The 136,853-nt window shown below is 37.1% G+C and overlaps 3 protein-coding genes and 1 non-coding gene across 4 annotated transcripts; 3 read left to right on the forward strand and 1 right to left on the reverse strand.

Moving 5' to 3' along the window:
* Positions 1-8,208: 8,208 nt before the first annotated feature.
* On the forward strand, positions 8,209-56,596 carry ND-13A (NADH dehydrogenase (ubiquinone) 13 kDa A subunit). Its single transcript, XM_090376819.1, has 4 exons — positions 8,209-8,369; positions 21,897-21,950; positions 47,355-47,477; positions 56,439-56,596. The coding sequence occupies exons 1-4, from the start codon at positions 8,235-8,237 to the stop codon at positions 56,502-56,504; spliced, it is 378 nt and encodes a 125-aa protein (XP_090232945.1). The 5' UTR covers positions 8,209-8,234; the 3' UTR covers positions 56,505-56,596.
* Positions 56,597-74,772: 18,176 nt separating this feature from the next.
* LOC150082791 (uncharacterized) lies at positions 74,773-105,155 on the forward strand. Its single transcript, XM_090376820.1, has 3 exons — positions 74,773-74,976; positions 89,857-90,306; positions 104,387-105,155. Exons 2-3 carry the CDS (start codon positions 89,966-89,968, stop codon positions 105,012-105,014), a joined length of 969 nt encoding a protein of 322 aa, XP_090232946.1. The 5' UTR covers positions 74,773-74,976; positions 89,857-89,965; the 3' UTR covers positions 105,015-105,155.
* On the forward strand, positions 103,713-103,796 carry TRNAL-UAA (transfer RNA leucine (anticodon UAA)). The gene has a single exon. It is a non-coding gene; the product is annotated as a tRNA-Leu (tRNA).
* An 8,526-nt stretch (positions 105,156-113,681) lies between the features above and the next one.
* LOC150082793 (cytochrome b5-like) lies at positions 113,682-116,038 on the reverse strand. Its single transcript, XM_090378284.1, has 4 exons — positions 116,026-116,038; positions 115,670-115,902; positions 113,950-114,078; positions 113,682-113,763 (listed from the first exon to the last, which is right to left on the reverse strand). The coding sequence occupies exons 1-4, from the start codon at positions 116,036-116,038 to the stop codon at positions 113,716-113,718; spliced, it is 423 nt and encodes a 140-aa protein (XP_090234410.1). The 3' UTR covers positions 113,682-113,715.
* Between the last annotated feature and the right edge of the window lie 20,815 nt (positions 116,039-136,853).

Raw genomic sequence — 136,853 nt, forward strand, 5'->3', positions numbered from 1 at the left:
AAAAATATAAAAGAATTAGCCGTTACGGTTAACTTAGTGTATGGACAAAAACTGCACCCATCTTCCAATTCGAAAATTATAGTCTGCACAAACAGCTACAACTTCTCCGATATCCACTACCAGTTCCTAAAATGCTGACCTCTAGGTCAATTCTCCAGTGGGGGAAGGGAATAAAACGTATTTAACTTCAATCCTTATAACACCCAGTCGTCTACTTTTCGCAAAAAAAAATGTTTCTCAGAGCAAACTAAACTAGAATTACAATTAATAAGCTTTCGGCTGGGAGGCAGCCTTCTTCAGATGGAATACATGAATGGCAGTTGGAATATAGATGTGCACTGCCAGGATGGTGCGTGAGGCGCGTGGTTAATTGTTTGTTGACGTTTGTGGCTGTGACATATGGTGGTGACGTGGCCAGCGTTTGTCTATGGATAGAATTACTGCCTCTGTGATGGGGTTAACTTGGCAACCACTGTTCCTGTTCAAAGAGGCATCCGAGCATTTTATATTTAACGATTCCAACCAGGTGCGCTTTAGGTAATGGTGGGACCTGTCCACAACCACGACATCGCGGTGTGGGTCGATGTCGTGGCGGGTTGTCCAGACATGCTCGGCGATAGCTGAGTGTTCTACATCTGCCAAACAGATCACCCTTTTATGTTCTGAGAGACGTTTCTCGAGTCGACGTCCAGTCTCTCCAAAGTAGCAGCTGGTGCAGTCACGGAAAGAGATGCGATAGACCAAACCGCTCTGTAGAAGAGTGGGGACGGGTGTTTTTACGTTGGAGATAAGAGAACGCAGTTTCTTGCCTGGCAGTTGGATGCATTTTATCCCATATGATTTTAGGATTCTACCGATCTGTTGTGACAGGTTGGGGTAGTATGGGATAAATGCCCTCGTGGATGACTCGTCACTGTTAGCGTTGCTGTTGGTCGTCACGTTGTGGCGTGCCTGTAGATCACACCTGTCAAGGACGTCGATGGGATAGCCACACTTCGTAAGGTCTACTTTGACTCTGGTGATCTCTTTGCGTCTCTCATCTGCGGAGCTGGAGTGCGTCCAGGCACGAGTTAGCAAGGTTCGGGCAGTGGAGAGGAGGTGGCCCCGCGTGTGTGCTGATCGTAAGTTGGTAAATTGGCCAGCACACATAGGTTTGCGATGAACTGTCGTCTTCAAGCATGTATCTTCGCGCCGGACAAGTGTATCTAGGTATGGTATAGAGTTGTTCGACTCCAGCTCAATCGTAAACTTTATGAAGGGCGATAGTGAGTTGAGGTGGGTTAGGAGTCGTTGACCTGAGTCTCTAGGGATGACAACGAACACATCGTCTACATAGCGACACCAAAAGGCGATGTGATCTGGCGCGTGTGTAAACGCACGTCCCTCTAACTCCTCCATCACGATGTTTGCTGTGACAGAGCTGACAGGGGAACCCATGGCTGTGCCATGTATCTGCTGGTAGATTGAGTCGTTAAACATGATTGCACCCCCTGTTAAGCACAGTCTGAGGGCGGCGGAAATGTCATCATGCGTCAGCTTAGTTCTGTCGCTAAGGGTTTCATCGTTGTCCAAGAGTTGTTTTGCACAAGGGATGGCAAGTTCCACTGTGATGGAGGTAAATAGTGATATTACATCGAACGAAGCCATGACTTGATCCTGTGAGATGGATATAGAGTGGATCCTTTCTATGAACTCAACACTGTTGGAGACGGTGTAGGTGGTCTTGCCAACTAGAGGAGAAAGAAGTCTCGAGACAAACTTGGACAGCTCGTAAGTTGTGGACAGGTCCCACCATTATCTAAAGCGCACCTGGTTGGAATCGTTAAATATAAAATGCTCGAATGCCTCTTTGAACAGGAACAGTGGTTGCCAAGTTAACCCCATCACAGAGGCAGTAATTCTATCCATAGTCAAACGCTGGCCACGTCACCACCATATGTCACAGCCACAAACGTCAACAAACAATTAACCACGCGCCTCACGCACCATCCTGGCATTGCACATCTCTATTCCAACTGCCATTCATGTATTCAATCTGAAGAAGGCTGACTCCCAGCCGAAAGCTTATTAATTGTAATTCTAGTTTAGTTTGCTCTGAGAAACAAAATAAAATTTTCGTAAAGAATCCAGAGCACGTAGGCCTTTTTTACTAAAAAGAATGTGATACTCTCATTCTTCCTCCTTCAGCACTCAGATTTCTTGACAAAATCATCATTATTACGGGTTACTCTGATATCCAACCTCTCTTGTCATATTCTGTTATATACTCTGTATTTAGATTGCTGACAAACTGAATAAATATTTTGCATCTACATTCACACGTGAAGAAGCTTTTAGGGATAAGAACATCACAATATATCAAGTTATAACCAGGGCGAACAGCCTGTAATCAGCCCCCACTTCCTATCCACCTGGGCCAGTTAATCCTTGGCTGTAACTGGGAACCAAATAATTTTGATAAATGAAAAGAAAGTGGAAGAAATTCTTTTTTTTTTTTTTTTTTTATGAAAACCCCAAACACGAAAGGTGTCAAAACCTGTAGTACTTAGTACCGTGAATGGGTGGAAGGAGAAGTATGGGGAGAGGGGGATGCCGGAAACTTTGCTCTAGAGACTAAACATGGGTTTCACCACTTCCGGCCTCCAATAAGCAAAGTGGTGGTATTTCACCGGTTGATGAAAGTCATCTACCACCTACCATCGCTTGCCAATAAGATCGGTCTTTCAGATATTCTCACAATCCTTTGATCGTGGGAATATCTAAAACACACTGTTTTCAAAGATTTTTCTTCACTCTTTCAAATTTGAAAGATGCAGTTGGTTGGGAGGTAATAAACATTCAAACTAAAATTTTGAAGGTTGCAGCGTGAGACATTGGGTATACTGTACTTAATAATATACTTATTCTTTGTGTAGTACTGGTGAACAGATCTAGTACTGTACTAGGAATCAAAATTTGACCGCCGGAAGGCGCTCGGAACGGCATAGTGTAAATAAACGAATTTTTTGTTTGAATTGATTTTTATCATAAAAAGTGGATTTATTAATTTTTTTTTATTTGCATTTTCTACGGCACAATTGAAGCACACAGGTAGAGAAACGGTGGCCACTCTAAACCGGTGTTATTAGTGGAGTTCCCCAGGGTTCGGTTCTGGGCCCATTGTTGTTTTATGTATTCATGAATGATATTAATGAAGGTATATCAGAATTAATGTGCCAGTTTGTAGATGATACAAAGGTTAGCAGGGTTGTTAACGACAGTAAAGACAGCATGCTACTCCAACTGGATCTAGATAAGTTAGACAAATGGGCTGAGAAGTGGCAACTGAAGTTTAACATTGACAAATGCAAAGTACTGCATATGGGTAGCAATAACCAAAGAGAAACGTACTAACTGTGTGGTGCTCTTACCAAGAAAGGCTTAAGGTCTGCAAATTGCAGCGCCTGGAGAGTAGGCACCTGCGAGGTGATCTGATTGAGGTGTATAACGCCTTGAATGGGTTGAGCAAGGTGAATGCTGATAAGATTCTTCTTCTTGCTCCGATTAAGAACCTGAGGGGGCATAGATTCAAATTGAGGAAAGACAGTTATAGAACAGATGTTCGGAAATTTGGCTTTAGATACCGGGTGGTTGATTGGTGGAAGAGACTTCCATTTTTATTGTGAAAGTTGATAGCCTAAATAAATTTAAGGCTGAGCTGGACAGGCATTTGGAACGAATGGAGGGGTGAAATGGGTGGATTTTTTTTTTTTTTTTTTTTTTTTTTGGCTGATGCTGCATAAGCTTGCTTTCCTGCGTCGTATGTCCCTGCTAATGCTAATTTTTCCTAACCTTTTTTTTCGAGTCGCTACCCGTTTTTATTATAGCTAAGTAACCTGCGACCCCTACCATATTTGCATAAAAAGGCATTTTTAATAGGGTAAAAAAAACACATTAAAATAGATTTTTCAGAATATAATTGTAACCTAATATTTAATGCGATGGTTGTACTTGCATCTGGGCTAGCAATTTCAAAATTCGTGGCTGAGTATTTGTTAAAGCCAACCTCATGTCATCCTCAACATTCAGTCTCTTTCCTGCCTTTGTTTTGATATGAAGAAGTGTTGAAAATCCACTCTCGCAGAGATATTTAGAGGCAAATTGAAGTAAAACTCGAAAGACCAGCATGGTGAAATTTGGATATGACTGATACATAGCACATCAGAACAGAGTCAGCAATTTTTCTTAAAACAAATTGCTTGCCGACAGATCGTTCCACAGATCCAAGAATTCATCCTGTACTTCATCTGGAACGCTGGCTACATTCAGTGAAGTAGAGAATGGTTTTCGTACCAGTGCAGATTCTTCTTCTGTAAGCTACGGGAAGTACGCTGAAATTCCTTTTCAAGGTGCCCAGTAATCTCCTCCTTCAGATTCTCATCCAGTTCACCTTCAGATTCCTCTACCACACTGCAGAGTTTTTCAAACATGGCAATGTTTCCAAGAGTTACTTTCCGACGCCAGTTTTGCAGCTTGGATACAAATGCCTGAAGATTGCCTTGAAATTGGATAATGTGTGTTTCCTTTCCCTGAAGTTTCAGGTTCAGCTAATTTAGCTGGTCTAAAATGTCTGCTAAGTAAGCAATTCTTTTCTTCCAAGCTTCATCATTAAAGTAAGCCACAAAGTCATGTTTCCCTTGCACTTCCAGGAACAACTTGATTTCATCTTTCAACTCAAAGAGACGATTGACAACATTTCCTTTCGACAACCAGCGTACAGCAGTGTACAAAAGAAGAACCTCGTGATCAGAATTCATGTCTTTACAGAGTTCTTTAAACAGACGGGTGTTGAGTGCTCCAGATTTGATTTAATTCACAATTTTCATCAAATAATAAAGCACCTCTTGCAGAGGAGCTGGAAGAGTCTTACTGGCAAGACTCTTGCCAGTAAGTGGCTGGTTTCTATCATGGCGCCAATTAAAGGTGGTTGACTATTGGCGAACTAAGTTTGCATTAGATGGCCCATCGCGGACATTATTGAATTACATCATTGCAAACATGGCGGCGACAGCAAAACATACAGGGTGATCTTCAACTGCATTATGAGAGCAACTCACCTTAATTCGACGGTCTGTATTCGACAGTCTGTTATTCACACATCGAGACACCGATTAAAAATGAATTTTGTTATTGAATTTTGCATCGTAGTGAATATTTTTTTCAGTTTACTATTTGTAACATAGAATTTTATTCTAATGATAACACTGCATTTGTATATTTTATTTTTAGGGAGTGAATCAAGGTCCGCCGCGGCGGAAATTTGAAAAAATATTAAAGGCTGGCCAGAGCAAACAATTAAAATAATATAAAATTTTTGATATGTATGAACACGGCGGACTTTTAATATTTTTTAAGTATCCGCTGCGGCGGACCTTAAATCACTTCCTTTCATTTATCAGAAATCAGTGTTACAACCACTAGTCTGCACGTGTAGGTAGCACAGTGGTATCGTCACCGTCCTCCTCACACCGAGTGGAAAAGAAGGACTGGGTTCGAATCCCGTCGATGACGCGAGGAACTTTAACGGGGTTTTTTCACTCCGTGGCTGAGTTAGTCTCTCTGGCGTAGATAGCAAAGTTTTTCTCCCCAGTAACTGGGGTTTTTTCGTCCAGCAAGACAGGCAAATCGACCATAGAACATACGCAATTTACAGACACAAATACGGATTAATGTATTTAATTATGGGCAACCCTAAAATAATACTAATAATAATTTGATTTTTTTTTGTACAGCTGTCTTTCCTCAATTTTAATTTATCCCCCCTTAGGTTCATAATCTGAAGAGGTGGAAGAATCCCGTCACAATTCAGCGTGCTCAACCCATTCAACCTCAATCAGATCACCTTGCAGATGCCTACTCTCCAGGAGCTGCAATTTGCAGAATTTAAGCCTTTCTTGGTAAGAGCATCCCTTTGTTCCCTTCACCAATCTTGTTGCCCTTCTTTGTACTCGTTCTAGCAACTCCACATCCTTCCTAAAATGAGGCCTCCAGACCTGTACACAGTACTCTAGGTGTAGCCTGACCATTGCCCTGTATAACGGGATAACCATCTCCCTGTCCCTGCTAGCAAAATTACTATATATCATTGACAAGACTCCATGACCTTCCCTGGCAGCCTGTCTGCACTGCTCAGCGAACTTCATATTTGACTGCACAATTACCCCCAGGTCTTTTTCACTTTCCATTTCCCTGAATGTAGTACCACAGAGTTGGTACGTTTCTCTTCGGTTATCGCTACCCATATGCAGTACTTTGCATTTGTCAATGTTAAACTGCATTTGTAAATCTCTTTAGTCACAGCAATAATTTACTCATATCTATTAATTATAATTTTTGGATTTTCCTGGCCTATATAAATTATTTCTGAATAAAGATTAAATAATAAAGGGCGTATACGTATTTATCACTGTTATTTTGCTTTTAATATACTATACTCTCCATTCATCAGATCTCAATCCAATTGGGCCTCTGACAGATTAAATGGAACGAATCCTTCAGAGTTCAGATCTGCAAATATCCACTTTTCAGTTGGGTCAAGGTGAGTCAGAATTCTGTGACAACTTTCGACATGTCGTTTAGTCCATGCCAAGGAGAATCCAGGATATTCTGAAGGTTAAATGTGGGGAGAGATCTGCTAGCTATTGTGTACCTAATAAAGTATGCCGCTCAATGTACTGAACGCCACCCTCTTTAGAATTCAAAGTTTTTTCATTCAAAAATTGAGCATTGCCAGCTCACTATACCGATGTTAACATATTCAAAGTGTAGCCAAACCATGCTTTTTATTTGCTGAATAAAATCCATATTCAAACTGTAATGTCAGTTTCTGATAAAATCCGTAAACTCAGTACTATTGAAAAGGAGATGCAATGGATGCAAATTATTTAAGCCCACTTGTCAAGGGCGAAATATGTTTCTTAAATCATTATATCAGAGTCGTAATAAAGAGTAGAGGGAACCCACCATGCAGCACCCAATGTTATTACATGGACCTATCTAGTTCTGCGCGGGTAGCCTAGTGGGTAGTATTGTTGCCGTCCTCCCCACACTGGGTGGAAAATACTTGGCTTCAAACCCGTTGATGGCGTTAGAAACTTTTATGGTTTTTTTTTTTTTTTTTAACTCCGTGGTTGAATTAGTCAGTCTCAGGCGTAGATGGTAAGTTTTTCGTCCGGCAAAGCAGGCTAATCGACCAGAGAATACACGCACAAGAAATTTACAGACACAGTACACATGGGTAGCATAAAGTTATTTTCCAGTTGGCCCTAATATAATAGTTTTTATTCATTAAAACCGTCAATAGACCAAAGATTGATTGAACGGTGCAAATTAGAAACAACCTGAATTCTAAATAAATAACCCGCTCATATAGTACAGTGGTTACAATCGCTGTCCTTCCACACAGTGTTGAATGAGATGTGAATTCGAATCCCGCAAAGACGTTGTCGTTATTGTAGGATTTGAGGCCCATCATATTGTGACTTACATATTGTGCCATTTATATTATGTTTGTAAATTGCGTGTGTTCTGTAGTCGATTGGTCTGTTTAGTGGAAGAAAAATCGGAGTTTCCGAGAGAAAAACCACGAAACCATCGTCTCAGTTTGACTAATAACTGCGTTGTGTCAAAAATCCTCACATCATCGTCAAGAAGAAAGAATGATAGACCTTTTTTCATAACGTGGCCATCGTTTTCGGTGTCGAGGCTTTTAAAATAAGCCATGAGGTTGTTAAAAATAGAATATTATTAGATTGTATGTGACGTTTTGTTAGTGCAGATAAAACTATGACTTTAGTTCTCCACTCCGGAAACATGGTGTTTTCACGGAGCAAAATTGGCAAACCAACCAAAGAACACACTCAGTTCACTGTCAGTACACCAATGCCTTATCCTTAGTTGCTTTGGCCGAAAAAATCTCTAGCAATATAATCTTATTCCAGACTTTCCACAGGAACTCGATGATAGTTGAAATCTATTTAATCATGAATAACTGCAATTAATTTTTTTTTTTTTTTTAGAGGCTTAGAATAATAACTGGAACAGAACAGTTTTACTAGCCTTATGAATTTACCACACCCTTCACGCATGTATCTAAGGAGAGACATTTTTATAGTGTACTGTATTTTGAACGTTATTCTAAATTTGTATTTAATTCGTGTCTTTGTAGATCGGTGGCGCTGCGTTAAATTTTTAGCATGGCGGTTTCTAGGATAAGTTGTGTTGTTACCAGAAATGCAAAATTGTCAGAATGTATATCACGTCGTTTTATTAACACAGATAAAGCTGTAAAATCGCTTGCACCAGAAGAAAAAATAACCCACACTGGTCAGGTCTGTTGTATATGAATGAATTTTCACTTAGTTGAAAACCTGATACTGTCGTTTAGTATTAGTAATGGCAAATGATGCAAGAAAGTAAGCAAAAGCATATCCAGCATCGTCCAAAAAAAAAATCCCCAGTATTTTCCATTTCACCCCCAGGCCCATCTAATTCTTGAATTTATTCAAACTACTCAACTCTATTACACCAGATGGGAGTTTGTTCCAACAATCGATGACCCGTTGGCTGAAGGCAAATTTCCTCACATCTGTGTTTTTGTACGGGCCACGTTGCCCCGTATTAGCCTAACCTGCTATGGTTAGGCTAATACGGGGCTAATTAGCGTTAGTTTGGGTGTTTATTAGGCTAATTAGCGTTAGTTTGGGTGTTTATCCCACCCTTGTCGCTGTTTTAAAATCGGGAACGCTTTTTCCTATTTTAAAACAGCTGGAAGAGGGGGAATAAACATCCCAAGACCATGGCAGGCTGAAGGTGCACCATGTTCTGGAGTATAGCGAGATATTGTATTTATGATTGTTTTAAATATCACTTTTTTTTTTTTTTTTTTTTCACATTTTAGAGCTGCGGTTTACTTTAATTCGCAAAACCCTTGAGTAATAAAATTTTCTGCTTTGCTGAATGTTGAATTTATTAAACATCAAACTGTAACAGTAACATCTTCACAATAAAATCTGAGTTCTGATATTGAAATCAGTTTGTAGTTAGGCACATAGTAATATTAAAATATAATTCCTGAAATATCATTCCATCTTGACAAGAATTCAGTTATAGCTCAGACACAGCATGGTTTTGTTAAGGGAAGGTCTTGCCTGACCAATTTGATTGGATACTATGATGTAGTCACAAAAAAATTGGATGCAGGGAATAACTTTGATATTATATATTTGGATCTTAGAAAGGCTTTTGATACTGTTGCACATGGAAGACTGCTGCACAAATTGGAGCAGTGTGGCATTGGTGGCAAATTGTTGCTATGGATAAAGGGATGGTTGAGTGGCAGAAGACAGAGAGTGGTAATTAATGGACACTGCTCATCGTGAACTAATGTTATTAGTGGAGTCCCTTAGGGGTCAGTGTTGGGTCCATTGTTGTTTTCTGTATTTGTAAATAATATTGATGATGGTATATCAAGCTTAATGTCCAAGTTTGCAGACGATACAAAGGTTGGCAGGGTTGTTAAGGACACTACTGACGCTATGCTGCTGCAACAGGATCTGGAAAGGTTGAGCAGATGCGCTGAGAGGTGGCAAATGAAGTTTAACATTGATAAATGTAAAGTACTACATATGGGAAACAGCAACCCCAGAGCAACGTATCAACTCTGTGGTACTATACTGACAGTGGTAGAGAATGAAAAGGACCTGGGGGTAATTGTGCAGGCAGATATGAAGTTCTCTGAGCAGTGCAGACGGGCTGCAAGAGTAGCTCGTGTCTTATCAATGATATACAGGAATTTTTCTAGCAGGGATAGGGAGGTGGATATTCCCTTGTATAAGGCAATGGTCAGGCCACATCTTGAGTACTGTATACAGGTCTGGAGGCCTCATTTCAAGAAGGATGTAGAGCTGCTGGAACAAGTACAGAGAAGGGCAACAAGGTTAGTGAATGGGACAAAGGGTTGCTGTTACGAAGAAAGGCTTACGTTTTGCAAATTACAGTGTCTGGAGACTAGGCACCGGCGAGCTGATCTGATAGAGGTGTACAAAGCCTTGAATGGTTTGAGCATGCTCAATGCTGATGGGATACTGCCTCTTGCTCAGAATAATCACCTGAGAGGGCATAAATTCAAATTGAGGAAAGACGGATGTGCGGAAATTTGCCTTTAGCCAGCGGGTAGTTGGTTGGTGGAACAGACTTCCATCCCTTGTTGTGGAAGTTGATAGCGTAAATAAATTTAAGCCTCAGCTGGACAGGTATTTCGAACGAACAGAGGGGTGAAGTGGAAGGGGTTTTTTTTTTTTTTTTGGCTGATGCTGCATAAGCTTGCTTTCTTGCATCATATGCCTCTACTAATGCTAATATTCGGATACTTCCTGTTCCTCTGCTAAATATTTGCTAAAAAAAACCACGAGTTAAATACAAATTTAGAATAACGTTCAAAATACACTATAAAAATCTCTCTCCTTAGATAGATGCAAGTGAAGGGTGTGGTAAATTCATAAGGCTAGTAAAACTGTTCTGTTCCAGTTATTATTCTAAGAACTAATTGTAAGAATTGTAGAACCATAAAAGTGAAAAGGCATCCATTATATATATATATTTTTTATTTTATATATATATTTTTTTATTTTATTTTATTTATATATATATTATTTATTTTATTTTATTTATATATATATATATATATTTTTTTTTATTTATATATATATTATTTATTTTATTTTATTTATATATATATATATTTTTTTTTTTTTTTATTTATATATATATTATTTATTTTATTTTATTTATATATATATATTATTTATTTTATTTTATTTTTATTTATTTATTATTTTTTTTTTGCAAACTTCAGCTGCTTACAAACTATGATATTCACTAATTGTGGATCAGATAACAAAAATTTTACTTTGGTATAATTTCCATTATGGCATTACAGTAAAACTTTACTTTAACAGACCATATGGAGGTGAGACCTGTGTACTCAAAAGAAATACATATAGTTTCCAAATTTAGTATTAGTCATACAGGGCAAATAAGTCTTAGGCTTTTGCTGTATCAGCCAAAAATAAAATTTAATAATAAATTAACTGCCTCTGTATTTCTCTCCTCCTACATGTAACTGCCCAGCTGACATTTGAATTTCCCAAGCTGTCAATAAATTACCTCTCATGGAGGTAACTTCCCTTAATTGGCAACTTTCTGGCCGAAAGCAAATTTCCCACACTCCAGTCAAAATATTTTTGTCCATAATTTGAAGGTATAACTCTCTCCCTCTCTGCTTTATTGGGAAAATATTTTTAACTGAAGACTGAGGAAATTATGCCATTGGATTCTTTTCAGAAAAAATTCCTGATTCAACAGATACAGGCCATTATTATTTCTGGAACCATTAATCAGAATTAAAAAAGTTTTTGGCTAAAATATAAAGAAAAGTAGAAAAGAATTGTTTGCTTATGTTAACAGTAGAAGAATGGGGATGAACCACATTGGTCTTCTAGATACATTAGCATTAGTAGAGGCATATGATGCAAGAAAGCAAGCTTATTCAGCATCAGCCAAAAAAAAAAAAAAAAACCCTCTCCCATTTCACCCCTCCGTTCGTTCGAAATACCTGTCCAGTTGAGCTTTAAATTTGTTTAGGCTATCAACTTCAACAACAAGTGATGGAAGTCGGTTCCACCAACCAACCACCCGCTGGCCAAAGGCAAATTTCCGCACATCTATCCGACATCCGTCCTTCCTCAATTTGAATTTATGCCCTCTGAGGTGATTATTCTGAGAAAGATGAAGAATCCCATTGGCATTGAGCATGCTCAAACCATTCAAAGCCTTATACACCTCTATCAGATCACCTCGCCGGTGCCTAGTCTCCAGACTCTGTAATTTGCAAAACTTAAGCCTTTCTTCGTAAGAGCAACCCTTTGTTCCATTTACTAATCTTGTTGCCCTTCTCTGTACCCGTTCCAGCAGCTCTACATCCTTCTTGAAATGAGGCCTCCAGACCTGTATACAGTACTCAAGATGTGGCCTAACCATTGCCTTATACAAGGGAATAATCACCTCCTTATCCCTGCTAGAAAAATTCCTGTATATCATTGACAAGACACCATGAGCTACTCTTGCAGCTCGTCTGCACTGCTCAGAGAACTTCATATCTGCCTGCACAATTACCCCCAGTCCTTTTCATTCTCCACCACTGTCAGTGTAGTACCGCAGAGTTGATACATTGCTCTGGGGTTACTGTTACCCATATGTAGTACTTTACATTTGTCAATGTTAAACTTCATTTGCCACCTCTCAGCCCATCTGTTCAACCTTTCCAGATCCTGTTGCAGCAGCATAGCGTCAGTAGTGTCCTTAACGACCCTGCCAACCTTTGTATCATCTGCAAACTTAGACATTAAACTTGATATCCCATCATCAATATCATTCATAAACACCGAAAACAACAATGGACCCAACACTGAACCTTGAGGAACTCCACTAATAACATTAGTCCACGTTGAGCAGTGTCCATTGATTACCACTCTCTGTCTTCTGCCACTCAACCATCCCCTTATCCATAGCAGCAATTTGCCTCCAATGCCACCCTGCTCCAATTTGTGCAGCAGTCTTCCATGTGCAACAGTATCAAAAGCCTTTCTAAGATCCAAATATATAATATCAAAGTTATTCCCTGCATCCAGTTCTTTTGTGACTACATCATAGTATCCAATCAAATTGGTCAGGCAAGACCTGCCCTTAACAAAACCATGCTGCGTCTGAGCTATAACTGAATTCTTGTCTAGATGATCCTGCAGTGCTTCTTTAACCAGTGCCTCCATTAATTTACCTGGAACAGAAGTTAAACTAACAGGTCTATAATTACTTGTGTCAGCCTTTGATCCTCCTTTGTGAATTGGGGTTACATTTGCACATCTCCAGTCTATGGGTACCTCCCCTGAGTCCAAAGAAGCTCTCATAATTATGGCTAGGGGTTTGCATACTTCCTTTGTTGCCTCCTTTAATATAACTGGATAGATCCCATCCACCCCAGGTGCCTTTTTTATGTTTATCCTCAACAATCTCTCCTCCACTTTCCTCTCAGTTATTACAAAATCATCCAGCTCACTGCCAATGTTTACTTTACCTACATCATTCTCCTTCCTGAATAACTCCTCATGCGTGAATGTAGATGCAAAATACTCGTTTAGATTGTTAGCCACCTGAGCAGGATCCTCAACTGTTGAACCATCAATATCCAGTGGACCAATCTGATTCATCCCTTTCCTTCTCGAGTTCAAGTATGTAAAGAACTCCTTTCTCTTTTTCTTTGCATCCTTTGCCAAGGATTTTTCGTAGTCTGCCTTTGCCTGCCTAATCTCCTTTGTGACTTGGTTACAGACCAACTTATATCTATCATAGGCTTCCATGTCACCCATTAATTTGTATGTATCCCATGCATTTTTCTTCTCTGCCACATGTCTCATTAGTCCATCTAACAACCATTTAGGCCTAAACCTTGAACAATATTTCTTAGTTGGTATGTAAAGCCTGGTAGCCACCAAGATTAGTTCCTTGAATGCTTCCCATTTTGAGTTTGCTGTTGGTAACATCATCAGTTGGTCCCACTGTATAGAATTTAAATACTGTCTCAGACCATCATAGTCGCCTTTACGAAAACAAAAACCCTTCCCTTTACCTCTGATGGTAGTTACCTCCTTGAGTAAATAAATAAAATAAATAAATTTTCTGTTTATACTCCGGCACGACAACCAAGTCAGTAGAGTTTACAATAAATCGTCAATACAAATATTTATCGTATTTTAGTAGTCACGGGCTCGAACCCCGGTCCACTCAAGGAACGCGTGCTATGCACTCTCGCTCCTGACCACTGGGCTACGTCAGGCCTTAATCCCACTTCAACACACTGTGATCACTGCCACCTAGTGGTTCATTTATCTGCAGGTTCTTAATGCATGAAGAATCACTACTGATAATCAGATCAAGAGTATTGCTCCCTCTTGTTGCCTCACGAACATGCTGATGTAGAAAACAATCATCCAATAAATCCACAAAAGCCTTGCTAGTGTGCGAGTGACCAACCCACAAATTCCAGTCAATATCTGGGAAATTAAAATCCCCCATTATAAGACTCTCTGATTTACTGGCCCACTCTATTTCCCTGTACAATATATTATTATACTCATCAGAGTCATTAAGGCCTATAGCACACTCCTACTCTCAATTTTGATTTCCCTATGCTTATGTCACACCAAACTGACTCGACACTGCCCTGTCCATCGATGTCAACTGGCTTCACTTCCTTTGACTTTATGTGTTTCTTAATTAATAGCATAACCCCTCCTCCCCTCCTGTCCTGTCTATCCTTTCTATATACATTGTATTCCCCGAATTCCAGTTCCGCATTACTTATATCTGTGTGACACCACGTCTCTGATATCCCAACAATATCTGCCTTTGATGTTTTGAGCAATACCTCAAATTCATCAAATTTATTTACCAAACTCCTAGCATTGGTGTACATGCAGGTATACATGCACCTGTTTCTATTCTTAGCTACCCTAACACAACCCATGTGTTTACTTGTAACGCAATGACTACCACCAGTCTCTGAAATATCCTGCATCTTGTTTTTCAGACTTCTGCTCATTTGAATAGAAGCAGTGCAAGAATCACTTCCACCTCTGCCAGTGGCTACTGTTAATCTATTAGTCCTTGTATCCCCCCCAACTAGCAGTTTTCCGACCCACCTAACACTGCCTCGACAGCATCAGCAAAAATTCTTGCACCCTTTCTATTTAAGTGTATCCCATCCCTGTAGAAGCAATCTCTCCTGTTAACAAGTACAGTCCGGGCTGAAAAAAATTCTACCCCTTGAGCCTTGCACAATCCCTCCAGGGCCGAATTGATCGACAAGGCTCTCATCATATACTCCCTCCTATCGTGTCTGGGCAGAATTGCAGACACTTTCAAGTTCAACCCTAATTCACGGCTTTTTTTCAAAAGTGACCTGTACTTGTTAAGTAATTCTGCCGGTCTCCTACTCTTAATATCATTAGTGCCAACGTGTACAACTATATCACCTTTTGTGCCCTTAAAAGATGATATCCGCTCTACAACGTCATCAACCTTTGCCCCTGGCAGACATACCCTGGTCCTATTCCACCTATCCTTTTTACAAAGCATGTTCCCCGTTTCCCTGACAATAGAGTCACCAACAACTACTAGTTCCTGTGGGACCAGCGCATTCTGCCTAGGGGGCTGCTCCTGTGTTGCCTGATGACCAAGTGCAAGCTCTGGCGTTGATGTGGGCAGCTGAGAGCTTGATGGGCCCCTCAATTTATTTCCTTCGAGGGCATCCACCCTGTCCTTCAAGGTCTCATAAAGGCCCATAACGCTGAGTTGTCGCCTGATTTCCTTGCACTCCTTACATCGTGCACACACAAAGACATCCCCCTTGGCAGTATCATGTCCCGTACCCGACTGCTCCGCAAACATTAAGCAAACAGTGCATTTTAATAGACTGTGATTCAGAGGGCAACTGCCCCCTCAGTTCTCCCCTGAACCACAGCACTCCCATTAGCTTGAGCCTTTTGCTTTGCTGCTCTGGTCAGAATCATGATTCCAATTTAATTCAATAAAATTTAAAACAAAAATTAAATCCTTAAGTTATATCCCAAAACAGTTATGTTATATATATATATTTTTTTTTTTTCCGGTATCTAGTGTTCCCTTTATACAACTTCCGTATCACGTGTACCACTATAGTTATGTATTAATTATTTGTTACGATTAAGTCGTTATATATATTTATAGAGTTAAAAATACAATTTAATTGACAATAAAGTTTATCAAGATTAATAGATTTACTGATTAATTGACAATATTATATTATGCAGTATACTACACTAAGCTTATGCTATCGTGTAAAAATGGCGGGAATTCACGAACGGTATTTCTACGGACTCGTAAGTATTGATTAGCTTCGAAATCTCGCTATCTCAATTTAGAATAAACTAAGGATCCTGACTAGGTCTATAATCTACTTATAGAAGATAATTCGATATAACAATTGGTTAATAAATCAACTAAATTTGGTTAAAAGACCTCTCGTTCAATTTGTGACACGTGGATTTGATACCGTTACCGATACTAAGTAATATCTACGAAATCTCTGTCTAAGTTAAACTTTAAACTAAGTATCGTAACTAGGAATATAAAGCTACTCTAGAAAATAAGTTAATATGAATGAATTGCATACAGTATGAATTGCATAACTAATGATTATCCTGTACAAAATATTTATTCAATTTGTCAGCAACCTGACAAACTGAATAAATATTTCGCATCTGCATTCATGCATGAAGTTTTTAGAGACAGTAATACTAGAAATATACTTAATTCTTTATTTTATGATAACTTAAAGAAAGCCAGAAGAGAAATTTTTAAAAGTAAAAGTAGATTAAGGCCCCCTGAAGCTAATGGAATCTAACAATTTATTTTAAAAGAAAATACATCTGTTGAGATCTTTTCTGACCAACCTGTTAGCTTCTATGAGGTTGTCAGAAAGTAACCTGGATGCAGAAAAATAATTGTTGACATATACTTATATTTCAGTAAAGTTTTTGATACTGTTTGGCACAAATGACCCTTACAAAAATTGCAGTGCTGTGGAATTTGCAGAAAGTTACTGCTGTGGATAAAAGGGAGATAAAAGAGTGTTAACAGGAGAGACTGCTTCTACAGGGATGGGATACACTTAATAGAAAGGGTGCAAGAATATTTGCTGATGCTATCGAGGCAGGGTTAGGTGGATCGGAAAACTGCTAGCTTGGGGGGATACAAGGACTAATAGATTAACAGTAGCCATTGGCAGAGGTGAAAGTGATTCTTGCACTGCTTCTATTGAAATGAGCAGCAGCCTGGAAAACAATATGCAGGGTATTTCAGAGACTGCTGGGAGTCATTGCGGTACAAGTAAACACATGGGTTGTGTTAGGGTAGCTAAGGATAGGAACAGGTGCATGTACACTTGTGTGTAAACCAATGCTAGGAGTTTGGTAAATAAATTTGATGAATTTGAGGTATTGCTCAAAACATCAAAGGCAGATATTGTTGGGATATCAGAGACGTGGTGTCACACAGATATAAGGAATGCATAACTGGAATTTAGGGAGTACAATGTGTACAGAAAGGATAGGAAGGGAGGAGGGGTTATGCTATTAGTTAAGAAACACATAAAATCCAAGTATGTGAAGCCAGTCAACATCGCTGGACAGTACAGTGTCAAGTCAGTTTGGTGTGACATAAGCATTGGGAGATCAAAATTGAGAGTAGGAGTGTGCTGTAGGCCTAATGACTCTGAGGAGTATAATAAGAAACTGTACAGGGAAATAGAGTCTTATAATGGGAGATTTCAATTTCCCAGATATTGACTGGAATTTGTGGGTTGGTCACTCACACACTAGTAAGGCTTTTGTGGATTTATTGGATGATTGTTTTCTACATCAGCATGTTCGGGAGGCAACTAGAGGGAGTAATACTCTTGATCTGATTATCAGTAGTGATTCTTCATGCATTAAGAATCTGCAGATAAAGGAACCACTAGGTGGCGGTGATCACAGTGTGCTGAAGTGGGATTTACTCAAAGAGGTAACTACCATCAGGGGTAAAGGGAAGGATTTTTGCTTTCGTAGAGGCAACTAAGATGGTCTGAAACAGTATTTAAATTCTATACCGTGGGACCAACTGGATGATATAGTATCCAGTATTATAGTATCCAATTTGATTGGATACTATGATGCAGTCACAAAAGAATTGGATGCAGGGAATAACTTTGATATTATATATTTGGATCTTAGAAAGGCTTTTGATACTGTTGCATATGGAAAACTGTTGCACAAATTGGAGCAGTGCGGCATTGGTGGCAAATTGCTGCTATGGATAAAGGTATGGTTGAGGGGGAGAAGACAGAGAGTGGTAATCAATGGACACTGCTCATCGTGGACTAATGTTATTAGTGGAGTCCCTCAGGGTTCAGTGTTGGGTCCATTGTTGTTTTCTGTATTTATAAATGATATTGATGATGGTATATCAAGTTTAATGTCCAAGTTTGCAGATGATACAAAGGTTGGAAGGGTTGTTAAGGACACTACTGATGCTATGCTGCTGCAACAGGATCTGGAAAGGTTGAGCAGATGGGCTGAGAGGTGGCAAATGAAGTTTAACATTGACAAATGTAAAGTACTACATATGGGAAACAGTAACCCCAGAGCAACATATCAACTCTGTGGTACTACACTGACAGTGGTAGAGAATGAAAAGGACTTGGGGGTAATTGTGCAGGCAGATATGAAGTTTACTGAGCAGTGCAGATGGGCTGCAATAGTAGCTCATGGTGTCTTGTCAATGATATACAGGAATTTTTCTAGCAGGGATAAGGAGGTGATTATTCCCTTGTATAAGGCAATGGTCAGGCCACACTTGAGTACTGTATACAGGTCTGGAGGCCTCATTTCAAGAGGGATGTAGAGCTGATGTAACGAGTACAGTGAAGGGCAACAAGATTAGTGAATTGAACAAAGATGAAGAAAGGCTTAAGTTTTGCAAATTACAGTGTCTGGAGACTAGGCACCGGCAAGGTGATCTGATAGAGGTGTTTAAAGCCTTGAATGGTTTGAGTATGCTCACTGCCGATGGGATTCTTCCTCTTGCTCAGAATAATCACCTGAGAGGGCATAAATTCAAATTGAGGAAAGACAGATGTAGGATAGATGTGCGAAAATTTGCCTTTAGCCAGCGGGTAGTTGGTTGGTGGAACAGACTTCCATCCCTTGTTGTGGAAGTTGATAGCCTAAATAAGTTTAAGTTTCAACTGGACAGGTATTTCGAATGAACGGAGGGGTGAAATGGGAGTGTTTTGTTTTTTGTTTTTTTTGGCTGATGCTGCATAAGCTTGCTTTCTTTCATCATATGTCTCTACTAATGCAAAAAGAATGATTGAATGGTTAGGAGAGAAGGTGGTTATTAGTGGCCACTACCTTTCATGGACTAATATAATGAGTGAGGTTTCTACATGGTTTGGTGTTGGGCCCTTATGTTTAATATATCTTAACAACATTAATGTAGGCCTGTCAAGTATAATGTTTGAGTTTGCTGGTGATACATGATTAGTTGGGGACACCAAAGGGTAGGGGCATTTTTGTCAAGAAGGCTTGGTGTCTGTAAATTACAAGAGTATGTAACTTGGAAAAGAGTATGTAAGTTGGAAAAGGATGGGTTTAGGAAAGCTGTGTGGAAATTTACAGTCAGCTAGAGTAATTTATTAGTGAAATAAATTTCCACCTGGTATTGTAGAAGTGGGTAATTTGAATTAAAGTATTAGAGAAATTATTAGAAGGAATGGACAAACAAGGATGACAATTTTTTTTTTTTTTTATGAATGATGTTATATAAGCTTGCTTCCTCACATCATTTTGTTAATGCAACTGAAATCTGTTTAATATTTATCTCCTGTAGGATATTTTATGTGTCCTTTGGTTACTGATCATAATCTGAGTGGTCTGTTTATGTGGTAAGCCATCATTATCCAAAAAATCAACTGCTCCATTAGTGTGTCACATGTCTGTACTAAGCTATATAAAGCAGATTGTCAGATACCAAGAGATTATCTGTGCATACAATTCTATGAACAAATCTTTGTTCATAGGTTCTTTGTTCAACCTGGGAATACCTAGTGTTCTGAACTGATACCAACCTAGTGACAAAAATCTGCAGTTTTGTGCAAAATCCACCATTTATTTTAGTGTTTGCAGACAGTGAATCTTCTTAGCAGATTGAATTCAGTCAAGTCGCCAAGTGAACCTAGTGAGTTGGGAGTAGTTCAAGAAGTAGTCAACTTTTGAGTGGAGGCATGAACCTAGACAAGTGGAATAGATGATCGCTGAATAGACTGGAATTGTAATCATGTCACTCCTCAAAAGCAAGCAAACACTATACATTCTCAAATTATATTTTGTAATAGAGAGAGAGAGAGAGAGTCACCGTAGCAGTTTGCTCTCCCACCATCACACAACCTGGGAATACCTAGAGATCTGCCAGACTAGCTGCAAAGAAGAAACCAGACAAGCAGATAAAATTGATCTCTCTTACTCTCTCCCTGTATCCCCCATCCATCTACAAGCTCTATCCAATCAACTCAAGAAGAGATTAAGTTTAGCTGCCTGTTGGTGTTCTGAAAGGCAGCCAAATTTAACTTTCCCTCTCCCACACATATTAATCCAAAACAGCTTCTCCCTATATCCCTCAGCAGTCTACAAGCTCCATCCTATCAAACCACACCTTCCAGAACACCAACCCAAACAAAAGATATTATCCAGGTCACCAGTGTCAAGGCCATGCTTGTGAAGTTGTAACAAAAGGAAGTTGTAACAGTGTTTATGGGTATATTTCTATTTTCCCAGTTTGCTTGCCACATTCAAAATTTTTGAGGAAGAGATTATAGCATACAGTTATGTCTAAATTCTCTAATGTTATTGATTAGATCTTTGAATTTAATAAATATATGTGAATTACACTCAACAAAGTGTTTCTTTTATTGTATTTAGTGGACCTGCTTAATTCACTTATCTTCACTATTCACTTAGGACCTTCAGTTTTCACATATGACGTGTTTTTAAATATTTCAAAATAACTGTTTTGGTTTTGTAATTTGCACTAAAGAGCATCAAGCTAGCTTAAGATACTGTAATTTTTTTTTTTTTTTTTTTTTTTCATTTTTTGGTCTAAATTGCAGACTCACTGTACAAGCTAAGATGATGTACTATCTTAAAGGAAGATTGTATCAGTTTCATAGAGCTTGAACCATTTATTGATTAGTGTATAATATATTTGAATTTAAATTTGAATTATATAGGTGTACTTATAAGTGAAATTCAGATTTATGTAAACCTAATAAATCAAAAAGCTCTTCAGGTACATAACATCCTAAGGACATAATGTAAATCTTATAACCAGCTCTACAAAAATTCAACTTTATGCAAGAAACAAGCCAAGCTGGTTTCTTAATATGGCTTCCAAACTGTGAATTTAACCACTGAAAAAAAACATTCAACACCATTAATAGTTTTTGAAACAGCCTTCATCCAGTTATTATTGGGATACAACTGGATTGATCATATTTTGAATTCAGCTGCACTCAGTGATTCTAAACAAAGTTCTCTTATAAAATATGTACAAAAAAAAAAAAACACTAAATGCTTGTGCATCTTAAGATCCCCTCCTCCTGTGTTCCAAAGACTCATACTTTACATGTCGACAAATGATTAAGATAAAGGCTAAGAACACAATTTATGCAATGTATGAACAACATAGTTTCGATTGAAGAGTCTCACACTCCAGTAGAGATTCATAACCTTGCCCAAGTTAGATTGCAATTTCAATTGCACTTTGGAATTCACTTATGTAACAGAACTACTGCTCTGGAAGTTGTATATGTTTTGTAATGTGTTTCCCTTGAAAATTTGAAATTAGTGAATAATAAAATAAATAAATAAATTTTCTGTTTATACTCCGGGACGACCAAACGTTCAGAGGAGTTTACAAGATACACAGAATACAAGAAATAGCACTGTATTCAGCAGTCACAGGCTTGAACCCCAGTCACTCAAGGCACGTGTACTTATGCACGCGCATGCGCCTGACACCACTAGGCTACGGCAGCCTTCTAATATAGATGATGATCACAATCTCATTTTTAATTATATTTTATATTTGAAAGATATTTGAATTTTCTTATGGCCTTTGAAAGTGTTACATTGAAAAATCTAGTATGCTCTATTAATTTTTTATAGGCATGGAGTAAAGATGATTACAGGCTTGTCCGCTTTACAGGTAAAGAAAAACAAGTGAGTATACTCTTTAATACTTATATATAATATGTTATCATCATTAAAAATTTATGCTAATGAAGTGCTTTAACGCTGAGTTGAGTGTATGGGATCGATTCAACTTCAACAACACTTCAAAAGTTTGTGTGCTTCATATACTCCTAATAGCTATTTTTGAAAATTTTATTTGAATTCTCCACTGAAAATTCCAGAAATGTCTGCTAATTATTGCAGTTAGAAAAAATTTATAGTTAAATTTAATTATATGCACATGTTGATTGGCATCTAATCCTACAGTTATTGATAGTAAGTTTGCATTACTGCCTAATGCTTTCCTCCAACAAAAAAAAAAAAAAAAAAAAAAACTTCCCATCCATTCGTTCCAAACGTTTGTCTAGTTCTTACTAGAATTTATTTAAGCTATCAACTTCCAAAGAGGTAGGATCCCATCAGCATCGAGCTTCCTCAAACCATTCAAAGCCTTAAACACCTCAATCAGATCACTTCACAGGTGCCTAATCTCCAGATGCTGCAATTTGCAGAACTTAAGTCTTTCTTGGTAAGAGCAGCCCTTTGTTCCCCTCACCAATCTCGTCTCTTCTCTGTACTTGTTCCAGCAGCTCTACATCCTTCTTAAAATGAGGCCTCCAGACCTGTATGCAGTACTCAAAGTGTAGCCTCATCACTGCCATGTATAAAGGGATAATCACCTCATCTCTGCTAACAAAATTTCTGTATGTCATTGACAAGACCCCATAAGCTGTTCTGGTAACCTGCCTACACTGTTCAGAAAACTTCATATCTGGCTGCACAAAAATCCCCAAGTCTTTTTCATTCTCCACTACCTTGAGTGTAGTACCACATTGGTACATTACTCTAGGGGTTACTGCTACCCATATACAGCACTTTGCATTTGTCAGTGTTAAACTTCAGTTGCCACCTCTCTGCCCAACTGCAGTAGCTTACTGTCATTACTGTCTTTAACAACCCTGCAAACCTTTGTATTGTCAGAAAACTTGGACATCAAACCTGATGCCCTCATCAAAATCATAGATAAATAAAGAAAACAACAATGGACCAACACTGAACCATGGGGGACTCCACAAATAACATTAGTCCATGAAGAGCAGTGTCCATTGATTACCACTCTGTCTTCTCCCAATTAGCCATCCCTTTATCCATAGCAGCACTCATGTCCTTAATGCCATACCTCTCCAATTTGGACAGCAGTCTTTTATGTGCAACAGTATCAAAAGCTTTCCTGAAATTTAAGTACAGGTAACCCTCGTATAACACAGTAGTTAGGTTCCTATAAAATGTTGTGCGAAACTGCATTATACAGGACTAAGAAAAAAGTACAAAAATTGGGGGTTACTTTCCAAAAGCTAACAAAAGTACACTATTTTGTTAGCAAAATCTTAACAAAACTAACAAAAATACACCATTCTAGATTTCGTGTATCTTCTGCCCTCTTTAAAAAAAAAAATAACCTGGTTTTGCTTTTGCTTGATAAATCTTTGAGAATTTCATCATATGGAACTAAGCATTTTTGAAGCTCCCTTTTGAACTTTGGGCTCCTTTCATTCAAGAATCTGCATTCAAAAAATAAGATCCTAATTGCTCTGCTAACTTTAGGCCCTCCTGTATGCTTTTTAGTGTAAAATTTGGAAGTTTAGAATTTTCATGTGCACTATCATCCTCTGAATTGGTGTGGTTTACCTCCAATGCCATTTTCACCAAATCTGCTTCGCCAGATTTGGTGAAAATGTTTAAGAATTACTGATAAAAAAAGAACATCCCTCATATGTTCTTTTTTTTTTTCAGTAATTCTTGAACGTCTTCAGTAATCATATATATTTTTTATTTTTTTAGGAGCATCGGTGACTAAGGCCATGTTGCTTCGTGTATATTGTTTATAAATTGCTTGTGTCCTGAGCTTGATTTTTCTGTTTTGATAGACGAAAAACCCAAGTTTCTGGGAGAAAAACCATGCTATCCTCGCCTGAGCCCAACTAACTCAGCCTTGTTGCATGAAAAAGACCCATAAAAATTCCTCCCGTCATTACGGGATTCGAACACAGGTATTTTCCACCCAGTGTAAGAAGGATAGCGATTCTATCAACTGTGCTACCCACGAGGGCTTCGGTAGTCATGTCATCAAAATCTTCCTCTCCTACCGACGTAGTAAGTTCTACTATTGCACCTATTCCATTTTCTGCCGGTTCGACCATATTTTCTGAATGAACTGACTCTGGCCATACATTTTTCCACATGCATTTAACTTTGATAGTTTTACTTTGAGCGATAAAACTATGATTCTGATACATTCCACAATTGAGAAATGTTTCCATACTTCCGTTACTGAAATAAATTCGGAATCAATTTTTTCCAAAATGCATTGTAACAATTTTCTGATGTAATGGGTTTTAAAGGTAGATATAATGCCTTGATCTACTGGCTGAATGAAAGAAGTTGTATTAACCTGGTACAACTATGGCTAAGGGTTTTCTTACTTCCTTTGTTGCCTTCTTTAATAAGCTGGATAGATCCCATCCATCCCAGGTGCCTTTCTTATCTTCAACAATTTTTCCTCCACTTGCTCTCAGTTATTACAAAATTCTTTAGCTCCATCTTAGAGCTTGATAAACTTCTGGCATTCTCCTCATAAATAATTCCTCATGTGTGAATGTTTGTAGATATGTGTGCAGAATCAAAATACTCATTCAGTTTGTCAGCTACCTGAGCAGGATCATCAACAGTCGAACCATCAATATCACGTGGATAAATCTGATTCATCCCCTTCCTTCTAGAGTTTACATAAGTAAAGAATTTGCTGTTCCTCTTTGCATCCTTTGCTAAAGATTTCTTATAATCTGCCATCACTTGCCTAACCTCCTTTGTGACTTGATTATGGTAGCTTATATACCATAGGCTTCTGTGTCACCTGAAAATTTATATGAATCCCATGCATTTTAATTCTCTGCTACGAGTCTCATTAGTTCATCTGACATCCACGTGGGCCTAAACCTCGAACAGTATTTCTTAGTTGGTATGAAAAGCCTTATAGCTTCCGAGATTAATTTCTGGAATACTTCCCATTTAGAATTTTCAGTTGATCCCACTGTACTGAATTTAAAAACTTTCTGAGACAACTGTAGTCACCTTTATGAAAGCAAAAATTTCTTTTATGCTTGATGATAGTTACATCACACAGAAGTAAATCCCACATCAGTACACTGCGATCACTGCCACCTGGTGGTTCCTTTATCTGCAGATGCTTAATGCCTGAATAATCACTGCTGATTATCAGATCAAGAGTATTACTCCCTCTGGTTGCCTCTCGAACATGCTACTCTAGAAAAAAGTCATCCAATAAATCCACAAAGGTCTTGCTAGTGTGGAATTACCAATCCTCAAGTTCCAATAAATATCTGGGAAGTTAAAATCCCCCATTATAAGACATTCCGATTTAGTCGTCGACTTTATTTTTCTGTACAGTTGTTCATTGTACTCATCATAGTCAATAGGCCTATAACACATTCCTACTGTTGTTTTTCCTTTCCCGATGTTTGTCACCCAAACTTACTCAACATTGCATTGTCCATCCATATCAACTGGATGCACTACCTTAGATTTTATGTGTTCCTTAACTAGCAGCATAACCCCTCCTTCCTTACCGTTCTGTCTATACTTTCTGTACACATTGTACTTCCCAAATTTCAATTCTGCATTCCTTATATCTGTGTGACACCATGTCTTTGATATCCTAGCAATATCTACCTTCAATTTCTTTACCATCACTTCAAATTCATTCTCTGTCAATGTCAATGCTAGGAGCATAGTGAAATTTATTCACTATACTCCTAGCATTGGTTTACATGCAAGTATACATGCACTTGTTCTTACTCTTAGTTACCCTAACACAGCCCATGTATTTACTTGTTTCATGACGACTCCCAGCAGTTCTTGAAATCCCCAGCACCTTGCTTTCCAGGCTACTGTTCGTTCCAGTAGAAGCAGTGCAAGAATCACTTTCATCTCTGCCTGCAACTACTGTTAATCTTTTAGTCTGTGAATCCCCCCCCCAAGCTAGCAGTTTTCCAACCCACCTAAAACTACCTCGATTGCATTAGCAAATATTCTTGCACCCTTTCTATTTAAGTGTATCCCACCTCTGTAGAAGCAGTCTCACCTGTTAACAAGCACAGACCACGCTGCAAAAAATTCTACCCCCACGAGCCTTGCACTACCTCTACAGGGCTGAATTGATTGACAAGGCTCTCATCATATACTTCCTTCTATTGTGTCTTTGCAGAATTGCAGACACTTTGAAATTCAATCGTAATTTGCGACTTTTTTCGACATTGCCCTGTACTTGTTAAGTAAATCTACAGATCTCCTACTCTTAATGTTATTAGTATTAGTCATATGGTGCAAGGAAGCCTAAGGCTTATGCTGTACCAGCCAAAAAAAAAAAAAGAAAGAATAAAATAATATTAATAAAAAATAAAATTAATTAATTAATAACGAACGAAAAGGAAATAGACAACATATGTTTTCCCTCCTCCCATAGGTATCTATCCAGCTGATCTTTAAATTTCCCCAAACTGTCACTCTCTACCACTCATGTAGATAACTTATTCCAGTAATTTATAACTCGCTGGATAAAATACAACTTCCTGCAATTCAGTCTAAACGTCTGCCCCTGTAACTTGAATTTATGGCTCCTAGTTCTAGAATTATTTATAACTGTGAAAATTTTGCCCTTATTCATTAGCATTAGTAGAGGCATATGGTGCAAGAAAGCAAGCTTATGCAGCATCAGCCAAAAAAAACCACTCCCATTTCACCCCTCCATTCGTTCGAAATACCTGTCCAACTGAGCCTTAAATTTATTTAGGCTATCAACTTCCACAACAAGGGATGGAAGTCTGTTCCACCAACCAACTACCCACTGGCTAAAGGCAAATTTCCCCACATCTATCCTACATCTGTCTTTCCTCAATTTGAATTTATATGCCCTCTCAGGTGATTTTTCTGAGCAAGAGGAAGAATCCCATCGGCACTGAGCATGCTCAAACCATTCAAGGCTTTATACACCTCTATCAGATCACCTCGCCGGTGCCTAGTCTCCAGACACTGTAATTTGCAAAACTTAAGTCTTTCTTCATAAGAGCAACCCTTTGTTCCATTCACTAATCTTGTTGCCCTTCTCTGTACTTGTTCCAGCAGCTCTACATCCTTCTTGAAATGAGGCCTCCAGACCTGTACATAGTACTCAAGGTGTGGCCTGACCATTGCCTTATACAAGGGAATAATCACCTCCTTATCCCTGCTAGAAAAATTCCTGTATATCATTGACAAGACACCATGAGCTACTCTTGCAGCCTGTCTGCACAATTATCCCCAGGTCCTTTTCATTCTCTACCACTGTCAGTGTAGTACCACAGAGTTGATACGTTGCTCTGGGGTTACTGTTTCCCATATGTAATACTTTACGTTTGTCAATGTTAAACTTCATTTGCCACTTTATTTTACTTTTGCCTCTCAGAGCCTTAAACACCTCAATCAAGTCTCCTCTAAGTTTCCAAGCGGTGCAACCCACATATTCAGTCTTTCCTCATATAGATGCCCTTTTGCCGATTTCACTAGGCGAGTTACCCGTCTTTGGACCGTTTTAAGAACCTCAATGTCTTTCTTTACGTACAGTCTCCATATTTAAACACAGTATTCCAAGTGTAGTCTAACAATAGCCTTATATGGATCTTCCTTGCAACCTGTCTACAATGCTTGGAGAACTTCATGTCTGACTGTATCATAACTCTTAAGTCCCTTTCCACTACTAACTTTAGTTCAACTCCACCAAGTGTATAAGTTATTTTGGGGTTGCTGTTCCCCAAAATGCAAGTGTAAGACCTTGCACTTTGCTGGATTAAAGCTTAGCTGCCACGTTTCTGACCAACCGGAGGTAACAGGAGAGATTGCTTCTACAGGGATGGGATACACTTAAATAGAAAGGGTGCAAGAATATTTGCTGATGCTATAGAGGCAAGGTTAGGTGGGTAGGAAACTGCTAGCTTGGGGGGGGGATTCACAAACTAATAGACTAACAGTAGCCACAGGTAGAGGTGTAAATGGTTCTTGCACTGCTTCTGTTGGAATGAGCAGCAGCCCAGAAAGCAAGTTGCTGGGGATTTCAGGAACTGCTGGGAGTTATGAAACAAGTAAATACATGAGCTGTGTTAGAGTAACTAAGTAAGAACAGGTGCATGTATACTTGCATGTACACCAATGCTAGGAGTATAGTAAATAAATTTGATGAATTTGAAGTACCATAATGGGGGATTTTAACTTCCCAGATATAGACTGGAACTTGTGGGTTGGTCACTCACACTAGCAAGGCTTTTGCAGATTTATTGGATGATTGTTTTCTACAGTACCATGTTAGAGAGTCAACAAGAGAGAGTAACACTCTTGATCTGATTATCAGGAGTGATTATTCATGCATTAAGAATTTACAGATAAAAGAACCACTAGGTGGCAGTGATCACAGTGTACTGATGAGGGATTTACTTAAATATGTAATTACCATCAGGTGTAACGGGAAGGGTTTTTGCTTTGGTAAAGGTCACTACAGTGGTCTCAGAGATTTTTTCAGTTCTATACAGTGGGACCAACTGATGATGTTACCAACAGCAAATTCTAAATGGGAAGCATTCAAGGAATTAATTTTGGAAGATACTAGGCTTTTTGTTCCAACTAAGAAATACTGTTCTAGGTTTAGGTCCAAATGGATGTCAGATGAACTAATGAGACTCATGGCAGAGAAGAAAAATGCATGAGATGCACATAAATGGTCAGGCAACGCAGAAGCCTATAGTACAAGCTATATTACAAGCTAGTCTGTAATCAAGTCACAAAGGAGGTTAGGCAAGATAAGGCAGATTATGAGAAATCTTTGGCAAAGGACACAAAGAAAAACAGCAAAGACTTCTTTACTTATGTAAATGCTAGAAGGATGGAAATGAATCAGATTAGTCCACTTGATATCAGTGGTTTGACTGTAGATGATCATTCTCAGATAGCTGCCAAACTAAATGAGTATTTTGCATCTACATTCACACATGAGGAATTATTCAAGGAAGAGAGGGCCAGATGTTTATCAAACTCTAACAGGGAGTTAAATGATTTTGTAATAAATAAGAGCAAAGTGGAGGAGAAATTGTTGAAGTTAAACATAAGAAAGGCACCTGGGGTAGATGGGATCTATCCAGTTATATTAAAGGAAGCAAGCAAACTCTTAGCCATAATTAGGAGATTATCCTTGGACTCAGGGGAAGTTCCCACGGACTGGAGGTGTACAAATGTATCTCCAATTCACAAAGGGGGGATTAAAGGGTGACACGAGTAATTACAGACCTGTTATTTTAATTTCTGTTCCAGGGAAAATAATGGAGTCACTGGTCAAAGAAGCACTGCAGGGATCATCTTGACAAGACAGCAGTAATAATTCAAACACAACATGGGTTTGTTAAGGGGAAGTCTTGTCTGACCAATTTGATTGGATACTATGATGTGGTCACAAAGGAACTGGATGTAAAAAATAATTTTGATATCATATACTTGGATTTCAGAAAAGCTTTTGATACTATTGTACGTGGAAGACCACTCTACAAATTGGAGCAGTATGGCATTAAGGGCAAGTTGATACAATGGATAAAAGGATGGTTGAGTGGAAGAAGTGAGAGTGGTAATCAATGGATACTGCTCTATGTGGACTAATGTTATTAATGGTGTCCCTCAGGGTTCAGCACCTCCGTAGCCAGGTGGGCAGGAGCAGCGGTGCATAGCACACACTTCTTAATTAGACCGGGGTTTGAGCCCATGACCACCAAATATGGAGGATGCGGAAAGGTCAGGGAATGACCACCGCATATCCCGGGAGCAATATGGCCTTAGTTGCTAATGCTCCTAAATATCAAAATAACAAATAACCTCAGAGTTCAGTGTCTGGCCCATTGTTGTTTTGTATATTTATCAGTGATATTGATGGTGTATCAAGCTTAATGTCAAAGTGCAGATTATGCAAAGGTTGTCATGGTTGTTAATAGCAGTAATGACAGTATGATGCTGCAACAGGATCTGGAAAAGTTGGGCAGATCGGCTGAGAATGTCAACTGAAGTTTAACATTCACAAATGCAAAGTCCTACATATGGGTAGCAGTAACCCGAGAGAAATGTACCAACTTTGTGATGTTACATTCAGGGTAGTGGAGAATGAAAGAGACTTGGGAGTAATTGTGCAGTCAAATATGAAGTTTTCTGAGCAGTGCAGTCAATGATATACTAGAATTTTGCGAGCAGGGATAAGGTGATTATCCCCTTGTATAAGCTAATGGTCAGGCAACACCTGGAGTACTGCATATAGGTCTGGAAGCCTCATTTTAGAAAGGATGTAGAGTTGCTAGAACAAGTACAGAGAAGGGCAACAAGATTAGTGAATGGAACAAAGAGGTGTTCTTTGGAAGAAAAGCTTAAGTTCTGCAAATTGCAGCTTCTGAAGACTATGCACCTGCGTGGTGATCTGATTGAGGTGTATAAGACCTTGAATGGATTGAGCAGGCTCAATTATAATGGGATTCTTTCTCTTGCATAGATTCAAACTGAGGAAAGACAGTTGTAGAATAGATGTGCAGAAATTTTCCTTTAGCCAGCAGGTAGTTGATTGCTGGAACAAACTTCCATCTGTTGTTATGGAAGTCGATAGCTTAAATGAATTCAATTTCTTGCATCATATGCCTCTACTAATGCTAATCTCTGAAGTTTATCTATGTCACTCTTAATAAGCTCTCCTTTGCTATAATCTTGACTACTCTGCCAATCTTTACATCATCTACAATTTAGATATTGTGCTCTCAATCCCTTCATCGATGTCATTTATGAAAATCAAAAACAACAGTGATCCCAGGACTTGGGGAAACCCCGCTTCTTACATTAATCCAATCTGAGGCATAACCATTTATCACAACCCTCTTCCTTCTGCTCTGAAGCCATCCTGCTATCCATCTAAGGATTTTCCCTGTGATTCCAACCTGTTTCAGATTATAAAGTAATCGCTGATGTGGGATTGAGTCAAATGCTGTGCTGAAATCTAAATAAACAATGTCGAAATTATTCCTTAAATCTAACTCATGAGTGCCCGTCAATAGCTAACCAGATTTGTTAAACAGGATTTTTCCTTTACAAAACCATGCTGTGTATCCTTCAAAATTCCATTTCTATCTAAATGATCCTGAATTCCATCGTTGATCATTGCCTCCATGATTTTCCCTAATATTGAAGTTAGACTGATAGGTCGGTAATTTCCCACTTCACTCTTAGAACTGCCTTTATATATAATAGGCGCCTCAGTAGCCAGGTGGGAAGGAGCAGCAGTGCGTAGCACACGCTTCTTGATTAGACCGGGGTTCGAGCCCATCACCACCAAATACGGAGGATGCAGAAAGGTCGGGGAATGACCACCGCATATCCCGGAGCAATATGGCATTAGCTGCTAATGCTCCTAAAAAAAACAAAACAAACAAACAAACAAACCTTTATATATTGAAGATACATTGGCACTTTTCCAATCCAACGGAATCTCTCTTGAGTCTAGTAATTCTCTCATAATTAGCCTCAATGGTTCAATGCACTCACTTGCTGCCTCCCTTAAAATTATGGGGTATATATGCCATCAACCCCAATTGCCTTACTCACCTGTAGGCTCAAGTATTTTTCATTAAATAATCATGTGAAATTTCCGTATCATTAATTGCATATTTTTCAACTTCACTCCCAGAATTTCTCATTGACATAAAGGGGTTTTCTTTTGTAAATATCGATGCAAAGTAATTGTTGAGATCATCTGCAACATTAACTGGGGTGTCTAATATTGTCCCACATCCATTACAAAAGTTGTTTGATGTGGTTTGTCCTCTTCCTTTCACTAATATATGTGAAGAATTCCTTATCCCCACACTTTGCTCTGTTTACCTGCGATTTCTCCTAATCTGCCTTTGCCAGCCTAACCTTTTCTGTGGCACTATTGCAGATCAATTTATAGATGTTATAGGCTTCAGTACTTTTTATTGCTCTGTAACTTTTCCATGTTGTCTTTTTCTGCTCAAGTAATCTGGCAACTTCATTATTCATCCAACTTGAAACCGTTCTGTGGAGTATTTTTTAATGGTATATATGCATTCAAGGCTTCTGTGATTAATGTTTTAAAGGTATACCATAATTCAATTGTATTCTCTCTCTGTGTGCAATATCTACCCAGGTTAATAGAAGCCATGTAGCACCTTAAGACATCATAATTTCCTTTTCTGAAATTATAACCCATTCCTTTGCCTTTAACTACTGCTACCTCTCTTTTCATCATCCACTGTAGAACTCAGTGATCACTTCCTGCTACTGGATCCTGTACTGTCAGCCATGTTATGTTGTCTGGTTCATGGGTGATGATCAGGTCTAGAAAATTCTTTTCCCTAGTACTTTCTCTAACATGTTGATACAAATAACAATCATCTAGTTGATTTAAAAATTTTGTCCCCCATGTAGAATTTCCTTCCCATTTGCTCCAATCAACTAGAGGCAAATTAAAATCGCCCATAATATGACATTCATGCTTAATTGCCCATTCCATTTGCATGTAAAGGCTCTCATCATAATCTTCACAATCACCTGGCCTGTAGATTACTCCCATTCTCATTATACCTTTGCTTCCGACTATCTCACACAATACAGATTCTATACTAGCATACGAAGCGCTTGAATCCGAGAAAGCTTTCATTGCGCTCAGGCTGCTTTTGATAAGAAGCATGACTCCACCACCCCTTCTATCTGCCCTATCCTTCTTAAATACATTTTACATACCGTACTGAAACTTGTCATGCCCTATCTCCTGGTGGCACCACATTTCCATAGGCCCTATTATGTCAGTGTTGTTTATCCTAACCGGCAGTTCAAATTCACTCATTTTATTTACAACACTTCTGACATTACTATATAAACAGTTAAGACTTAGTGTTCTTGTATAGTTAACCACCCTGACACTACCCCTTGAAGTTATTTAAGCTTGCTTCACTTACGTTAGCTACCCGCTAACGTCAATAAATGCGTATCTATATTACCCTTGTTCCCCCCAAACTAACAGTTTCTCTGAACCCTTAAGGTATCCTCAATAATACTGGCAAAAACCCTTGCACCACCTTTGTTTAAATGTATCCCATCTCTACAAAACAGATTCCTTCTACCTACAAGTAAGTGCGGGCCAAGCTGATAAAATCCCCTCCCCCCCCAAAGCCTTGCAGAGCCCTTTGAGTCTTGAGTTAATGCACAAGGTTTCAGCATATAATCCCTTCTATCATGTCTGGGCAGAATTGCAGACACATAGACATTGTGACCTAACTCTCAGCATTTCTTCAGCATGGTCCTATAATTTGTCTAACAAATTGCCAGATTACGTATGCTTAACACCATTAGGCCCCACATGAATAATAATATTCTCTTTACCCCACTTAAAATCTGACAGTCTGTTGGTGACATCACTAATAGTTGCTCCCAGCAGACATACTATGGTGTCTAGTACACCTATCCTTATTACAAAAAATATTCCCCGTTTCCCTGACAATGGAGTCTTCTAATAGAACAAAGTCCTTCTGAACCAGAACAGTTTGCACTTGGTTATTCTTCTCTGGAGCCTGAATCGGGAGTGCATCACTTAGAAAATTACTAGAGTCTTGGGTCCCTGATGAACTGTTAGTTATATTACTCTATAGTGTAGGTACCTGTTTTTTCAGTGACTCATTCTTCTAGCAATGCACCAAATTTTAACTTTAGATCGGTACCTCCATACAATGATGACAAAGAAAATAATTGCCAGGTGAGCTATGATTATCAACTAGGTTGACCTTGGAATACATGCCACACATTCTGCAAAGGATGAAATCATGATTCACCTGGAGATTGCCATCAGCTATTTCCATATGAGTCATGATACCCTCTAACCTCAAAGTGGATCTTGTCACAGCCATTGTTAAATCTATTAAATAATACAGAATGCAACTTTTAAAAAAATTATATTTATGTTACAAAAATTAAATTTACAAACTATTACAGGAAAAAAACACTTATATCAAAATAAACTTTTTTTTTTTTTATTAATAACAAGATACAACAGGTAACCATTAACTGTGTATCTGAGAGCAGAACAATGAACAGAGTTGATAACAATAATATGAAATCCAACAGGAAGATAAACATTGATATAGATTTAAATATTAAAATCATATGTACAAAAGAGGTATGCATTAAGTTAAGTTACCGTAATGCAAGAAGATTAGATTCTGAACAATAATCATTTGGAAGTTTACACCTTGATGCATCTTACTTTTCTTCCAATAATATAAATTTTAATTCTGGCTGTAATTTATGTACAGTCTATGCTTAGCTTTCTTCCAGTAAATCTGGCTATAGAATATACACACCACTTGAGATACACTATATTCTGCTACCTTATGACCTTAGTTGCCTAGGCCCTTATTCTCAACAGCTTAATGAAACGTCGTCAAACTCCCCTCGTATATGTATGAAATAAAAAATAAAATATTTTATTTTTTATTTTTATTAATAACAAGATACACAACAGGTAACCATTAACAGTGTATCTGAGAGCAGAACAATGAACAGAGTCGATAACAATAATAAGAAATCCAACAGGAAGATAAAAATTAATATAGATTCAAATATTAAAATCATATCTCCAAAAGAGGTATGCATTGAGTTACTGGTAAAACAAATAATAAATAAATTAATTAGAGAATAGAAAAATAATAAACAAATAATAAACTGCAATAATTAGATGAGAGCTAGTCACTTTGCAGTTCAAGAGAAGAGGCAAACTTGTGGATGGAGTTCATCAGTGATTGAGAGTTGTCAAAAAAGTCAATCAGAGTGTCATTTGCTGATTCCGTTCAGTGGACTGAACTTCATAAATTCAGTGGTAGCAGAGTCAAGGCAGAGCAGTGTAGGATTCCTGACTTTTCTACAAGGAACATTGAAGTTGATTTTATTAAGGATATCAGATGAACAATAATCATTTGGAAAATAGAGGATTACGGAACATAAGGTAACGGACAAAAGTTTTCTGTACTGCTTCAATTTTGTTAATTAAGGTCTTTGTGTGAGGATTCCAAATTGGTGAACTGAATTCAAGAATTACAATACAATATTACAGTACAAAGATTACAAAAATTTACAATATATTAAATAAACTATTTAAAAGCAATCCAACCTCTCTAATCCCAATCAGATTCACTAATCCCCTCTAATCTCAAATCGCTGTGAAGAGCACAATGAAGCATGTCTGCTTGCCATGAATGCTAACAGTTAAATTAGTGCCAATGTGTACAACAACATCATCTTTTGTGCCCTTAAAAGATATCTGCTCTACAATATTGTCATCTTTTGTGCCTGGCAGACACCCTGGTCCTATTCCACCTATCCTTTTTACACTATATTTCCTGTTTCTCTGAGAATAGAGTCACTGACAATAACTAGCTGCTGTGGGACCAGCACATTCTGCCTTGAAGATTGCCACTGTGTTGCCTGACACACAGGAGTGAGGTTTGGCATTAAGTTGGGCAGGTTGAGAGCTTGATGGGCCCAATTTTAATTCTTTTGAGGGCACTACCCTACTCTTCAAGCTCTCATAGATGCCCATCAGAATGCTGAGTTGGCACCTGATTTCTTCACACTCTCTTGATGTGTGTGTTTCATGTTTCATGCAGCAAGCATTCCTGTTATTTACAGGCTGGTATCTGATTGCAGCATTTGTTGAAGCATTTTTTAAATTTGCAGTTTAAATCAGGTTTTAATTTTGCATTCAGTTGCTGACAGGTCTGTGGGGAGTTTTAATTTCAAAAATTAATAATTAAAATTATATGTTTTTTAATGTAGAACATGGATTTTTCGCAGTTGTGTTCAGTAAAGATTGAAAATAAAGATGACATCAAAAAAATTAACAATTTTTAATTTTTTCTTTTTGCTGATTTTTCGAATATTCTCAGGGTTAAAATTAAGATGGTTTTTTTAATTATTTATTTATTTTTTTACCATTTAAGCCATGATTTCTAAAGTAATTTTTCTGCTATTTCACTGCTGTGATGACAAATATTTCTGTTCTTTTCTTTATTCCTGACAGTCTTTTACTCTCCAAACATCTTTAAGATTTCTCATATCCCATTTTAAGAAATAGTGAATTAATATGCAGTTAGGAAGAAAAGGTTAATTTTTACAAAGCAGAACTTTTTTGAAGAAAGAACAAGTACCATTATTTAACTGTTACCATCACTTCAGTTAGATGACTCGTGGAATTTTTTAAACGGTTTCATTGTTATTTTAACCCTTTTCCAGGTGCATTGGTGATAAATGTCCACCAAAGTAATCTTAAATTTTAAAACAAAAATACCTATTAAAATGATGTCAGTGTGAATATTTCAATTCTTTCATTATTGGTTTGACTTTCAATCTGTGTCATAATTCTTTTGTTATAGAAGTTTCACCACAAAAAATAATAAAAGGAAAGTTTTTATTGGACTTATTGAAGCCATTCTTGCATATAATTATCATGCACTTCAAAGCAAGAATTTGAAATTAGCAATATCCGCTGGTCCAATAAAAGCCGGGGGCTATCCTAACCTTTGATCTGAAGCAAGCAAACAGAAACACCCACTTGTATCCAAGGTTGTTTGTCTGCAGTAAGGCACTAGTCAGCAGTCAGTGCAGAGTACGGTTTTTTATTTGTTTCTCTCAAGTTTCGCTTGCTAATAGTGAAGATAATACCTAAATGTTCCTGTTCACATGTACTCTTGCACCAAAGGAGTGGGTGCGAGAGTACAGGTGAACAGGCGAAGTTTTTACGGCTCCAGCAAATAGAGAAGTTTTTGCTTTTTTATTGACTTAAATTGGCATATTAATTTATTTTTTAGAGTTGCTTTATATTCCTAGTAACAATACTTTAGTTTAAATTGAATTTAGATAGAGATTTTATAGGTTATTACTTATTATCGGTAAGGGTATCAAATCCACGTGTGGACAGGTTTTGCAGCTGCCACAAACGCAAAGTTTTTAATTATACTTAGCCGCTTTATTGACTTAATTGTTAGATTAAATTATTTTCTATAAGTAGCTTATAGACCTAGTCAAGCTCCTTGGATTATTTTGAATTTAGATAGTGCGATTTGGAAAGCAAATAATACCTCGTGTCCGTAGATTAACCATTCGTAACTTGTTGCCATTGTTATACGATACAACGTGTGCTAGCGTAAGGTTTAACAGAAAACTAGATAGCGAGTATAGTAGTATCAATTAATCAGTAAAATTTATTAATCTTATTAAATTTCGTTGTCAATTGAATTGTACTTTTTTAACTAAATAAATATAGCGACCTAGTTATTACAAGCGTGGTGTCGTGAAATGATACATATAAGTTAACAGTGGATAAGAAAGTCATATAACGTAACTCGGAGATAATATTCGATACCGAAATACATATATTATAGTGTTATAACTGCATTGGAATATAGGTTTAGGGTTATATTTTGTATTGGAATTTTATTGAACTTGAATATAGAAATCATGACTCAGACCAGAGTAGCAAAGCAAAAGGCTCAAACTAGTGGGAAGTGCTGTGGCTCAGGGGAGAACTGAGGGGGACAGTTGTCCTCTGAATAACAGTCTATTGAAATGCACTGCTTGTTTGATGTCTGTGGAGCAATCAGGAACAGGACATGATATTGCCAAGGGGAATGTCTTTGTGTGTGTGCGCACGATGTAAGGAGTGCGAGGAAATCAGGTGCCATCTTGGCATTGTTATGGGCTTATATGAGAGCTTGAAGGACAGAGTGGATGCCCTCTAGGGTTTAAATTGAGGGCCCCATCTAGCTCTCAGCTGCCCACATCAATGCCAGAGCTTGCACTTGAACATCACGCAACACAGCAGCAACCCCAAAGGCAGAATGTGCTGGTCCCAAAGGAATTAGTTGTTGTAGGTGATTCTATTGTCAAGGAAATGGGTAACATATTGTGCAAAAAGGATAGATGGAATAGAACCAGGGTATGTCTGCCAGAAGCAAAGGTTGATCACGTTGAAGGGCAGATATCATCCTTTAAGAGCACAAAGGGTGATATTGTTGTACACATAGGCAATAATGATATTAAGAGTATGAGACCGGTAGAATTATTTAACAAGTAGAAGACGATGCTGAAAAAAAGCCCTGAGTTAGGACTGAATTTGAAAGTGTGCAATTCTGCCCAGACACGATAGGAGGGAGTATATGATGAGAGCGTTGTCGATCAATTTGGCCCTCGAGAGATTGTGCAAGGCTCAAGGGATAGAATTTTTCTTAGCCTGGTCTGTGCTTGTTAACAGAAGAGACTGCTTCTACAGGGATGGAATACACTTAAATAAAAAGGGTGCAAAAATATTTGCTGATACTATCGAGGCAGAGTTAGGTGGGTCAGAAAACTGCTAGCTTGGGGGGGGGATACACGGACTAATAGTTTAACAGTAGCCGCTGGCAGAGGTAAAAGTGATTCTTGCACTGCTTCTATTGAAATGCAATTCAGCAGCAGCCTGGAAAGCAAGGCAATGGGAATTTCCAGGACTGCTGGGAGTCATAGTGGAACAAGTAAATACATGGGCTGTGTTAGGATAACAAAGAGTAGAAACAGGTGCACGTATACTTGTATGTACACCAATGCTAGGAGTATAGTTAATAAATTCGATGAGCTTGAAGTGCTAGTCAAGACATCAAAGGCAGATATTGTTGGGATATCAGAGACATGGTGTCACGCAGACTTAAGCAGTGCAGAACTGGAATTTGGGGAGTACAATGTGTACAGAAAGGATAGACAGGACAGGAAGGGAGGAAGGTTATGCTGTTAGTTAAGAAACACATAAAATCTAAGAAAGTGCATCCAATTCATGTTGGTGGACAATGCAATGGTGAGCCTGTTTGGTGTGACGTAAGCACTGGGAAAGAGAAAATGAGAGTAAGTGTGTGTTATAGGCGTAACGAATCTGATGAGTATAATGAGCAATTGTGCAGAGAAATAAAGTGGGCCAGTAAATTAGTGTCTTATAATGGGGGATTTTAATTTTCCAGAGATTGACTAGAATTTGTGGGTTGGTTTACTCACACACTAGCAAGGCTTTTGTGGATTTATTGGATGATTGTTTTCTATATCAGCATGTTCGGGAGGCAACTAGAGGGAATAATACTCTTGATCTGATTATCAGTAATGATTCTTCATGCATCAAGAATCTGCAGATAAAGGAACCACTAGGTGGCAGTGATCACAGTGTGCTGAAGTGGGGTTTACTCAAAGAGGTAACTACCATCAAGGGTAAAGGGAAGGGTTTTGCTTTCGTAAAGGTGACTACGGTGGTCTGAGACAGTATTTAAATTCTATACAGTGTAACCAACTGATGATGTTACCAACAGCAAATTCAAAATGGGAAGCATTCAAAGAATTAATCTTGGAAGCTACTAGGCTTACCAACAAAGAAATATTGTTCAAGATTTAGGCCTAAATGGATGTCAGATGAACTGATTAGACATATGACAGAGAAGAAAAATGCATGGGACACACATAAATTATCATGTGACACAGAAGCCTACAATAAATATAAGCTGGTCTGTAACTAAGTTACAAAGGAGGTTAGGCAGGCAAAGGCAGATTACGAGAAATCTTTGGCAAAGGATGCAAAGAAAAACAGCAAAGAGTTCTTTACTTATGTAAACTCTAGAAGGAAGGGGATGAATCTTGCTGCAACAGGATCTAGAAAAGTTGAGCAGATGGGCTGAAAGATGGCAAATGAAGTTTAACATTGACAAATGTAAAGTACTACATATGGGAAGCAGTAATCCCAGAGTAACGTATCAGCTCTGTGGTACCACACTGACAGTGGTAGAGAATGAAAAGGACCTGGAGGTAATTGTGCAGGCAGATATGAAGTTTTCTGAGCAGTGCAGACGGTTTGCAAGAGTAGCTCGTGGTGTCTTGTCAATGATATACAGCAATTTTTCTAACAGGGATAAGGAAGTGATTATCCCCTTGTATAAGGCAATGGTCAGACCACACCTTGAGTACTATATACAGGTCTGGAGGCCTCATTTTAAGAAGGATGTAGAGCTGTTGGAACGAGTACAGAGAAGGGCAACAAGATTAGTGAATGGAACAAAGGGTTGCTCTTACGAAGAAAGGCTTAAGTTTTGCAAATTACAGTGTCTGGAGACTAGGCACCTGCAAGGTAATCTGATTGAGGTGTATAAAGCCTTGAATGGTTTGAGCCTGCTCAATGCTGATGGGATTCCTCCTCTTGCTCAGAATAATCGCCTGAGAGAGCATAAATTCAAATTGTGGAAAGACGGTTGTAGGATAGATGTGCGGAAGTTTGCCTTTAGCCAGCGGGTAGTTGATTGCTGGAACAAATTTCCATCTTTCGCTGTAGAAGTTGATAGCTTAAATAGATTCAAAGTATAAACTGACAAACATTTGGAGCGAGTGGATAGGTGAAATAAGGTTTTTTTGGCTGATACTATATAAGCTTGCTTTCTTGTGTCATGTGCTTTTGCTAATGCTAATGCTAAATATGGGTGCATGTGTAAAGTGTGTCAGAATGAGATTTATTTTAAAAATTAAAAATATATGTTTTCAATATAAAAAAATGGATATTTTGCAGTTGTGCTGATAAAAAATTAAAAATTAACATGCCATCACAAAAGTGAACAATTTAAAATTTTTTCATACCTTTCTCTAAATAGTGGTTAAGTTCATTGTATAGGGTGATTCTTAAGTTTATAATATAAGCTCTTAATCTGTTATCCACAAACATCTTACACATTTTCAAACTCATTACCAACCATGCAATCTGATAGGCCTCTTTATGATTGCTTTTGTTGTTGTTTGGTTATTTGCAAGTATTGAAACTGCTATCCACCCCATCCCACTCAGTCATTCCAGCCATCTTTTGCCACTTTCTTAAATATTTTGTCATTCATCTGTTCATTTATCATTATTCATTTGGTTTTTGAGAAACCAAGTCTATTCTTGGTTTCTCTGAAAAACAAGATGCAGGATATTTCAGAGACTGCTGGGAGTCATTGCGGTACAAGTAAACACAGGGTTGTGTTAGGGTAGCCAAGAATAGAAACAGGTGCATGTATACCTGCGTGTACACCAATGCTAGGAGTTTGGTAAATAAATTTGATGAATTTGAGGTATTGCTCAAAACATCAAAGGCAGATACTGTTGGGATATCAGAGACGTGGTGTCACACAGATATAAGGAAGGCGGAACTGGAATTTGGGGAATACAATGTGTATAGAAAGGATAGACAGGACAGGAGGGGTTATGCTATTAGTTAAGAAACACATAAAGTCCAAGGAAGTGAAGCCAGTCGACATCGATGGACAGGGCAGTGTCGAGTCAGTTTGGTGTGACATAAGCATAGTGAAATCAAAATTGAGAGTAGGAGTGTGCTATAGGCCTAATGACTCTGATGAGTATAATAAGATATTGTACAGGGAAATAGAGTGGACCAGTAAATCAGAGAGTCTTATAATGGGGGATTTTAATTTCCCAGATATTGACTGGAATTTGTGGGTTGGTCACTCGCACACTAGCAAGGCTTTTGTGGATTTATTGGATGATTGTTTCCTACATCAGCATGTTCATGAGGCAACAAGAGGGAGCAATACTCTTGATCTGATTATCAGTAGTGATTCTTCATGCATTAAGAATCTGCAGATAAATGAACCACTAGGTGGCAGTGATCACAGTGTGTTGAAGTGGGATTTACTCAAGGAGGTAACTACCATCAGAGGTAAAGGGAAGGGTTTTTGTTTTCGTAAAGGCGACTATGATGGTCTGAAACAGTATTTAAATTCTATACAGTGGGACCAACTGATGATGTTACCAACAGCAAACTCAAAATGGGAAGCATTCAAGGAACTAATCTTGGAGGCTACCAGGCTTTACATACCAACTAAGAAATATTGTTCAATGTTTAGGCCTAAATGGTTGTCAGATGAACTAATGAGACATGTGGCAGAGAAGAAAAATGCATGGGATACATACAAATTAATGGGTGACATGGAAGCCTATGATAGATATAAGTTGGTCTGTAACCAAGTCACAAAGGAGATTAGGCAGGCAAAGGCAGACTACGAAAAATCCTTGGCAAAGGATGGAAAGAAAAACAGAAAAGAGTTCTTTACCTATTTAAACTCAAGAAGGAAAGGGATGAATCAGATTGGTCCACTGGATATTGATGGTTCAACAGTTGAGGATCCTGCTCAGGTGGCTAACAATCTAAACGAGTATTTTGCATCTACATTCACGCATGAGGAGTTATTCAGGAAGGAGAATGATGTAGGTAAAGTAAACATTGGCAGTCAGCTGGATGATTTTGTAATAACTGAGAGGAAAGTGGAGGAGAGATTGTTGAGGATAAACATAAAAAAGGCACCTGGGGTGGATGGGATCTATCCAGTTATATTAAAGGAGGCAGCAAAGGAAATAAGCAAACCCCTAGCCATAATTATGAGAGCTTCTTTGGACTCAGGGGAGGTACCCATAGACTGGAGATGTGCAAATGTAACCCCAATTCACAAAGGAGGATCAAAGGCTGACACAAGTAATTATAGACCTGTTAGTTTAACTTCTGTTCCAGGTAAATTAATGGAGGCACTGGTTAAAGAAGCACTGCAGGATCATCTAGACAAGAATTAAGTTATAGCTCAGACGCAGCATGGTTTTGTTAAGGGCAGGTCTTGCCTGACCAATTTGATTGGATACTATGATGTAGTCACAAAAGAACTGGATGCAGGGAATAACTTTGATATTATATATTTGGATATTAGAAAGGCTTTTGATACTGTTGCACACGGAAGACTGCTGCACAAATTGGAGCAGTGTGGCATTGGAGGCAAATTGCTGCTATGGATAAGGGGATGGTTGAGTGGCAGAAGACAGAGAGTGGTAATCAATGGACACTGCTCAACGTGGACTAATGTTATTAGTGGAGTTCCTGAGGGTTCAGTGTTGGGTCCGTTGTTGTTTTCGGTGTTTATGAATGATATTGATGATGGGATATCAAGTTTAATGTCCAAGTTTGCAGATGATACAAAGGTTGGCAGGGTTGTTAAGGACACCTCTGACACTATGCTGCTGCAACAGGATCTGGAAAGGTTGAACAGATGGGCTGAGAGGTGGCAAATGAAGTTTAACATTGACAAATGTAAAGTACTACATATGGGAAACAGTAACCCCAGAGCAACGTATCAACTCTGCGGTACTACACTGACAGTGGTGGAGAATGAAAAGGACCTGGGGGTAATTGTGCAGGCAGATATGAAGTTCTCTGAGCAGTGCAGACGAGCTGCAAGAGTAGCTCATGGTGTCTTTTCAATGAAATACAGGAATTTTTCTAGCAGGGATAAGGAGGTGATTATTCCCTTGTATAAGGCAATGGTTAGGCCACATCTTGAGTACTGTATACAGGTCTGGAGGCTTTCAAGAAGGATGTAGAGCTGCTGGAACGGGTACAGAGAAGGGCAACAAGATTAGTGAATGGAACCAAGGGTTGCTCTTACGAAGAAAGGCTTAAGTTTTGCAAATTACAGAGTCTGGAGACTAGGCACCGGCGAGGTGATCTGATAGAGGTGTATAAGGCTTTGAATGGTTTGAGCATGCTCAATGCCAATGGGATTCTTCATCTTGCTCAGAATAATCAGCTCAGAGGACATAAATTCAAATTGAGGAAGGACGGATGTTGGATAGATGTGCGGAAATTTGCCTTTGGCCGGCGGGTGGTTGGTTGGTTGGTTGGTGGAACCGACTTCCATCACTTGTTGTTGAAGTTGATAGTCTAAACAAATTTAAGGCTCAACTGGACAGGTATTTCGAGCGAACGGAGGGGTGAAATGGGAGCGGTGTGTTTTTTTTTGTTTTTTTTTGGCTGATGCTGAATAAGCTTGCTTTCTTGCATCATATGCCTCTACTAATGCTAATGCTATTTTCCTTTCTGCTATATAGTTTAAAACCTGATATATATATGTGTATCTCTGTTGGTGTACCTGCATTGCTTTTTGTTTTCTGTGTGAAATTTTGTTCTCTGTGACAGATTAGGGGTTTTTTTTTTTTTTTTCTCCTTTGTCCATTTTGTTTTCTTAGCCTTCTTTGGGCACTTTGTTTTAAATGTCAATGATTTCTGTTCTTTTGATTTAATCTTCAAGATTCTTATCTATAAAAGACTATCTTCGTATTATGAATAATTGATATAGTTTTATTTTGAGTTGATTAGAAATTTTTCTTTTCCACTTTAACAGATTTTTTCCAACTTGGTCACAGAAGACCAGTAACTATTCTGTCTTTAATAGTTTTAGTGTTATATAATTTCTGATTAGTAATGTATCCAAATAATCAACTTTCTTGCTCATGGGCTGCCCATATAAGTCTGTTTTAATCACTTATTTCTTTCCTTTCTGTTTTTGTTTATTATCATTTTGTTTTCGTTACTAGTTCTGTATAGTTTATTTGTGAGGTTTATTGTATTGTTTTTTTCTATCTGCTGTTAGGATGATATCAACACTATTTTATGTGGTTTATATTATATCCATTCATGTTGATTCCTTCCTCTTCATCTATTACTGAATTAGATTAATATTTATTTCATTGAAATAAATATTGAAGAAATGGTAAAATGGGACATCCTTGCATTACCCCATTTTTTGTTTTCAGGCTCTCTATTGTTGATTCTTTTTGCACTATCGCATTGGTGTCTTGAACAGTATCTATTTAAGTTTATTATTTCTGTGTCCGTATTTTTGCTAGTCAGTATTTCTATCAGTTTGTTGCTATTAATTAAGATATTAATTCAAATGCTTGTTAGAAATCAATAAAGTAATAGTTTTTTTTTTTTTTTTTTGTGTAAGGTATAAATCTGAACATTTGCTACTCTCACAATGAGTTGCTTTGGTATTTCAAAAAAGGATTTTATATATTGTTATTATTTTTTTTTTGCAGTTGAAGAAGACTTACCGTATTTCCCCATGTATAAGACGCACCTTGATTTTGGGGCTCGAAATTTGAAAAAAAATGTATTACATAAAGTTATTGAACTCAAGTTTTATTCATCATAAAATTCATACAGCTCATCACTGTCAAAACTCCCATCCATTAGCTTGTCCTCATCTGTGTCTGATGACGAATCACTGTCTTCATATATTGCCTCGTCCTCAGTTCCATCTATGGCATTTGAAATACCACACTTCTTAAATGACTTGACAACGATCTGAATCTTGATATTATCCCAGGATCTTTTCACCCAGGTACAAACTTCTCCTATAGTTGGTTTCTTCACTCTTCCTACTGGTGTAAAATTGTCCCCAGAAGACTTCATCCATTGGTTCCATTCGTCTCATGTCAGCTTTGAAGGGTTTGTTAATGCTGACACAAAGTGGTTGGAGCTGGGATGTCAAGGTATGACGGCAAGTTTTGCTTTTTGCTCTGCAGCAATCTTCTTTGTATTTTTTGTTATGTGTGCCCTGAACTGATCAAGCACCAATAGGGCAGGTTTGCGTGGTCTCCTGCTCCAAACTTTCTCAAACCAGATCTTCATCCCATCCTGATCCATCCAACCCTTGTCGTGAATGTGGACAATCACTCCTCGAGGAATGTCTTTTGGCATTGTTTTGCGTTTTAAAATCAGCATAGGAGGCAGCTTGGTTCCGTCGGCACAACAAGCTAGAACAACTGTATAATGGCTCTTTTCATGTCCACTTGTCTTCACAGTTGCAGTTTTCACCTCCTTCTTATCAACAGTTCTGTTACTTGGGACATCAAATTGAGGGGGACTTTGTCCATATTTGCAATCTGTCCCAACTCAAACTGATGTGTCTTCCGACACTGAATGACAAAACGATGAAATTCAAGTACCTTCTGCTCATAACTTTCGGGCATCTTTTGGGCAAGTCTGGTGTGTGTACGTATGCTTAGTCCATTCCATTTCATGAACCTGAAGCACCAATTGTATCCTCCTTTAAAATCAGTAACTTCTTTTTCATCAGCAATTCTTCTTCCCTCATGCTGAACCATCTTTGTGGACACAGGAATTCCAGTTGCCCTTTGCTCCTCAATCTATATCTTCAATTCCCTTTCTAAATTAGGCCATTTTGCTGACTTGCCTCTAATGCCTTCTTCTGCCGTGGTGTTTTCAGTAGGGTTTCTTCTTCTTCCCGTAGCCAGTCTTGGATTGTTTTCTCAGTTGGAGGAGGACCAAATTTATGTTCAGCAGCACGATTTCCATTCACCTTTGCAAACTGGATCACTTTTAACTTGAATTCTGCACTGTACAAAAATCTTTTCTGAGCCATTTCTGGGCAGAACATGGCAAAATGTAAACTAATATACCGGTAACAAGTGTGAAACAATTAATGCAAAGAAAACAAGCACGAAGAAGCAGGAAATGCAAGTAAAAAAAAAATCTACAACCACTGAATAAGACGTACCCAGTTTTTAGACCCCAAATTTTTCGAAAAAAAGTTGCATCTTATACATGGGGAAATACGGTACATTTCTCAAATCATAATGAAGGTGTAGTATGTGCATTTGATGTTAAACCTCTTATCAGATCATGTGATGTATGAACAATAACCATGTATAGCTCACCGGTTAGTATTAAGTTCAAATAATGCCAACTATACATTGTACCTTTATTGGTGCAATTTATAATAAAAAACATACACCAACATGCACATTCAAATGTGCTTAAAATAAATAAAGGGTCAATGTTTTTCTGTTGAGGGTATCAGTATACAGATTTGACAGATTCCAGTGATAAAAAAAAATCAGATTTCATGCAAAAACAATGTGCTATGCACACTATCATGCATCCCCCCAATATTTCTTTCTTGGTGTTACCAAGTTCTTATTCAGATTAAGCCTTTCTTGGTAACACCAATTTCTTGGTGTTACCAAGAAAGGCTTAATCTGAATAAGAACAGTAAATGGATTAATCAGATGATTTCATTCCTGCCAAAATAAAATTCAGAGAGCTTCGCACTTGCACAACAAATCCAATGATTTTCATAATGATTTAATTAAACCATAACTTGATGACTGACCATAACAATAATGTTATTTCTACTTGAGCAACAGAGCAACTTAATCACCTTTTGTACTCTATAAACAGGAGATCATTTCACACTAAGGCTGCAGACTTATCAATTAGCCCTTATTATTTCAGAATTTTATCAAAGTATTTTAACCAAAATTTCTGTTTAGATTCTGATTTTATATTGTTTAATTCTCTAGATTAATGAAAAGTTTGCCATTGACTTAATAGAAGAGGTTCCCCCTAAGCCTATTTCAGAAAGAACTACTTGGTGTGATGGTGGAGGAGGACCTTTGGGGCATCCCAAGGTCTACATTAATCTGGTATGATGCATTTTGTATCTTAAAAAAAAAAAAGCTTCATTTTTTGATACTAGTGTCTTCTTTTTCAGCCATATCATTCTTCTACTGGGTGTTCTGCTATTCTTCTTCTCTTCTCCATTCCCAAGTGGTATTTGATCAATGGAGCAGTATGGCATTAAGGGCAAGTTGCTACAATGGATAAAAGGATGGTTGAGTGGGAGAAGACAAAGAGTGGTTATCAATGGACACTGCTCTTCATTAACTAATGTTATTAGTGGAGCCCCCAGGGTTCAGTGTTAGGCCCATTGTTGTTTTTGGTATTTATCAATGATATTGATGGTGTGTCAGGCTTAATGTTTAAGTTTGCAGACGATACAAAGGTTGGCTGGGTTGTTAATGACAGTAATGAATAGTATGCTTCTGCAACAGGATCTGAAAAAGTTGAGCAGGTGGGCTGAGAAGTGGCAAGTTTAACGTTGACAAATGTAAAGTACTGCATATGGGTAGCAGTAACCCCAGAGTAACGTATCAACTGGGTGGTACTATACTCAGGGTAGTGGAGAATGAAAAGGACCTGGGGGTAATGAAAAGTTTGAAGTTTTCTGAGCAGTGCAAAAAGGCTGCAAGAGGAGCTCATGGTGTTTGTCAATGATATTCAGAAATTTCACTAGCAGGTATAAGATGATTGTCCCCTTGTATAAGACAATGGTCAGGCCACATGTTGAGTACTGTATACAGGTTTGGAGGCTTAATTTTATGAAAGATGTAGAGCTGCTGGAACAAGTACAGAGAAGGGCAACGAGATTGGTGAGGGGAACAAAGGGTTGGTGTTACCAAGAAAGGCTTAAGTTCTGCATATTGCAGCTTCTGGAGACTAGGCATCTCCGAGGTGATCCAATCGAGGTGTATAAGGCCTTGAATGGATTGAGCAAGCTCACTGCTAATGGGATTCTTCCTCTTGCTCAGATTACTCACCTGAGGGGGCATAAATTGAAATTGAGAAAAGGCAACCGTAGAATAGATGTGCGGAAATTTGCCTTTAGCCAGCAGGTGGTTGTTAGTTGGAACAAACTTCCATCTGTTATAGTGGAGATCAGCAACTTAAATAAGTTCAAGGCAGAACTAGACAAATATTTGGAGTGAGTGGATGAGTGAAATGGGAAGGGTGTTTTTTTTTTTTTTTTTTGTTGGTGCTATATAAGCTTGTTTTCTTGCATCAAATACCCTTATTAATGATAATGAATCCCAAAACAATTGGCAACTGTGTGTGTGTGTGTGTGTGTGTGTGTGTGTGTGTGTGTGTGTGTGTGTGTGTGTGTGTGTGTGTGTGTGTGTGTGTGTGTGCGTGCGTGCGCACACACAGTAAAATCTCATTAATACAAAGTTCAGTGGACCTAACTTTTCATGCTTTGTAATAATGAGGTTTGTAGTGACACTTTCTGCTGAAAGTGTCAAAATTTTGCCTTTGTAAAAATAAAAATAATAACAAAAACCTTGTCTATAATACTAATAATAATACATAATTAGTTTAGATTTACATTTATTTATAACATAAACTAAGAGAAAAGAAACAACATAATTGAAACAAAATTGTAGTATAGATATATAATTATGGTGCCACCCAAAATCCCAACAGCTAGATTCCCTTCTAATTGTATTTAAAAAAAACAGAGTCCATATCTCAGAAACTGTTTGCAATAAAATTTGTTTTCATATAATCAAAACGGCCACTAAAAACATTAAAATTTTATTTGAACACATGAAACATGTACATTGTAGTTATGCAAACAGTATATGATAATGTTAATATTTTATTTCATATTAATGAATACACAACACCCACTATATTATATATATATTATATATATATATATATAATAATAAAATAATATTTATAAAGATACATTGTGTGCAATACCCTGAAGGTAATCCATCACAGATCTATTTTCACAATCGTTCACAACCTTCATTATTCTCGTTTCTCTCTTGACTGTCACCTTCTTGCATTTTGGACAGGATTCACCACAAAGTATGCATTCAGCCTGGTTATCGACCTGTTTGCTATTCTTTCTGAAATTCCTTGATGAGTCTATATACGCCAATATGTGTTTGTCCAACTATACACTCCCATCTTCTATGCCAAGCCTCAACACTGTTTTGGGTGCATGGAATTCCCAGTTGAATGGAATCATATACAGGTGACCCCCGCTTAACGCTGATAATTCGTTCTGGAAAAACAGAGCACTAAGTGAATCCGCGCTAAGCGAGCACCGCATTCCCATAAGGTAACATATGTATTTGTAAGTTGCGGTCAGTGCCATAGGATATTTCCTAATCAATAATAAACGGCAGTGAAAAGATGTACAAATGTCGGCCAAAATATTTAATATTCAAATATTTGTACATATAAAATATTCTGCATTACATACATATATAATTATGTGGTAACTATTTACGTATCAAAATTAAACTTAAAATTCCAATTAAAATCATGAATTTAATTGATCTAAATTGATTTAATTTAATTGATGAATTTAATCATGAAAAATGTGTCGATTTTGGGTTGAACTTTGGCCCTCTTCTAAATAAACTAAAAGGGGTATTAATTTTAAATCCCCCGCAGTGTTACCACCCAACAATAAAGTCACCCGATCCTTCGCCGCTTTGAAACCTGGCATGTTTTTTGCTTCTTTCAATATGAAACTTCTTTTAGGCATTTGTTTCCGCAAAAGTCTTGCTTCATCTATGTTGAGAAGTATAACACACAAAATACCCCTCTTCAATAATTTTAACAAGTTCTTTTTTGGCTCCTTGATCTGCACTTGCGGCTTCTCCCTAGATTTTAAATCTATTCAACCAGCCCTTACCAGTTTTAAATGGTTCCACATTTTTTTTTTAGGTGAATTCTCTTCAGATCATCATATTGGCTAATCTCTCTCTCTCTCTCTCACACACACACATTTAACTTAACTGAATTCTGCATTGAAAATTATCTTCAATAAAATTAGTTAAAAGTCTTTTCCATTTCAATCCTAATAGCCGGCCTAGCCCTAGTTGCTTGCAGTGGAACAGCGATCTTTCCCGCTGCTAAAATTAATTCTTTATTTTTTTATAATTGTTCTTACAATTAAACTTGCAAGTCCTAAATTATGGCACACATCCGCTTGTCGTTGACGGGAATCAATTTGCTTCAAAACGTCTAATTTAATTTTCAAATTCAGTCTTTTTCTTACATTTATAACCTTCGTACTGCGCTCAGACGTTGCTTTTTCATTCTTATCAGCCATTATTAACCCTTCTAAAATGTAACTGCATTGGTTGCATTAATTACGATACAATGTTCAAGTAAACTGTCCATTACGCACGATGTCTAATACTGTACTGAGTGATGACTAGACTTCGGATAAACGCATATTACACAAATATTTCAAGAAATATACTTGATCATTTTTAAAAATGTTGATCTGGGAACTAAGTAACAAGTGACTGTACTGCAATTAAATTAGCGTGCGAGAAAATTTCACTGAGCATGGGAAAATTTCTCAAGTCGGCGTGGGAAACGTTTTAATGCTGTTTTGCTATTCATTTTCAAGCTATCGACTCCATCAAATGAAACGATTTCATTAAATATGCCAAAAATGCAATCTGTAAAAGAGCGTTATAGTGATCTGTGACAACGTTATAGTCAGATACGGATTATAATATAAGAACAGCGTTATAGCGAATCAGCGTAAAGCAAACCACATTATAACGGGGACCTGCTGTACAGACCATAATGTTTGTGGAAATAATGGTGGAGTGTGAATTGCCATACCATTACGCATATACTGTCTAATTCTTCCATATATATATAATTGTCTTCAAACCACTAGCTTCTCTCTTTGTGGTGAATCCTGTCCATTTTGGACAGGATTCACCACAAAGTATGCATTCAGCCTGGTTATCGACCTGTTGCTATTCTTTCTGAAATTCCTTGATGAGTCTATATACGCCAATATGTGTTTGTCCAACTATACATTCCCATCTTCTATGCCAAGCCTCAACACTGTTTTGGGTGCATGGAATTCCCAGTTGAATGGAATCATATACAGACCATAATGTTTGTGGAAATAATGGTGGAGTGTGAATTGCCATACCATTACGCATATGCTGTCTAATTCTTCCATATATATAATTGTCTTCAAACCACTATCACATCACTAGCTTCCCTCGGTAAATGTGACTTCAGAACATTAAATGCTTGTGGTATCTCACCAGAAAGAATAAATGCCAAGGCACACAAATGTCAAAGTAGAAAACTAAATTCTTCATCGGTGCCATACTTAGATGCCAATCCACTTGCTTGAATTTTTCTCCAAACATTGTCCCAGGTGGCAAAAACAGACCTTGTTAGACACCTTAGGTAGGAACTCGCCTTTAGAGTCATTTATTGCAGCTAATTGTAGGTCAGTTAATATGGCCTGTGGTCTCAATTCAATTTCATTTTCTTCACTCTTATTCATCATCAACACATAAACTAAGGGAAAAATTCAATAGCTTTCATTACCAAAGGGTGCATGTATTGTATATAATTGATAAAAAATTGTGGGCACATAAATGTGCCATCTATAATCCAATATTGAGCACACGATGTGTTGAATATTTACTTTTGTTGTCAATAGCAGAATTCTTTCCTCTCTCATGGCAGAATTTTTAACAAGAAATCCCAATTTCTTATTATCTCATTTTCTTTTTCTGATTATAATAATAATAAAGATAATGGAATATTTTTTCCAGGTATATTTTTTCCTGTTACCCCTTTCAAAATATCTTGCCGACACCCATGGTCATGCCTAATGTACTTGTCAAAGAAATTTGTGAAAGTACAGCTAATAACAAATACATGTATAATTACAGTTATGCTAATGATATTCATGACAAATGTTATGCAGTTGCCAAAATACATTACTCTAGATTTTTATATTCTGAAAGTATTCTTATTTCAAGTTTATTTTCTTTATCACTTCAATGCTATACTTATAATTATTGCTCAAACGCTCTATACAAATCCCAAAATTCAACTTGAAAAATTACCAAAAAAATGCAATATAATAAATTAAAATTAATTAACTTGTTTTTATTTGCTGATTGTATTTTAAAACTGTTTGTTTCTGTAACAGAAAACATGATCTTCAAATTGAGAGAGGTATTTGTCATTAAAATTTTGTTATTTTTTATATTCTTCCTACAAAATTAATCTAATAAGACAAATTTTTACTTACTAAAAAACTAATAAATATATAGAATTATATTCATATATTTTTACAATATAGTAGTTACTGTTGGGATTCTGGATCCTGGGCTGTCAGGATCCTGGACCAGACCCATGTAATTAGTACCACAAAGTAGTAAAAGAAGAACTATATCCTTAATATTAAAGGACATGTACAAATCAGTTAACTCTTTAATGAAATTTAATCTAATTTAAAGAAACAATCTAGTTTTAACTGTTTTGTTTTATATACATTCTTAACTACAGCACAGACATCAAATACAATAGTTGTTTCTTTATCAATGTTACTGCAGGCCATCACATTCTCTATTATGTTCAATGCATTTCGGGCATCTTTTTTAGAAGGCAGAGTGAGTGCTTTTTCACTTTCAACACTGGTAGCAAAAATTTAATTGATTTGCTTGGTATTTAGCAGCTCTTCTGGCTTTGCGAATTTGAACAGTTTGCTGAAACTCCTCAAATTCACCAGCAAAATCCATGTGCTCCTTCCAAATGCTGCTTCAACATTGATATCACATTCATGTTTTGGACCGTGCTTTTCGATGATATTCTGTCTCTGTAAAGCCACTCTTTCTGAAACAGTTATTATACTCGATGCAATACTGTCTCGACCAACAATAATATTTTCGATCGCATCCACTTTGGTTGCAAATTGTTCCTTCCCTCCCTATCAGGTGATCTCTGTATAGTCTTTTGAGGTTATAAATAATGCCATTATCCAGTGGTTGCATAAAATTGATGGTATTGGGTGGTAAAACAACATCCATATATTTATCAACTTAAGTACCCCGGCAGGCTGTGCAACGGTATAGAATCATCAAAATGTTCCTTTTTCTGAAGCCACCTCTGTCCACTCTCAGTAACCAAAGCTGAAAATTTTTGATCAGAAGCCAAGCAATTCAATTGCCTTCATAATTGCACAGAATTTGGTTAATTCCTTTAAAACATCTTGGCTTGGAAAATTTACTATCCATAATTGGATGCAATTTGTACTGCCACCTGCATTGCAGCATAACAGGATAGTGATTCTTTGTTTACTTAATTTTCCACCGTTACAAGATTTTCCTCAAATGGTAAGTATTTTGTTTGGCAGAGAATTATAAAATATACCCTTCTTTTTGAAATTAAAAATATCTTTTGGCTGATATTTTTCAAGAATGGACTACCCCTACACAAAGATTACAACCAATCTGTGACCTTTCTTTGTCAACTGATCCAGATTTACCACAAACATTTTGTGAAACTAAGTTATTTCTGTCCTTAAATCTTTGGATCTGGCCACTTTTCTATTTGAAGTCACTAATTCCATGCCATTGAACCAGATAATCAGCCTTTTCTTACAAAATAAGACCATTGGCTGGCAAATTAGATGCACACATTTGTTGTACCACTTGAAAAGTTTTGTTTTCAAGCTCTTCGTGTTTAATACCACAAAAGCCTTCCCTGTTTTTATTGCTGCTCCAGTGTCATGCAGTTCAAGTTTTTTTTTGTTTGTTTGTTTTATTTTGTTTTTAATATGATAGACAAAGTAGGTAATGGGATGTTATATTCTTTTGCAATGTCTACTTTACTTCATTCCATCATATCAACCTCTTGTATAATTTTCAATTTAATTTCCAGGCTTATTTCTCATTTTTGTTTGCACTTTTTTGCTATAACTGCTAGATGAGGTTTAATATAAACAGACTTTGAATTAATTTAAAGACCCAGGTTCCAGTTTAAAAAAGATATTAGCTCAGATCCTTTTAAATATGACACTTAAAATAGATTATAACAAATGACCCTTTGGACATAGCACAAGGCCACTGCCTTTTCAAATTCTTCTCTTATTAATTTTGGTCCCAAGGTCTCTTCTTCATCTTCTGTTGTCACAGGCTAGACTTTCAGTTCGTTTTGTCATATAGCTCTTCTATATATTCATCCATCTTCTCCTTATGTTTTCTTTGTCATAAAGAATTTTTCCATTCTTGTCTTTTATCTTTCCATTAGTTCTATTCTTCTTGTTTGTTAAGCTCTTGACTTTTTCATACATTCACCTCTAGTTCTCTGCACTGTTCTTCCCACCATTTTTTTTTTCTTGCTTCATCTATTGTCCTTCTAAGTTCATTATTTAAATTCCTATATTTAATCCTTGCCTCTTCTGAATTTGGTGCTTCCATTTTCTTCTCTTCTCAATTTTATCTATCATTTCTTCTGTGATCCATGGTTTCCTTATCCTTTCCTAATCTACTGTACCTAATTTTCATTCTGCTACTCCTACTACAATCTTTATGTGCTAAAGCAGCAGAGTTGTTGTGGAGTTTAGCTGACAGAGCAGAATTATACTATGTGGCATTGAGCCACATGTCCTCTGTAAGCTGATTGTGGAAGCAGCCCTTTTACCACAGTCAGCATTAGCATTAGCAAAGGCACATGATGCAAGAAATCAAGCTTATATAGCATCAGCCAACAAAAAAAAAAAAACAACCTTATTTCACCCATCCAAGTGGTGTCAACTTGAACTACCTATGTCGGCAACATATTCCAGTAATCAATAACTTGCTGGCTAAAAGGAAACTTCCTGCAATCCTGTCTAAATATCTTCCCTGTAATTTGAATTTGTGATCCCTAGTTCTGGAATCCTTTATAACAGTGAAAATTTTGCCTTCATTCATTTTACTATCCCCTCTCCAAGCTTTATAGACTTCGATCAGGTCCCGTTCAGAGGGGTCTGATTTCCGAAGTCTTCCCTCATATGGATATCCTTTTGCACATCTTAACATGTGGGTTGTCCGTCTTTGTACTCTTTCAAGAAGCTCAATATCTTTTTTTCAGGTAAGGTCCCCATATCTGGACACAGTATTTCAAGAATAGTCATGCAATTGACTTATACAGTGGGATTATGACCTCCCTGTCTCTAGAGGCTGTTGTTGATAAAAGACACTGGGCTTCATAGTATCCTATCAACAACACTTTCATATCTGCCACCATGATATGAGCAGATATGAAGTTCTCTGAGCAGTGTAGACAGGTGGCACCAAGATCCCTTCCCCCTCTAGTGTTTTTAATTCAACCTCACTAAGTGTATAAGTTATTTTCAGGTTTCCATCCTCAAGTGTAAGACCTTGCATTTTGTGACATTAAAACAGAACTTCCATCTTTCTGATCATCCTTGATGCCTTTTCAATTCATCCTGGAGGAGCACTGCTTGGCACTGATGATTAACCACTCTCCTAATCTTTCCATCATCTTCAAATTTTGATATCACACCCTCTGTGCCCCCATTTGTGTCATTTATAAATATCAGAAGCAACAGAACTGAGTTTTGGGGAACCCCATTTCTGACAGTACACCAATCAAAAGAATATCCATTTATAACAATTCTCTGCCACTTTTTAGCCATCCTGCGATCCGTCTTAGAATCTGTCCCATAATCCCAGCCTGTTACATCTTATACAGTAATCTCTCACAAGTTAGATGTCTTTCTAAAATCCAAATAAACTACGTTGAAAGTAATGTGTGAAAGTAGGAATGTTGATGCCTTTCACAAGGCATTGGTGCCACTAATGCTATCGATGTAATGCAATTATATAGGCATCAAATCTTCCACACCAACACAAATCTCCCAGTATACACAAACAGTGTCTATTTTGGCATAACTTTTTTTGACATGCCTGCTTGATTATTAAATAGTTTATGCATACATTAATAAAGTTTTTTTTATTTTGCAGGACCAACCAGGTGCACACATTTGTGGCTATTGTGGCCTACGATTTGTTCAAGAGCACAGCCACTGAGTTAAATTAGCTGTAAAATTTTAAAAGCTTACAGTTGTAATTTAGTGTACTAAAAAAATACATGAACTCATAGTTGTGTTTGCGTAGATAACAGAGTCATTTGTAATATTAGAATGAATAAATATTGGAATGTTTACTTGTTTCCATCTTTTATTTCACATTCCAAGAAGATTTTTTTTTTTGGTGGCATAGTGTATGTTAACCTGTTGGCAGTCATGTATTTCCTGTGTATTTTTAAATGTCATACAGTTTGATAAGGTTGAATGCAATATGTACACTTAAGTGTTATCTAAACCGTGAACCAGTCATGCAAGGTTGATTCGACCTCAACAATATTTCAGCAATTCGTGCCTCATCTATTCTGACCACACAAGGGACAAGGGACAAGGTATTCTTGTATTGATTGTGGCCTCCAGGGTTACCCCTATATACTGCTGTAGCATCTGTAGGTTATTTATAGCCGGCAAGTGTGTGTAAGTGTGTAAGTATATATGTGTGTTGTGATGGTTGTTGTTTGCCGGCACTGGAGTCTTAGCAGCCGGGAGGCAGGGAGCAAGCTACCTGCGTCCCGACTCCCATCCCTAGCCACGTGGAGGCGCTCCAGGAACTATCTAAATTACACTAAGTGGGATTCCAACAAGTGGAATCCTGGTTATAATAAATAAGGAATAGGGAGGATAAAGCAGGAGAAAAGAAAGTAGAAGAAGAAAAGTGAGCAAAACACTCTCTCGGGAAAAAAGAAGAAATAGGAAAGAGGAAAACACTAGTTGGAATATCTAACAAGCGAGAGAGCTTGAAGAGGTAAAATTTTGAAGCCTGAAGGCTTGTAATTTTGAAAGAAAGATTCTCCTAGCCGGGAAGGAAGCCCAACCTGCACCGACAAGGGGAAAAAGAAAAGTCTCAAGGAAAGAACATAGGTAATGTACAAGTGGCTATTAGATAGCCACTTAAAAGAATAAATTAAGTTAAATAATAAATACTTATGTCACCGATATGAAACATAGCAGTAAACATATTAACAAATTAGACTGCATAAGCAGAGAGTAAAATATACAATATTTACAAAATAAGTAATTAAAATCTTAGCTGAAAAACTAGTCAACCAAGAAATTAACAGAAATAGTCAATCAGAAGAAATGCAGAAACATATATACAAAACACAGAGACAAACAGAACTCACCCAAGGCAAAGATATGCCAAAGGCAAAACCAATAAATACTGTACAAATAAATTAGTTAACCGAATCAAAAGCAATTCTAAATTTAAATCTAAGTATAACAAATCAAAATAATAAGTTAAGTATTAAACAATAATTAATGAATATGTTACTTGTGCAGAGAAAATGTCTCTGCACAAGTAATCTAATCTATAAACATATGTACATAACCAGCAAGTGCAAAGCTGCTACCACAAGCTGCGAAAAACAAAACTTGTTTTCTGACCACACAGCTGAAACTCCTAATAGATGCCTTTGAAAATGTTTTAGCATTAGCAAGGGCACATGATGCAAGAAAGCAAGCTTATATAGCATCAGCCAAAAAAAAAAAACACCTTTCTCATTTCACTTATCCACCTGCTCCAAATGTTTGTCTAGTTCTGCCTTCACTCTGTTTAAGCTAACAACTTCTACAATGACACATGGAAGTTTCTTCCAGCAATCAACCACCCGCTGGCTAAAGGCAAACTTCCACACATCTATCCTACAACTGACTTTCCTCTATTTGAATTTATGCCCTCTCGGGTGATTATCCTGAGCAAGAGTAAGAATCTCATCAGCATTGAGCATGTTCAAACCATTCAAGGCTTTATACACCTCAATCAGATCACCTCGCAGGTGCCTAGTCTCCAGACACTGTAATTTGCAAAACTTAAGCTCTTTCTTCGTAAGAGCAACCCTTGGTTCCATTCACTAATCTTATTACCCTTCTCTGTACTCGTTCAAACAGCTCTACATCCTTCTTAAAATAAGGCCTCCAGACATAACTTTTCTGTATACAGTACTCAAAGGTGGGACCTGACCACTGCCTTATACAAGGGAATAATCACCTCCTTATCCCTGCTAGAAACATTCCCGTATATTTTTTTTTTTTTTTTATGTGAACCCCAAACACGAGAGGTATTAGAACCTATAGTACTTAGTACCGTGCTTGGGTTGGAGGTTGAGAAGACGAAAGAAGATATTTGTTGACATTGGACTTGAACTTCTGTAGATTGTAATTTTCAGGAAATACGTATGAAGGAAGGTTGTTCCAGAAAACGGCAGTTGAATGAATAAATGAGGAAGATGAAAAGTTGGTTCTGTGGGTTTGAAGTTGGACAGTAAATGGATGATGGCTGGTGGCGGCACGTGTTCGGACTGTTTTGAAAGAGAGAGCGGGAATTATAGAAGCCAATTCAGAAGAACAGTGCCCATGGAAATATCTGTAGAAGAGGCATGCAGCAGAAACAGTACGTCTATGAGAAAGCGAGTGGAGAGACTCCGTTAGAGATGAATCATTAATTAACCTAACTGCCCTCTTCTGAATGGAATCAAGAAGCCTGAGAGAGGTTTTGGGGGCACCACCCCAAATGTGGGAACAATATTCCATGGCAGGGCGGATTTGCGATTTATACAGAGTGAGCAGCTGTTTGGAAGAAAAGTAACGCTGAGAGCGAAAGAGAAAACCAAGTTTTTTAGATGCAGAGGAAGCAATATTTGTAATGTGCTTGTGCCAAGAGAGATTAGAAGTCAGGGTAATCCCCAAAAGAGATATATCCTTTTGCCTAGAAATTGGAGTGTCACTAAAGATAAGCATAGGAGCAGAAGAATCCTTTTTGCGAGATATAAGACAAGACTGAGTTTTAGAAGGGTTGAAATCAACTAAGTTGTCTTTGCCCCACTGGAGAATTACCTGAAGATCGGCATTTAAGGAATTGGTAGCAGATTTTCGAGAAGTTGAAGCTGATTGAGCAGGGCAAGGTTTCTCAAAATGGAAAGTTGAATGCAATGTGCTATCATCGGCAAAACTATGGATAGGATTTCCAGTCAATGGAAGAAGGTCATTGATATACAAGAGGAAAAGAGTGGGGGAAAGAACTGAACCTTGGGGGACACCGGCATTAGTGGAGAAGTTAGAAGACAGAGAGCCATCTACCATCACCCTCAGTGAGCGATCAGAGAGAAAACTGGATAACCAATTACTAAAAACAGTTGGCAAACCATAAGATGGAAGCTTGTTTAGAAGACCTTTATGCCAAACACGATCGAAAGCCTTTGAGATGTCAAGAGCAACTGCTTGTGTTTCACCGAACCTTTCCATTGAAGTAGTCCATAAATGGGTAACATAAGCCAGAATATCACCAGTGGATCGACACCGACGGAATCCATACTGGCGATCGTTGATCAGACGGAAGGTTTCTAGGTAGTTTAAGAGTTGGCGGTTAATTGATTTCTCCATTACTTTAGAAAGAGTAGAAGTAATTGCAATGGGACGATAATTGGATGGGAGGGATTTGTCACCCTTTTTAGGAACTGGCTGGATATGATCAAATTTCCAAGCAGAAGGAAAAACACCTTTGGAATAAGAAAGTGAAAAAAGGCGGCAAAGAATAGGAGTAAGTTCAGGAGCACAGATTTTGAGAACAAGTGGAGAAATACCATCAGGACCTGGAGCTTTCTTAGCATCAAGATTCATCAAAATCCTTCTGATATCCTTTTGACGGAAGACCACAGGAGGCATTGAATGGACCGTGTTGGGAATGGTGGGAGGTGTTTTACCAAGTTCATTAATACATGAGCTGGAAGAAAAATGGGATGCTAGCAGGTCAGCTTTATCCTTGGCTGAAGTGACAACAGAACCATCTGGTTTGGACAGAGGTGGAAGCAGAGATGGGCAAAAGTTGCGGCCAATAACTTTGGCAAGAGACCAGAATGCTCGGCTACCATTAGGGCAAGAAGCAAGTTTTCTACTCTTAGCCTGTTCAAACTCTAGTTTGGACTGATTAATAACTGCTTTACAATTGTTGCGAGCTTTGGTGTAGGCAGAAAATGAAACTGAAGAATTAGAAACAAGCCAATTACGATATGCAACATTCTTCTCTTGAACAGTCTTAGCACATTTATTGGAAAACCAAGGTTTAGATAAAGGACGAGATTTTAAAGTGGAGTGTGGGATAAAGGATTCCATTCCTGCAAGAATAATTTCACTGACACGATCTGAGCAAACGTTGACATCAGGAGTTTTGAAACAGTAATCTGACCAAGGAAAAGAAGAAAAGAAGTCTCGCAGGTCATCCCATTTTGCATTCTTGTAATGCCAAACAACACGAGGTTGGGAATAGCCATGAGATAAAGGTTCCATTGGAGAAGAGACAATCACCAAGTTGTGATCTGAAGTGCCTAAAGGACCTCTCACTTCGACCGTGTACTTAGAAGGGTTGTTTGTGAGAAAAAGATCAAGCGTATTGGCTGTATGATTCGGATTGTCCGGTATTCTTGTAGGTAAATGAACAATCTGTGCTAGGTCATTAGTAATTGCAAAAGCCTCAGCATCTCGACCTGCTGGGTCGGTGTGACTAGAAAACGGAAGCCAGCTGGAGTTGTGAACATTAAAATCACCAAGGAAAATTACCTCACTGTTAGGAAAGTTGGACTGGAGAAAATCAAGTTGCAACGAGAGGAAGTCAAAGAGCTCCAAGTGATTAGTGGAGTTGGGAGAACGGTAGAGACAACAGATGAATTTGACACAATGAGGTAGAGAGATTTTAAGCCAGAGAAGATCAAAGAGAGGAGATTCCAAATTGCCAAGTCTCTGACAGGGAATATCAGAACGGACATATGCACAAGTACCACCTTTGAGGCGAAAGGAATCATACAGCGAATAATTTGGGCATCTGAGATGAACAGTAGTTGAATCAACCGATAACTGAGATTCTGTCAGAAAAAGTACATGGGGTTTGGCAGACTGCAAGTGGAAATGGACATCGTTGAGATTAGAATTGAGACCACGTATATTTGTGAAATGAATTAGGAAATAATTGGGAGGTTTAGATCTTTTCGCAGATAAGCTTGTTCTATTAGTTTGACAATTCATGGTGTATTCAATAGTAAGAAAAAGTGGGTGGGACATGCTGTATGAAGTAATGAAATTTTTGGATATGGCGTACATGTGGGAAGAATATACCCAGATCCTTGACATAACGTGGCCTCGACAATGCTCCCCGCATACACACTACTCGGACTCCCTCCAGTCACTATCTGGCAGAGTAGAGGTAGCAAGATTATACACTAGCTGATCCGGAAGCCTCCTAGAGAGTTACCAATAGGTTCGGTCCGGTGTACTAACTAGCGGCCGGCCTGCGAAAACCGTTTTAAAGCTGTACCCTCGAAATGTAAGGAATATTGGATCTCGCCACAACGTTCATCATAACCTCAAGAGTCATCAATCATGCTGCATGATGGAAGAGATAGGGAAGGGTTGACCGGAACTTAGCTCTAGAGACTAAACATGGGTTCCACCACTTCAAGCCTCCAATAAGCAAAGTGGTGGTATTTCACCGGTTGATGAGAGTCATCTACCACCTAGTACTGCCTGGTAACATAGAGGGGCGGCATTCCTCCATGTGGTGTGGGCGCCACACCTCGACCCCTGCTTACGTTGGTTCACACCTGGGTGGTCACCCACCATGTGCTTGTGCATGGAGGTTATACCCAGGATTACTAACAGTCCCACCATCGTGAAGGTGCAAGCAGAGGATTTGGTTGTCACAGACCGTCCGGACTTCGCCGAAATTGGGTCCACTTGACTTGAGTGTCACCCGAATATCAGTTCCATCAGCGTTTTAGACTCCCAGGTAGCAAGTACAGCTTGTCTGGCATATCTGAGAGAATGTCTGTGACAACCTCAAGGACCATTGATAAGATACCATGGGCTAGTCTTGCGGACCATCTGCACTGCTCAGAAAACTTCATATCTGACTGCACAATTACCCCCAGGTCCTTTTCATTTTCTACCTCTGTCAGTGTAGTACCACACAGTTGATACGTTATTCTGGGGTTACTGCTTCCCATATGCAGTATTTTACATTTCTCAATGTTAAACTTCAGTTGCCACCTCTCAGTCTATCTGCCAACCTTTGTATCGTCTGCAAACCTGGACATTAAACCTGATATACCATCATTAATATCATTTATAAATACAGAAAACAACAATGGACCCAAAACTGAACCCTGAAGGACTCCACTAATAATATTAGTCCACAAAGTGCAGTATCCATTGAATACCACTCTGTCTTCTCCCCGCTCAACCGTCCCTTTATCCATAGCAACAATTTGCCTCCAATGCCACACTGCTCCAATTTCTGCAGCAGTCTTCCATGCACAACAGTATCAAAAGCCTTTCTAAGATCCAAATATATGATATCAGAATTATTCTTTGCATCCAGTTCCTTTGTGACTACATCATAGTATCCAATAAATTTGATCAGACAACACTTTCCCTTATCAAACCCATGCTGTGTCCGAGCTATAACTGAAGTCTTGTCTAGATGATCCTGAAATGCTTCTTTAACCAGTGCTTCCATTAATTTCCCTGGAACAGAAGTTAAACTAACAAGTCTCTAATTACTTGTCTCCCCATTTGATCCTCCTTTGTGGATTGGGGTCACATTTGCACATCTCCAGTCCATGGTTACCTCCCCTGAGTCCAGGAAAGCTGTCATAATTATGGCTAAGGGTTTGCTTACTTCCTTTGCTGCCTCCTTTAATATAACTGGATAGATCCCATCCACCCCAGGTGCTTGTCTTATGTTTATCTTCAACAAGTTCTCCACCACTTTACTCTCAGTTATTACAAAATTATCTAGCTTATTGCCAGAGTTTAATACACCTCTGGCATTCCCATCCTCGAACAGCTCCTCATGTGTGAATGAAGATGCAAAATAGTAATTTAGTTTGTTAGCTACCTGAGCAGGATCATCAACAGTTGAACCATCGATGTCAAGTGGACCAATCTGGTTCATCCCCTTCCTTCTAGAGTTTACATAAGTAAAGAACTCATTGCTGTTTTTCTTTGCTTCCTTTGCCAAAGATTTCTCGTAATTTCCCTTTGCCTGCCTAACCTCCATTGTGACTTGGTTATAGACCAGCTTATATCTATCGCAGGCCTCTGTGTCACATGTTAATTTATATGTATCCCATGCATTTTTCTTCTCTGTCACATGCCTGATTAGTTCATCTGACAACCATTTAGACCTAAATCTTGAACAGTATTTCTTAGTTGGTATGAAAAGCCTAGTAGCTTCCAAGATTTTTTCTTTGAATGCTTCCCATTTTGAATTTGCTGTGGTAACATCATCATCAGTTCGTCCCACCATATAGAATTTAAATACTGTCTCAGAGCACTGTAGTCACCTTTTGAAAGCAAAAACCCTTCCCTTTACCCTTGATGGTAGTTACCTCTTTGAATAAATCCCACTTCAGCACACTGTGATCACTGACACCTAGTGGTTCCTTTATCTGCAGATTCTTAATGCATGAAGAATCACTACTGATAATCAGATCAAGAGTATTACTCCCTCTAGTTGCCTCCTGAACATGCTGCTGTAGAAAACAATAATACACTAAATCCACAAAATCCTTGCTAGTGTGCGAGTAACCAACCCACAAATTCTAGTCAATCTCTGGAAAATTAAAATCCCACATTATAAGACACTCTGATTTACTGGCCCACTCTATTTCTCTGCACAATTGCTCATTATACTCATCAGGCCTATAACACACACCTACTCTCATTCTGTCTTTCCCAGTGTCACACCAAACAGACTCAACATTGCATTGTCCACGAACATTATTGGATGCACTTCCTTAGATTTTGTGTGTTTCTTCACTAACAGCATAACCCCTCCTCCCTTCCTGTCCTGTCTATCCTTTCTGTACACATTGTACTCCCCAAATTCCAATTCTGCACTGCTTATGTCTGTGTGACACCACATCTCTGATATCCCAACAATATCTGCCTTTGATGTCTTGACTAGGACTTCAAGCTCATCAAATTTATTAACTATACTCCTAGCATTGGTGTACACACAAGTATACATACACCTGTTTCTACTCTTAGTTACCCTAACACAGCCCGCATATTTACTTGTTCCACTATGACTCCCAGCAGTCCTGGAAATTCTCATTGCTTTACTTTGTAGGCTGCTGCTCAATTGCATTTCAAAAGCAGTGCAAGAATCACTTTCACCTCTGCCAGCGGCTACTGTTAATCTGTTAGTCCATGTATCCCCCAAGCTAGCAATTTTCTGACCCGCCTAACTCTGCCTCGATAGCATCAGCAAATATTCTTGCACCCTTTCTATTTAAGTGTATCCCATCCCTGTAGAAGCAGTCTCTCCTGTTTTCTTTGAATTCTCTGCAGTTAATTTCAGAAATGTCTTTTAATTAAACTTAACCGCGTTATTGACTTAATTGTTAGATTAAATTATTTTCTATAAGTAGCTTATAGACCTAGTCAAGCTCCGTCGTTTATTTTGAATTTACATAGCACGTTTTGGAAAGTAAATAATACCTCATGTCCGTAGATTAACCATTCGTAACTTGCCGCCATTGTTATATGATACGTGTGCTAGCGTAAGGTTTAATGGAAAACTAGATAGCGAGTATAGTAGTATCAATTAATCAGTAAAATTTATTAATGTTATTAAATTTCATTGTCAATTGAATTGTACTTTTTTAACTAAATAAATAGAGCAACCTAGTTATTACAAGCATGGCATCGTGAAATGATTCATATAAGTTAACAGGGGATAAGAAAGTCATATAACGTAACTCGGAGATAATAATCGATACCGAAATACATATATAGAGGGTGTCTCAAAAAATATTGGTACAAACATTTAGGGGAGGTAGGTAACATCTAAAATAATGTGAATCGAATAGGAACCCAGAAACGTCACGGGAAAGTAGTAGCTGAGGCACAAGAAGCAGAAATGACACAAGACAGTAATTAGTGGCAAACATTTATTTGACATAATATTAACAATGGAGTACGAGATGGATGCATTTCATGATGTTACAACAGATGCTTGAAGGTTCCACCATGAGATGCGATGCATGCATCACACCAACGCAGCATGGATTGGCGGACATGGTTGAACACACCTGGAGTTTCTTTGACAGCAGCAGCGCAGATGAGTCTCGCCACGAGATCCATTTCCATCTCCACAGACGATTCATACACGATAGATTTGAGGGGTCCCCCACAGAAAGAAATCAAGGCTCGATAAATCAGGTGAGCATGTGGGGATCAGGCAACGGGTCCACCACGGCCAATCCATCGATACAAAAAATGCCTGTTCAAATGGTCACGAACACACCTTCCATAATGGGCAGGTGCCCCGTCATGTTGAAACCAAATGTTGCATCTCACATTTGCTGGAACATCATCAAGTAACCCTGGTAGAACTTGTTCAAGAAAGATCCGATATTTAGCGGAGTTCGTGTGGGATGGTAACAAGTATGAGCCAACTAAACAGTCACCGACCATACCTGCCAACACATTTATTGCGAAGCGATGTTGTGCCGCATGGGGGCGCACACTGTGTGGGTTGTTGTGAGCCCACACGAGCATTGTGCTGATTGAATAAGCCTTCCCGAGTGAAATAAGCCTCATCCGTGAACAAAACATAGGCTGGAAAATTCAAGTCTTGAACACTTTCTTGGAGAAACTACTGCATAAAAGCCACACGTGCAGGATGATCTTGGAGGGGCAGTAACTGAACCCTTTGGAGATGAAAGGGGTGTAAGGAATTGTCGTGCCAGACATGCTGTACACTGCAACGAGACACTCCTAAGGCAGAGGCAAACGTGTGCTGGTAGTAGGATTATTCTGGATGGCATTCAACACAATTTTTTCCATGGCGAGAGTTCGTGTTGATTGTGGTCTGCCTGCACTACTCCACAACTCTTGTAGTATTAAAAATATTACAGAAATTGAATATAAAAAATCCTTCATAAATTAAATTAGGAAATATTATATAAATTATTAGTAGCAAATGATACAAGCTTAAATGGCATCAGCCAAAAAGAAAAACTTTCTACATTGTCTATCCATCCCCTGTAATAATTAATGTAATTGTTTTTTTAAATTTGTTCAAAATATCCATTTTCACAATACTGGATGGAAGTTTGTTCCAACAGCCAATTATTCTGGCTGAAAGCAAATTTTCAAAATTCTATCCTACAACCATCTTTTTTCATTGAAATTTATGCCTTCTCCACCCTTATCAGCATTTAGTTTACTCGATCCATGAATCCTATTATTGGTTAAAAGTAATATGAATTAAATATTAATATTTAAAAATAACAAATTATTACTTAAAATGCTTTGATCTCTATCAAATATCTTGCACAATGAAAATGAAATTAACTGTGGAACTACTTTGACTGTCATAGATTACTTTCCCTCACAAAGGTTAATTCAATTTATAAAATAATTACAATTACACAATTATTGTATTGAAAATTAAGTTTAATACAGTCAAATGAGATCATTTTAAATGAGAGCCTATGAATATGTAAATAACTTTGAGTAAAAGAGTGCCAGAGACATGGATTTTACAAATAACATCCTTTTTTCTGTGTGCAGTGTCACCATTTGTCACCCTCCTGTAAAACTAGGATACATTATTTTGTGTATTTATCTCAACATTACGTGTGGTACAGTGGTGAAACTACCATGATACTGGGTCCACCATCACAAAGGGGGAGCAATTGGTTTGGCTTGGTCCACAAAGAGCATGTAACTCATTTGTAGTTTTGTCACTAGTGGTAGCAATTATTGCTCTGAGGTGAAATCTCTATATTGGCTCATCAGTCAGATGCTGGATGATTGAATTTTTGGCAAAATACAGAAACCAGATTATGACTCCAGTAAAATATACCTAAACTAGCCCACTTAAGTGCAAATGTCCTACAACAGCAGTTCTCAAACTGTGCATTGCGACACCCTGGGGAGGCACCATAATTTACCTGGGGTGTCGCTGACAATGTAATAGTTTATGTAAAATTTCCATGGTAAATATTAAAAATGTATTAAGAATGATTTTTTTTTTTTTACTATTGGATATCTGCTACTATTTGATTTGTATTATTAATGCAAATAATTATAGAAAATATTTGGGGTATTTTTGATGAAGAGAATGCATCAACACATATTAATAATTATTATATTAACATATTAAAAATAAGAAATTGCCCAATTATAGATGTTTTGCTTCAAGGGAGGTGCTGGAAAAATTTTATGGCTCAAGGGAGGTGTGGGCTCAAAGTTTGAGAACCACTGTCCTACAGTAACCTTTTTTTATGGAAATTTACCTTCAACCAAGGAGCTAAAAAAAAACACTTCTGTGCCCTTTCAACACCTAAACTAGAAAGTTGTGATATTGGTACTGTTAGTACAAGTACAGTCACTCCCCGACTTAGGTAAGGGTTGCGTTCCGCAGAACTCTACCTAAGTCAGAATTTCCCTAAATGCTTATGCAGCACTCCCAAATTTGATTGAAGCAAAAAAGAAATGATCAATGAACATGTAAATAGAATTATTTATTCAATTTTTTTATCTCATGTGCAGGAAAAATTACAAAAGTGTACAAAATTACAAAAAATTCAAAAATTATAAAATAACAAAAAGGGAGGGAGGAGACAGACGTAACATCAGCAAGTTTTACCTTTCGAGCATGGTTGCTAGAATTAACTCCAGCTGATAAGCATACCGCTGCAGAAGTTGGGGCTGTGAAGATTTATTAGGGGTTTTTTCCAACACCACAAAATTTCTCTGCAGCTTCAGAATCAGCACTGGCGACTTCACCACATACTTTAATGTTTTGGAAACCAGTGCAATGCTTGAACCTATTAAACCACCCGTTGCTTGCCTTGAACCTATTAAACCACCCGTTGCTTGCTTTGAACCTATTAAACCACCTGTTGCCTGCCATGGAGTTTGCCGTACTTAATATCTTCATAAATACTTCTTGCTTTTGTTTGAATGGCCATTGGACTCAGGGGCACTTGCTTCTGAGTCTGATTTTCCATCCACAATATTAATAGCTTTTGCAGCTTCGAAATAGCACCTGAACATTGTTTTGTGATCACTGTTGATCATAAATGCATTGATCCTTTAACATGTTCTTTTATACGCACACTGTCCCTTAAAATAGTATTCACTGTCAACAGCGAGACCTAATTCCGTGCAATAGATGACAAACCTTGTCCTGCTTCATATTTCTTAATTAATCATCTGCATTTCTAAATCAATTTTGTTTCGTTTCCTAGCACTGCCAGCACTTGCACTTTCCGCTGGTCCCCTTCCATTCACCATTGTAATAAGTAAATAGGAATGAAGAGTAGATTTTGAAAATTTATTTGTTCTTTATATGATTGAAGATTTCAGTGAATGAGAACTCATTACACCATAATACCGGAACGTAAAAACCCACAAAATTCCAGCTATCGGTATTATCGCAAATGCAATATGATCGAGTTTACTACCCGTTTATAATAGATTGCGCTAACAGAAAAGCCCAATAAACCCGAAAGTGCAAATTGTTTTTATTGTTTTATGGTAGTGACCTCCAGAAATGTGTTTTAGAAAAATATCACAAAGCCGTTCAAAATTGATTCTTATAGCAGAACATATGATAATTATTAAAGTGTCAGTTATAAAAATGACCTTTTAGAGAGATAAATAGCTTAGTTATATAGCGAAAATTTCAACTTCCGAGGTCTTGGAATGAATTGACAAAAACAAAAAACATTGTATTATTAGGTTCACATTACGATATTTTCACGCGACCTTTATTCCTACGGGATGCAAAATACGTTTCCACGATTTTTTTAAGTCGTGGAAACGTATTTTGTACTTCGTAAGCCGGGTAGTGTCTGTAGTAGTGGCAAAAATGATGCAAAGAAGCAAGCATATAAAGCACGAGCCAATGAAAAAATATATACTTCATTTGCCCACCCCTTCAAATAAACTATTCAATCCTTTTTTAAATTTATTCAACTACTCATTTCCGCAACTTCGGATGAAAGTTTGTTTCAATAATCACTCTATTTTGCATATCTATCCTGCCACCATGCTTTTCCAATTTAAAATTTTCCCCTTTTGTGTGTGCCAGCTGAGAAAGAGTAAGGATGCCATCAGCATTTAGTCCTGTAGGACTATATATAGCGGTCATCATTAAGCTTTGTTTTTCGTGGACGACCACCACTGGTCCTTCGAACAGCTGTACCTGTCCTTCTGAAGGCCGACCTCGCACGTGAGATGATGCTATGGGCGATACCGAACTCTGCAGCCACACTCCTCGCACTTCGACCTTCCTCGAGCTTCCCAATTATTCGACCCCGGGTAAAGTCATCCAGATATTGTCTACTGGCCATATCGTTGTCTATAGCACTGTATGAAACCAATCGAACGTCTAACAATTGTGCTCACCATTCGATAATTTGCATATAACTGCTGAACTACTGCTTTTATCTGTTTATGTGAGCCCTCTCATCACGATTCAAATTTTTGCATGTGCACCAGCTTACTACTGAACCGCCACAGTTATGCAAATCGCCACAGGCTGTTTCGTTTAATTTTGTGGTTGTACCTTTACGAATAGTGTTGGTCCTTAAGTTTTGCACACTAGCGTAGTTGTGGAAAATGATACAAGAAAGAGCAAGCTTATACAGCATCAACCAAAAAAAAAAACTTCCCACATCACCTGTCCAACCCCCCCCCCAGTAGTTTGTCTAGTTCTTCTTGAATTTATTCAAACTACCTGCTTCCAGATCAGATGGAAGTTTTTCAACATATGTTCAAGACATAAGCATGACATATGTTTATTCCAACATTATTACAGTAGAACCTTGGAAAAGGGTTTGGCCCCATTAAATTTACACAATACTCAAATTATTTTTACTACAGCCACAAACTGATGAGGTCACTATAAATTTATCTTCTAAAATGATTCCACTCCAATTTGAACTGTGCAGCGTTGTAAAGGTCTACAAAATTACTATAACGGTTTTTGTTGGATTCCCACCAATAAAAAAAAAAAAAGAAGTACTAAAGCCACTATTTACCATTGATGGAAACTACATATATTCATTTTAATTAAAAATCTCCAAAGCCTCATTATTTTACTAAACTTAGTAATTTTTCATTCAGGAAAGCATGTAGGGAAGGTGTGGCGTTAGACTTCCCTCGAAGAAATGTGAGAAGTTATCTTTTCTGAGGTTCATTGCAAAGAAATTAAAAACATTTCATATAGTTATTGTTTAACTTAACGAGGTTGTTAGAGACAAGTTAATGAAAGAAAACTTGGTGTATGCCCCGATTAGTCACCATGCTTATCTCTTTTTAAATGAGTTCATTATCTGGGGTGCTTATAGGTAATCATTATAAAGTACTCTTGTGTTCGTGGTCAACGCAGTTAGAAAATGATATCGTGCGGAAAGTTCGGGATTCAAGGTTGAGAGACTCATGTGTGTGTCAGGGGCTGCACAAAAACAATTTTACCACATTGGTTTTTTATACATGGGAAGTCATGGCGTGTACAAATCGTGATCTAGGCTATTTTAATTTACATAATATGAAATTAATCACATTTCGTTGTATTATAGCTTTCTTTCGAGTAAAGAAATAACAGAGTGAAGAGGAAAAACTGTGTGTAAAATGGAAGACGAAGTTCGAAGCAAATATTTATTCACAGGACAGAACTTTTATTACATACAGATAATATACAGGGAGCAATATGGCCTTAGTCGCTGATACTCCTAAAACCCTAATACAACAATAGCTTTACCACCTTTTCCGTTATTATATAATTAAATACTTTAATTCAATTTATTTATTTTATGAAACCCTGTTACGTAACGTTCAGACATGACTCCGCGTTGTCGGTTCCAAAGTGGAATATCACATGCGTTTGAGTTGACCATGGTTCACATCCACGTAATTGCTATATACGGCATCGATTATGTTATTGTCAAAATGATCAGTTGTAAACTCTTCTGACTTATAATGTCGTGCTGGAGAATTACTATAATATTTTTTCTCCAAGTAGTCAAGTGCCAGAGTGCAGTAGCATACGTGTTTGAGTGAACCATGGTTCTAGCTGCGTGACTGCTAAATACGGTTAACGATTGTATTTAATGTAGGAATTATTAACTGCAAGTTCCTCTGACCTAGTGGTCTTGTTGGAGTATAGGCTTTAGCGATCTTGCCTCCTTACTGTTTTTTCTATGGACATTAACTCTTCTACTTAACAATTCTTAAAGTGCTCTCCAACTAGTGGTGCCAGTCGACCACAAACACGTTTAACAGGTCTCTCCAACAGGGTCCCGCGCTCAAATGGTTTAGACAATAATAATATCAACAGCGTCTTTTCCACATTTCTATCAACGTGCCTACAGCTGTCTTAATGCTGCCTAGTTACCCACATTATCGTCATTCCAAGGGTGCTTTAACAGAATTATTTTACCCAAATGTCGCTATAGCCTTAAGATTGGTTTTAAAAAATCCCATTACAGTAGCATCGAATGAAAGAGCCAATTCCAAGCTAAAAATAGTTAAAAATTATTTAAGGTCGTCCATTTCCCAGGAAAGTCTAACTTAAATATCAATTATTTCCATCAAAAATGACGTAGCAAAAAAAATTGGTTATGACATCATTAATGACTTTGCAGCCAAAAGGGCTAGAAATATTTTGTAATTATCTAAAAATGTTTGTGTGCAATAATTGCTTTAATAATATGTAACTGTGTGTGATTATTGGTTCCTATTATTATTTATTCATGTTCCTATTTTTATGAGATGACTGTTAAACAATATTGTTGATTAATGCATTAAACATTATTCGTATTAAAAAAAAATGTTCAGTATAATATAAAATTATTTAATTATTTCTTAGTTACTGTAAAATTTGAAAAAATAAAAAATTAAAAAATCACTAAAACATCCACCAATTTTGCACAGAACCCTCAGGCCTGCAAGTAATTCTATAACAGGGCCCCACAAATTTTGGGGCCCGCAATGAGTGGTGCATCCTACTTCGCCATGGGATCCCCTATGCCGTGGACCCAGCTTTGCCTTCCTCTGTTTCCCCTCCTCTTTTACCCTAATTTTCTTTCATGCTTTGCTGTGGTTCGGACCACGACAGGTGCTCCTCTACTGACCTGACCCGGATTTCCGTGCCGTGGACTGATGTTGGAATGTCTTTTCCTGGTGAAAAGTGGCCAGATGAACAACACACCAACACCTTACCCGCACCAATACCCGCACTATCCACACCCGTATCTGGTCTTGGCAGATTTAGCTTCTTCAAACTTTTATATGGTTTTATGGGGACAGCTAGTACAGCTGACAGATATACACTATGTCCACTATAAACAAAACATTTTTAATTCGTGCACCTCTTCGCCCATAATGCATCGTAATAATTTACCTCTCCTCCATGCATTCATACTTTTTGAATGGCTACTAATCCTAGCGATTCAGTGGTGCTAGTGCGTTGATAACGCACATAAGAGTCTATTACGCAAACGCCGTGTGTTAATAAAAATTTAAATTAGTAAACTAATTTTTATGCTCAAATCTAAATTAAATTACTAAACTAAAATGTAAATAAATCAAATTATTATATTAGGGTTACCCGTAATTGTTTGCATAAACCCGTATTTGTGTCTGTAAATTGCGTGTGTTCTCTGGTCGATTTGCCTCTTTTGCTGGACGAAAAAACCCCCAATTTCTTTGGGGAGGGGGAAGAGAACCTTGCTATGTAGGCCTGAGACCGACTAACTCAGCCACGGAGTGAAAAAAGCCCATTAAAGTCGGTTTCAGGCAGGGGCGTATTCAGGGGTGGACAGAAGGGGTATGCCCACTTAACCAAAAATTTGAAATTAAAGAAAAGAATGCAGGAGGCGTTCTAAAAAAACAAACAAACTCAAAAGCCTGGTTACCATGCCCCTTTACAACGATACCTGGATACGCCACTGATCTCAGGCATAGATATCAAGGTTCCCCCCCCCCCCAGAAACTCGGGTTTTTCGTCAGAAAAACAGGCAAATCGACCAGAGAACACAGGCAATTCACAAACAATGCATTTGGGTAATTGAATTAATATTCTGGGTGACACTAGTGTGACATATTTTTATGGCCATGATCAAAACACAAAGACAAAGGATTTTTAGTTACACAAATCTGATTTTAAAAAAGCATACGTAATAAAAGGAAAATCACAAAGAGAAGAAATATTTAAATCGTTCTACATTACCGCTGAAAAAGGTATGGCAAGGAAGGTGAATGAAAATCCTAAACAAGGTTTTGGTCCGATAAACATCAGATGGTAGTGTCTAGGCGTTGACGTCTAGACACTACCATCTGATCATATAGATCTACAATCTATACCACAAAATTTAGCAAGACAGATGTAATCCACTCTAGGAGAATGCGAAGGTATTTCTTATCGGTAGTCTTATGCAGGTCAGTTTAAAGTCGCAGGAGTGCCCTTATTTTTGGAAGTGCCAGGGCAGGTAAGAAACGATCACATAGTTTCAGACGATTGTGTTTCAGGATAAGTGTGGGATTAGACCTCAGGATGGCTAAGGGTTGTGCCACTGACAGATACTAACGCGATACTTTTAAAGTAAAGAAATATGTGAATTCAAACGAGTTTTAGTGAAAAATGAATTCCTGCGGAGTATAAATTTGTCGCCCGAAGTCTCATACAGCTGCACCCATTGAACAAACAGAATTCCAGCTGAGCTGTAGTATGGTTCTTTACGCTATGTACAATTTCTTCTTCTTTTTTTTTTTTTTTAAAACTTTTACGTATATCTACCACTTTCCTTAAGAAAACTCAGGATAGATTCGTATGATTCTTTTGAAAAATTTTGATAAACCCATGTATCTTTCAATTTATTACGACTACAGCAGTAGATATAGGAATTTATTGCAAAAACCGTTTTGGAGGATTTAGAATTCCCAATTTTCCTTCATATAGTTTTAGAAGGATGTTGACGAGTCACGTCCGAATTTTACCTGATTAAAGTTCGACAAAGAAATAACTTAAAACTAAAATAGTAATAGGAATTGAAAAACAAAGTTCAACCATTTCAACTGAAGTGCCACCGTCGATAAATCTTTAGCTCTATCGGAGAGTTAAAATTGTGGCCACACGCTACGCATGGTTGTTGCCATAGTAACAGACATGATCAGTTGGATATAGCATGGAAACTAGCGTCACGTGTACAGCGAGTCCAAATGATTCGTGAAAAGCGAGATTTTCAGCAGTTACTTTTGACAATTCAACATTCTAACAGCAGACAGAAAGGAACAGCGTTCAAGGAGAGATGGAAAAGAACTTCAGGTTGTTCACACCGTAATACATCGGCAATTGTGAATTTGTTCGGGTTTCTGAAACCTGCTAGGCCTAACCGTTACAGGTAAGTCGTATTAATCGATAAATAACGGTATTACTCTTATATTTGGTCTTAGACCAGTAGCATAGCTACACTTTTTCGGGCCCGGAGTTTTCAAAGAACATGTTCGGGCCCCTACTTAATTAATGAAAATTGCAAAAACAGGAGACAGCCAAAGACGCTGGGCCCCTAAAGGGCCCGGGCCCGGAGGAAATTGCCTTGCCTGCCTATATTGTAGCTACGCCACTGTCTAAGACCATTTGGGATGCATTCGTTGAGCAAATCTGTAGTATCTCTGATGAACTATTTGGCTTCTTTGCAAATATATTTTAAAGAAATTAATTTTGGCTTTGAACCAACCAAAGTGATTTACTGTTTTTATGAAGCAGACTTGTGCTTCAATACGAAACCAGAAGCCAGATCAGTTAACTTGGTTTATGGCTTACTGACTCATCGACATTAAAGAAGTAGAAGAAATATTAGAAGTAGAGGAAGAAGAATGGTCAAATGTTAATGTTTTGAGCAGGGGTGGTGCTAGACCAGCTTACAGCAACTGGTGCCTTAGGCAAACCACGAAATCGCACCCGTGTTGAACAATGCCTTCTTATGCGGCGCCTAGGGTAGACTGCCTAAGGATGCCATATGGACGAGCCCCCCCCCCATGGTTATTAGTAGCTATGAAAATTAAGTAAATTATGAAAATTAAGCTTAATAATAATCCACAGCATGAAATGAACTGAGAGGATTTGCAAAAATTTTTCCTTGTTTTGTTTCGGTGGTTAACTATTTTCCGTTATCTTAAGTTTTTGAAAATTTGCTTCGATAATTGTCTTTGCTATCTACAATTTCAAACTTTAACACTTATTTTTAGAATATGAATTTTATTTTAAGAGTAAATAAAATGTTCCTTTCTTGATTTATTTAATACTATAAAAAATGTATTCTTATATTTTATACTATATTTTCAAAAAATATCCCGAAATAATAATATTTATTTAGATTTTATTATTTAAAACAAAAATAAACTTTACCGATATTGTTTAGAAGCATCATTTAGAATGTTTTTTTTGTTTTGTTTTGTTTTTTAACAGTTTACTAAGCAAAATTAATTTAGAAAAAAGTTGTAATTTGGTGTGGGTTACATATCTCACACACGTACGCTGTAAGAGTATACTGGTTCGCCACTTATTACTCATTTGGAGATGTTTGAATTCTAATCCCATCGATGACTAGAGGAATTTCTCAAGTCTTTTTCAGCCGAGGCTGTGGTTAGCCGGTCTCAGGCGGAGGGAGTAGAATTTCTCACCGTGAGGTAGTCCGGGTTTTTTAGCCACAACATGCAAATCTGTCTCTGAATACACACTTGTACAGACATAACACACGGCGTGATATGGGCTAAGGCGGTGATGTGCTTAAAACCTTCAACACCATCTCACACACCCGTACACTACTTTTCTGTCTTTTTTCCCCCGTAACTTTACGCTATGCTGACACAAGGATTGGTATTCCGTGTCGGTAGAGGTTCTTTCAAGTTTCTTGGAACCAGTTTTTACTTCAGCAACAACTTCATCGTCATATCTTAACTTTCGTCCAAGAATGACACCCTTCAGTGGAGTTAAAAAAAAAAAAAAAAAATCGGAAGTCCGACAGAGCACTATCCGCACTATGGGACAACAGTCCAAAACTAAATTATGGATCGAACTTTCTTTGAAAACTTGTGCGCAATCTTCCATTGTCATGCGAAAGAACGACATTTTCCACGTCTTTTCCGGTTGGGCTATCTGTAATTTGCGATTTGCTCTTTATCCATAATGTCCATCAAATTTCCCTCCTTCTGTGTCCTAGAAGACGGTGCCATCACGTTTTCCTTCCGATGAAACAGTTTAATTTTTTTATTGTGTGTGTGGTATCAGTAATCGACGGAAGTTCGGAACAAACCATAATGACATTTTTGAATAACCAAGACGGTTAATTATTGCTGAGCAGCAGTTTCCAGTAGGTAGCACGTGGATCCCGTCGAACCTTTGAATGGTGTTATCCACACATGTAAATTGTTACTGCCAAGACTGGGCAACCGTTGCATAGCTAATCATTAAGGTCATGTTTTCATTATTCTGATTTGCTCTCATTTGATCCAGTCGAATAGTGCTTCTGTTGATAGTACCATCCCTTTAGATATTTTTCAAGCGTTTTTTAATATTCCCACTGTTTTCTTCTTTGCCTTTCCTTTTTTACTTGTTTTCAAACTAGTGCACAGTCTAGCGCTTTCATGCAGGAGACCCGGTGTGAGGGACTTTTGACTTTTTTCAAGGTGATATATACTTTAGAATGTATAGTTAGTTCTTTTTTCCCCAATGTCCGCCACTTTTCATGTCCCAAAATACAGTAGTTATTACACTGGACTATGTTTCCCTGTCCAATATACAGGACCGTGCCCCATTGGACTTCCATCATTTTGATCCATTGAAGAGAGCTTCAATTCGTAGAAATTTTAGGAATAATGAAAAAATATTATGAAAAAATGGCTTTGAGAAACTAAAGAAACGAATACTTCCCTTTGTGTGCGTGTAAACAAGATATGTAAAAAAAAATAACTTTAAACACTTTGACATTCACTAATAGAAGCTACTCGCTGGCTGATGAGAAGTCAGTAAGCTTCGAAACAGCTGGGCTGACAACACCCCAGATTTTTAAATTCTTAGCGAATTCTGTTCAGCTGATGCTATACAGTTTAAAAAGATATTACCAGCTTAAGCAGAACCCTAATTTGTCTCTAAGTTGTACGCAAGACCAAGCCTTAGATATTGCTGAGTAGTCATAATTATAGTGGAAAGCATTTAAAAAGACGAAAATTGGTGTAATTTAATGATAAAGGATTGCGGAAGCTAATTCAACGGAGAAATCAAAATCAAAAAATCTGGGGCGAAATTATTCCCGTGATTGTGCATCAATCGTTTGGTGTACAATCACGAGAATCATTTTGCACTTTCGAAAATTCGCCGCCAAAAACTCGGAGCAGCATGTTCGGGAGGCAATCAGAGAGAGGGTAATACTCTTAATCCGATTATCAGTAGTGATCATTCATGTATTAAGAATTTGCAGATAAAGGAACCACTAAGTGGCAATGATCACAGTGTACTGATGTGGGATTTACTCAAAGAGGTAACTACCATCAGGGGTTAAGGAAAGGGTTTTTGCTTCCGTAAAGGTGACTACAGTGGGATCAACATGATGTTACCAACAGTAAATTCTAAGTGGGAAGCATTCAAGGAATTTATCGTGGAAGCTACTAAAAGTTTCATACCTATTAAGAAATATTGTTCAAGGTTTGGGCCTAAATAGTTATCAAATGAACTAATGAGACTCTTTGTTGTTATTTGGTTTTTAGGAGCATTAGGAACTAAGGCCATATTGCTCCGGGGATATGTGGTGGTCATTCTCTGACCTTTCCGCATCCTCCGTATTTGTGGTCACGGGCTCTAACCCCGGTCTAATCAAGAAGCGTGTGCTACCACTGCTGCTCCTGCCCACCTGGCTACGGAGGCGCCAATGAGACTCGTGGCAGAGAAGAAAAATGCATGGGATGCATATAAATTATCAGGCGACACAGAAGCCTATGGCAGATATAAGCTAGTCTGTAATCAAGTCACAAAGGAGATTAGACAAGCGAAGGCATATTACGAGAAATCTTTGGCAAAGGATGCTAAGAAAAACAGCAAGGATTTCTTTACTTATATAAACTCTAAAAGGAAGAGGATGAATCAGATTGGTCCACTTAATATCGATGGTTCGACTGTTGATAATCCTGCTCAGATAGCAAACAAACAGAATCAGTATTTTGCATCTGCATTCACACATGAGGAGTTATTAAGGAAGAAAAATGCCAGAAATTTATCAAATTGTAGCAGGTTGCTTAATGATTTTGTAATAACTGAGAGCAAAGTGGAGGAGAAATTGATGAAGCTAAACATAAGAGAGGCACCTGGGGTGGATGGGATCTATCCAGTTATATTAAAGGAGGCGGCAAAGGAACTAAGCAAACAACCCCTTAGTCATAATTATCAGAGCATCCTTGGACTCAGTGAAATCCCCACGGACTGGAGTTGTGAAAATGTATCCTGAATTCACAAAGGGAGATCGACGGGTGACACGAGTAATTACAGACCAGTTAGTTTAACTTCTGTTCCGGGTAAAATAATGGAGTCACTGGTTAACGATGCATTGTGGGATCATCTAGATAAGACTGCAGCAATAATTCAGACACAGCATGGGTTTGTTAAGGGAAAGTCTTGTCTGACATGTTTGATTGGATACTGTGATGTGGTTACAAAGGAACTGGATGCAAAAAATAATTTTGATATCATATACTTGGATGTCAGAAAGCTTTTGACACTGTTGCGCATGGAAGACTATCGTACAAATTGCAGCAGAATGGTACTAAGGGTAAGTTGCTACAATGAATAAAAGGGTGGCTGAGTGGGAGAAGACAAAGGTTGGTAATCAATGGACGCTGCTCTTCATGGACTAATGTTATTAGTGGAGTCCCCCAGGGTTCGGTGTTGGGTCCACTGTTGTTTTGTATATTTGCCAATGATATTGATGAAGGTATATCAGGCTTAGTGTCGACGTTTGCAGATGATACAAAGGTTGGCAGGGTTGTTAATGACAGTAATGGCAGTGTGCTACTGCAACAGGATCTAGAAAATTTGGGGCAGATGGGCTGAGAAGTGGCAACTGTAGTTTAACATTAACAAATTCAAAGTACTGTATATAGGTAGAAGTAACCCCAGAGGAACGTACCAACTGTGTGGTACTACACTTAAAATGGTAGAAAATGAAAAAGACCTGGGAGTAATTGTGCCGTCAGATATGAAGTTTTCTGAGCAATGCAGACAGGCTGCAAGAACAGGTCATGGAGTGTTGTCAACTGTGTACAGGTCTGGAGGCCTCATTTTAGGAAAGATGTAGATTTGCTTGAGCGTGTACAGAGAAGAGCAACAAGATTGGTGAGGGGAATGAAGGGATTCTCTTACCAAGAGAGGCTTAAGTTCTGCAAATTGCAGCTTCTGGAGACTAGGCACCTGCGAGGTGATCTGATTGAGGTGTATAAGGCCTTGACTGGGTTGAGCACGCCGAATTCTGATAGGATTCTTCCACTTGCTCAAATTATGAACCTAAGGGGGCCTAAATTCTAATCGAGCAAAGACAGTTGTAGAATAGATGTGCGAAAATTTGCCCTTAGCCAACGGGTGGTTAATTGCTGGATCAAACTTCCATCTGTCGTCGTGGAAGTTAATAGCTTAAATAAATTCAAGGAGGAACTGGACAAACGTTTAGAGGGAATGGTTGTATGAATTTTTTTTTTCTTTTTCTTTTTTTTTTTTTTTTGGCTGATGCTACATGAGCTCATAAGCTTACTTTCTTGCATCACATGCCTCTATTACTATTACTAATTTTTAATTTTCATTGAATTCCGAAGCCGATCGTATTGGCTCTAATAAATTCCTATTTTTGCTCAGGGATTTACCTGAGTTTCTTTTTAAATAGCTTACCGCTGAAGTTACTAAAATACTAGAAAAAAAAAAAAAAAAGCTAAAATTGGAAACAAAATTTTTTGACCACAGTGGTATAAGTAGCTCATCGCTTTCGGGGCTATTTGCTAGAGATCTGATTATTCTTAAGTTTTGTGCACGACTTAGCAGATGAAGACTTACTTCATTTTATTTTTAGATTTATTTTACTCTTCTAAACTGCATAAACAAAGTAAAGTCTCGGAGGTAAGTTATTTAAAGGAAGCTCAGCTGAATCCTTTAGCATATTTGTGATAATTTGTAACTAGAAGCTTTGCTATAATTCTCTAAATGTTCCTACTTTTGATAACTTTATTTCTTCCTTCTTTCTCCACTCACCCTTAGGGAGTTTGGCTTCGCCAGATTTTGGGGAGGCACGTTTCGAAAGAGCAGGAACCGTTGAATTTAAAATTTGATTAGAAGGTAAAATGAAATGTTCTGTCGGTCGTATTACCAAAAACCAAATGCAGTAGACAGGATTGGCTAAAGTAACTATCAAAAGATGGCTACTTTGGCCAACTCTTTTTTTTTTTTTTTTTTTTTTTTGTTGAGTCAAAAGATCCGAAGGCCGTTTGTTTCCGTTTGCAGTGAACTGAGAAAAGGGGCAACTCTGAATGAAATACTTGGAGCATTCTCAATATATCCAGAGCCATCTGAGTTGAAATTGGTTTAATTTTAATTTTGGAACTCTAAAGACTGTTATTCGAGCTGTTAACATAGCCACTAAGGTAGAACCAGTGCTGGAGTCCAAGACCCGCGGATAAATGCAAAATCGTAGGGAGAAAGAATGAGATAATTAGAGTAATTTCCACATTTAACCGAGTATCGAAAAGGCTCCTTCCCATAGAAAATTTCTGAATTTTCCGATTACAGGATCGATTTGCAGTACAGCAAAAATGCATGTTCTGGTTCAGCGGGAAAAAAATAGTACATGGATTTATTATGAAACCACGCATTTAAACAGAAAATATACATGTTATAGCAATACACTTGTTAGAAGAGATCAAAAGAGCAAAAATAATGACATGAAACAAAGGCTCGTACCGTATTTTTCTTCTGTTATTCTGAATCTATGCAATAGCTGAAAAGTATCATTCTAACTGTCTTGGGTTCATGCTGACTACCAACTGAAAAGTAGAACGGATTGTTCAGCTGTTTCGCAGGTCAGAATAACAGCAGAAGAATGCCATTATTCAAACTGTTATCTAGGTTTGAAGAAGATTGAATAACTACACCATATAACATCTCAGTTGGGTCATATTACAACTGATAGATCCGTACAGCTTTCTGATGACATGGCAAATTCCATCTAATCAGTTATCTGTGATACATCACAAGACTTTTAATACCTAGTAATAATGTAATTATTTGTCTAGTTCCTGTTTAAAAACAAAACACGCAGTTTTATAAATTTTTATCTGACATAAAAAAGACGTTATCATAATTTATTTGTAACAGATGAAGGATACTAGTTTCGTGGTATCATTTGTTTGCACTTTATGGAGTTTACACTATTATTAAATAATCAGTGATATACCACGTATCTTGACGGTCACGTCTCTACTTTTGAACAGAAAGAGTGAACAGGCTATATGATTAACAAGAAAATATAGCAGTGGGTACATTCCATTTTACTCTCGACTGTACTTTAGGTGGAATTATACCTCATCTGAAAAACATACTGCATCCAAAATATGTGCCTGATTTTGAATGAAATTACAGAACGAAGAACAAAAATAAGTTAGTGCCTGAAAGTGACGCATGCTTGGATATGATGGACATGGAAGTATTAAATTTTGGTTAATACAGTACATCATTCGAAAAGCCTCAACCAGAATCAAGTTTACTATATTAACCAAAATTTAATACGTTAGTTTTTAAATACCAAATTAAGTAATTGATGAGTCTGCGGAAATGACTAACTGATGCAGTAAATTAGGATATTAAAACACAACGATAACAGTTGAACCAGTAGTGTAATGGGTAAAAAAAAGTTTATTGTATGTTTTGATTACTTCGGGTATATGTAATCAAATCCAGATGTAGGAGGGTTTTATTATTTTTTTAAATGACTGTAATTTGATCTGTTTGACATAAACAGCGAACGAAGTGATATAAATGAGAAATGTAAATTTAAAAAAAAAAAGGATGTTACCTGAAAGGAATTAACTGATTAAATAAATTAACCAATAAACTTTAAACTGGAACTTTATTTTTGAGCTTTGGAACCAACTTCCATGGCATTCTGCGATCCACTTATAAAGTGACCAGGCTTCCCGGATTTCATTCGTTTGCCCCTCATTGCAAACTGTCCCGGATTGGACATGTAGCCTCTATATTTAATGGCAAACATAATGCAAATCATTTTCATTATGTTTGCCGGGAACCAATGGTACAAGGGAAAGTTTTTTTCGATGGTAAATAAGCTGTGGACGTCGACAAAAACACAGCTGACCGTAGAAACGATGAAAGCAATGCTACAAGTTAAGTGCAATTTTGCTAATTCTTGTGAAGAATTTTAGGAAGAAATAGCAAATAATGAAGAATTTTAAGAAACATTCACTCAGCGGAAAAATATATTTCATTTCTCTTGTTTTTAATGTTAAAAGAAGTACGTATTATTATTATTATTATTTCACAGGAAAAACCTAACATTTTTTCCCCAAACAAAAATAAAAATCGATTAAAGACATGACCCCTCTAATAAGTGTTTTTTTTTCCTTTCTAATTACAATTATTTTTCTCAGTTCACATCTTTCACGCAACCTTCTGTTCGTTACATAGCGCAACACGAGGGGTAGCGTATACTAAATTTCAGCCTTTCTGTAAAAAAAAAAAAAAAATATATATATATATATATATATATATATATATATATAATATAAAAGATTGTATTAATAAAAACAGATAAAACATCAGAAAGTTAAATAAACTGGATATGGCAAATGCACCGAAGCGCGCAAAGCAGCAGCAATGAATGCAAATGTAAATATATGTATATTATAATTAATATGACAGATAAAAGTAAAGATGGCAGTTCAAAACATCCAGAAAGCTGAAAAAAAAAAATTACATCAAAATGTCAAAAGAAAGTTACGACAGCCTACATCAAATAAAGGCGGGAAAAATTTTGCTAAATACATTACTCCGAAACGGGGAAGAAAAGAAAATATGAAATTAATAAATAATAGAATCTGATGTCAGCAAAGTGAATATTGATGCTAAATTAGGTATTTCATCGGGGGACTACACCTGACATAGCATCAAAGAACTGCGTTTCCATACTTGCCCATAGTTATGCAAGAGAAAATTTATAAATGTAAATAAATAAATAAATATAATAAAAAAAAAGAAAACAGAAAAGTATCTCTTACAAGGTATGGACAAGGTAGCTCCTACGCAGTATTATAATGAAAATACAATTAAGATAAAAAGGTGGATATTATAAAAAGGTAGAAGAATAAAAATATTATACCTGAAAATGGCGACACGAAAATACATGAGGTCAATACGATAGGTGCAAACAAAACAAATAAAACAGCTACTAATGTGACAAAAGCCACGAAAAAATAGATGACTAGTGACCTCTATAATCAGTTTTTAAGACAATATTTTGAGATACACAGAATAAAGTAAATTTTAGACAGACAAGAAGAAATGTGGCAAGAAGTGTACCAGACAGTGTTGGCAAGTATGGAAACGCAGTTCTTTGATGCTATGTCAGGTGTAGTCCCCCGATGAAATACCTGATTTAGCATCAATATTCACTTTGCTGACATCAGATTCTATTATTTATTAATTTCATATTTTCTTTTCTTGCCCGTTTCGGAGTGCTGTATTTAGCAAAATTTTCCCCGCTTTTATCTGATGTAGGCTGCCATAACTTTCTTTTGACATTTTTAATGTAAATTTTTTTTTTTTTTCAGCTTTCCGGATGTTTCGAACTGCCATCTTTACTTTTATCTGTCATATTAATTATAATATACATATATATATATTTTTTTTTTATTAAGAAGTTTGATATTTTATTTGCTACAATGAATAAAGGGATGGCTGAGTGGGAGACGACAAAAAGGAATCAATGGACACTGCTCTATTTGGACAAATGTTATTAGTGGAGTTCCCCAGGGTTCGGTGTTGGGCCCAATGTTGTTTTGTATATTTATCAATGATATTGATGAAGGTATATCAGGTTTAATGTCCAACGTTGCAGATGATAAAGAGGTTGGCAGGGTTTTTAACGACAGTAAAGACAGTATGCTACTCAACTGGATCTAGATAATTTGGGAAAATGGGCTGAGAAGTGGCAACTGAAGTTTAACACTGACAAATGCAAAGTACTGCATGTGGGTAGCAATAACCGAAGAGAAACGTACCAACTGGGTGGTACTACACTCAGGGAAGTCGAAAGTGAAAAAGACCTGGGGGGTAATTGTGCAGCCAAAAATGAAGTTCGCTGAGTAGTGCAGACTGGTTGCCAGGGCAGGTCATGGAGTCTTGTCAATGATACATAGGAATTTTGCTAGAAAGGACAGAGAGGTGATAATCCCGTTATACAAGGCAATGGTCAGGCCACACCTAGAGTACTGTGTACAGATCTGGAGGCCTCATTTTAGGAAGGATGTAGAGTTGCTAGTACGAGTACAAAGAAGGGCAACAAGATTGGTGGGGGGGAACAAAGGCGTGCTCTTACCCAGAAAGGCTTAAGTTCTGCAAATTGCAGCGCCTGCGAAGTGACCTGATTGAGGTGTATAAGGCCTTGAAAGAGTTGAGCAAGCCGAATGCTGATGGGATTCTATTCTTCCTCTTGCTCAGACTAAGAACCTAAGGGGTTTAAAATTGAGGAAAGATAGTTGTTGAATAGATGTGTGGAAATTTTAGCCAGCGGGTAGTTGATTGGTGGAACAGACTTCCATCTTTTTTTGTGGAAGTTGATTGCCTAAATAAATTTAAGGCTGAGCTGGACAGGCATTTGGAATGAATGGATGGGTGAAATGGGAGGTTTTTTTTTTTTCTTTGGCTGATGCTGCATAAGCTTGCTTTCTTGCATCATATGCTTCTACTAATGCTAATGCATTTAATTTTTATTTTATATGTGAATAATTTTTATATATAAAAAATTGTATATATATTGTTTCTAGGGGGGTTTAAAAATCCTTCACTCCCAAATGTCCCGCATTGGAAAGTCAAGGATCTGGTCACTTTACACTTGGATCAAAAATATCACAGACAACTCGATCACAGAATCGGGAAGTAAAACTGTTATGCATTGTGTTGTGGATCAAATCCAGACACCTGACGTCTGCACTTGATCACGTGTACTCGAAGTAATAAATAAATAAATATGTAAGCACAATACTAATTCTTACCTGTTATAACAAGCATTCTCAAATACCTTTGAACACAGTCGACTCTTTAAAAACATTTATTACCTAATTGAATCATCACAGGGCCTACTTTAAATATTATCCGACAGTAGGCCGGATTAGGTCAACTTGTTAATAACCTTTCTAGTAATTAAATAACATGGCGTAACATATTCATTCAACTGATGTTCATTTCTTTCTGCGCGTGAAGCACAGTGGTATCATCATTTCTCTACCCACACTGCGTAGAAAAGGGACGGGTTCGAATCCCGTCGATGAAGCAAAGAACTTTTATGGGCTTTTTTCACTCCGTGGCTGAGTTAGTCGGTCTCAGGCATAGACAGCAAGATTTTTCTCCCGGAATCCGGGGGTTTTTCGTCCAGCAAAACAGGCACATCGACCAGAGAACACACCCAATTTACAGACGCAATACACATGGGCAGTTGAAATTACATTTCCAGGTGACGCTAATAAAAAATAGTTTAATTTTTTAAGATTTTCATTTCTAATATTATGCAGAAAATGCACCAAAATTTTGCATAATAGTTTGCTTCACAAAATTGATTTTCGATATTCAGGTTAACACAATCGTTTTCAAATATTTTCCTGTTGCTGACTGCGTTCGGGTTTATCGGCACTTTCGATCACTGATAACCCACCGACTATAATTTGAAAACCGCTAGTTTAAAATAACTAAACTTTGATAGGTTTAAGTGAGTATGATGACCTCACTTTACTTTTTATGTTATTTAGGTCAGTGGGCGTACTTTCTGATAGAGAGAAAGAAACCTGTCTGAAACGATTAAAGGCACATATTATGGGTATTAAATATAACTTTCGATACTCAGATGCCTTTCTGTTTCTGACCTACATGAAATATAATGCCCAGTTCGATAAACGGTCTCCATGCCAGGCCGATAAGGATGATAATACTTTAAGCGCTAGTGAAAAAGTTTCTATATACTGATGAATAGGTACCTTACGCACTGAAACTAGGCATTATAACAGGCTTCATTAATCTGACGTCATTGTTTCAGACTCCGAAATCTCATGCTCATCTAAACAGGCCAATATTACCTCTTTACTATCTGATTTTTATTTTCGGAAAAAATCTTTTGATGTTAGTGATTATAGAGAATTATTTTTAATTGGATTTCATTCATTCTGGATATGGACAGTTGTGTTATGATCCATGCGATGAAAAAGTTATTCATCGCATGGATCATAACATGAATCATAATAATAATAGAAAATATAATTTTGCTTTATAGAGACTCTTAAACTGAAAGGAAATAATTTATACTGCTGATTCTCAATTTGCTCAAAAAAAGATCTAAAAAAAAAAAGAACTTAGAAAAACATGTCCCACATTAGAATTGGTCACCCCATATGGTAGTTAACTAAAGAACGGAATGCGAATTGCTTCCGTTCGACACAAAACTCTACTTCCATGCTCATCTTGAAGATGTGTCACCTTAAGTGACAGGCTAAACAACATCCATTGCACGTGAGGAATCCAAAAACGTCAATTAAATATGCATACAACTTATTCACCCTGTAACTTTGTACAGCTGAAATATGGGCATCTGCTGCTTTTCTACCATCGGAACCATTCAATCAGATGAATACTGGCTCTTCTCCGTTGGCTCACTTGGAAACATCAGTTAACGAGATCCTATCAGACGACTGCCATGGTAGAGGCCTTATTGTACATTCCGCTTAGATGTAAGTCTAATCTCCCGGCTGGCTTCATAACATCTCCAAATTTCTGGAATTAGTGCAACTGGGAGATTCCTGTCCCATCTGTTCGGAGAGTACCATCGCCACGCAACTACAACTGACTATATTTAGCTTATAGATTCCTGCTCACTCAGATGTTCCAAAAAAAAAAAAAAAAGTACAAAACTTTGAAGTTGATTATCACTGCTTTATCCAGGATCAGAACTACCGAAAGAAAAGTCTTTTGATGATATTGCGAATTATGCAGTATATCATCTGTAAATTTACCTTTACCTATTTCTTTGTGTATTATTTTAACTTCCTTTTACTAGTTGTGTCTTGTCCTAACGTCTAGTATCTCGAATCGATGTGGGTGAACTGACATCTGTTTAACGTAATTAATTATTTGCATATCTGTAACCCTGGTCTGTGGCCTTGAAAGGTTTTGCTTTGTAATAACTCAGAGATCTTAATAATAATAATAATAACTAGGGGGCTGCGCTCGCTTCTTTTAATAAAATAAAATACTTTTCAGAAACTTTCGACTCTGTGTGTGTCTCTTCCTTATCAATGAATATATAAATACGTTACTATATCTATATAATATCGGTGTAGATACACCATAGACAACTCTTAAAGAAAAACTACGATCGTAGTATGAAAAGCATCATTTCATCTGTATCTCATATTGTGCTCATCCTTCACAACGAGTTACCATGTATTACACTACCTCGAATAAGTAATAATTCACTAATAGAGAAGACCATTGTCACTTATTCTCTGTGGGCACCACCACCTAGACGGTAACGTTTCAAAGCTAGTTGGCTTTTCATCGGTGGGTGCTTTCACACTACGATCGTAGTTTTTCTTTAAGAGTTGTCCATGGTGTGTCTACACCGATGTTATATAGATATAGAATCTTAAACTCTTAAAATATTGCCTTCTTGCATTTAGTTTATTTATTTAAATATGTTACATATGGAAATCAAGAATGGTACTGCGTGGTCATGTTAGATGAACATAGCGCGTGACCACGCTTAAACAGAAATTTGTTTTACCACAGTAAAACAAGCTTCTATTAGTTAATTTTGTATTTGTTATTTATTACCACTTAACCCCCATTGGCTGAATAAATGTCATTAGGAGGAAAATTATTTTAATGTTTAAAAGGATAATAACAATAATAATAATAATAATAATAATAATTAAATCACTGATAAAAATCAGTATTCAACTTCTAATGTTACTGCTAAAATCGATACAATCGAAAATCCGTGTTTTCAAAAACTTTCAAAAAAAATTGCAGTGACTAACGGATTAGCAATGGTCTGATGAGAAGAGTTTTGTGCTGTATTTAGAAGGGTTTACGTGCTGTCCATTACAATATAGGAGGAAAGATAAAGAGAGAAAGAGATTTTGTACCATTCCAGGAAGATAGCGATGGAACGACGGAATGTTATTAATACCGTATTTATAAACAGCTAAGTACTCAGATAATGATCGATATTATAAATCACAAACAATACTTTGTAATCATTTCGATGTATGCGAGAACAACGTAATCAGATTAAAACCCGTGACATTATTTCTTTGGGATGAAACTTATTCTATAAACATAACGCATACACTTTCAGACTGTTCCAGACATTTTGATTGCGCTGTGGTACTGAAGCACATTTCCAATCAATACATCACGACGTTGCAGGAACGGTTTGTACTTGGCGTACAGTTCTGTGAAGAGTGTAAATAAATAAAACATGTGCAAGACGTGCTGTTTGAGAATGTCACGTGCTTTTCATTAGAATGATATAGCGCAGTGGTTCCCAGTCTTTTGTCACTCAAGAGTTAACAGATGCATATTCGCAGCCCACTCAAATAGTGATTGCCATTGAACTTAATGGAGATTTTCCTAGTTGGCAACCACTGATATATAGACAGCGTTTTGATGATCTTAACGCTTCTTTCTTTTCTTTATAAGCGGTTATAGACTATCTACTGCAACCCTCTATATCGTTAGAAACCACACTATATTGCCAAGACTCTATCCTCAAAAGCCGAACCTCAGCTGCAATCCCTTACGGATATGAAAACGTGGTGAAAATGTAAGGAATTTGAGAAGTTTGCTTCGACCGAAGTTTGTGAAAGTAACTGCTACACTTTAAGTTTAAATAACTCTGTACACTAATTTGAATATCAACTGATTCATAACTTTATTTAATCTATACAAAATAATTTCTCTTTCTATCTAGGTATCCAGAGCAGTGTCATGCGTTGGCTAGAGTAATGGATTTAAGTGCTGGAAGGTGAAATTTCCTCATCCGATTTCATCTACCGTTTCAGTTAGTTCGCCTGGTGATAATGGCCTACTTGGACGATGACCAACCTCGTCTAGCTCAACCCAGTTTTTTGGACTTAACCAAACAGAAATTAGTAACCGAGGAAGAAGTACAATCAGCACTATTCAAACTTTCCGAAATACGTTTACGACCAGAAAAATTTAAGGATGAAGAACTGCCGGCAATCGTGTCATGTGCGAGTACCTCAGCTTGCGGGAACCTGGAGAGGTATCCCTTTTTGGATCCCGTACCACCTTCTATGAGAGATGTAGAAATGCGTGAACTGAGTCAAGTGGACATCGACTGGAAAATGCTCACTTTAGCGAGACCCACGACGAAGCAAGAAGAGAAAGTGTTTACAAGGTAGGAAGCGAACCTATTTGTTATGTCCGTTATACCATGTTAACTCAACGTATTAACGTTGAGTTAACATGGTTTTTCATAAAAAAATTAATGTAAAGTAAGGTTGACACTAATTAACTAACAAAAGTAGTTTTTGACCTTGTATTTATTGTTCCGGTTTTCAATCTTTCCCGATTGGACTTGATGGGTTTCAGCATAGAATTCAGAAACTTTGTCATTTGTTAAGTGATTATTATGTGGGGTTTTAGCTTAGTAAGGGTAAACGGCAACTCTTTCTCCACAATAAAATTTTATTTAAAATAACTTATATTGCATTTTTTTATTACACGTAGTTTTTAATGGTTACCCCAAATATGAAAGGTTCTTGAAACCAATAAGTGCTGTAGCACTGGGAGTGGGTTACCGGTTGAGAAGTTGTATCCAGGGTTGAATTGAGGGAAATCATCCCTCACTCTGTATCCAATACTGATCGAATTACCAAACTTTCGGTTTTAGTTGTAATAGAGTTTTAGGAGCATTAGCGACTAAGGCCATATTGCTTCGTGTATACTGTCTGTAAATTGAGTGGGTTCTGTGGTCGATTTTCTGTTGCCTGGACGGAACACCCGAGTTTCCGGTTGAATAAACTATTCTAGCCTCGCTTGAGACCGAGTAACTGAGCCTTTCTAAAAAAGGACCATAAAAATTCCTCATGCCATCGACGGGACTCGAACTCAAGTCTTTTCCACCTGGTGTGTAGAGGACGGCGATTCTACCAAGTGTGCTACCCATGAGGGGCAGATTTGTAGAAACTATCTAATACATTAATGATGAAAACTTAAAACAGAAAATAGTTTACTGAATTTTATTTTTACTTTATTCTAGGATCGAGAAAGATAGGAATGACATTAAAGTCATGTTGCAAATGAGTAATAATTTTTTAAATGAAAGTTCATAAAATATTCATTTTATGTTGAATTTTTTATATTAAATTAAAATATTTATATTAAAATAGCTTTCGGAAATGCAAGTGAAATTGCAATTATTCTTACAAATGTAACTATTATTTTTTTTATAGAAGCGTTAAGCTGTAAATTATATCTTGTTTGGACAGACCAGCTGATCAATAGGGAATGAAACACCCAAGATTCCGGAAGTAAAATCGGCCTTTGTCTGCATGAAAATTAAGAAGTTATAATAATCCACATAGGATTCTTTTTTGGTTAATCTTCTAGCAGTAAACAGCAGTCAGTCATCAGAGCTCAACATTTTTACAGACGAATTCTAGCTAAGATATTGTCTACAGTTAAGGCACTATAGTAAGAAGTAAAACAATGGGCAGCTCAAAGTCATTCACTAGGTTTACCCACACTATACTCACACTAGTAAGGAGAGGGAAACCTAGTGAGTGACTTTGAGTCACCTGTTGTGCTTGGGGACGTCACAGAATTTACTATTGCTGTGGCAGTGACTATGTGCTCGAGCTTTGAGAGAGACAGGATTGTGGAGCCTCCTCTCGCCTCTTATAGGTAATACATCTCACACCGTTAAAAACAGCAGTGAATTCATTAACACCATTAAGGACATTTCAATCCCTGATAACTCTATCATGGCATCATTTGACGTGGTTTCTTTATTCACCTCGATTCCCGTCCAACAGGCCGTGCACTGCGCCAGAAGGCTCCTTGAGAGCGACTTAAGCCTCCAATCCAGGACGTCACTATCCACTGATGACATCTGTACCGCCCTCAACCTATGCCTCTCTAGCAGCATCTTCACCTTTGAAGACTCACTCTACAAACAAGTACATGGCACTGCTATGGGTGCCCCTGTCAGTTCCGTAGTAGCTAACATCGCCATGGAAGATCTGGAGAAGCAGATACACCAGAACCCACCTACACCTATTACAACGTGGTGTAGATACGTCGACGATATTTTTACCATAATACCACGTGGTTCTGAAACGGTACTACTAGAATACCTCAACTCTCTATCCAATTTCATTAAGTTTACCGTAGAATCAGAGGTGGACGGTTCGCTCCCGTTTCTGGACGTGCTAGTGCATCGCGTAGGCCCACATCTAGAGACCTCAGTATACCGCAAACCCATGTGGTGCGGTCAATTCACCAACTACGGGTCCGGCCACGCTCCAAGCCATCTCAATAGCACTGCCCGCACCCTGTTCTCCAGGGCCTGGAGCCATTCCAGCACCGACACAATTAGACGTAACGAGATCTCCCGTGTGAAGGCGGACCTAACCAGATGCGGTTATCCATCCCATGTACTAAACAGATGCTTGTTACAGGCACAAGAACTTACTTCCAACCCAAGACCTCCGAAGCAAGTCGGCATATCATCCGCCTACATTCCGTACTATCCAGGAGTGTCAGGACGTATCTCGAAGATCCTGAGAAGTTACAACATCAAATGTGTGCAATTACCAGGTAGGAACCTACGTTCACTTGTCTCCAGTGTGAAGACCCCTGTCACACCTGTCTTACGCAGCAATGTAGTGTACCGTATCACCTGTAGGGCCTGTAACAGTTGCTACGTAGGTGAGACATCGAGACGTCTCCAGGATCGCCTCACGGAACACGACAGAGCAATCCGGCTTGCCGAAACTGACCAGTCCGCGCTTGCAGAACATTTTTGGGCTACCAACCACGATCTTGACCCCAAGCGCGACTTTGAGATAGTGGACCACGCGCGACACTTTCGCCACCGCCTATGGCTAGAGTCACTAAACATAATAAACAACCCTAAGGCATTAAATCGCCAGAAAGGCATGCGTATACATCCAATCCTGGAGACAACCGTTTTATTGATGGATGATCATTGGCGCAAGGCAGCACACGTCCGTGCTACAACAATGACGAATGAGTAACGTGCCACACTTTGCTTGTAATGTATTCAAATTTGTCAGTTGATAAAGGGACACGAGTTCCGAAAGCTACTGAACTGAAATTGTACTTATATTTCATTTTATACTGGGTATACAATAAATATCTATTCGTTAGACAGGATTGTATTAAAAATGTCTTTAGAAAGATAATTTTCAGTCGCGAGCTGTCACTTCAGCCTGAACAGTATTGAGTATTATATTTATGAATTATTAAGTATACAGTTGTGATTTAAAACAAACTCAAAATTGAGATAATTTTGAACCATTTCCAATTTCCATTTTCAATTCTTCCGTATCTTGATTATGATTTTGAGTAACTGCTGTATATTATGAATACATTTCTCAAACTCAATTTCACTTGGAAAGGCTGCCATGTATTAAATAACGGAAGAAAATCTCATGAAAGGCATGGCGAAGAAGCGATAAGTTACCTTTCGTCTTGGTGTAATACTTAGAAGGAGCTACAAATTTTCTGCTCATTAAAATTACTTGGGAGTACAGCAACCTAATTAAAAAAGTGACAAATAAAGCTAGACGGAGAAGCGTGACATATTTATGTGTGTGTGTGTTAAGCCCTATTTTCGAACAGCTGTCAAAAATGAATGACATCTTATCAGGATGCAGTCTCCAAGAAAGATAGGGTTCGCATCTTTTCAACTGTTCATCGACAACGAATAGATCCATCAGCAAACTGTAAAAGAAATTCATAATCGTGAATTGAATTAGAAATTTTCGCAATTTTACATAATTTTTATTTCCAAAAGAATTGCTTCATCAGATAATATTTTAATGAACATCACTCCAAGAAATTCACCATCGATATACACTGTGCTGCCACTTTATTAGGTACACCTACCTAGTAGCATGTTGAGCCTCCTTTAGCCTTCAAAACAGCCTAAATTCGTCTAAGCATGGATTGAACAAGATGCTGAAAACGTTGTGCAGGAATGGAGTACCATGCAGACATGAGAGTGTCACGCAGTTCCTTGAGATTAGACGGAGGTGTAGGCCTGCAGCAAACAGCTCATCCCAAAGATGTTCAATAGGATTGAGATCAGTAGACTGAGCGGGCCACTGCAGCAAAGAAAAGTCATTGTCATGTTCCTGGAACCATTCCACCATAGTGATTCGGGCTTTGTGCACAGGCGCATTATCCTGCTGGAAGTAACCATCTGACTGAGACTAAACTGTCAACATGAACGGATACACTTGGTCAGCAACGATGTTTACGTATGATGTGGCATTCAGACGTGAATCTATGGGTATCAATGGACCCACGTGCGCCAAGAACACATTCCCCACACCATAACACTGCCCCCACCACCTTGCACAGTAGTCGTCAGACATGACAGGTCCATGAATTCATGTTGTTTTCGCCAAATTATGAGCCTTCCATCAACGTGATGCACCAGGAACTTCGACTAGTCAAACCAAGAAACTCTTTTCCAATCCTCGATAGTCCAGTGCAGGTGTTGCTGTGCCCACAGGAGGCGTGCTCTCTTGTTCTTCATTGATAACAAAGGTACGCGATGTGGCCGTCGGCTGTTGTAGCCCATTCGCGACAAAGTGCGAGTAGTGGTCCGTTTTGTTCTGCGCACCAAGGTTATATTCTGACGTGATGTGCGACTTTGTGGCGGTCTGTTTGCTTGCACAATTCTAGCCATCCTCTTCTGATCTCTCTCATCAACAAGCGATTTTCTTCCATAGGAGTGCCGTTGAGAGGATGTTTTCTGTTCGTTGCACCATTCTCGATACACCCTTGAAACTGTGGCGCGTGAAAAGTTTAGGAGAACTGCCGTTTCAGAGATGCTTTGTCCAGCACGTCTTGCACTTACTATCATGCCACGTTCGAAGTCCGTTAGACCACTCCTTTTCCCCATTCTTGCTACGGTTTGTACGTTTAACTGATACTAGAAAGGTTGTTCTGCTACATTTATATCCACAACTGTGGTTATGTAACTTTCAACGTTGTGGGACAAACCATTTGTGTGCACAGCAGGGGTGTACCTAATAAAGTGGCAGCACAGTGTAGTCATATGAAAAAAAAAAAAAAAAAATGTAGTCGCATCATGTCACGAAGAGAACGATTTGTCCAGAATAAGCACTGAGGCAACTAAAGTGAAGTACAGTATCAGTATTCCGTATTCGTTGCTAATTTCTTGCGTTCTGTGGATTGCTTAATTAAATAAATCTGTTTTCAGGATTTTTCATCTCGCAAATAAAAAAGGAACACGTCGTAACCAGCCATGACCGTCTGGCTTGACCACAGTAAAAAAATTCACAAAAGTTGCTCTTCGGATCTCTCCTGGGTTAGATTCCAATTGAGAGACTGAAGCGAATCCGATTCGTTTTTACACGATGTAGATTTGGAGTTGAACTCTGAATATTTGCTATCCACTTGAATCATTGCTGTGATTGGTTTAGGAGGCATCAGGAGGATTAAAAATGTCTCTTTAAAGTTAAAAATTCTTTTATAATACCAGTAGTTAATCTATATCAGTGGAAGTAATGGTATGTATTGAACACAATAACCGTGTGATAGAAACTAGAGTAAATTTGAGAACGGATCAGTTCTTTTCTTTTCTTTTTCTTTTGAACAGAATTGTGAGGTAGCTATAGATGCAATATATTTGTGGCAAGAAAGGGTAAAGCTTAAGGTTACAAAGTATTTTAAGTGGAGAAATCTGATCTTGTTCATAGATCTGGTGATCACATTTGATACTGTCCACATTTAGAAAGAACGCACAATTAAAGGCATTATTCTTCTTATATTTTTATTTATTTTTTATTTTTTGAGAGAAATAAGAGAGGATTTTGTTTTAATGGAATGAAGATTAACGAAGAAGAAGATTAAGAAGAAGAAGAGGAGTGAAGATTAACGAAAAAAAGAAGATTAAGAAGAAGAGGAGTGAAGATTAACAAATGAAGAATGTTTAAGAGGAATGAAGATTAACGAATGAAGAATGTTTAAGAGGAATCAAGATTAACGAATGAAGATAATCTTTGAGATCGGATTATACAATGTGTGATCAGACAAACCGACCGGCCAGTTGCCAAAGCTGAAAAATATTCCATAGGAGAACACAGCTTGATTAGAAATTCTCTGCGCTAAACATAATCATATGCTTTTGAACTATCAAGAACAACCACGAACTTCTCCATATTTTTCCATATATCAGAGTTGAGTCATGTAAAAAATTTCTCATGCATCTACAATGACGAAATCCTTATTGGCTATCATTAATCATACGGACTGTTTCTAGGTAATTTAAAAGTTGCAGTTTATCGATTTTTCCATTACTTGAGAAAGAGTTGAAGGACATTAACCGACTAGCACAAATTTGTTTCTCTTAGGTAAAGTAATCAAAAGTAATATAGTACGACCTCCGTGGCGAGATGATAGTTTCTTCACCCTTTTTGGAATCCACCATCAAACCAGTGTGGCGTGTTTTATTACCATCAGTGATGGTAAGGATTTTCCAGGAACTTCACAAAATTCATAAATTGTCACAGGTGGTGTACAGACATAGAAGACTTTTGAGAGGCACAATAGGTTCAAATATAGGTGGCCTAGATTTAGGGGTTCCCCCCTCCCTAATTATTTCCATCCATTATAATACATGTTTTTTTTTTTTTTCATATTTCGGTATCTGTCCATTGCTGAGTGAAGCAAGGCAATAATATCGATTTGGACAGTGACGAAATCTATACCTGCAGTCATTAATCTTACTGAAGGTTGTAGGATAATGTAAAAGTTGAACGATAATCAATTTTTTCATTATTTCAGAAAAGGTTGGCATAGGGGAACTGAAATCTTTAAAAATAAAGATTTAAGCAATCTTATTTTGTAGTACATTCTTTGAGTTTTTGGTTATAAATACACTGTACAAGTAATACTTTTTTATTTAGTGCTTTAATAAATATTGAATATTCAAATCAGTACATAAATGTGTAATGGAGTTTGAAGAAATGCTTCTCTTTCTCGCTCGAAACTTTTTCAAACTGTTTTGAAAATTCGTGTATAGAAGTCAGACTTTGTAAGATTGAACTAAAATTGGCTTCTTCGAATTCTAATATACTCACAGATCAAACTTCCATATTGCCATTTTTAAAATGAACCTCAATTCATTTAATATGTATATTAATAATATAATTACTTTTACTACGAAAGGTATTGTTTATTACAGTAATAGGCCATAGATGTTCACATTTATAGCAATAGAAAAAATTAAAAATTCTTAGTTAAAACAACTTTAACTTCATAACTGTACACTAAAATTGTTATACATTCCTGCTATTACTGCGAATGGCTCAAGTCCTTGCATATGCTGTATATACATTTCTTGTTTTAGCATTTTTTTCCCACTTGAAACGTAGATGATCTCACAAGATGTTTCTTGACATGAACAGTACCTCACCAAACGTCATTTAGACTCTCCTATTTCACTGACATCACTACCTCTGTACTCTCATGTGATGGGAAGTTTAGACATCACGCACCTTGTCTAGTACGGAAGCTATGCCTTCCAAGATAAAATAAGAACCGCCTACATACAGAGATATGTTTTAATTGAATTTGTACTTGAGGTATGACTTCCAGATGAGAGATGAGTATTTGTGGACGAAACGTGAATGTGTAGGTTGTTCCCACGCGCACTCTGTCCTTGTGTAGAATTAGGAAATCACTCTAATCACGCCAGCTTTGAACTCCTCATGGAATATTTATTTTAGATTTCCTCCCGACGAGGGAGCGACACCTTTAGAGCAGCTGCATGCACCTTAATTACGGGGTAGCTATCGCATTTGTCTGTGCATTATTTGATACAGTGTTTCTTGTTTCTTTATGGGTTCATGTTATCACTTAGCCAAGCCCCTGTTCGCGCTATCTTTCCGCAAATGTATCTACCGTATTGCATTTGCAATAGCCACTCTGAAGAGTTGTCATGTAGGTGAAACAAGAAGACTGATTAGCTAGAAAAGAAGAGATAAGTTCTGAAGATGAATTTTAACTTACTAAAAGTATGGAACTCCTTTAAGTGTCCATTATCGCTGGCCTGTAGTTCCAACAAATTAAAAAGAAAAAAAAAGAGAGATGAATGAACTGGATAGGTTTTTAACCCCTAAATGGTTATTAATTCCTGAATTAAACATTAAATATCGCTTTTGAATTCAAAGATAAAAACGCTTCTTATACAACTCACGTGGAGTTCGTGTGCTGTAGCAGTGAACTATCGTTTTTTTTTTGTTTTCTGGTTAACTTTCGTCCATTAATTTTGTGGTTTCATATGAAAACGGTGGGAAATTAGTGATACTAGATCATTTTATTTCGGATAGTGAGAATTTTTTATGGTATCAGATATATTTCATTTGTTTGGGAAAAGAACTACTTCTTGCTTTTAGTTTAAAATAAGAATTTTCGTTGACACTTCTACAATATTCCGAAGACGACGAACACGTTAATATAATAAATTTAAGTTTGGTTCAGTGTTTAGAGACATCCGGATATTAAAAAGAAAGTTCTTTTAATAACTTATTTTCCAAAAATTTAAAACATGCTTATGAGGTCATGATATTTGCATCTTGGGAATTGTCTCTATATTTCCTTCTAGTAACATTTGTGTTCATAGTCTGGTCCAAACCAAATTCACAGCATTTATAAAGGGGGGGGGGAATACTGGGTTCCCTGGCCGAAAAGTACTTTTATTCCTATCAATCATCTTGTTTCAAGATGGCCATGATTGTAAACATCACTAATCCATTTAAAACGCTTGTATTTACAGTCCGATGTTGTGAGTAGCTGTGGGGAAAGGGGGCTGGATACTCTGATGGGAATATATTTATTTTGATTATTCATCTTTCTACGCTCCATGTCATGATTTTTTCATCTTTCTATGCTTCCATACCATGTGGAAAAGGTCTGGTTTCAAACCGTGTGAAGGGGAGGACTAGTTATTGGCTTTTCATCCAGCAAAACATAACAAAAAATCAATTTACAGAAAAAATATACTGCCTTCTCATGGTCTTGCTTGTTTCGTTGCTTTAATCCCAAAAAAAAAGCAAGCAAATCATCATGAAAGATGGAATTAGCCTCCATTATTCACCATGTTCAAAGCAATAGAGAGTAATTGGATTATTTCTACTTAGAACTTCTTTGACAAGTAATCGTTATGAACAGGATTGATCCACCAAAGACTTCAGATTTTTAAGATGACCTTAGAAAATGTTTGGATTGGAATTTCATGGATGATGCAAGGCATTTTCAATGTTTTTTTTTTTGTTTTTTTTTCCCAGGGGTTGAGTTAGCTAGTATCTGGTCGAGGTGTGGGGATTTTTTATTAATCAAGATTGCAGCCTCCATAATCCTTAAGTTTAACTTCAGTTATTCATGGTTGACTTCAGAATCCCCATATATTTGAAAGCTCATAAATGTCAAAACATCATTATCAAATATTTTGAAACACTGGAAAATATTTAAGAAGTAAACTCGCTTGGAGTAACCAAAACGTTTTGGATCACTCCCGGTCCCAAGTATCTGATACTCTGCGTTAGGCTGATGCTGTGCAAATAGCGTACGTTCAACTTAGGTAAGAATACAAACTTTTGTATGTTTGCAAATACAAGTGTAAGTCATGTTTTAAATTTTTAACACGGAAATCAACGATCAACACGCTATATCAATCTCTTTAAATTACGGATTACTTAGCATGCAGTGGGTGCAGATGAATAATTTACAATTTGTTTCGTTTAACGACGCACTTCTGTGTTTCCCCAGCAATGTGTCAAATGGATATGTACTTGTATAAAGCGTTCACAAAATATTACGGAAAAGCACTGCAAACAAATTTTTTTTTGTATTTTGTTTCTCTTCTGCGCTGCATTTAAGTTGTTTGGTAACTAGGATACTGCCCGTGTTTCTCTGAGCATAAAGTGTCATTCAGTGATAGCTTCCGTTTGTCTACTCCCGTTGTATTTTTGCTTGATTTAGCTTGAAAAAAGAAACGCTTTTTGGTCACGAGATGTGCCGAAAACATTAGTACCATACGTGATCAGAATATAATTATAACTTCCAGTACTCCTGTCGGCTTCATTATAATGATGCGCACATTTTAAAAATGGTGTTTGCTGTTCTCTGGTGATTTGCAGTACGAGAGAATAAAACTCTTTCTAGTGAAATCTGATTATGCACTATTGATCCTCTGTTCCTTGAGATCATCTGGGAGTGAACGCCACGTTTATTTTATTTATCCCGATGCACACAGTGGTAGTATTTCCGAGTGTTTCGCATGCTTAAATAGGTAGTAACATTTCGAGATTACTCCCGGAAGCTAGGTGTATTTAATGACTGAATGATTGGAATCCGATAGCTATATACATCTACAGCGATTTTTTTAGTTGCTTTTCTGTGAGGAAGGAGGGTTCAAAAAATTGAATCGAATTCTCAATAAGGTTGTTGTTGGGTTTTTAGGAAATCAGCAACTAAGGCCATATTGCTCCGTCTGCAAATTGCGTGTGTTCTGAGGTCGATTTTCTGTTTGCTGGATGAAAAATCAGGATTTCTGGTAGAAAAAACCATGCTACCATGGCCTGAGACCAACTAACCCAGCCACGTTGTGAAAAAGACCCATAAAAATTCCTCCCATCATCGACGGGACTCGAACCAGGTCTTTTTCACCTGGTGTGGGGAGGACGACGATCCCACCAACTGTTCTACCAACGCGGGCTCTCTATGAGGATGAAAGAATATAAACGAAATATTTATTTGCTTCCCTGAACATTCTATAGCTCTTGGTGGGCAATTGTCCCAGAGTTGAACAGGATCCACTGCATTCTGGTTTCGCGAAATTTTCTGTCACACTGTGTAAATGGTAGTATCTGTCATTTTTTAATGTGTATGCGCGGCCAAAACAACTAATGCTGTGAGGCATCTCTGTAAATTGCATGTATTCTATGTTTGATTTGTCTGCTGGTCGATTTACATACTACCTCTCTTGAGACCAACTAACTCAGCCACGTTGTGAAAAAATCCCACGAAACTTCTCATCGTTGACGAGATTCGAACCGGGCCTTTTCCACCCAGTATAGGGAGCATAGTGATTGTATTCACTGACATTTTCCGATGGAAATAACATAGTGTGGCTGAGCTTATTTGGAACAATCGTCAGTTTACTCACGTTTCATAACTTTTTGGCAGTTGAGATCCGTATTAATAATTAGATTTACTTTCAGCTGTTTACCTCTTCATTTCCTCAGTAAAAATACTAAGTTAGTGAGACGTCTTACACTTATCGCAAAAGATGTCTGTCAAGGATTTTTGCTGCTATGTTTCTAAGTCTAAGAGTATTCTAAGCCTTAGTCAGTTATTTAAGTACTGGAAGTCAGTGTGTTCTAAGGATAAGCAAGGTGAATACAACAATTGGTGAAATGTCTGATCTGAGAAAAAGATTGCTTTGTGGAATAGCTTTCCTAGCGTTTCTCAAAGTAGGGTGCATGATTCACCAGGTGCCTGCAGAAATGTTCATTTGCGTCCGCGAGTAATGGCCGATATTTATTATAACTATTTTAAAAATTAAGGACGTTTATAACACAAGAGCAGTGCTAGTAAAATTAAATTAATATTAAATAAAATTTTAAAACTTTTAATTTCGGCCTCATGGCTAGCTCAGATAACGATCACTGTTCTGCGCATGGAAGGAATTTTTATGGACTTTTTTCACATCATGGTTGAGTTAATCAGTTTTGTACGAGGGTTGCACTGTTTTTTACTCCCTGATTCTCTTGTAACTCTTATTTTATACCGAAAACAGGAAACAACCACAGAATAAACTTAATTTATACACAGAGTATACTGCCGCTTCAGGGTTTTAATTATCTCGATGTAAATAACAACGACTTAAAAAAACAACAACGTTTAATTTCGGAACAAAATTTATTAATAGATATATATAAAATGCTTTTTGTATGTAAAAAAGCTGGGTGGTGTCACTTGATTCAAAATGCCAAAATGTTTAATAGGAACTGAGAAATTAACGAAACTGTGACGAAATTTAAGAACTGAGAAACTAAAAATGTAACTGAAACCGAGTACCCAGTCGAGACAACATTTGTTGAACACAGTTTAGATAATTAATAATTACATTTATTTGACAAGCATTACGTTACAAACCAGTTTTGCACAGTTTGAAAAAATTTAAAAGTTTTGGCCTAACTTTTGCCCCAGTAATAGCATCTATCCTTCGTGAAACATTTGAAGCAAAGCATAAGAGGAATCTGTCTCTATTCCTCATCCAGTGCAGTAGCCAGTTCAGCTGTAAGACGGCGTATTGGCCATGCCCTTATCCTGGGTTCCAGTTCTATCGGATTCAGGTCTAGAACTTTGGGTTGACCATCTTTTTCCTCAAAACAGATTTTCACACTGCGTGCTGTATGGGATGGAGCATTATGCTGCTGGCTCATGGCGGGTACGTTTCCGTAAAACTGTCAGAGTGTGAGCGCCACGGAATTTGTTCAAGATGTCAAGGGTACGTGTCTGCATCGATGGTTTCAGCACTACAACTAACGATCCGAGTCCAAACCACGAGAAGTCGCTCTACACCATGATGTCTCCTTCTCTGAACTTTATTATAGGCACAATATACTGTATGATTCACTCTATTGATATCTTTCCTTAGGCGTTCTATTAACTCACACTCTACCTTTCTGGGATAATGTGACTCATTTCTTCAGGTTCTGTTTCTGCTGTTTCATGGTAGTAGAGCGACGAACTCGGGACCACTGCAAATGACTAATATTCATTGATGTGGTGTGGTGTGGGGCTTGTGTACAGCTCTGCTATGAACGCCAACTGTGGAGACACTCCAGTGGACACCTGGGACTCTCGCATAACGTCTAATAAGGATACTTCTCGTTCCCTTTCAGAAATTTCTTCAGAAATTGGCGATTCCTATCCGTCAATCTTTTTTGGTTTGCCTATCTGTTTGTGCACACTTATATCAGTTTTGTTGCTACATACTCTCATCCGCTGTAGTTGACGTTTCCAGACTCTATACGTGTGGCTGACGTACAGAATGATAAATTGCTGGCATCTGACGATTAAACCTTTTTTGAAACTCTATAAGTGCTGTTGTTGTTTGTTGTTGTTGTTTGTTTGTTAGGAGCATTAGCAACTAAGGCCATATTGCTCCGGGATATGCGGTGGTCAATCCTTGACCTTTCCGCATCCTCCGTATTTGATGGTGACGGGCTCGAACCCCGGTCTAATCAAGAAGCATGTGCTCCGCACTGCTGCTCCTTCCCACCTGGCTACGGAGGCGCCTCTATAAGTGCTTGGCTATGGTTCATTCTGATTGTTCGCGATATCCTGCTATTGCTTACACACTTTTAAATCTGTTGCTGCCTTGCATACATTTCATTCGCACCATTCAAATATCCAGATACTTTTGTTAGAGAAGTTTATATACAATTTGTATTGATACGTTAGCAACCCAGGTGCCCGCTAACACATGAGCTAAGAGGGTTCTTCACACATGCCAGGGTGGCCGAGTGGTCTAAGGCGCCAGACTTAAGATCTGGTCCTCGTAAGAGGGCGTGGGTTCGAACCCCACTCCTGGCAATTAAGAAGTTTTTTTTAATTATAGAAAAATTATTTTCAACATGGTGCCGTGGAAGGTTTTGTAACGTTATGGTACCTGCGTGTGTACCTGTGCACCTTACAATAAAGATCATATTTATAACATGTATCTAGTACTTATTCTGATTTTATTATTTCTTTTATGATATATTAACTTAAAATTTATTTATAAATAATCCTATAAATGATCCTCTTTTACAAATGATCCCATTTTACAAATCTTATACAAATAATCCTATATTTCCATCCATATTTCTGTTAATCACAGCCTTATTAAATTTGCTGATAATTAACACATCTTTAAATTTTCTTTTTGTGAGGTCTCTTTGCCCATTTTAAATTTAACGATTTCTTACATTCTGCGTTTCTTATTAAACACAAGATCCATCATAGTTTTAGTGCATGGCATAATCTTCTTTACCAAAGTACGATACACAACTCATGTAAATATAGCATTCCTTTTATAAAACAGGAAGTTAAAAAGAATGGTTTTCGGAGGAATCTAAACTTGTTAACTTCAATATTGGAAATGAATTAAATAACTGATTCTCAACTTTTCCCCTCTTTTCCAGAATAGTGGACTTGAATAAACTAGGCCTGAAGAGTGCCGCTGAAGAGGAGGCACGAACCCAAAGAGGGAACAGACTCGCAATGAGGGGACTTCGAACCAGGCAACTTGAAGAATCAGGTGACGAAGGCTTGAATGAAAATTTGGATGAATTCACTTATGAATATTTTGCACGTCACTTGCTTACTGAAGACCAATCATTAGCCAATGATGCCACGGATCCGCTGGACGAACTGACTGTATCGCAACCTAAAAAGAAACCGCCACCTAATAAGAAAGGTAATGCAGAAGAAACCACCAAGAAAAGTAGCGCTCCAAGCACGGACACAAAGAAAACTCGCAACAGCTCATCGAAAAGTAAGAGTGGAGATAAGAAAAGTTCAAGTAAAAGTAAATCCAGCAAGGCGCAGAGCAGCAAGAAAAAATCATCATCAGCCACCCAGAACAATACAGAAAAAAATGAAAACGAATTGCCCAAGAAAGAGAAGAAAGAGAAAAAGGAGAAAGAAAAGGACAAAGACAAAGAAAAGTCCGAAACGAAAAGTCGAAGCAGAAGTAAGTCGAAAACAAAGAAGAAGAGCAGCAAGACCGGAAAGAAGAAAAAATCGGAAGGAGCAGATGATTCAGACTGAAGTTCTTGGTACGCCACTCGTCTACTTATTAAGCGATCGTTTTGCCATGCTGACAATAGATTGCACTTTTTGTGAAGTGGTTTAGATTGATTAATTAATGTTTTCCAGAACCTCATTTGCACACTTTTTAAGTGAACAGGAAACCGGAATTAGACGTGTCACTTGAACAATGATGGAAAAGAATCGAGCAACTTTTTCTCTTCTTTGTCTGATTCTGATCTCTGAACCTCTTAAAGTACTCCATATTCTTTCAGATATTTATTTTTAACCTAAATGATTTTGAAAATAATGGCTCAATACGATTTTATGAAATGTGTTATTAACTGTAAAGCTCTATACAGATATACAGTATACATGTTTAAAAAAAAAAAAAATCAAAGTTCGTCTTTTTTAACATCCAGAATCTGTAAGAATGATGTTTGACGTATGATCCTTTTGCTGAATGTAGTAAGCTGTATAAGAAATTATACCTTACGTTCAATCTCCTGTCCATTGTGTGTACGAGTATGTGTGGGAAGGCAAAACGTTTCTATAATTTGTGATGGCTCTTTAGATGAAATGTGTACTGGAATTAAATGATGAAAGAATTTTTATTTCATATTAAACTCTTTTATTAGTTACAGTGCGATTAATGATCGATTTTTATTTACACTGTCCTTCCAAAAATTTTCAGACACTGGTAATTGATGAAAATGGGTCATATTAAAGAAATTAAAAAACCGTGGTCCCCATTTTTGGTCTAAATTGCAGCACTGATCGTTTGGAGATGATAGGCAAGCTCTTAAAAACAACTGATTGGCAAGCTCTTAAAAACAACTGGAATTTGGAGCCTTTCCTCTTGCGGTGCAGTATTCACTGCAGCAGTCAAATCAAAGTGACCTTGTCCTGTCTCATCCCAAAGGTGCTCTATGGGTTCATATCAGGACTATGGGGTGGCGGGGCTAATTGTGAAATCTTGTTTTTCCTGAAAACCAGGTGGGAACAATTCTGGTTTTATGAAAATCGTGCTGGAACTCTGAAGGTTCAATTCCATGGAGTAGTTCGCGGAGTATACCCGAAGTTGTTTAAAATATAAATAAACGACTTGATATTGAAAGTTTTCCTGCATTATGACTGGCGCCCCAGTTTGAACCATTAGCAGCAACATGACACCTCCACCAAACTCCATTTTGTGGTGAAAGAAAGCATTGGCTTTCCAGGCATTGTGCAGAAACTAACCGATCGCATTGTGAAACCCGAATTGTCGGGTTTCACAATGGAATATTGGATCATTTTTCAATGTTACAAGTTCTCAGGAACGATGGGCAGTACATCGTTGTGCTCTGTAGGGTTTCACCGTGGTTTAAATGTTGAATCATCCTTGGTATGCAGCAGCCCGCACAGACAAATTACTGACATGGTAACCTACAATGATACCCATTTTAAATCCACAATCTTAGCAGCTCATATTGACTGGCACTGGTATACGTAATGTTCCCCGCATACGTTTATCCCTTTTGTTTGCATACGCCAGAGCTTGAATCGTTCACTTTCAGAAGAGTGTCGGTTTACTTTTTGAGAGGACAATATAATTTAAATATTAACGAAGATATTTCACATTTACTTTATTTTTCTGTTTACCTGGTTATAAGGTACATATCTAGTATAGAGTACGAAATTTGAGAAATACAAATTTTAATTATTTTATAACCTGAACAATACGGTTTTATAATTCATAGAATAATTTCAGTTAATCTCCATATTTTTTTTAAAAATATAAGCAGTTTACTTGAAACTTATTGACTTCTGCTGTTGGATAATTAGTGTACGGCTATACCCTATAGTAATTACCTGCTTAACTTCTTGCGTGATTCAGGTAAGTAAAATTCAGTCATTACTTTCAGAATTGGGTTATGACTTTTAGAGTGTTTTGTTTACTATGTAGGTAAATTTGGCAGTGGGCGGGGATAGAAAAAATGGAAATACGAACCAATTATTACAAGGCGCTATGAAACTAATGACATTCATCGACTAAGCTTTCCCATTTGGTTAAACTTTCCATATATATAGAACTTATCTAAATTTCAATTTAAATTAGGTGAAATACAAATATTTGGTTTTGGTAATTACTGGAATAAACTTGAAAGTGGTACTCTTATTCAGCGAATTGAACTTGGGATAATATTAATGACAGCTTATAGTCAAATAATACTGGCTTGCGACTATGACATATAAATAAGTCAAATATGAGATTGAAATAAGGTCATTACAAGAGTTTATGAATAATGGCGTGTCAATCTAATGAGGACTTTCAGAGACACAATGCTCCCATTATACAGTGTGTATATATATATATACTCAGTGATCACTGAATTGTGATCACCTGTCTAATACCGTGTTGGGCCACTATTCGTACGGATAACACACGGATTCGCCTAGTCATTGAATTCACTAGATATCTGAAGACGTCTGTAGGGATCTGTAGCTATGCTGCCTGCAAGGTTTTCCTCACTTCCCTTTACAAAATATCCGACAGGTCTCATTTGGATTGAGGTAAGGCGAATTTGGAAGCCAATGAACATAGGTGATATCTTCACCGTGTTCCTCGAACCACTCACGCACAGTGCGTGCTCGATGACATGCCGCATTATCCTATTAAAAGATCCCGTTTCTGTCCGGGAAAAAAATGCAACATGGCAGAGTGCACATGGTCTCCTAAGAGCTGCCAGTAGTCCTCACCACTGAAACGTTGATTATAACGCACTAGGGGTTCTAGTTCTTGCCAGATAAACATACCCCATATTAAGCAACCACCACCACCACCTTCCTGGATAGTGGGCACCATGGATTTGTGTTGTTTGCGCCTGAAACGAAAGCGTCTGTCGGCGTGTTGCACCAGGTTTTTGGACTCATCCAACCAACACACTTGTTTCTATTCCGCCAGTACAACGCGCTGCCATTCGCTCACTACGAAATCCTTTACAATTCTGTCCGCGTGAAGTGGCTTGACCCGTTTTACACCATTCTTTGTTCACTTTACCCACAGTGGGCCGCTAGAAACCAACAAACGTGCCGTTTCCAATATCGAAGCGCCCGATGCACTAGTTCTCACAATCACGTTCTTCTGAAACTCTGTGATATCTTTACTAGTCCCATAACTGCTACTTTATAACTTTGACTTGCACGACCAGATGCAAATTACCACTGCTCTAGCGTAAGGAAGCTGTTCGGCTTTTCATACTCCGGGCTCTGCGACATAGTCCATTACAGATAGGATGGTCACAATCCAGTGATCACTGAGTGCGTGTGTGTACACATACACACATGGGTAGCACAGTTGGTATAATCAGTCCGCCCCATACTTGGTGGAAAAGACCTCAGTGGGAATCCCGTCAATGATGCGAGGAATTTTTAAGAGCCTTTTTTACAAGGTGGGTGAGTTAGTCGGTCTCATTCGAGGTTAGCATGGTTTAGTTCCTTCAGGAAACTCAGGTTTTTCGTCTAGTAAACAGCAAATCGACCACAGAACACGTAATTTACAGATATATTATATACGGCGCAATATGGCCTAACTTTGTGATGCGCCTAACAACCCTACGACCTAGCACCAGAGTTGTAAATAGCATTTTCTTTTTAATACAATTGTTTTAATACGATTTTTAATATTGGTCAGTATATCCCTTTCTCTCATATCCTTCTACTGTCATAATTATCAAAAAAAAAAAAAAAAAAATCAGTTGTTTCCTTCGACCCAGCTGTATATGACTCACTGATGACGAGACTATGGTATTGCGAGGTATGAAAAGCACGTGATGGTGTCATCGTCGCAAGATAAAATTTCAAGGGAAGGAGGTCCAGGTACATTATTTAAATTGTATCCAATGTAATTAATATATATACTGTATTTTTCTCCATAGGGAGTCAATGCCTAGACGTCAAAGTCAAGACGTCCATAGAGATCTGCAGCCATGCTGCCTGCAAAATTTTCTGCAATGTCGGAATATATGACGTTTGTGTGTCCATAAGTCTCATTCCCGGTTCCAAAAGATCTCACAGGTGTTCAATTTGATTGAGGTCAGGCGAATTGGGAAGCCAATCACTGAGTGTATAAAATTTTATAAATTTCATTTAATGCTTTCATTTTTTCATTTTGAATGGTTTACGTGTTTTGCAAAGTGACAGAATAAACTTGGAAAACTCATGACCGAGTTCTAAAGATAATAAATGTGCATTTGTTTCATTTAAAAATATAAGATTTCTTTCAGTAGCTGTGGCAGCAATTCGGTAAGAATTATAGTTGTCAACTGTACTCTATAAATATTTCGTTTCCTGATACGCCATCTAGTGAATAAAAAGTTGACAAATTTTGGAACAGTTTCCAAATTTCAAACTTAAAAATTCAGTTTTATTTCTTTAATTATTTACTTATTTCTTTCTAGTTTTATTTTTTCTTGTTGCCCAGAGATTTTCACTATTTCGTAATAATAATTTGGAACATGCAACATTGACTAAATATTTAAACATAACGAATATTTATATATAAATAAATATTCTTATTAGAAGCATTTCGAATAATTAGGAATAATATCAGATATTTTAGAGTGATGTAATTTTCCAGTCTTTGCTCTTATTTTTAGCAGATCAGTTCGGAAAGAGAACGTAATGTTAACTTACAGAAAATAGATAGCAACAGCTGAAAGATGGCATTCATTGCATGAATATAATATGGGAATTTGCCAAGTTTATTTTGTCGTTGTTAAAATTCTTGGCACTCATGTATAAATTTGAAATTTGTATTTGTGCTTATGCGACATTTGGCCTTATTCTCCAATTCCTTTTGATTTATCACTCAGTTTATTTACCAATGCTCAAATTGGTGACTATTTGAGGGAGCATTCACGAACGCATACTTACTTTTTTTTGTTTTTCTTTTATGACAGTAAATAAACATTACAAATCATGTCTTTTTTATGCTGATGACAAAAAAAAAAAAAAAAAAAAAAAGAAAAGAGATAAAAACGAAGAATATTTGTTTCGTATTAAAATATGTAATTTTATTTTATTTAAAAAAATTAAAATGAAACGTTAAAAATATACCCATGTTCACTTACTAAAGTTATTATTATTACTATTGGATTTACAGGAACTAGAACAGTTTTCCTTTTTTTTTTTTTTTTTTTTTTTTTTCTTTTTTCTTTTACGTCCTTGTAATTATTTGGCAGATAGGTGTAGTTTCTCAAAAGAGACCCGCGTGAGTTTATAAAAATTAATGGTATGTTGTGTTTTGCGTGCCTTAAAATTAACCTCAAACTTCTGAGTTGTGCACATATATGAGGTCACGATCAATAGACCGCAAGGTTACTAGAAAAAAAAAAAAAAAACTATATTTTTATGATTTACTGAAATATTCGTTCTATCAAATCTGCTAAAAGTGATTCTGGAATTATCAGGCATGCTTTATCTCTGATTTATGGTTAGTAAAGGATATTGATCATTTAATAAGATAAACCGTGTAAACGTAGTTCAAATAGCTGTCTGAGACTTGTCTAAAAAAAGAATATGAACCTTGTTTAGTCTTTCATCAGATTTCGATTGTAAAGGGAATGAATTCATCCCCTTCCCCTTTGCCAGAGAGAGAGAGAGACCTGGAGAGAGCGTAGGGATTATTAGATGAATGCACTTTTTAATCCCAACAGCGTGGTTTAAAATAGAGAACCACTTTAACCTCTGCACGATAAGACAAAAACGTTTCCTTACAAAATTCAGATATAATAATCCCTGGTCTGTGTTGAAAAAAATGGGAACTCCACTTTTATGGTCCATGTTAGAAAATTTTCGAGGATAACCTAATATTATTTAACATATCTGATTTATTGATGAAGCGCATTTCCATCTAAATGTATATCTTAATAAACAAATTTGAGTGTCTGGGCTACAGAAAATCTATCACATTTTCATAGAGAAACAGTAACATTTAGAACGATGTTGTGTAGCGCACTATTTTATATTCTGTACTTGTCGGAACAAACGAAAGCCTCGAAACTTGGGGTTTCATCCAGCAAAATAGGCAAATTGACCATAGACCACACCCACGCAAACCGACCATAGAATTTCACTAGAATTTGCAGTTTAGTGACTATACCGACACCTCGAAACCTTACTTGTTTTAGCAAAAAACAGAGAAGCACGTCATGCGGATTCAGCAAATACCATCCATTATCTACAAATCATTCAAGAGAATTTCATATCAAATCGTCAGGGTATGATGTGTTGGCGGTGCGTGTTAACCGTCAAAGAAACTAAGGCTAAGGGAAGTTTCAGTATATTGTGCATATCCGTATATTCGTGTGTATAATTTCTTGTATTCTTCGGTTTGCTGGACGAATAATCCGAATTTCCGGAAGCAAAACCCACCCAGCCCTTGCCTGAGACCGACTAACTCATCTATGTTGTGAAAAAAATCCATGAAAATTCTTCGTATCGTCGACGGAATTCAAACTCAAGCCTATTCTATCTGGTGTGAGGAACGGTGATTATAACCACTCGGGCATGTCTTTGAGTAATCTCCAAACGTATGCATCACGTAGGGTGGAGTTTTGAGATAGAAGAAAGTCATTAGTACGAGAAATCGGAGTGTTATAGAATATCTTTTCGAGCAAATACAAATTTATATGACCCGTGTTTCAAGTTCATCAAAGAGGAGTTCTTTTTCAAGGAAAAATATTTCTATTCGCTTAAAAGCGTCGTGGACTGTCCTGTATATATTTACTGCCAAGTTTCTCGAACATAAAGTTATTGGACAATCAGGTAAACCGATAGTACTGATATAAAATCTTGTAAAAATTAAAGCTATTATCGGAAATATCAGATAAAAAAATACTGTCACGACCTATTGAAAGCATGGGTTGTGTAATTATAGGTAAGTGAACAATATATTATCGGATAAATAATGGATACGAGATCAACAAAAACTTTCTAGGTAAACGAAGGATGTCAGAGCCTTTTAATTGTAATTTTTAAGAACTCAGTTATTTTTGAATTCGGGTGTTTTTACAGGTATATTAGGTCACATAAGTTTCCAAAAATACAGTTTTACGGTTTTGTATACAATGATGTGAAAATCTCTTAGCGAAAAGGTTTTACAGATTTAACAGATTCGAAAAGATTTATGAAACAATCCATTACTCTGCTAAACAATTGTTGCATTCAAAAATGAACAAGACCTTTATTCCTTCGGGAAATATATTTATTTTTAATATGATTACAAAATAATGCTGAAATAATAAACATAAACATATTCTTCTAGTATGAAAAAAATTACCTTCTCTTATTATTTTAGTTAAAGATAGACAACTCTGATATTTCGGCGTAGCCTTTAGCTGACCTCGCATATAAACAGTATGACAATAAATATTGTTGAGTATAGTTTCAGTGATGAAATAGCTAAAAGAAAATCGAGCAGCTGTTTTAGTATCACACAAAGCAAGATATTCTCCACCCAACATTTTCAAATGATTGCTCCAATCATTAGGAATTAGCAGGCAGACTACCGTGCAATTAATGATGCAGTTACACCTGACCATTATCAATTGAAATCCTCTTCGTAAAGAAAAGGTGATCGCCAGAACTGATGTTAAATCCTATCCTACTGGAAATCACGTCAGGATAGAAGCTGTTACTGTGGCGGATACGAAAACCTTGCATAGAATAATCCTCTTTGAAGGCAAGAAATTTTTCACTCTTCAAGACAAACGGAATCATCAAATCTAGTTTATAATCATAGCTCCAGAGATGTCACATCTTATTTCGGTGATGGTTTGAGATAGAATATGAACTACGAAGATAACAAAGCTACATGTCTCTGAATAAGGAATTAAAACATTTTGCAAAAGTTAACTTTTCAGACATTTTGGAGAAGAGATTTCAAAGTCTGCTCGTGTTCAATGGAGATCTTTGAGCATATGAATCACTCCTACTGATGAGGCCAAGACATCACAAATAGGAGTTTGAACTATGTCCTGAATTTATCCAATGTCATGTCTTTGAAATGGCCTTCTGTGAGCTCTGAATCGGAAGCCATGATAGGTGAGAGCAGCAGCAGCAACTAATCTTTCATTATACATCGTGTGCGTAACGCGACGGATGAATATCTGGTAGATTCAATCACGTGCAAAATCCATTTCGAGTAATACTGTTGAATTTTGTTTACTGATATATATCAATAAATAAATTCTACACGACAGTATTCTGTTTCTTTTATGGTAATTAAAATACGAAAGAAACAAAAATAAAACTTACAACAGTATTTATGGCTGTACTTTTCTTATATAAATTCTGCATGAAATTATCCAATATTTATAACAGAGAAAAAGATTTTTTTTTTCTTAGAATGCAGTGCCATGCACAATCTTAGAATCTCGGTAATTCAGGATTGTAATGAATACTGCTTGGAGACAAATGCGAGTTGATGTAATTTACTAATCAGATGAGTGATCACTTTCTAAATACCATGCATTTCATTACGTTTAAAGTTCAACTTGAACTTTTCCTTATTCAAAGTAACCCACTGTTCCTTGAACATTTTGAATGCGAAGAGATCTCCACACAATCTGTACGCTTCCAGTGATGAACATAAATTATGGAATTAAATATAAATACAGTATCAATTCGCAGTACTAAATAATGTTCTTTGAATGGTGGGAACAATGCTTGATTGCGATCTTTAAAGTGACAAGGATAACGTCCTGGAGTATAAATTCAGTCTCTGACTCTGCAAAGAAACAAGCGAAAAAATTAAATCTTTAACAGTTGAGTGAATGTCAGTTTACAATGCAACAGTATTTTAACAGATTAATCTATAATAAGTGTGGAAATAAATGTAAATTGATATCAATATTATGTTTGTTTTAAGATACACACAATCTTTATTTTACATTTTTTTTGTCTTATAAATTACCTCGATTAGTATTCCTATGCAATACTTCTGTAACTGTTGTATCGCTGTGTTGCTATGACCTGCACCATGAAATGCTATTGTAGCATCTCGGCCTGCATTCTCCAGAATTATATCCCTGCCTCCAGGGTGCTATAATTAAAAAATAATAATAATAACTAAATTGTAAAAGGAAAATCAAGTAACTTTGCACATTTCAATCTTTTGCAGAAAAGAACAAATTCAGAGAACAAAAAAACGAATATGCCATTAACGGCAACGAAGATAAATGTGCGTACATTTATTTATGTAAATATTAAGTTTTTTGGCGCCATCTTGTGTCATATTTGGAAACTTTTTCTTTAATAAATAAATAGCTGGAATTAGTCAATAGTAAGATAACACAGCGATCTATTAAAATTTAATGAACTACATCGCATATAATTTAAATAAATTAACTGAAAATTCATTGTTATATTCCATTTATATTTTGCGCACAAAGAAAGGCATAAAAACGCATTTTTAGCGCAATAATTTGATTCTGACACTTAAAATAATACAATCGCATTATAACAAGATAATCTTTTGCGTTTCTTACGCAGGGTTCTAATTTCATATTCAGAAAAAAACTATATATATATATCGCTGACCGAGATAGATTGTCCCTAGACCTATCATCAGCGGAGGACTCCATCCTCTTTACAGAGAGTGACTCATCAAACAGACCTAATTCCAAGAATTTTTTTAAGGATCTATAGATAGATAAATAAAACGTCATACATCAATAAAAAGGTTGATGTTGGTTGGGGCAGCCGAACGAGCTGTCACCCCAATCATACTCTACAACTGGCACACACACATATGGTCTGATTAAAAATTCCAGGACTACATTTCTTTAAAAACTAAACAAACACATCTCCCTCAAAACACCTTCCTCCTGATCGAAAAGTGATCCTAACGCCCCAACCGCTTTTGGAAGTACTTTTGAAATTCTAGTTTGAGACGGAATTGAGCTGTTGCATCGTGTTTCAATTATTCTCTGTAAGTCCTTTTTTTCTTAAGAGGAATTTTCAGTTTTTGGAACAAAAACAAAGAAAAGGGTCTGGTGGTCCTCGTGGATGGCATAGTTGGTAGAATCACCGTCCTATCCACACCGGGTGGTAAAGACCTGAGTTCGAGTCCCGTCAATGACGTGAGGAATTTTTATGAACCTTTTTTCAAAACGTGGCTCAGTTAGTTGGCCACAGGCGAGGGTAGCATGGTTTTTTTCTCCCGGAAACTCGGGTTTTTTGTTCAGAAAGCAGAAAATCACCACAGAACACACGCAATTTACAGACAGCATATACGCAGCAATATAGTCTTATTTGTTGATGCTCCTAAAACCCTACTACAACAACAAAGTTCTGGTGAGCAAAGGCTGGGGGGATAAGGTACCACTTTAATGGTCTTCTGCATCAAAAACTTGCAAATTGAATAGGTGGTATAAGCAAATGCGGCATACAGAGCATTAATCAGTGGCTCAGTTGTAACGGTTTTATTGCTACTGCTTTTTAAGCATATCTCATAACAGTGTCGTTTTAGTTTACCTATAAAATGTGCTTTATAAGTTTGGAAGGGAAGGAGGATATAAAAAACATGTATTGCATATTTTTCACACTTAAGAGAGAGCTTTAAAATTTAGGCTATATGCATATGTATTCATAATTATTACTCTGAACCTCATTTACTACTGTAAGGAATTTACCTCTTTCAAGAAACCAGTGACGTTATACACTCGATCACAGACAATAATCCAGCAGTCAGTAGATTCGAAGTGTTCAGCAACTTCCGTTAAAGTATACTCTGATAAGCTGATAGATGGACTCTCTTCGCTTGTAGAATAAGATTGGGAATTAGGTGTATCTATAGGTTTGCTCCATTCTTTATGCTCTGTGGGTATAGAAATCAAGGTATTCAGGGATTCCCTCATCTTCTTACCTAAGGAATTAATACAGAAAACATCTAAATTACTAATATGTTAAAATAATGGCGTTGCAATATGTACACCGATGGTAAGTATATCTGAGAATGTTTTTTTAATTATTGCCTAGAAGTTCATACCTGTAGAAATCATCGCCTTCTAAAAATAATACGCCAATTTTTGATGTTAATGTGTGTGACGCCTTGAGATTTATCCTATTTTATTCTCAACTTGATTTAGTATATAAAACAAACAGTATCAAACTTTGGGTAATACTCGAAATTTTGTATGAGAATTTATTTATATTCAGCCTAGGATAACTGCAGACAACGTATGTCTTCTTAGTTGTCGTTTTAAAAATAGGATGATGATAATTACACTATACTACTTTTATATTTTGTAGAGAAGAAATTACACAGAGCTTAAATTTGTAGTGGACAAATACAGACTACGTGTAAATAACAGCCATGAAAAAGTAGCTTCGAAAAGTGACAACACGATGAAATTGATGATGGTATGGGATCATATTATGTTTTGCTAAAACTCCATTTCCAGGACAACAGCAACTCCATGACTGCACTTCTGGAATTTCGCAGTCTGAGAGGACTGAGCACTTTCACATATTGAGTCGCTCAACTTGATGAAGAGGTTTGAGTTGACAGGTGTTTTATCTGCAGTTCATGACAGAATATGGCGACCATTTCAGGCGCGTACAATTGACGAAATCATTGTTCTTATGCTCGACAGTGTAGCAAGTGATCAGCCTCGGCTAGTGGCAGAGTAGTTTAACGACAGTTGCGGTCCACTGTTCGCAGTGTGATAAAGCACGCGGTATTAGATATTGTATATGATCCACAAAGTGTAGCAGCCGATGTTATCTCATTTCCAAAAGGGTGTCAAATTTGTTCTCTATTTTCTGTTTAGCAGTATAAACACCCATAACTGTAGAGACGGTCATATTCGTATCCGGTCCACGAAATTTTACTATACCGCATAATGCGTTTACTACTAATTTTCACTGGATCTTGCTTCTTCGAGGAGGTTTGAGCTAATGGTTCTTCGACAAGTATCACAAAAGATATATTATTTCTCCATTCAGCATGTTATTCCTAGCTGACAAGCAAGAAATTTCTTGGACAAAATCGATTTCATGCATAATGAGGAAAACGCAACATACTGCTTCGTCTAGTAACATAACTGCTTCATGACACAGTCCCAGTAATCCATGCAATAGCTGGTTGTGGAGTTATCGCAAAGACAATTCATTACAGAAACATTTAGACTGGATAACTTGAATGTTAGCATTAGAAGGAATGTTACGAATATTCTGTAAAAAATGCCACATTTACAGTGCACTTCCCAGAACTCATTTATACGCTTCCAGAATCTTATTCAAATTAATTGGCTATCGTTTTGACTAAGTTCACCATGGTATCATTGAATAAGCTTTGTTACATCTAAGAACTTTTTATCATAACCACTTTTTTGGAAAGAAGTGACGCCGGTGCAGCGCCACTTCTTTCCATAATGTGAAATTTCTTTTCTTCATACCATTCACTTTCATATGGTCTGAATTCCTCTTCCACAATTTAGCCCTATACAACTAATCATTTTTGATCTTCTGATCTCTAGAATAGCGCCGTCTAATTATAATCACTTTGGTATCTCAATACTCTTACAAGTTGATTTCCATCTGTATCTAGATCGTATGTATAGCTTAGTTTAATTTTCAGCACTCACCTCATAGTAATCCGCTTAGCTGGTGGAGAGTTTTACCACATACATGATGGTTATAGGATTCTAATAACTTACAGGGATTATGGGTTTAAAACTAAGTTATGGGCTATAAAAAATTTTTAAGAAAGGAAAGTGCACCTTCCATTCTATGGTTGCCTAATTAAATTAAATTAAATGAAGAAAAAAATAGAAGCTAAGGACTCCTTAAAAAATCAAGAGTCAATTTCCATCTGTATGCAATACAATCGTGCAATTTTAACCTCCTGATTTTTTTGCAAAACAGCTTGGATCTTCTTTGATATACTATTTCGATTAACACACTGCTGTCCAAAAGTTAAGTTAGTCATTTTTTATACACCATTGCATAAACAAAATTGGACGTGGTGATGTATTTTAGCATAAATCCAAATATGATGTCAGAATACGATTTTAGGTTCCTGAAAATGCAAATCACAAACCATAAAAGTGCTCATTGCAACAGCATTATTCATTTTCAATCCAACATAAACACATCTGATTAGGCTGTCTGCGTTGAGAAAGGTCTGAAAGGCAGCTTTTTAGCATTAGCATTAGAATTAGCATTGGTAGAGGCATAAAAAAAAACCCTCCCATTTCACCCCTCCATTCATTTCCAAATGCCTGTCCAGCTCAGCCTTAAATTTATTTAGACTATCAACTTTCACAACAAAAGATGGAAGTCTGTTCCACCAATCAACTACCCGCTGGCTAAAGGCGAATTTCCGCACAACTATTCTACAACTGTCTTTCCTCAATTTGAATATATGCCTCCTCAGGTTCTTAATCTGAGTAAGAGGAAGAATCCCATCAGCATTCAGCTTGTTCAACCCATTAAAGGCCTTAAACACCTCAATGAGATCACCTCGCAGGCCTACTCTCCAGGCGTTGCAATTTTCAGAACTTAAGCCTGTCTCGGTAAGAGCACCCCTTTGTTCCCCTCACCAATCTTGTTGCCCTTCTTTGTACTCGTTCTAGCAACTCTACATCCTATCCTTCCTAAAATGAGGCCTCCAGATCCGTACACAGTACTCTAGGTGTAGTCAGGACACACCTAGAGTACTATATACTCTTATACAATTGCCTTATACAACGGGATAATCATCTCCCTGTCCCTGTTAGCAAAATTCCGATACATCATTGAAGGAGACTCCATGACCTGCCCTGGCAGCCCGTCTGCACTGTTTAGCGAACTTCATATTTGACTGCACAATTATCCCCAGGTTAATTTTTAATTTCCACTTCCCTGAGTGTAGTACCACACAGTTGGTACGTTTATCTTCGGTTATTGCTACCCATATGCAGTACTTTGCATTTGTCAATGTTAAACTTCAGTTGCCACTTCTCTGCCCATTTGCCCAACTTATCTAGATCCAGTTAGAGTAGCATACTGTCTTTACTGTCGCTAACAACCCTGCCAATCCTTGTCTCATCTGCAAACTTGGACATTAAACCTGATATACCTTCATCAATATCATTGATAAATATACAAAACAACAATGGGCCCAACACCGAACCCTGGGGAACTCCGCTAATAACATTTGTCCACAAAGAACAGTGTCCATTGATTACCACTCTCTGTCGTCTCCCACTCAACCATCCCTTTATCCATTTTAACAACGTACCCTTAATGTCACACCTCTCCAATTTGAACAGCAGTCTTCCATATGCAACAGTATCAAAAGCTTTCCTGAAATCCAAGTATATGATATCAAAATTATTTTTGACATTCAGCTCTTTTGTGACCACATCATAGTATCCAATCAGATTGGTCAGACAAGACCTTTCTTTAACAAACCCATGCTGTGTCGTAACTATTACTACAGTCTTGTCTAGATGATCCTGCAATGCTTCTTTAACCAGTGACTCCATTATTTTCTCCGGAATACAAATGAAACTAACAGGTCTATAGTTAATGTCACCTTTTATTCATTAAATTGCATTTAATGTGGTGATACATTTTCAGACTTCCAGTCCATGGTGATACCCCTTGAGTCCAAGAAAATTTTACAAAAATGTTGTTGTACTAGTAGGGTTTTAGGAGCATCAGCGACTAAAGCTATATTGCTCCATGTATATTGTCTATAAATTGCGTATGTTCTCAGGTCGATTTTCTGTTTGCTGAATGAAAAATCCTAATTTCCTGGAGTTAAGAAACTATGATACCCTCGCCTGCAACCGACTTTCTCAGCCACGTTGTGAAAAAGGCCGAAAAAAACTCCTCCCATCATCGAGGGATTCGAACTCAGATTTTTTTCACGTGGTGTTGAGAAGACGGACATCCTACCAACTATGCTACTCACGACAGCTGTATGCATTGCTTTGTAAAATGCAATGTATGCTTTTGTAGAATTCGGAGTGATGGATGGCTATTGGCAGGATAATGGCTTGGCAGTCGCAACTTGAGGTCGTCAAGGTGTTGCGATGGCAACCTGAAGGTAGGCCAATAGTTTAACATCCCAGGATGACTGCAATCTGGCTCTAACAGCGAGATGTCATACGAAGATAGAAATAACAGACACTCGATTCTCTTCCGAGTTCTCAGATCACAGTGGCCACAGGAACGACAGCCCTGTGGGTAGCACACGTGGTGGAAAAGACCTGAGTTCGAATCCTGTCAATGACGCGAGGAATTTTTATGGGTCTTCTCCACAACGTGGCAACATTAGTCGGACAGGCAAGGGTAGCATGGCTTTTTCGCCCGGAAACTCGGTTTTCGTCCAGCAAACAGCAAATCGACCATAGAACACACGAAATTTACAGACATATTATATGCGGAACAATAAGACCTAAGTTGCTGATATGCCTAAAACTACAACCAACCAGCCAACGACAGTTTTAAGATCATAAGATATTTTGTATATTTACAACACCAAATTATCCAATTATTTTATTATTATCAAAGACTTGGAGCAACATCTTTACTATACAGGACTATAGGGGACAAGATTCCTTTATCAGAGGTACCTTAAGTGGGTTAAGCTCTACTCTTTCATAGGAGTATGATTTATTACCCCAGAGGCTTTATTTCCAGCCCTGTACAACAGCTTAGGAGTTTGGTAAGAGTTCTTTAGCTCTCAGGGACTCACATTCCATAGTAAACTCATTAAATAGAATTTCATCATATATATTTTGTTCTCAGATTATGGTTATAACTTTAATTAGCAGATAAATTAATAATTAATTTAACTTTCGAACACATTACATTATTATCTCATTATTTCATTACCAAAATGCAGCGATATGATTATATTTTTCGTTTTATTCTTTAATGCTATAAATATCATTAACAAGGAACTGTAAAGGTCATACTAGCCCCCTCAGGTGTACACAGTTATACCCCCCTTAAGTTATACCCACACTGAAAATTGGTATCAGAGAGTTTATATTGTTATTATAATTCACATTGTGTAATTAATATTTAATTATGTTAAATATTTAGTAAACTTACATATTATTCGTAATAAATTTTTCAAGTTATAATTATCAGTCATTTATTTCGTTTTTCATAACTTCAATAAATATAAATCGATAAAATATGTAAATAATTAAATACGAATTATATTTAATGGTAACAAATCGATATTTTAACATTTCTTCTTAGAAGCATATTTAAATACGAAATTATTAAATAATAACAAGTTTTAAAATATAAAAACTCCGATAATAGAGAAACATCTTACTTTTTTTATATCACTCCAAGCAGAAACAGAAGTTTGGAGAAAACCAGTACGTGCCCTTTTATACTTCAAGGAGCCTGTGAAACGAAACATGAAACTTGTAATGTCATTGAAATAATAACGCTTGACTGATTTGAAATGTTTGCTTTAAACAGTCATGACAGTCAAGTTCATTCCTGGTAATCACAACATAAATTACTGAAGGGAATGCAGCAAATATAACAGCCGTGCAGGAATTCTGGCTCAGTATGGATGTTTTGAAGTATAAAAATCGAATATTTATTTACTAATTTATAATAAATAGATTTTTCTTTGAATTATTTTATCGAAAATTGGAAATCACGCTAAAAATATGAACAAATAGTATTATCAACTTTTATAATTTTTAAAACAGTTCGTTTGAAATTTTAAATTTCTCAAAAGAGTAATTAAAACCTAATATTATCTTAAATGACTAACCAACTTTTTAAAATTTATTATTTTGTATTATTTATTTACTTTCTAAATAGCTCAATGTATGTTCTAATACAGGGGTATGTGTGTACTACTGTCTATAGAAGGACCGTTAGACTGGATTGGCAGCAAGATCTTTTCATCATAATGATTTCGCCTAATCACCATGATGTTTAGCAACAATATCATAAAAAGAAAAAGAATACACAGAGCCATAGACATTGGATTCTAAATAAGATCCCTGAGTTATATTTACAGGCACTAGCTCAGCAAATAAAAGGGAACAACCAAACAAACCAGCATCAACAAAAAAGAAAACAAAAAAGAGCTATAATGAACTCAACTCTCGTGTCTAGTCATTTTTAGTGGCTGCGTTCGCTGCCCGGGTTCGAATCCTGTCTCGATTGGAGAATTTTTCAATTCGGTTAATAATGGAATACGCATAATTTATATATGCATACTGATGCCACCGGCCCTTAGATGCCTTGGCGGTAGTTACAATTAAACGATAGTAATAATAATTGGTATATAATAATATAATATAGTGATATGTTATTGACATAAACAGGAACTTAAAAAAAATCTTATCATTCAGAAGTTAAAACACTTGTATACAAGCTCTTGGAAGATATGATATCACGAGGTTGATAAGTCGCTGAGAACTTGGGGAAAGTGATGATTTGAATGGTAATCACTGATTGCCAGCCGGTACTTATGTCTGGGCTGCTATATCAAGAGAAAGAGAGAGAGAGAGAGAGAGAGAGAGAGAGAGAGAGAGAGAGAGACTGTATGTTAATGTTTAGTGCATCCAACTAATTTATTTTAAATCATGCGGAAAGTTCTAAATCTCCTTTGATTAATTGAACACGTTTAGTTCTTCATTTATCCTTCCACGAACTCGTTAAAAAATAGTAGTCCATAAAAAACTTTCTTTTCTTTCTCCACGCTAGTTCTTCGTGATAAGCATACGTTATTTCGCCTACTATCTGTGTCGCTATCTTGGAAAGTTTCCTTTTCGATCGCCTTTGTTTCCATGGTATGCAGCATCGGAACGTGCCTTAGTTGGCCGCATCACAGAATCGGAAGTCTGGCCTCCTCACGTTTCCGCTTTATTCCCAGCCGTGTTTTTTCCCTCTCTTGTGTCCTTTGACTATCAAAGCAAGTGTACTTTGTAGACAGTAAATATTCGACTAAATAATTAGTAATTATTTGTAAGGGTTTTATTCACTCTAATTAGTTGTCTTAAAACATCTCGTAGTTGCTTGCCTTTGTATTTTCTTTCTTGGAAATGTATGTAAAATACAAAGAACGTGTGATTTTTTTTTTAAACCCGTAGTTTTCTGTAATCACGATAATCATCACTTTTCAGATTAACTTTTCATAACCTATTGGTTGCGACCTACCGGTAGGTCGCAATGAAATCTTGATTGGTCAGAAATTGTTGAAAAATCGCAAATAAAAATACAATAAAATATAACGGTATAATATGTAATAATAATAAATAATTTTTTTTAAGATTATATTTATAATTTGGTTATGGAAAATTTAGTGATTTAATAAAATATAACGTGTATTTATGGATAATTTTTTAATTAATTATATTTACACTTTCAATATGAAAAATTTAGGTAGCCAAAAGAATGAACTCTTCTTATATGCCTGTAAATGCAACTTATAAATTGATGGATCACTTTAATTTTATAGTTTATATGGGTTGAGTCATTAAAAAAAAAAAAAAAATTGAGAAATGTGTATATAATATAACTTTCCTCCATTGTTGCCTTATGCAACAATTAAATTATTTTAATTGTTGCCTTATTATATGCAACAACAAATAATAAGGCAACAATTAAAGTAATTGTTGCCTTATGCAACAATTATTTTAATAATTGCATAAGGCAACAATTGAGGAAAGTTACGAAGAAACTAATCTTTCTTCATAACTAGGTTATGAAGAAAGATTATTTCACGCATACACTAACCTCTCCGTATTTTGGCCAACGACTTTGCTATAAAATTGAGAATTAACTATTAAAAATGATTAATTAAAAAATGATAAAATGATGACATATTAAAAATGATTGGTTATGACTGGTTACTTAATTTTTTTTTGATAGGAATAGCGAATTGAGTAATACAGCAGGGATTTATCATTAAAAAGGAATTCAGGCATAAATGTGGATGCAGTGGCACAATTTCTCTCGTGTACAAAGTCGGGGTGGACGAGACCAACGCAATTACCATTGGTCCAGAAGCCCTTGCAACGTCATTTTTAGGGTTTTTAAAAATATGTGCGACCGGGACCCCAGACTATCTAAATACAGGATTGCTAGATTTCGCTTACGTCTCAGAAATCGCCATGAAAAAAAAAAGTCCCTTAACACACCATGAATATATCTCTAGAAATTTCTGATTTTCCTAAAATTCTAAAATCAAAATGAAATTTGAAAATTCTACAGAGATAATTGTGAAGAGAATTATTTTGCGACACAAGGAAGAGCTAACTTGAAAAAGTGTATTGCCTGCGTGAAATGGTTTCATAGAAGTTGCACCATGTGCAGGTCAATGCGATTTTTTTCGGCCATGCGGTGAAGGACAATTACATCAGAAATAAAAAGTACTTTATATTTAAATCTATTGTTAATTTGAACATATAACTGCACGCCATGCTTCTTCACTTATCAGGGGGCTTGTGCTTGATCATCATGTACCACTTCATATACAGAAGTTTGAAATGACCAACGTAATTCGGAATGTGCACGAAAGCTGCTTCCAGTGTTTGACTTCTGGTTGTGGTATCGTCGCGGAAAGCAACGAGTCAATCTGTATTTCATAGACAGACCCACTGCATTGTGTGCCTTATATCCCGATTATTTGATAATTTCCTCTGAGGATGTTAATGGACTGATTTTTGATGATCCTTCTCTTCGGATTATTTGTTCGAAATTAATATTATTATATTGTATTGCACTGCATTGTTATTATCATTGCTGCACGGACTGATTGGCAACATTTCAAGATTCTTTACTCCACACAACTGATAAGCGCAATAAAAGTTCAGTATTTACAGTGATGCATTATTATTAGTTGAAAGAAAATGGGAAATTTTTGAAGCCATGTAATTTAAACACTTTGTCATGGTTAAAATTGACTGTTCTACAAACAATTAGAAACTAAGGGAAGGAAAGTAAAGTTTGGCCAAATTTCGGCATGCGCTTTATAGCTCGCCAACAAAAGTAGAATACTCTGCTGTTTTCAGCAACTGAGACTAAGCTACCTAGAGAAAGATAGCTTTGTTTAAATGGTGCAGAAAAACGACTTCGACTCCATTTATACCTAATCCTGCGTTCATGTCTCAAGTACTATCGTAGGAAAATCTTCTGTTAGCTGAAACAGGCAGTTTTCGATTCATATGGGACAAGGTCTAGTTTAATATACCTGGAACAGAGATGGCGCAGAAATGTAGCCTCAGTATACAAAAACCTACCATGAAAACGGAAATGTCCTTGAAAACAGAAATGTACCCTCACTCGTAAGGGGTATTGTATATCATCAAAATGAACTTCATAAACTCAAATATCATTCACACGACAAGACGATTCCTATTAAAACGATTAGGGTGGTAGTAGCAAATTTATACTAATTTAATTAGTAATTAATAGTATATTAAACGAACTTCCGAAATAAAGTATGGGACCCAGTGGCATAACAACTTAATTATGATAGCATTCACCATCAGTTAAAACATTTTCACAATAAAGCAGCGTGGCAGAGAACCAATATTTTACTCATCATCACCTTCTATAAATCTACAAGCTGAACAGACATCAGCAGGGAGTCATCTGAAACCAGAGAGGGCACCCGAGAGCTCTTCAAATTCCGAATAAGCAGTAATCTCTTCACGACAAGGCAAATTTTCAATATTTTTTATCGGCACAATAAGTGTAGAAAAATACAATATTACAACATTTAATGGTTTTGATTTCTGAGTTCAGCGCTCTTTCTTAACGTTCTGTCTATTTCGACGACTATATTTTTTTCTTTCGAGTTTAATGGACAATCCGATTTAAGGGCAGCCTTATCTCCATAAATAAAAATAATAAATAAACTACAGCCATTATCAATCCACTGCAGGATGGAAGCCTCCTCAACAATTCATGCTGAGGGAAATGGACCATAATCTTCCACACTGGTCCAGTGCAGGTTGGCAGATCGAACATCAGATCTCCATATAGACCGTTATATCGAGGTTTTATTGTAAGCTTTATTTTGTTTATTTGTTTTTATTGTTGTCAGATCTCCATGTAGACCGTTAAATCGAGGTTTTATTGTAATTTCATTATACTGTAAGAGAATAGAGAACGTGATGCCCCTGGTATTTGCTCAACAACGATTCGAGAGGCGGAATAAAAGTTCTGAATCTTCAGGGCAATAAGGCCTTGCACAATTGCTTACCAGTCTTTTTTCAGAAGTGGAACACATTGACTGGTTAAATGTGTGGTGAAGGCATCTTGAAACAGAAATATTGTTGTTGTACGGTTTTAAGAGCATTAGCAACTTAAGGCCATATTTGCCCCGTGTATACTGTCTGTAAATTGCGCGTGTTCTGTGGTCGATTTTCTGTTTGCTGGACGAAAATGATTCGGAAAATGTACCAGTATGATTCGGAGGCTAAAGACATATCAAAACAGTGGAAGCACACCTTCTCTCCACCTCCCAAAAAGGCAAAAACCAAAACCAAGTGGAAACTTCGTCAGCTTCAGGCAAAAAGCGGACTTCTATGATCAAGGCATTAAACAACTGGTTCATAGATGGGAGAAATGTGTTGCCATACATTGCGAGTACATAGAAAAGGATTAAAGTTCCTGTGAAGTTTCACCTTTCTACTATTATTTCTAGGTAAGGGTACAAACATTTTGATACCCCCTCGTATTATATTTGTTCTGGTTAAATTTCATTATTATAATGAAAGAATAATGACATACAAAGTTAATTGCTTAGTCCTGAAAAACTTGGAAAAACAAACATTAATTATTCCATCTGTCATCGAGCACACAATTCATCCTAATTTCCGCTTTTTTAAAGGTGAGGACTTTGTTATACGCATCCCATTAAAACTAATGGTGAGGAAACAGCTAAAAGGGATAGAATTTTTCTCTGCATGGTCTGTACTTGTTTATTGGCGAGACTGTTTTTACAGGGATGGAATATTTTTAAATAGAAGGTGAGCAATTGCTATCGAGGCCATGGTAGGTGGGTTTTTTTTAATATCAATTAAGAAATTCTGTTCGTGGGTTGGACAAATAGATATCGGATGAATTGATGAGACATGTGCTAGAGAGGGAAAATGCATGGAATGATAATCCATGTAAGTGTATCCTAATCTGTATCATGTGACTAAAGAGGTTATGCAAGCTAAGGCAAATTACGTAACGTCTTTAGCTAAGAATGCGAAGAAAAGTAGGAGAATATTCTTATGTTAACACTAGAAGCGAGAGGATGAACCGCATTAGTCAATTAACTCCGAGTGCGTAACTATTGATGATTGTGTTCAGGTTGTTGGTAAACTAATTAAATATTTTGTTGCATCTAAATTCACGCGTGAGAATATTTTTGGGGATGGGACACCAGAAGTGTACCAAATTCTAACTGGGAGCTAAATGATTTTGTGATGACTGAGAGAAAAATAGAAGAGAAATTGTTGAAGCTAAAAGTAAATAAGGCTGGAACTAATGAAATTTATATATTTATATTTAAAAATAAGCAAGAAAAGTAAGCAAACTTTTGGCCATAATTATGAGAGCAGCCTGCCTCGGATTCAGGGAATCAAAGATTCCCTATTCATAAAGGGGGATCAAAGGCTAATTACAGATTGGTAAGCTTGACTACTGTTCGATGGTAAAATAGTGGAGTCAGTGGTTAAAGAAGAAATGCAGTTATACGGTAATCACAGCACGGATTTGTTGAGAGGAGAAGATCTTGTTTGACCAATTTGATTATTTACCATGTAGTAGTCACAAAGCAACTGGATGCAAAAAATAATTTTGACATCGCATACTAAGACTTCAGTAAAATTTTTGATATTTTTCAAAATGAAAGACTGCTGTATAAATTGGAGCAGTGTGACCTTAAGGAAAAGTTACTGCTATGGATAAAGCAATGGGTGAATGTCAGAAGACAGAAAGTTGTTATCCAAAAACTATCGATAAATATGGTTTAAAATTAAATTTTTGTTTCTTACCCAGCATGCGTGTGCGATTATCAGAAAGGAAATTTCTACATAATATGTAGTTAATAAATAAATATATTTAATTATTTATTAATAAGTAAGAAATTATTTTTTAAAAATAAATTTAAATATTTTTTCCTTTTTCTTTCTTTCGAAATACGATGTATTTCGTGTTCCGAAAGAAAGAAATTTATGTTTTGATATCCGCTTTATTCAATGAATAACTAGAGAGAGAGAGAGAGAGAGAGAGAGAGAGAGAGAGAGAGAGAGAGAGAGAGAGTAGTACTCATTCAAAAAATAGCATTCTTTCACAGCAACTTGGAAACAGTAGAGCTACCTTTCTCTTTACAGCACAAATAAGTTTCAGGTTCAGTTGTTCATTCTCGTGAATGTGAAGATGTTTCTGAATAAAACAGAAGAGACGAGAATATGTTTAGTTCATGCATGGCTAAAAGCCAATAAAAAGAAACCTTATTGTCCTTGCGAAGTTCTGCCAAGAACAACAGTATTCGCAATCCGAGGGAGTAGTTCCTAGTTTCCTCAAGGTAGGATATCAAAGTCAAGGGTGTTAAGCCACAAACTGGCAATGCAACACCGAACGCTGCTGTTTATATTTCTTTTTCATACTAAAGAAAGAATCAAAGACAAGTATCTGCCAGGAACACTTTTATATCTTAGTTTTTAATTCAATTCCTTTATGCACATTCTTTGGGAAAAGCTCATCACTCTAGAATACTTTAAAAGGTTTTCCCCATGATTCCTCTTTCAGTTTTCGTATTCTAATTAAAAGTAATGCTTAAGAAAACGTACACCAAGATGATTAATGTCGATTATTCTTAAATTAAAAATAAAAATAGAAAGAGTTATATATTTTTTCTCGTTTTACCTTGCTCAAATAAAACGCAAATACTATCTTCAGAATTTTTTAAAATCAGTTGGCAATTTATTAAAAATAGCTACACTTGGAAAACCAGCTAGTGGGTGTTAAAGAATGATTTAAAGTTTTATCATTTTTGTCTTCTTCAAGTTCAAGAAAATGATGTTTGTTATACTTAAACAAAATGAAGTGGGGCATGTTGCTCCTTGAAATAATGGAAAATTCCAAACTTAAATCCTTTCACGAGAGGGATGATAGCAGGTTATCACATAGCAGACATGATCGTCCTCCAGACAATAGAAAGACTGGAGGCCCAAAATCAACTGTTGAAACACCATCACAAATAGAAGAAAGAAGGTAACGTGCCCATTCATCCAAGCCAGATGGACAACCATTAACGATTGTCAGAGTATGTCAACAGTCAGGGCCGTGCTAAGGTACTTGGGGACCCGGATGCAAAAGGGATTAAGGGGCCTCGTTTATTTATGTTGCGACTTTGATGGCTCCCTAGATCGGGGGAACTGGTGCAGCGCATCCAATGCATTCCCATTTTCTTGGCCCTGTCGATAGTTGAAATTGAAAAGGATAGTGAGAGGAAATCGCTAAGGTACCTTTGATGAGCTGACTGGAGGGATGTTGAGAAACCGAGGTAAGTGAAAGACCCATTAGAAAAACTATGCAAGCAGAATGGGTTACAATGGTTGCGCAGGCTAGTAAGCCAAGAATATTTCCGAGCAATGCATGTTACCGTCTATCTAGTCAAGGTAATGAAAGAAGCCTTGGGCGTTACAGCAGTTGGCAGAAATTGATATACAAAGTCAAGGCATCAGACAGATACATCTGGACGTTTCGTACTCCCAAAGAACGGTATTGAGCTTGGTGCACTAGTTGTCATCGATAACGCCATGAATATCTATCATGATGTCTTCAACAATTGCATTTTGGCAATTATTTGGAGAGGAGCCGTATTTATATCATCATGACAACACTCAGTGTCACAAAGCAGTTAGAACAACAGTGGCTTGAGAAGTATAACGCGGTGAACCTGCAATTTCCAGTTCAGAGCCGAATCCGAATCCAGTTGAACACATTTGTTGTGTTTTGGAACAAATGAAAGCTAGAAAAAGACATCTTAGTTCAAGCAGAGAACTAGTTGCAAGCATTATGGGGGGAGTGAAATAAGATTCCATTGTCCACATTCCAAAAATTTGTCCAAATTGATAATCCTCCTTCAGGGAATTATTGATGTCATTAAAGCAGATCATACTCGTATTAAAACTTTCGTTTCTCGACTCAGATTTTTATTTATTTATTTATTTTTTGTTTAGTGTTCCAATATTTGTCGGAGGATAGTGTATTGCGCATTATGTTTTGTGTATGTTTTTGATATAACAGAATAGTATCATAACTTGATAATGAAATAATGTACTGAAGAGATTGAATATTTTCTAAACTATAATAGACATAAATAAATAATTTCAAGTGGAAACAATATCGCCGCCCTGCATCTTTTTTAATACAGTACTGAGATATGTATACTCTTTGCTTGTTTGAAGTCCTTTCGTTTAATCTTGTATACATTTTTATATTAATTCAGGGTTAGAAGGTAATGAAAGGAAATTCTATTTTCTGCATTAAAAAAAAAAAGAAAAAACAATTGATTCGCACAGGCAAAGGTATAAACATTTTCGCTTTTAGGTACACCTATCTGTGAATTGTGTGTTTCTTTTCCGGTGAAAAAAAAACGAATTTTCGGTAGGTAAAAAACCATGCTACCCTCTCCCGATTAACTCTGTCACTGTGTGAAAAGAGGCTATAAATGATTTTTCCGCACAGGAATTCGAAGCGAGACTTTTTTCACACAAAATGGGCAGATTGATTACATGAATAACCATTTTACTGCGACGGCTAGCTTAAGTACTAACCGGTAAATTAGTGGTTTCCATCTTGTGGTCTGTATATCCCAAGAGTGTCGGCAAACGTAGTAGTGGAGGTAGGCGAATTATTTTTAATACAGTGAACTCCCAATTATTATCATCGTCCGGATTGCTCGTAGATGGTTTTGCAGTATCTTTTCTATAATTCACGAATTGATTAAATGCTTAAAATAACATATTATCTATAGACTGAAGTAAGTTTTTATTTCTCTTTCATAATCTTCCAGTTTGTATTTTATTTATTTAAATTAATTAGATTTATTTATTTCAATTAATTAATTTTATTTTACAAGTATTTTATTTGAAATATATAAAATAAATTGGTAAGCCAGTTATTATTAGTTAATAAAATCGTTTTAATGTGCAGATCGAATCCTTAAAATAATAGAGTTTGTGAGGAAAAATAATAGTAAAGGAATTTCTTAGTGATGAAAATATTGGTAGTTTTAATTAAATATTTTAATTCCGAGAATATGATATTAAATATATTCACTGAGAGGGAGCTAGTTGATCCGTATCGTCTGCCTTAGTGACGTCGATATTAAACTTAAAATAACATATTATTCGTATTGACGTGAATGATATCGTTTAGGATTTATGAGGTAAGATTAAATTTTTCTGTATTTTCAAAATATTTTAGCGTATCTTGATATAAAATATTTTTAATAGCCATAATTTTATGCAGTGCTTTCGCTTTATTACAGAATAGCTCCCAAAGAATTATCAATTCGTCAGTTATGTAATTACTGTACTTTATTACTAACGTGATATCGTTGTGGTTTCTTATTCTGCTCAAATATATGCGAATAATATCAAATAAATGCGAAAAATATCGAATAAATGCGAAAGATCCTAGGTCTGAAAGGCTCTCAGTTTCTATATTTGTATAATATATATATATATATATATATATATATATATATACCTTAGAAATTTGTCATTACTTTATATTTATCTCCTAAATCAATAAACATAATTTCGAAGCTTATTGTATTGTACGAGTTGAAATTATTAATGTTTATACTGTATTTAGAATTTTATATGGTTTAATGTTTTGTTCTTAAATTATTTAGCAAAAATTATTTTTTTTTACTATTAATTTGTTTAGTGAAAAAAAGAATTCTCTGAGCGTAATAACAAAAGCTTATACACTTCGAGACTATGATTTACGAACTTGAAAAAGAATTAAAATGAAATGAAAATTAAAAGTTCAAAATTAAAATTGATAAGATCTCCTTTGTGAAATTAAAATATCGAGAGTTAAAACTAAGAACTCGAACAGTGAGCTTTCGGATATCATCTTCAGTTGGTTTAAAAGCCGGTATGAGATGAAGTTTGATATCCCATGCATTGGTGTGCTCAGTTCACGCGTAATACCAGTTCAAGAAGGGTAATACCAGAATCATTCGATATTTAAAGTTTTCTACAGTATATAATACTGGTAATTCATAGTTTGATTTAGAAGTGCGCTTGAATTACCAGCGTAGAATGCGAAGTGTAATTAGTGCCGGATTAAGGCACGAACTAGCAGCCTCTGTACCCGGGGGCACCAAATTTATGGATCTCGTTGAGAATTTTACTAACTATACCTGTTATGGCATTTTTCTACGAGAGAAGTGTTAGTAAATTAAAACTTGTTGACATTAGCGAAAATATAAACATTTTTGCGGACTTAAAGGCTAGGAAAAAATGTTCTTAAGATTTTACCCTTCTTCATTATCATTATTTTTTCATAAAATTATTATAAGTTTATAATTATTAGTTCCTGAGTTCATTATGTAATTTTTGGATAACTCATCTGTTTCTGCAAGATTTTATAATTATTAGTCACTATTTTATGCACGATTTGTATGTTCTTCTTGAAATAAATAAAAAAATATATGATTAATTACAAATTATTTAATGTATACCTACATAAAAAAAAATATATATATATATCCTTAGTAAAGGGGCGCAGAAAAATCTTTCTGACTGTTGTTTCGAAATACCTTAGTACGGCCAAGTACCTGTTGAGCCGTCTCAGATCCATTACAACTTTGGAATGCTATTGGGGAACCAGGGCGATATCCCACAGGCGTATAAAGAATTTTCTGTTTATACTCCGGCACGACAACCATGTCAGTAGAGTTTACAATAAATCGTCAATACTGTACAAATATTTATCGTATTTAGTAGTCACGGGCTTGAACCCCGGTCCACTCAAGGAACGCGTGCTATGCACTCTCGCTCCTGACCACTGGGCTACGTCAGGATAGCTGTGAGACATACGATATTTCAATTTATAGAACGGTCAGTTAGATTGTGGCATCCAATAAGCATTGCGGATTATTCAGAATGTAACACGTCATCTTTTTGGTATGGGTGAAATGATTCTGAAGTTATTTGAAGTGATCATGAATTGTAAAGTTTTCATCCACGGTAAGATGAGATCCGCATGGAACGAAACCTTTTTAACTTGGTTGCCATTTACAAAGTCCAGAATATTTTATTGAAGCTTTTTCGAGATTGAAATTCTTAGAAGATTGTGTCGTATATCAATAAGGTTTTTACCATTTTAAATATATATAAATATTCAGAAAACGATTGGGAACGCTGAATTACGATCGTATTATTTATGCTGGCTCGGTCATGGATAGAGAACTGGCGCGTGACAACTTCAGAACTTCAGGCTTGAGAAATTTCATGGAACAGGTTAGTTTCGATAGTGGAAGCGGCACTTGTTTGCTAGTTTGGTTGTTATCGGCACCATTTAAACGGATTTTTTTTTTTTTTTTTAGATATAAAATAAATTTTGTAGTATCGAAGGCATTCATAAATCTCATATACTGAGAACTGTCGCACTTCTTTATTTTAAGATGTAATAAAACGAACAAGTTAGTTCAAAGCATTTTAGTTCATAGTAAATCACCAAAGTAAGTGAAATTGCATCGTTTTTGTTCCATTTCATATTGTGAACGCCTTCACAACGAGTTGCCTGTTATTGCACTACATATATCGCATAAGCAATGCTTCTCCAGTAGAGAAGACTAATGTTACTTATTCTCGGTCGACTTACTTATGTTACTTATTCTCGGTCGACTTACTTATGTTACTTATTCCAGGTAGTGCAATAACAGGCAACTCGTTGTGAAGACGTTCACAGCTTCGGTGATTTACTACGAACTAAATGATGCTTTGCACTAACTTGTTCGTCTAGTAAATTTCCCGTAGTCTGAATCTCCATCTGGAGACAACGAGGAATGCGGTACCATCCTTCTAACATCAGAGAAAGGGACACGTGCGGTGGAGGCAGTGTCCTCGTGTGGGGCGGAATAATGATCAACGGCCGCACCCCTTTTCATATTTTTGATAGAGGAAACATGAAAACATTTTTCATGTTTTTGATACCGTAACTGCCCAGAGGTACCGAGAACAGATCCTCAAACCCTATGTACGAATTTTTAGGGGTGCGGTTGGCCCACATTTTCTTTTCATTCACGAAAACACCACTGCACATAGAGCTCAAGTGATGGAGGGATATCTTGAAACAGAAGATATCCAATGACTGCCGTGGTCAGCACGATCACAGATTTAAATCTGACCAAACAATTGTGCGACGCTTTGGGCGTCGCATTGCACGCAGACAGCCAACTCCACGGTCACTTGGTGATCTAAGGTTTGCACTGGCGGAAGAATGGGATTTGTTGCCACAGAATCTTATAGATATCCTTATATCGAGAATGGTTCACCGCTGTCAGTCCTGTTTAGCCGTTGAGGGAATCATACGCATTAAAAGGTCCGTCAGCTGAACAGTTCCACAGTTCAGTCACAACAGCCTTCACAACATATTATTTACACCATTAACCCCCCATCAAACTGAATAAAGTTTATCAACTCAACAACATCAAGTAGTCTGTTGAAACAATACCCATGTCTGCAACGCTATAAAATCTATTCAAAATCAATCTCAACAAAATAATTCAGCACTCTTGAAGCCTTTACTAATACTCAACATTAATCACCATCAAATGTAGTAAACTATCAAGAGAATATATATAGTATATACAAGTTGGAACACCTAGTCCCAACTAGAAGAAATGTGTCAGTTACAAGTTAGCCTTCAAAACCACCGCTCACCCATTTATGCAAAATAAAATCGTGCCTTACTGCACATTTACATCAGGTTCAGCACTATAAATTCTTTCTGCTGAGCAGTCTGTCAGCGAATTCAGAGAGAGCCAGGAAGTTGTCGCTACTTGCCAAAAATCTCGGGAACTCATCCACATTATAAATATTGGTTAACATTTGTAAACTATTCCTTAAATCCAAATATAAGTAGCAATCTAGGGGGAAGTGCTCTACTGTTCCCCCCGAGCAGTACATTTACATAACGGGTAGGCAGCCAGACCAAACGTAAATAACTTGTATTTAATGTAATAAATTAAATTGGTCATTGTTGTTTGCTGCTTCTGGGCCTCTCGTAATGTCTTTTGTGCGTGTCCTTAGTCCTTAGGCCGTCGTAATGTTAAGATGTAGTTTCTCGGTTGGATTCAAGTTCTTGTCTGGATGAGTTTTAATTGTTATTTGAAGTTAGAACTTAAGGAATTAACAAACTCAGTTCCATTGGTAACCAAAAGAAAGACACATTTTAATATTGTGGCTCAGACCTTGTGAATCCAAACTTGAACTTTTACTGACAAACTGTTTTGGAAAAGGAAGTCGATTTTGATTTGAAGTTGAAAAGAGGCTTTTGCGAACCCAGTAACATATTAAATGCTTTGAATGTTTAAATAGTAAGGACTGGTGTGTTTAACATGGAATTTAAATGATTAGTTAGCTTGTTTATGTTGTTTAAGGCTCTCGCGCAGTAACAAACTGCGCGAGGTTAATCGCAAGATGAAAGGTAGTTATTCTTGAGTGTTAAAGTAATTAACTATTTAGCTATGTTTAGCGCTTTGTGGACTTGCATTCTTGAGGTCAGGTTATTAATGTAGTGAGTTCAGACTGAGTAGATGATTTGACAACACTGTTTTGGAATGCAAATGTAGAAGCATGTACAGTATGAAAGTTAATTAATGGTTAGTGACCTAAATGGTGTGTAGCTTTGGTATTGGAGTTGTTGGCTTTAGATGTTCTGTTTCGCCACTTATGGACTGTTGTCTATGGATTGGTGATGTAAATTTATGGAAGCTGTGTTATATACGAACTGTTACATCAAGATTAGTGTACTGATACAGTGCACTGGAGTTGCTAACACTTATGAAATTTTTATTTTGGGAGTTAATTATTGTTATTATGCTGATGTACTAGATACACACTGGCATTATACAGGGTGTCTCAAAAATACACGGCATAACTTCAGGAATGAGTTCCTCATATGTAGACAATAAAAATATTTTATATCGATGTAGTTCCGGAAATGCTTGGTTTCCGAGTTTTGAAGGTTTGTCTATAACACTTAACTGTTCACATCACCTTATAGTAATTGTTCAAAATGTCCACCTTCTGCCTGAATACAGGCCTCACATCGACGTCTCATGGACTCGCGAAGACGATGCCAAATTCATGGCATGTTTCGTATTGTCTCACAACCTGCCACAATTTGATTGCAGAGAGTTTCCACATCAGCTACCGGACTTTAAATGGCCCCACAAGAAGAAAAATCTAGTGGGTTTAAATCAGTGAGCGTGGAGGCCAGGCAGTTGGTCCACCTCTGCCTATCCACCGACCAGGAAACCTTCGATTCAGGTAACTGCGGGCTAGGTGGCTGAAATGTACGGGAGCGCCATCGTGCATGAAGTGTGCTTGTTGAAGAATGATCAGTGGCGTGTCGTCCAAGAAATCAGGCATGTTGTTTTCCAGAAAGTTTTTGTACTCCTGCCCTGTGAGTTTGTTTGGAAGTACATGGGGCCCAAATAACTTATCACCAAAAACACCCGCCCAGATGTTGAGGCTGAACCGCTGTTAGTGATGTGATGGAAGAATTGCATATGGGTTTTCCTCAGCCCATACATACTCATTGTGAAAGTTTTGGATTCCGTCTCGTGTGAACTGTGCTTCA

The sequence above is a fragment of the Mastigoproctus giganteus genome, chromosome 7 (assembly GCF_048544385.1).
Source record: "Mastigoproctus giganteus isolate SK-2022 chromosome 7, ASM4854438v1, whole genome shotgun sequence".
Lineage (NCBI taxonomy): Eukaryota > Metazoa > Arthropoda > Arachnida > Uropygi > Thelyphonidae > Mastigoproctus > Mastigoproctus giganteus.

Excerpts from the sequence above, each read along its gene's own strand:
- ND-13A (XM_090376819.1), top strand. The coding sequence starts at position 8,235 with ATGGCGGTTTCTAGGATAAGTTGTGTTGTTACCAGAAATGCAAAATTG. Across the intron at positions 8,370-21,896 it reads AAATAACCCACACTGGTCAG|GCATGGAGTAAAGATGATTA; the intron begins GTCTGTTGTATA and ends AATTTTTTATAG. Across the intron at positions 47,478-56,438 it reads CCAAGGTCTACATTAATCTG|GACCAACCAGGTGCACACAT; the intron begins GTATGATGCATT and ends TTTATTTTGCAG.
- LOC150082791 (XM_090376820.1), top strand. The coding sequence starts at position 89,966 with ATGGCCTACTTGGACGATGACCAACCTCGTCTAGCTCAACCCAGTTTT. Across the intron at positions 90,307-104,386 it reads GAAGAGAAAGTGTTTACAAG|AATAGTGGACTTGAATAAAC; the intron begins GTAGGAAGCGAA and ends CCTCTTTTCCAG.
- LOC150082793 (XM_090378284.1), bottom strand. Across the intron at positions 114,079-115,669 it reads TCACTGGTTTCTTGAAAGAG|CACCCTGGAGGCAGGGATAT; the intron begins GTAAATTCCTTA and ends TTTTAATTATAG. Across the intron at positions 113,764-113,949 it reads GCATAGGAATACTAATCGAG|AGTCAGAGACTGAATTTATA; the intron begins GTAATTTATAAG and ends GTTTCTTTGCAG.